At 43.5% G+C, this 144,179-nt stretch overlaps 4 protein-coding genes across 4 annotated transcripts; all 4 read left to right on the top strand.

Annotated features, from left to right (window-relative positions):
• The first annotated feature begins 10,578 nt into the window (after positions 1–10,578).
• MYL3 (myosin light chain 3) lies at positions 10,579–30,690 on the top strand. Its single transcript, XM_072653278.1, has 7 exons — positions 10,579–10,880; positions 21,250–21,277; positions 21,828–21,977; positions 23,428–23,601; positions 28,550–28,627; positions 28,975–29,019; positions 29,857–30,690. Exons 1-6 carry the CDS (start codon positions 10,734–10,736, stop codon positions 29,001–29,003), a joined length of 606 nt encoding a protein of 201 aa, XP_072509379.1. The 5' UTR covers positions 10,579–10,733; the 3' UTR covers positions 29,004–29,019; positions 29,857–30,690.
• A 41,097-nt stretch (positions 30,691–71,787) lies between these two features.
• On the top strand, positions 71,788–79,103 carry LOC140522375 (serine protease 42-like). The gene is made up of 5 exons (XM_072637733.1): positions 71,788–72,132; positions 73,409–73,577; positions 75,410–75,675; positions 77,159–77,322; positions 78,656–79,103. Exons 1-5 carry the CDS (start codon positions 71,976–71,978, stop codon positions 78,893–78,895), a joined length of 996 nt encoding a protein of 331 aa, XP_072493834.1. The 5' UTR covers positions 71,788–71,975; the 3' UTR covers positions 78,896–79,103.
• A 32,283-nt stretch (positions 79,104–111,386) lies between these two features.
• LOC140498055 (putative serine protease 45) lies at positions 111,387–122,114 on the top strand. Its single transcript, XM_072599392.1, has 5 exons — positions 111,387–111,537; positions 114,733–114,892; positions 115,895–116,169; positions 119,956–120,119; positions 121,951–122,114. The coding sequence occupies exons 1-5, from the start codon at positions 111,387–111,389 to the stop codon at positions 122,083–122,085; spliced, it is 885 nt and encodes a 294-aa protein (XP_072455493.1). The 3' UTR covers positions 122,086–122,114.
• Positions 122,115–125,705: 3,591 nt separating this feature from the next.
• Positions 125,706–142,601, top strand: PRSS50 (serine protease 50). The gene is made up of 8 exons (XM_072599330.1): positions 125,706–125,764; positions 125,994–126,177; positions 126,263–126,581; positions 127,002–127,043; positions 131,755–131,917; positions 134,710–135,008; positions 137,402–137,562; positions 141,709–142,601. The coding sequence occupies exons 1-8, from the start codon at positions 125,706–125,708 to the stop codon at positions 141,952–141,954; spliced, it is 1,473 nt and encodes a 490-aa protein (XP_072455431.1). The 3' UTR covers positions 141,955–142,601.
• Positions 142,602–144,179: the final 1,578 nt, after the last annotated feature.

The raw sequence follows: 144,179 nt of genomic DNA, 5'->3' as shown, positions 1-144,179 counted from the left end.
TGAGCCAAGAAGACCAGGGTCCAAGTCTTACTTCAGGAGACTCTGATGCTAGCAGCTAAGATTAGAATTTGCAGAGCAGTTGCTGGTCTACATGGGTAGAGGGAGTTCCCTTCACCAATGAGATCAGAGGAGTGTACTAAAAATAAAAATATGAGCACTATCCACCTCACAAGAAGGGGTTGGGAAGTAAACTCTCCAGCACAATGCTATAGAAATGCAAATTCTTACTCATCTGTCAATAAACATCCATTAGGGATCTGAAAATAAAACTGAATGTTAAAAACAAGCATTTATTGGGCATTAGGGACAGAGAGGCAAAAATAAGGCAACATGAAATAGACCTTATGGACCCACAGGGAAAGGCAACATATAACCACGTACATATATACAGAATAAGTAAACACAAAATACAGTCACAACCCATGAACTTCTTACTTCAATATTCCAAGGATCTACGTACTTTCGTTGGTGAGAGGGAGTATGCTAGCCATCAACTCTCATCTTACTCCTTTTCTAATTCAGGAAGTAAATGGTCTCTGGGGGGCAAGGGGGTTGCCCTTGCCAAACATTTCATTGCCCGTAACCAGTGTGGTGATAAGAGCCTCCAAACTTAGCTAGGCTGGTCCTCAGTCCCAGATCTGGGCTAGAAGCCTGTGAGAGCCATGAAGATCTCAAGGTCACGTCTGCTGTGAGAACCCCACACCACTGTTGTCACCACTGGGAGGCCAAGCAGGACTTGGGCCAGGAGCTATTATTACTGCTATCATCATAATAGAGCTAGAACCAGAGGGCTGTGGGAGTGGGAACAGGTGAGGGTTCATTTCAGGAACTTTAGGGTTGAATTGGTTAATAGGAGATGGTCATATTGTGAGGGAGATGGGAGTAGGGATTTCCCTTAGGGCTTCAGGAGATGGGGAAAAGGCAGGATGATGGATTGGAGTTAGGATTTATTATCGGTACGCAAATTATCAAATTTGCAGTCAAGAAGACCTTGGTTCAATCCCTTGTCAGAGACATATAACTTGGGTAAGTCATTTAAACTCTCTGAGCCTCAGTTTCCCCCTGTGTAAAATGGCAGGTAACAGCAGCTACCTTATGGGGTTATGACAAGGTACAAGGAGATGGGCCTAGAAAGGGCTTTGCAACTCTTCACAGGTTATATAAATCTGAGTCGTTCCTACGATTACCTAGAAAACCAGTGACTGCACTGTTCTCTCACCCTCTGCTAACATGTGAGAATCATTATAGCTAATGTTTACCTAGTATTTTAAGTGCTTTTGTACATGTTATCACATGTGAGCCTGACCACAACCCTGTGAAGTGGCTGTTTTTATGATCATTCCCATTTTACACTTGAGAAAACTGAGGCTGAGAAGAAGTAACTCACCCAGGGTTGTGTGGCTCGGGCAGGATTTGAACTCAGATGTTCCTGACTCAAGGTCCAGCACTCTGTGCCACTTAGTGTCAGGATGGATTTGAAGTTAGACAAAGAATGAGACTGTTAGGTCAATGGGACTTGGACAGGGTTCCTAAGAGAGGAGAGTGGGAGGTAAGGGGGTTAGCTAGACAAAACGAGAGGGTGCTGGCAAAGGACCTTGTGAAGCTCTAGAAGAACGTGTGTGGTTATTACTATTCTAGTTGGGATGGCCTTTAAATTCTAGAGGCCTCTCTAAACTGAGCCCTGCAGGGAAACCCCCTGACCTTCTTGCCTCAAGCCGGGTCTGGGCTACCACAGATTTTGGCAGCAACTACCAGCCGTGACATTTCCCTTTAGGAGTCCGACATGGCAGGAGGCGAGAAATTCCTCTTAGGCCAGTAAATGCCTCGTGAGAGGAAAAGGGCCACAAAGGGGGAGGGCAGGTCACGATCAGAACCTTACATATCATCTAGGAAGTATTTAACAAAACCAATAAAAATGCAGTAAAACATAATATCAATATATAGGTTTTCTAAGTTGATATGTTGCCTGCAGAGATCCATATGGCCCTGTTTCTATTTGAGCTCAACACCAATGAATTAATCCAACTTCTTCATTTTATCAATGCAGAGTGCTGGACTTTATTTAGTTCAGGAAGCTCCGAGTCCAAGTCCTCCCTCAGACATATGATCCTGGGTGAATTACTTAATCCTTCTCCATCTCAGTTTCCTTTTGTGTAAAATAGGGATAATCATAAGAGGAAGGAAAGGGAACCAACTCTTGCAAGGAAGCACAGCCAGGAGAAAGGCGGAAACAAAGGGAGGGGAACACAGGGACAAGAGCCAGGTATGAAAAGGGCTGTGTTAGTTTTGTGGAGGGATAAATTAACATAGGCTGGGATAGCTAGAGAAGGGTCCCTGTAAGGATGGGGGATTTGTCTCGCCCTGGAATCCCATTCTCCTTCTTTTGGTATGGAGGAATTTTGCCTCCTGAGTTCCCCTCCATAGTCTTGTGGATCCCAGCTCAGGCCTATGGGGTGGGGGAGGATATCACTAAATGGTCTTTAAGATACCATCCCCCTGCCCTGGCCTCTAAAGCCTAGGGTCCCATGAGTTCCTCTCCCTGCTTCAGATTTCCATGGTGGACCCTGTCCTCCTTCTCTCGGGTTGAACAGCCAACTTCCCAATGACCCTGATTGTGCCTGGTCTCTGCGGCTGAAGTATGGGATATCTATTTGTCTAGGGCCCACTGTGGAAGAGAAAGTCCAAGGAAAGGAGACTGCATGGAAGAATCCTTTAGCCTTTCCCTTTGTTCCTTCCCCTTACTCATGGATGGATGGTTTCCCTTGGGCTACTGCCAATGTCAAAACTGTTGAAAAGATTCTTGGACTGTGAGTCAGGAGATCTGGGTCTCATTTCTGACACTTACTAGTTATGTGACTTTAGGTGACCCTTCTAGGCCTCAGTTTCCACCTCTGTAAAAGGAGGGGGTTGAACCTCTTGTTAAGGTCCTCTCTAAGGACCCCTTCCTGTGCTTGAAATTCTTTGTTCTCAGGTCCATTCTAGTACTGACTTTCTATGATTTATATCCTACTGCCTTCCTGGCTCTAACAGTCTACATTCCAAGTACTAAGTCCCTTTCCAAAACTGATATTCTGTGTTCTATGCTCTACAGTTCCTCCCAGCTCCAACATTCCATATTCTGAGTTTTAAAGTCCCTTCTAGTTTTGGCCTTCTATAATTCTGAGATGGCAATATTGGGGTCACACAGATGACATAGCTAGTTGGACTTTGTCTATGGATTGACCTCTTTGGTGGATGTACCACTGGGTGGTGTAGGGTGGTAAAAAAAAAAAAACCCCAAGGCTGCAAGGTTAAATGACTTGCCCAAAATTATATAGCTGGTAAGGAGCAGGCAGTATTCCAGTCTAGGTCCTCTGACTTAGGAGAGAAGTACGGTACAGTAGAAAGAGTACTGCCTTTGAAGTCAGAGGAGCCAAGGTTCAAATCTTGCCTTTGATATTTCTTAAGTGACCTTGGGTAAGTCACCTCCCTAGCTCTCAGTTTCCCTATCTGAAAAATTACAGATAGTAAGCTGGATGACCTCTGAAATGCTTCTAGATTGAAGATCCTTCAAACCCAGTATCCTTTCCTCTCCATCATCCTGTCTTGGGAATTATAGTCTAACGCAGGGAAATCAAAACCTATATGATTAAGTAGGATATATGGTAGAATGTGATATGGAGAAAGAAAAAAACTTGAATAGACAGAGGTCCCTTTCTACTATTTACAAGGCTAACCCTAGCCAAAGATTGACCCCAGATACCTCATGAGTTTTCTCAGAAACATGCCTTATGGGTCACAATGGGGCAAGAGAATATAGGTGGCTCAATGTGAAACAGACCCATCGCTGGAGATACTCCAGGACCCACAGGCAGTATCTACTTTCTAGAATCTCCCCCACCTCCTGTCCCCCTGTTGCTGTGACCAATCTGACCCAGCTCAGAATTTGGTTATGGTGAGTCCTTCCATGTGGAACAGAGTGATATTGACAGTGCTGCCCCCCCCTTCCCTTGTTTCTCTTTCCCCAAGTCACGCCAACTCCTAGAATATTCCATGTAATGACTGTATAGGCCTAATCTATATAAAGCTGTTTGCCTTCTCAAAGAGAGGGGAGAGGAGGGAGGGAGAGAATTTGGAACTCATTTTCTTAAAAATGAATATTAAAAATTATGACATATAATTGGAAAAATAAAACACAAAAATTTTCATTAAAAAAGAAATAGAATATACCATGCAAGCCAGAGAGCTGTGGATAGCCTGTTCTTCGTACTTGGGTGGGACCAACCCCCTGGGCGTACATGTGTGGCCCAGATGGTGGCTGGGACAGTCTCCCCTGCTGTGTCAGGGTGAGAGCTTCTCACCCTAGATAGCACCAGCGACTGCTCTGGCCTCCGTCTCCTTACTAGAGCCTCCCTCCTCAACCCTCTGTTCCTGTGAGTCACAAAGGCTTTCAAGACAAAACTGTGTAGTCTCATTTGGGGGGCAGGGGGACCTCCCTCCATGATCTTCATCTTGGTCTCTGTGTCTTTTTTTCTTTCTCTGTCTCCATGTGAGAATAGGATAGAAAACTGGACTCTGAGCCAGGAAGCTCTAGCTCGAACACATACTGACTATTTGACCTTGGACAAGTCATTTCCCCAAGGGATCTGGACAGTTCTAAAACTGTAAGTTTCAGAGAAAGTGCCTGCCTGCACTTTTCCAAAAATTCCCCATATCCTTGAAATCCTAGATCCTGTCCCTTTCTGTGTCTTTTAGCGTTTTGTAGAAATGGGAACTGTTATTATTTTCTATTAATGTCTCTCTCTCTCTCTCTCCTTCTCTCTCTCTCTCTCTCTCTCTGTCTCTCTGTCTCTCTCTGTCTCTCTCTCCCTTTCTCTCTCTGTCTCTCTCTCTTTCTCTCTCTCCCCCCTCTTCCTCTTTCCCTCTGTCTTCGTCACCCCTCCTGTTTCTTTTTTTTTTTCTGGGTGTGTGCCTCTTTTTCTCTGTCAACACTATTTTTGGACAAAAAAGTGAAAAACCCAGCCTATCATCCAGATGCTGTCACATTTCCAAATGTTGAGATCCCTGTAGTACAAACATCCAGATGATGGAGGACATTTTTCTGTTTCATCTGGATGCTCAAGCATTATGCAGAGAGAGTTTGTGCCAGAGCCTGTGTTTCTGTCACGTTGGGGCTTCAAAGAGCTTCAATCTTCCCCCACCTCCATTACAGACGTCCTCAGCCCCCACTGAGAGCTGTCGGAGAGATGGAAAGCACATGGCAGGAGAGGTACAGATGAGGAAACAGAGGCAAGAATAAGTTAACCTATCTGCCCAAAGTGACACAGATATTAAGTGTCGGAGGTGGAATTTGAACCCGGTTCTTTCTGATTCTAGGTCCTACACTCTATCCCTTACTCTTCACTATTCCCTTCAGTTGCTGGGAGAAAAATTCAATCTTTACCCCCAACAAAGCTGTGGTCATAGTGTAGACGGCTCTCTGATGTTCGGGAGACTGTGGTTTGAGAGGAGAGGCAGGCTTCATCCTTAAGCACACGTGGTCTGAAGTTAGAGACGTTAGAGCTAAAAGTCCAGCCTACTTATTTTACAGATAAGAAAGTGAGGGCAAGGAAGGGGGCAAGGAAGGGGATGCCTAAGGTCACACAGATAGTAAGCAGCAGGCTGCAAAATCCAGGATTCTTCCTGACTCTGTTCCCTTAGATATACTTAGTGATCTCCGAAGTGCCCAGTCATCCCCCCCGCCCATATACTCCTCCCCAAGCTGTTTTCATGGGGTCATGATGACACTTTGGACTCATACCCTTGGGAAGTCCCCTCTCTGAAGGGCCTGCCCCAGAGGGAGCCTCTGCCCACTGTGAGGGACACAGATGGTACCTCCCAGGAAAGCTTTGTAGGCCACCAGCAGGCACCAGTAGGGCCATGTGTGAGGTTTCTTTCAAAAGCCTAGGATGATTTAAAAATTACCTTAGATGGGACTCTCTACTCCCCTCCACCTTCCCTCAACACATGTGCTGTGCAGCAGGCATGGCCCAGCCTAGACCAACCCAACATGTTTGCAAGATGGTGCCCTGTAATCCTTTTGAACCCCACTTAGGGGAGGAGGAAAGAGCTGAATGGGACATGGGTGGGGAGGTTGAGGGGACCTCCACCTTCCCCTGCCTCTCTCTGCCATACCCAGTCTTTAATAATGGAGAACGACCTGCTTAATGACCAAAGAGCATATGATTCCCCAAGACTGATCCTCTATTTTATAGGAAGGTAAAAGAGTTTTGGGGAAGGGGGCTCAGCTTGCCCCTAGAGAAGGACTTCTTAATTATTTCTGTGTAATGGACGCTTTTGACAGTTTGGTGAATCATATGGAGCTGCTTCTCAATATAAATATTTTAAATGCATAAAATCAAATGCATACATCTACAAAGAAATTAAATTTTATTGAAATACAAGTTTCATGGACACCACGTCAAGAACTCGAGATCTACGATGACTATAATATTATGTGACAAGTGCACTAAGAATTCAAGAACAGAGGAGAAAGGAAGGTATTGTAGGCCCAGGGTGTCACCCAGTCTTTGCTTAGACACCTGCAGTGACAAGGAAGCCTGTTGTGATGTCTAATTGTTCTGTATCCTGAACCCCTTCAAATAGGGGCTCCTGAAAGTGATGGTTCAAGGCCTTCTTAGAGTTATCTATTCAGTACCATAGTTCATGAGTCTTCATCTAGTGTTGGGTTTTTTTTTTTAAACTAGACACTTTAACTCAAAAGTTAATTTCATTGTACAAAATGGCAAAGTAAATAACAAAATTCCCTTCCCCTCTGCTCACAACGTACACTCAGCTTCTCACACCACTGATGGGAGGGAAAATTCTCTTAACTTGGGTAGTTTATACTTCCAAGGCTACTTCCTAGTTGGAAAAATCGTCTACTTCTGAATTTGCTCCTACCACACAGAGCTGCTGAGATCATGTACGTCTGCTTCCTCAGCTATAGTAGCATTTGCTAATTCTGTGCTGAACTTCTATCTGTTAGGTTCTGCTTCTTTGCAGCTGTAAGTAACCTCTTCAGAGGAGTATTAACAGCACTTTTTGCTAGCCTTGAGGATATTTTGGCTCTTTTGTGATTCAGATTTACAAACTGTATGCGACCTACCCCATGGGAGCAGTGAGAGTACCCTAATTCAAATCTATCATTTGAAGAGTTTTGGTTTCTCTCCAGTGTCAGCTCCCCCTAGGACTAGTCCAGGTTAATGCTGCAACCTTTGGATTTCCTGATGACCAGCTCATAGGGTCATTAGACTGAGCACTGGAAAAAGGCCTTAGAGGTCATCTAATACAACCAGTTCATTTTACAGAGTAGAAAGCTAAGGCTCAGAAAAGAGAAATGATTTGCTCAAGCTCAACCAGGCAGTAAATAGCAGAGCTGAATTCCAAATCCAAGTTGCCTGACTCAAAAACCAGTACTCTACCCACTGCCTGACCCTCCTTGATATGTGAGAGTTCATGAAAGTCCTTCAGGACTTCTAGGATGAAGTTTAGAAAACTGTATCCTTGAATAGATAAAGGAAAGATAATTCTTTGGATTGCCTGACTAAGGAAACCCGGCTCTTCTGCCTTCTATACTTAAGAGTCTGCTGGTCTGGCTACCCCCTGTTCCAACAGGAAGCTCAGACATGTTTTCTGGGCTGGCTAAGGAACTTCTAATCTTCCTCTTACAATATGCAATTTTTATGAATCTCCCAGGTAACTTTCAGACTAGTTGAAGGTGGGGAATCACAGAGCTATCCATTATGGCACCATAATCAATAATAACTATTTATTAAGAAACTACTATGTGCCAGGCACTGTCCTAGGTACTAGAGGAACAAGTATGTAATGTTTATTGCATTCAAGTAAAAGATATGTTTAGTATTTCTGCCTTTCTGTATTTATTTGTGCCCTAATACATATAACCGAGAAAATGCAGATTCCTTTCTGTTCCCATTCAGTAATCACCAGAGATGTATTACCTCTGGTTTTTCTAAAATTTTATTTGATGCTTAACTTACTTCTTTTTAATATTTTTATTAGAATTTTCCATATCTGGAAGGGATACATTGAGATCTACCACTATTATAATTTTACTCTTTCTTCAATTTGGTCATCTTTTCCTTTAAGTATATGATGTTATGCTGTTTAGTGCATATGTTAAGCATTAATATTCATTTGCTGTCTGTGAATCTTTAAACATAATGTAATTTCCCTACTTATCTCTTTTTATCATGTCTATTTTTATTACAGCCTTATCTGAAATCCTTTTTATTCTTGGTTTTTTTTTAATTCACCTGAAGCATAATAGATTTTGCCCTTGCCCCTAATCTTTACTCTGTAAATCTTCATTTCAAGTGTTTCTTATTTAAAAAGTTGCTGGATTCTGCTTTCTAGCCTGAGATACAAATACCAAGACTGAAATAATCCTTGCATACAAAGTGCTAACATTTATATATATATATATATATATATATATATATATATATATATATATATATATATAAAAGAAAGGAAATAAATCTATTTTTGTTATTGTTGTTGTCGTTGATTAGTTTTGGCTGTGTCTGACTCTGTGACTCCATTTGAGGTTTTCTCGGTAAAGATACTAGAGTGATTTTACAGCTCATTTTACAGATGAGGAAACTGAGGCAAACAGTATTAAGTGACTTGTCCACAGTCACACAGCTTGTAACTCTCTGAAGTCAAATTTGAATTCATAACTCCTGGTCTGGCACTCTTTACAAAGCAGTTAAATACATGGTAATTTGAGAAGGAAGTCATTAATGATTGGGAGAAATCAGGAAAGGCTTCAAGCAGGAGATACATCTTAAAGGAAGAGAGAGACTCTATGAAGTAGAGTTAAAGAGGGAGGGCATTCCAGGCATGGGGAATGGAAAGTGCAAAGTCATGGAGACAGATTAGGCTGTGTGAGAGGAACAGGAAAAAGCTTAGTTTGGCTGGATTAAAGGGTACAGAAGTAATAAGAGCGCTGCCTAAAGAAAGGGGAGACACAGATCCACTTTATCTATCATCCACCCATCCATCCATTCATCTATCCATCCATCTCTCTCTCTCTCTTTCTTTCTCCCTCTCTCTCTCCTCTCTCTCTCTCTCTCTCTCTCTCTCTCTCTCTCTCTCTCTCTCTCTCTCTCTCTCTCTCTCTCTCTCTCTCTCTCTCTCTCCCCCTCCCGCCCTCTCAGTTAATCATCCTCTTTTCTTGGATACTTTTTCTTTTCAGGATTTTCATAACACTACTCTTCTCTTGGTTCTCCTCCTTTTCTGACCACTGTCTTTTGCCCTTCTCAGAACAGATCTGGATTGTGTTCAGCTTGGAGTGCCACATTTTAGGAGGAACATTGAACACCTGTAACATCTCCAGAGGAGGGTGACCCAGATGGTGAGGATCCTGAAGACCATGTCAATGGGAGGGAGTTGCAGAGATAGTAGTTCCATGTGATGAAAACCTTCCTAACAATTAGAGGTATCCAAAAGTAGAATAGGTGACCTTGATAGGTAGTGAGTTAATTCCCTATCACTGGAGATCTCCAGGTAGAGCCTTGATGGTTACTGGGATAGTGTAGAAGGCATTCTTCCTTCAGGTTCACATTAGACTAATTGCTCCCCTAGTGCTCTCCAGCTCTGGGGGGTCTAAAAATGCGCTGATTCCACTGAGTGTGGCTTCCTGCTAATCCAGTGAAAACAATTCCCTGGGAGTTGGTGTGGCTTTCAAAAACCCCTGGGGAAAAGAGGCTGACAGCAAAAGACATTAGGCAGCTGCAGCTCCGTCTGGGTGAGACAGGTTACTGGAGACACACTAGATTGGAGGCTGGGAAGATGTGAAACTGGATAGACAGGACATTCTTGCTCAGCACAGTGCCTGGCTCATAGTAGGTCCTTCAAAAATATTGATTGATTTTGAGGAGGCGAGTTCAAGGATTCTTTCTCCAGCCTCCTTGTGTCCTCCTTTATTATTGTTCCTTCTTCACCCTATATCTCTTCCTTATATTTTATTTTTCCTTTCCCATTCTCCTTCCCTCCTCTTTTCTCCCTCCGTCTGCCCAGGTTCTCCCTTCTTCCTCCTCTAGCCTCAACTCTCCCTTCCTTATTCATTCTCCCTCTTCCCTTCTCCTTTTCTTTCCACCTCTCTCCCCTTTCTGTGATTCTCTCTCCTTCCTTTTCTAGTCTCCCTTCTTTCTCTCTTTCCTTTCTATACCCTTTCTATTTACTCTTTCTTTTCCTTCCTCTATTCTCCCTCCTCTCTCTTTTCCCTTTGGAAGGGGACGAGCCAGGTGGCAGGGAAGAAATGTCATTAATCCTCTCTCACATAAGCCAGAAATGGAGAGCCAGAGGGACCTGTAACCTTCACACTGTGTCTCACCTCCCCCCTTCCCCAACAACCTCCCATTCCTCAGATGTGCCAACTCTGAACAATGCTGTCTACATCAGTTCCAAAATAGCCACTGGCCCCCTGGCTTCTTCTCCTTTTATAGTTGTGTCCCTATTGTGAGGCTTCCCCAGTCTTCCCTGGGGGTGGGGGTGGGAAGGATGAAGGGTGGAAGGGGGGAGACAATAGTGACATGGGGAGGGGCAATCACGGCTGGAGATAAAGACCCTGAACAAGACCCAAGTCCAGCACTGCCTTAGCTCCCCTGAGCCTTCCCTTCCTCAGCTTTATTTTCCCTGGGCTCACTCTCCTACTTTCCCTTTCTTTGCCTCAACAGCCCCTCTCCATGGCTCCTAAGAAACCTGACCCAAAGAAGGAGGATGCAAAGGCTGCCCCCAAGGCGGCCCCAGCTCCAGCTCCGGCTCCAGCTCCAGCTCCACCTCCCCAGCCAGAGCCCCCCAAGGAAGTCGAGTTTGATGCCTCCAAGATCAAAGTAGGTCTCTTTCCAAAGTCTGTTACCTGGGTGGGTGGGTGGGAGGGCAGGGGGAGGGTGGAGAGACTAGAGTCAGCCATGGAGGATTCTGAAGTGCAGAAGATGGATGAGATTGAATGTATTAGGCTAGACTTCTGCAAGGGGAGAGTTTGCAGAAGAGAGAGTGGGAGACCAAGAGAGATTAGGAGGCTGCATCATGGAGGGGGTGGGACGAGGAGCATGGCAAAGTCCGAATTTCATGGGGTGGGGTAGTATTAGAGTTGGAAGACAGAGGTGTAGTGTGCAGGGTATTTCACTACAGTGAAAAGAATACTGGGTTTGCAAGTGAAAAACCTGGGCTCAAATGCCGGTTCTGCCATCTAATTTCTGTGTGACTTTGGCAAATCACTGTCAATTTTCTTAATTGTTAAAGGAGGTGAGTAAATCAGGCTGTCTTTAAAATATCCTCCAGCTTCAAGTCCTGTGATGATTTTTTTATTTGTTTGTTCCTAGTGAGGCAGGAGGCAAAACGTAACTAGGATGGGGTGACTAGCACTTTACCAAATGTGCAGAGGTGGGGAGGGGCCCCCTTCCTTCCAGACACTTTGTCCAAACTTCACGCCTAGTTTTCCATTCGATTTGATACAGTGTGATCCTGTTCCATCACCTAACTCCAGGCTACCATCTCCAGGGACCCCTTTCCCAGGTCCACTTTATCCTCAACCGCTCCCTAACAAGGCGCTGGATTGCCCCTTCTCCTGTTCTCAGTGGTTGGATTGTCCTCTGTGCCAACACACCTGTGCACCCTCCTATAGGTCTGCCACTGTCCCTGTCCTGATCATCCCTGCCTCCCCCTCAAAAAACCCAACTATTTTTATTCCAGGTGAAAGAATGTCTAGTTGTGGCTCAAGAAGAAGGAAAGTAATATAATATTAAGTATATTCATTGAAAGTGAAGCCAAAAGGGAACAAAGGTAGAAATAATTAGAACCTCCTGTGAAGATCTTAGACTTCATTGGAGTTACAGAATTTATATTGAGAATAAAAGGAAGGAGAGACAGGGGGGCACTTAATATAGTGAAGTGATATAACAGAATCACAGATACAGTCCGAGAAGGAAATTTGCCTCAGGCCACAAGGTATAAGTAGCAGAACTGGGCTTTGAATCTACGTTGCCCAGTTCCAAATCTGGTCGCTTTCCACTGTGTTACCTAGCCTCTAGGGTATGCCAAGAGCAAGGTGGCAGATGGGATGATCTTTCACCTCTGACTTCTTTTTCTGATCCTAACTCTAGGGGAGGGAAGCTAGATGGAGCACTGGATACATCACTGGTCCTGGATTCAGGAAGGCACATCTTCATGAGTTATTAGCTGTGTGACCCTGGGCAAGTCACTTAACCCCGTTTGCCTTAGTTTCCTTATCTGTAAAATGAGCTGGAGAAGGAAATGGCAAAGCATTCCAGTATCTTTGCCAAGAAAATCTCAAATGGGATCACTAAAAGTTAGACACAACTGGAAAAAAAAACCCCAAACCCCCAATTCTAGGGAATATGAGGGACTCTGCCCAGGCTGGGAACTGGGAATAAGCAATAAAATGAGGAAGCTGGCAACATTTACCTTAGGCATATGTACAAGTCTCTATTCCAATAATTATATATTGTGAGGATTAGTTGAAGGAAATGGGGATCTCAAGTCTGGGGAAGGAAAGACTCAGAGGAACGTGATAACTGTCTTTAAGTATTTCAGAGGGATTAAACTTGTTTTACTTGACCTCAGAGGATAGTAATTAACTAGGAGTACTGGGTGGAAGTGAAGAGGGAGACAGATTTCAGCTCCACATAAGAAAAAAAAGCACTTCCTAAAAATGAGGATGATCTCAAAGTGAAATCAGTTACTGGAAGAATTTGTGAGTTTTCCCCTCTCTGGATATCTTCTAGCACAGGCAAGGTAATAAGAATAAAGTAGTTGGGATTAATGCTTTAGTCAATACATAATTCACATTTTTTATTGTGCTTTAAGCCTGTGAAGTAGTTAGTACTTAGTAGTTAGTATTTTTATGCCTATTTTACAGATGGGAAAACTGAGGTCCAAAAAGGCACGTACTATCGTGTGTGGCACGTTGTTGTAGTAAGTGCTATATCAAGCTTAGCTGTTATTATTGTATAGTACCTACTATGGGCAGCTAAGGCACTGGACGTGGAGTCAGGAAGACCCATCTTCATGAGTTCAAATCTGGCCTCAGACACTTACTAGCTGTGTGACCTTGGGCAAGTTACTTAAACCTGTTTGCCTCTTCTGTAAAATGAGCTGAAGAAGGAAATGGCAAACCACTCCAGTATCTCTGTCAAGATGACCCCAAATGGGGTCATGACTGAAAGACAACTGAACAACAAAAAGTACCTAAAAGTACCTAATACCATGCTAAGCTCTTTACAATTTTTATTTCATTTCCCCCATTTTATAGTTGAGGAAACCAAGGCAAAGGGAGGTTCAATGATTTGGCTAAGGTCACAGGCTAAGGTCACTGAGCCAGTCAGTTTTTGTGAAGACACAGTTCCTCATCTCAGGGAGCTCCCATTCTGGTTGAGGAGACAAGACTCTTGCACAGGGAACAGTTAAGTAACAAGGGGATTCTCCTAGGGTTACTATGTTGAACCTTCCTCCCTTCCCTGTGGTGGGAAATTCTTCCTGGTTTTTATTGTTAGTCCTAGTGACCCTCAGAGTTTACTTTTCTCTGAATCAGGAGTTTTTAACCTGGGATCCGTAAACTTGGATAGGAATTTTTTTATTTCAGTATAATTATTATATTGAATAATTATTTTTATTTCAAAATAGTTGGTTTCCTTTTGTAAGTCCATATATTTTATTTTATTCATTAAAATATTTTCTGAGAAGGGATTCATAGGTTTTACCAGACTGCCAAAAAGGTCCATGAACCTATGCTCTAAATGGTTAAGAGGCTGAGGTAGGTGGGTCCAGGTCCACCCTGGGGATGTGACTTTAGAGCTCTGGCATTCCACATAGCAGCACGGCTGGTCCTCTAGCACATGATGGGGGTGGGGCTGGGGGCGATGTCTGAGAGTGTCCTTGGCTAAGGCTGGTCCCCCCATCCCCTGGCCCCATCCCCATCCGCTCCTGAGCCTTGGCTACCTTTCTAGCTTTGTCTTGTCTTGCCCATCTCATAGACATTTTCTTTTATCCCATTTTACAGTCCAAGTTCAGGGGGAAAAAAAGTACCTTTCGATTACTTGCACAAATGATGAAGGTACAGTGGATGGATAGTAACATTCATAAAGTGCTTTTGAGTTCCCAAAGTACTTTATGAATGTGATCTCATTTGAGCTTCCCCATGAAACATTACTGGCATTTTAAACGCCACTTTACAAATGGAAAGCTGACTCTTGGAGAGGTGATTTGCCTGTGGTCACCCAGCTGGTAAAGGTCAGAGGTCTTCCTGAGGTCTGGTCTTCCTGACTCCAGATTCCACGCTCGGCACACTGTGGAGGTAATAATAATTAATGGTAATAAAAGTAGAATTTATATAGCACTTTGCATTGCACAACTGACTGACCTCTCTAATCATACACACGTATGTATTTATTCAGCTCCATTCCGATCATCTCTCTCTTTCTCAGTTTCTCTTTCTCTCTGTTTCTAATTTTATCTTTATCTTCATCTCTCTCTCTCTCTCTCTCTCTCTCTCTCTCTCTCTCTCTCTCTCTCTCCATCTCCATCATCTCTAGCTCTAACTCTTTCTCAGTTTCTGTCTCTGGATCTGCTTCTCTCTCTCCTTTCTCTCTCTCCTCCTTCTCCTTCTTCTTCTCCTCCTCTTCTTCCTCCTCCTTCTTTTTCTTCTTCTCTGTCTGTCTCTTTGTCTCCTCTCCTCTTCTCCCTTCCCTGTCTCTCTGTCCCTGTCTCTTTGTCTCTGTCTCTGTCTCTTTTTCTCTCTCCAGATTTCCATTCCCATCTCCAACTCTTTCTCTATCATCTGGTGACTTATGCTGAAATCAAGATGGCCCTAGGGCTCGCAAAGACTCTACTAGCTCCAGCAGTTCTTCCAGGCCCAGTGATATCTGTTGACTGAGAACCAATCTGGTCTTGTTTGCAAAAGAGCATTGGCCAATAGATGACGTTGTCATGCAGCCACCATGTAAAAGAAAGATTAGATTGGTTGTGCTTGGCATCAGAGGGCAAAACCATATAGGACCAAAGAGTAGAAGTAACAGAGTCAGATCTTTGTTTTATGTAGAAAAGATAAAAGTGGTCTGCCCTGTGAGGAAATGGGCATTGATAGGTAGCGCTCTAGAATTCTTCCAGCAAAGGCTAGATGATCCCTTATTGGGGATGATGTAAAAGGAATTCTTGTTCAATTCAAAAAGAATTTGAATCCACACCCCGACTCCAGAGTCAGCGCTCAGTACTACAATCTGTTCTAAATCATTATGGTCCATTAAGATTGCCTGTCCTATTCAACAAACCATTCCTCAACCAGAGATTATCTTAAAGACTTTGTCAGCCTCTCCCTGTGTTTCTTTAGGCTTTAGGGGTCACCTGGAACAATCTATGATCTTTCTTTCAAATTCTTTATCTTACTATTTAGAATCTTTGATTTTCTACCTATTAGAGCTCTTAATTTCTTATTTAGGGTGCTAGGTGGCACAGGGGATAGAGCACTGAGACAAGAGTCAGGTAGAGTTGAGTTCAATTCTACCTCAGTTACTTATTAGTTCTGTGACCTTGGGTAAATCATTTAACTTGCCTCAGTTTCTTCAACTGTAAAATGGGATAACAGTACCTACCTTTCAGGGCTGTTGTATGTATTTATAAAGTACCTAGCACACAGTAAGCATTATATAAATGTTAGTTATCATCACCATCGTTACCTCACTCTCTCCCAGCTGTTTCTCACACAGTCCATGGGAAACAACTATAGAAGAAGGAGCGTCAGCAGCCTGTAAAGTCGGGCTGGGAGGGAGAGACCTAGAGAGGCCTTAGTACATGTGTTCAGAGTGTTGACAGGTGTCATTGACCTTGGGCAGACAGGGCATCAGACCTTGACTGTGACGGAGATAAATCCCTCTTCTTCTATGGCCTGGTGCCCATGTAGCATCATGGGATCATAGACCTACAGCTGGAAGGAACCTCGGAAGCAATCTAATCTAATTTCTTCATTTTATAGATCAGGACACTGAGGTCCAGGGAGGTGCAGGATTGGGGAAAGACACTGTCTGAGAGACAATATGACTTAGTGGCTGGAGCACTGGACTTGGTATCAGGAGCCCTGAGTTTGAATCTCACTTCAGGTACTAGCCCTGGGATTATGGGCAAGTCAATTAACTGATCTATAAAATGGGGATAATAATACTCACACTACTTACCTCCAGGGCTGATGTGAGAAAACTGCTAGGTATGAGTGAGTTATTATTTTCATAGAATGCCATGTAGACTCAGTTTTTAACTTGCTATGTGACACATTTGTATAGGAACAAATGAGCAAGGAAGATCATTTAAGGCTGGATCATAGACTTATAGCTGGCAGGGAACGTGGAGGTCCTCGATTCCAACCCCCTCTTTTTGCAGATGAGGAAACTGAGGACCAATATAATATTAATCACAATTGCACTTCAAAAGAGGGTGGGTATTTGTTCCACTGTCCCACAGCCCAGATTTGCTGTGCTTTAGTAGACTATCTTCTGGCCCCTCTTTATGACTAGAGAAATTCCACTCCATACAGAGGAGAGAAGTGATTCACTCAAGGTCACATAGGTAGTGAATGGTAGAGTCAGGATTTGAAATGGATTTATAGTCTGAGGTCTTGGGTTCAAATCCTACTACTTGCTGTCTATGTGACCCTTGAAAATGTGCTTCTCTGCTCTGTGTGGAATGGATTTTTTCTGGCTTTTAATGGCACTTTCCTGTCCCTCTGCATGACTCTAAAATTCTCTGATTTTCTGGTTCTATTCCAATATTTTCAATACTCAGGAATTACCCATTAGAGTAAACTAAGAGGCCACTCCAAGTTAGCCATGGAGGTTATCATGGCTGAAGTGGCCAAGGTCACATTGCCCATGATGCATCCAAAAATAGATCTGGAATGCTTTCCAGAAAACAGCCCCTCCTCTGGGCCGACCCCTAGGGACCCTAGTATAGGATGCAGAGGGGCTGAGGGAGCTGAGATAAAAATAAAGTGCATGGTTTGTAGATAAGCAAAGAGCAGGGCTGGAGACTGAGAGGTTCTCCAAAGTTCCCTTAGCCTTGAGGGGGCCGATCCTACATTTCCCTGAGTACCAGACTGGATGTCAGGAGACCCTTTACCTGCTTACTCTGAGTCTTAGTTTCTTCTGCAAAAGGGAGCATTGACTATTAGGTTTTAGAACAAGGCCGTTAAGTCCATGTTTCTCCATTTACAGCCCAGGAAGGCTATCTCTTGTCTCCCGTCCCTCTTCATTCCCCTGTCTCAATCCCTCTTCTCCCACACACTTTCACTAAGGCATGGTAGCTCTGCCCCTGTCCTGCCCATGTCAGTTGGAGGGTGGTGAGCATGAGTCTTAGAGGGAGCCCACAAAGGGTATGAAGAGAAAGGGGCCAGTTGATTCAGAACTGGAAGAGACTAAAAAGACCATCTCATTCAACCTGCTCAGTGTATAGGTGAGGAAACTGGATTTAAGTGACTTGTCTGAGGTCACCCACAAGGACTGGATTTGAACTCAGGTTCTCTGACTCTAGAGCGCATCCTCTCTCTCAAACCTTATCAGACAAATGACTTTGGCCTCTCACCTCATAGAGCCTTCTTTGTGTCCCACGTTCTGCCAACGATCTGACCATCCACAGAAATCAAAGACATAAAATCTGGAAGGAACAGGGCCTAGGATGTAGACGTGAGAAGGCCATAGGAGTGAGGAGTGAGCCATTCAGTGCGAGGCTAGTCAGTGGCAAAATTGAGATATGAACTCATTCTTCTCACTCCAAGCCAAATGTCTCCCCACTGTTTCTCACTACCCCTTAGTGAGATAATAATACACATGGGACCTGCCTCATGGGCTATTATTAACCTTAATTTTCCCATATAAAAGTAAGTTATGTGTTATTTCAGAACTGGGCTTTTGTGAAGCTGTGTCTCGCCTGTCCCACCTCTCTACTTGCTGGTCCTTACAATCCACCTCTAGCTCATCCAGGGTTAGTTAGCTCAGGCTTTGTGTGTGTGTAGAGTCCAACAGAGTACTGTGTCCAGGCGACCTAGCTCCCCGCCAGGGTCAGAATCCAGAAATAAAGGAAATGACCAAGAAATGGACAAGATATAGATTTATAATGGCCATCTGCAATCTTCCAGAGAATGGAGACCTGCTCACCCTCCCAGATTCATAGGGCCCCCTCCCTCTGTTATGACTCCCCTTTCCCAGAACATAAATGGAAGTTGTTTGGAATTGAATGGGGGGACTCTGAGGAAATATTTCCCACTGGCAGCTCCCACCCCCATGTCAGGGGAGTACACAAGGCAATGTCTCGGGCCTCAGATTCACTGCTGTTCCTTTCTCATACCTCTCCTAAGTCAGAGGCAGGAGATCACAATGTTTTTTTCTTTTGTTTGTGAGAAAAATGGCTCTTAATGTTTTGTGTTCTGGGTTGGCTTAAGTCATAAGGACCCAACTCACATACTTAGACACACATCTCTGTATATCCTGATAATTATATACACACACCTCTCTCTCCTTCACCATCTCTCTCTGTATCCCTCCTTTTTCCTCTCTGTCACTTTCCCTCTCCCTCATTCTATTCCTCCTTTTTTGTATATTTCTTCCTCACTCTGTCTTTATATATGTTTCTCCTTCTCTCTCCCTCTCTATCTTTTCTGTCTTTCTTTATGTATTCTTCCTCACTGTCTTCCTCCCCGACTCTCCTATCCCTGTCTCCCTCTCTGTCTTCCCTGTCTCTGACACATGCTCAGTCTCTCCCAGACTATTTCACACTCTCTCACTCCCCCTCCCTCCAGTCTCATTTAGACCTGGAACATACGGCTTGCAGTGGGAAATGATGACTTACACCCTGGGCCTGTTTGTGGTTGCCTTCTCTGAGGGAGAAAATAGCATCAAAAGCAGCAGCTGCGGGCCTCGCCTGATGGGTGCCCGGGCACAGTGGGGCCAGGCAGGCGATGATCCCGCTCACACCTCATAAATCTCTCTTTCCGTGACCGTTGGAGCTGGGATCTGGCTGCTTTCACAGCTCCAGGGGGGGTGGTGGGGTGGTGAGGACTCAGGAGGGAGGAGAGAAAAATCAGGGAGAGCAGCTAGGGAGACTTTGTCCTCTCTTCCCTGGTCATCCTTGGGAGACAGGCAGGAGGGGTGGGACTGGACAATTCCAGAAGGCACCTGGGCTGTCCACGATGGACCATTTCTACCTCACCTTGGTGTGGTAGGAAGAAAACCAGGTTTATCTCCCATATCTACTTTCTGACCTCTCTCTCAGCCTAAGTTTCCTCATATGGTAAGTGAAGGAGTTTCCAGGGTCTCTCCCATCTCTGACACTTTTTGACTTTCACAACAAGAGCTCACCATTACAGCCAAATTTATATCCTGCTGTAGAGATGGGTAGTACAAGAATCATATTCCTATCCTACAGATGAGAAAGTTGAGGCCCCTGAGAAATGAAATAGCTTGCTAGGAAGTGTGTGTTGGGTTCCGAACTCAGTCTGATATCAGGTTGAGGACTCTTCAAGTTAACCATGCTATCTAATATGAACCATGTACAAAGTCTTGTGTTAGACACTGTGGGAGGTACAAAGATCCATTACTCAGCCCTTGAAGAGCTCACAGTTCAGTAAAGCTTGAGACTGGGGAAGTGAGAGAGATTTGGGTTGGATGGTATGAAGGATGCTGGGATATTAGGGCTACCAGAGGCTGCCAAGAATGAAGGAGAGAGGTTATGGGGAGTTATCTACTCTCCTTTACTTATTCCAGGCCTGTTTGTCTGAGCTAGAGGGGCAGTCTGTTCTGAGGGCCTGGAACCAAGGGGAAGGAGATGGTTGGAGGGACTCGTTGGTCAAAGTGATTCTTCAGAGTTCGGTGCTGTGGGTGCTCACCTGCTGGTCTTCTCTCCAGGCCTTCCCAAGGACCCCTCTACCCTAAAAACCCTAGAGTCAGGGAATAATAGGATTCTAAAACCAGGAGGAGTGTTCGAGAGCACCTAATTTGACTCCTTAATTTTAAAAAAAATTAATTTGTTTTCAGTTTTCAACAATCACTTCCATAAATTTAAAATTTTTTCCCCTTCCCTTCTCCTTCCCTCCCCAAGATGGCATGCAATCTTATCTGGATTTTACACATATATTCTTATTAGACACATTTTCACATTAGTCGTGTTGCACAGAAAAATTAAAATAAATGAGAGAAACCATGAGAAAAACCAAAACAGAAGAAAACATAGCACAAGAGGAAATAGTCTGCTTTGATCACTTCATTTTATAGATGAAGAAAATGAGGAACTAAGAAGTGGTTCGCCCAACACCGTACAGGAAGGAAAAGCAGAACAGATTCCAAATCTTTCTACTATGCCTTCATCAACTGTTAAAATGAAATTTTTAAATGAGATGTGTATTGGGGGAGATTTTTCTCTTCCTTTTGGAGACTTTCTCAGATTGCTGAGGAACTCAAGCTATCCTTGAGTTCTCTCTGTCTGCATGAGGATTGGTGGTAGAGATAGACCCATTTCTCCCCTCTGCAGCTCTCCCCCTGGTTCCCCAACTCCACCCCACCAAGAGGCCCTTGTGGGCAGTCTGGGGCATTCCTATCCATTCATAGACCAGTTTAGAGTTTCCATGGTGTGGTTGGTCTAACTCACCTCGGCGTGCCTGTCTGAGACACTGAACTCCCTGTGAGTAGGACTGGGTGTGTGTCAGCTACTGGGGGACAGAGCTGGTGATGACTGAGGGACCTGTCTGGGGAAGAGCCATAAATGTTTGTGATTCTGCCTCCCTGCTCTCCTTCTCTATCCCATAGCAACACACTCATACATACACACAGAAAGACTTCTCCTGCTCCATAGTAATAAGGCTCTCTCTGTCTCTCTGCCTTTCTCTGTCCTCTCCTGATAACCCTTCAAAGTCTTGAAGACAGGGATTATGTCCCCCACAAGTCTTCTCTTCATCGATTAAAGATACCCAGTTCCTTCAACCAGCTTTCAGAAGGGATGCGAGATCCTGAAATTCTTTACCACTCTGGTCATTCTTCTCTAAACATTCACCATTCACTTAATAATATTTCATCATAATGCTTAATAATCTTCCTCAAAAGAACTTCCAAGACATCTTTCTGTACATGGAACAGACAACCTCTGCTGAGGGGGCTTTTGAGAGTCTAGGAGAAGTAATTAGAACTTTTCTCCTGTCTTCTATTCCAGATTGAGTTCACACCAGAGCAGATAGAAGGTGAGTAGCTTTGGGTCCCTCTGCCCTCATCTAGTACTTGGATTATTAGTCAGTCTATAGGCTAACTTGCTCAGTCCCTCTGGGATGCTCAATTATATGTTAGGTATTAGTGTCAGAGATGACACAACCCCCCTGTCCTCTGGAAGCCCCTTGAAGAGGAGACATGGCCCCTGCCTTCAGGGAGTCCCTAACTTGAGGGAAAGCAGCACAATACTTGCCCTCTGGGAGCCCCTAGTCCAAGAGAGAAACAGAACTCTTATCTTCAGGGAATTGCCCATCTTACCTGAGAAGCACAGCTCCTGTCCTTAGAGACCTTCCTCCTTCGCTCTCCCTTAACTGCCATAGAAATCCCAGCCTGAGGTGAAAGACACTGATCCCACCTCTTTCAGGAAGTTGTACTAAAGTGACCATGATTAACTTCAAAATTAATAGTTGCTTTCGAACCATGAGTTTCAAAGAATCAGAGGACATTCACTCCCTGGCTCATTCTGTGTTCTGAGTACTCCCCATGTTATCATACTCATCTGGTGTTTCCACCTCATCCCACCAGAGTTCAAAGAAGCCTTCTCCCTATTTGATCGGACCCCGAAGTCAGAGATGAAGATTACATATGGGCAGTGTGGAGATGTAATGAGAGCCCTTGGCCAGAACCCAACCCAGGCTGAGGTCCTTCGGGTGCTGGGGAGACCTAAGCAGGAAGGTAAGTGACATTAGGCATACCCTCAGGGAAAAGAAGGCACCTACCCCAAATGTTCAGTGCGAGAGGTGTTGTTACCAAGCCCTACCTGCCTCCAAATTTCTCCCTGTTCTGGGTTGTTAGCACAGCAAGAAAGTCAGGGCAGCTCACTATTGGAATGGGAAGGTAGCAGCTACAGATGATAGTCTCAAGGTAGGCACTAGTTTCCTAAACTGGGGCTTCCTGTAGCCAGCTCATACAAGCGGGATGAAATAGGTTGTACATTGGAAATTAGTCCTCATCTAACTGCTTAAATAGAATCCTTTGGCTTTAAAGGGGAGAGCGAGAGCGAGAGCGAGAGTGAGAGCGAGAGCGAGAGCGAGAGCAAGCGAGCGAGAGAGAGAGAGAGAGAGAGAGAGACAGACAGACAGACAGACAGACAGACAGACAGAGACAGAGAGGTAGAGACAGAGAGAGAAAGACAGAGAGAGAGAGAGACAGAGAGAGACAAAGAGACAGAGAGAGACAGAGAGCCTTATTATTATGGCTTATTACTAAGAGCTTTATTACTATGGAGGTTAGAAGTCTTTCTGTGTGAGTTTCTTTGAGTGATGCCCTTGCGGGGTCTTGTGTAGATAGCCATACAGATGTGCTACTAGTGGTGTTAAGCACAGGGAAGACCCAAGGGATTAGTGGTGATGAAACTATGTCACTAAACCAAGGGCAGCCTTGTTTTTGCACACCTGCTAAACCCTTCAGCCTAGTCTGGGGTTGTGGGGAATGGTTAGGGTGATGTCTGTGTCTGAAGTAAGGGGAACCTAAGAATCGGCTATGCTCTCTAATCTTTGTCCCAGAATTCTCATTAAAGTCCTTCCTCTAGGCTGGCAGGATGGTTGTCTTCAGAAGGTGGAGGACCTTGATAATCAGCCAAATGAACCTGAATTTTACTCAAATGGCAATAGGGAATAGTCAAGTCATTTTAAGCAGAGAAGTCACATGGTTGATTCTGACCCTGTAAAACAGAGCATTATTGGAAAGTCTTCATTCAGCCTTCCTGAATGTCAAACACTGTGCTAAGCTTATACAGATAGAAAATTTAGATGGTCCTTGACCCCCAGGAGCACACATTCTAACTGGGAGGGACAGTACATAGAGGAAGGCTCATGTTCATGTTTGGATCATGGGGGATGAAAAGCCTGCTCTAGGGCAGGAAAGTCCTAGAGCAGATGCCAAGGTCCCAAGGACCGTGGGGAACAAAGGCCAGGCAGATAGACTAAGAGGACTATAGATTTAAGGGTAAGTGATGTCACTTGGACTGTCTCATTGGGGGGCATCCTAATATACTTCCCTACAATTCATCTAAACCACTGTGAGACCTTGCTCCTTCCCAAATAGGTCTGGGCCAGAGACAGGGGTGTGTGTGTTCTATCTAATATTTGTTTTTAACTTTCCCATCTCCCTTCTCCGTCCCCAGAGCTCAACTCCAAAATGATGGATTTTGAGACCTTCTTGCCCATGTTGCAACATATTGCCAAATGCAAAGACACCGGCACGTTTGAGGACTTCGTGGAAGGGCTGAGGGTCTTTGACAAGGAAGGCAATGGAACTGTTATGGGAGCTGAACTGCGCCACGTGCTGGCCACCCTAGGTGAGTCTCTACCTACCTACTACCTCGTGAGGCCCTGGAGGCTTGGGGGAAATACATGACTAGCTGCAGGCCAGGGAGAAACATAAGGCAAAGGCCTGAATCTCCCTGGAACCCTATCTGTTCCTCCTGTTATTATGTTATGCCCCCTGACCTCTAACTCAGAGATTTCCTAGAACAGAGGGAAGACCTCAAGAAAATGATGCCAAGGACCCAGTTTTCTCTGACCTTATGAAGCAGATGTTTTAGCCAATGTTTTCAGTGTCCTCCTGCCTCCAAAGGCTTTGGACAACATAATAAGAGCTACCATTTATGTGTTATTTCTTTGATTAATGCTCCCAACAATTCTGTGAAGTAGGTGCTGTGATTAGCCCCATTTTACAGAAGAGAAAACTTGGGCTGAGGTTAAATGGCCAGAATCATAGAACTAGTGTCTGAAGAAGGATTTGAACTCAAGTCTTCCTGACTTCTGGTCGGGTGTTCTGATGAAGATGAGAGCTAACATTTACACAGCGCTTACTAGGAGCCCGCCACTTTACAATTATGATCTTGTTGGATCCTCACAACAACCCTGGGAGGTGGCACCATTATTATTCCTGTTTGACAGATGAGGAAACTGAGGCAAACAGTTTAAGTGACGTGCCTTGGGTCACACACACACACACACACACACACACACACACACACACACACACACACACACACACAAGCTACAAACAAGATTTGAATTCAAGTCTCCCTAACTCCAAGGCTAGAGCTCTATCAGCTATACCACCTTGCTATTATATGTGGTCAGGCACGTTCCAGAGCTTCCCATGCACACATACTGCCTGAGGGGAAATACCTCTGCAAACACAAAAGGGAAGACCCGTAGGAACGCCTGACCCTTGCAGTTGCTGGGGTCTTTCTTACCTGTCTGTTCTTTCCATCCACTGATGCTGTGGATCTCTAGTACTACAAATTATGAGACCTCTTCACCACCACCAGTCCTGAATGCTTTGGTTCTCTCTCTTTTCCTGTGATCCTTCTGGGCAGCCCTCGCCACCTGGGGTTCTTTGGGGTTAATAACAACCGCTGCTGCCTTCCTGACCTGCAGCTCAACTCTCCTGTCTTTACTGGTTCCATTGCATTCTATTGTTACATAGAGATGGGCTGGGGCCAGTTTGGACTGGCTCCTGAGAGCTGATCGTTAAATTTTCATTGTGAATGTTTACACCTTGGAGATGTACCAACATGACTTGTTGTTTTTTTGATTGTCTAGATTTAAGAAAGTGAAGGAGAAAATATTAGTAAAGAAGATTAAACTTAAAAAATATATCCCAGTATACCCCTACTGATACCCATGTCCTCAAGAGATTTATGTTGAGTGAAGTTGTTTGTTATAGTGAAGGCTTAAAATCTTTGGTGGTCATTAAAACTCAGCAGGACATAATGTCCCAGCCTTGCCAGGGGATCATCAGTGCTTCATCCTGGCTTCTGACAAGGCCCAACATTGGGGGCATTGGTGCCTACTTTATCCTTTCTCTTGGGCTGTCACCAGAATGTGGCCTTGCCCTATACCATGTGCCTCTCCTCTTGTACACCTGAGTCCTAAATGGGATTTTGAAACAATCAGGAATGAGAAGCAGAAGCATGAAGGCACAAACTTAGAAGTTAGAGAATGATCACATTACAGGATAGGGGCACCTCAGCTCAAGACCTTCTACTCTTGTCAAATGACTAGAATGCAATTATTAAGTGACTCAATCCATCCTTCTACCAACCTAGGGCAGCACAGGGTGTGAAAATGCAGTGGGGCACCCCAGAAGGGAGGGTTTCTCTTGCGGCATCTTCTCTGTCTTTCTGACCCTGAACGACCGAAGCTTTCATAGGTTGCAAGTTCAGTGTTGACCAGTCCTATGACATGACAAACCGAATAATTAATATGACTTTGGGTCATTTTAAAGGTAATATTACAATAGACCACCAGGTGGCATAGTGGATAAAGCACTGGACTTGGAACCAGGATAGACCTGAGTTCAAATCGCACTTAGACATTCGATCCCTACGTGACCTTAGACCCATCCCTCAATCTCTTTCAACACTGGTTTCTTCATCTGTGAAATGAAATTACTAATAACACTTCTCTCCTTCCCAGAGGTGTTTAAGAATCTCAAATGTAAAGCACTTCATCAAGGTTAAAATGCTATGTAGAGTTAGCTAGTGTTGTTAAGACTAGTTATTGAGACTAATTCATAATTAAAGGCAGTTCAATTCTTTTAAACATAATATTAAGAGACACAAAGCGTTTAGAATAAAGGATTTCTACCACTCTCTGCCCTAGGAAGTACGCGCTCTGTCCTAGGTACAACATGTAAGGGCAGGTGCTGATAAATTGAAAGATGTGGCAAAACAGAAAAGAGGTCTCCCAGACGAAGGAAGACCCGGGTTCGAGTCACGCACACTGTGAGGCTCCGGGCAAGTTCAGCAACCTCTTGTGCCCCCGGGAACTCTCTAAGATGAAATAACTGTAGGGCAGGTGCTGATCCGCCTGGGAGAACTTTGCTTTTCCTCACAAGAAGAAAATTACAATAATACTAAAGAAAATAAATCATAATAAAACAATACTTAATTATTTTTATGTATTTGATGGAATAATTTAAATTTATTAATTTATATTGTATGATTATTGTATATTATAATATATTACGTAATGTATATAATATATAATATACTATGTAAGTATATTATATTATTATGTTATGATATAAATATATTACATTATATTTTGTATCGTAATATACTATATATTTATTAAATTTAAATTGAACACTTAATAAATTCAGTATAAAATAGTAAAGTTAAATCAATAATAAATAAGAATGGCCAATATTAATAACAGTCTGAAATAAACTGCCTTGAGGGAAAGATGATTCCCTGGGAAGGCACTGGATGTCTTGGCATCCATGCATCTCTAAACAAGAGAAAGTCTGGGAGGACAGGAAAGCTACCGCTGAGTGTCCTCAAGTGGAAGGGAAAGTAGGTTTGTTACGCGTAGTGCCAGGGGGCGGAGTGAGGGCAGCACGAAGAGCAAAGGGTAGAAGTGACCAAAGGGTAGCATTCCATGGAGGGGTCCAAAGTTGGATGAGCTGCCTCAGGGAGCGGGGCGTTCCCTCCCACTGGAGGTTTTAATAATGTTGGCTCACACTTACAGACCATTTTAAGGTTCACAAAACACTCTCACTCATAACACCCATCCATGGATGGTAGGTACTGTAAGCATTGTTGGCTTTCCTCTTTTGCAAAGACGATTAAATGACTTGTCCATAGTCTTGTGTGAATGAATAAATGGATTTATTAAGCAACCCACTATGTGCTTAAATACAAATTAAAATATATTTTATGTTATATATACTTCCATGTTAAAATATAACAAAATATGATATATAAAATATATAATGATATGTAAAAAAGTCATCGTTTTTTTAAAGTGGTTTACGTTCTAATGGTATAACTGGACGACATAATGGATAGAAACCTGGGCCTAGAATCAAGAAGATCTGAGTTCAAATCCAGCCTTAGATGCTTACTAACTGTGTGACCCTGGTTAAGTCACTTATCCTCCTGAGGAAAACCTCAGTTTCCTCATCTGTAATAAGGGGATAATGATCGCACCTCCCTCCCAGGGTTGTTGTGAGGATCAGAGGAGAATAATTGTAAATCCCTAAGCACGGTTCCTTGAGTACAGTAAATGCTTTATTAATGTTAGTTATTATTTTTTATTATTAGTAATAATAATTATTATTAGTGGGGGAGTCAATACATATTAAAGGAGTGGTGACCGCTTGACACGAGGGTGTGCTTTCTAAATAGCTGTCTAAACCCCCCTCAGCTGTATGCAGGACAAAGTTTGAGGTTTAATTTACATGAATAACATTTCCTCCATCACTTTCTTAAGTCTAGACTGTCAGTGAAACAACAAATCAAGTGCTAATTGGCAGCGTTTGCTTATTTCTGAGATGCTCACGTTGAAAAGTTAACGATCTGCTTTCCTGCATGTCCCTGGCTTACCCTCACTAATCCATGTAGCTCCTGCGTCGGGTGCTGACGATACAAAGACCAAAATGGAACAGCTCCTACCCTCAAGGAGCTTACCTACTTTCTACTGGGAGAAATGACATCTGCATGTCCATATGATGGCAACAATAACATCCAGTATTGGATACTGCTTCTTAGGTTTGCAAACACTTTAAAAATATAACCTCGTTTGATCCTCACAACAAACCTGGGAAGTAGGTGCTATTATTATCCCCATTTTACAGCTGAGAAAAGGGAGGTTAACAACTTGCCCAGGGTCCCATAGTCAGACAGTGTCTGAGGCAGGTTTTGTACATTCCGTTATGGGGGAGGAGAGGAGCTGTGGACATCCAGAAAGGTGTCTTGTAGGAAGGAGGTGGCACCAAAGGTGAGCTTGGGATTCTGAAGGTTGAGGGGAGGATGGGGTATGTCCCAAGCATGGGGGCTGGAGAAAGGAATGATGCCTGGAGTTCGAGCTCAAATTCTGGTTCTCTCACTTATTTCCTGTGTGACCTTTAGGCAGGTAATGAACCTCTCTGGGTCCCAGTTTCCTCATCTGTCTAGGGGGCTGGTTGGACTAGGGGTCCCATGGGATCCTTATCCTGGTTAGTGAGTCCCCTCATTTTATAGTTAAGAAAGCTGATGCCCAGGGAAGTTAAGTAATTTATCCAAGGATATACAGGTAGGAAGCATCAGAGGTAGGATCTGAACCCAGGTCTTCTGATTCTGGAGCCCGTGCTCTTTCCATTGAACTACACTGCCTACCAAAGTTCTCCTCTAGTTCCTAATCTAGAATCCCAAGATCCCATGACTAGATGAATCCTCCTGAGATCCTTTCTGTCTAGTATCCTAGACAGAACATGTGGGGTTCCAGTCTTGTCCTTAACCCCTCTAGGTGAGAGACTGACTGAAGATGAGGTGGAGAAGCTGATGGCTGGACAGGAAGATGCCAATGGATGTATCAACTATGAAGGTGAGAAATAGAGGCAAGGAGGGAGGCTCCTCCAAAAGCGCCAAGGGGTTCATGCTCTGGGGAACCCCTGCCCCAGGGACTTGTTCCTACAGGGAGAGGAGGGAGCTATAGGACAGTCCCAGGATCCTCGGTCTCAGGAGCTGACCTTGCAAAAGAAATTCCTCCTAGTCATTTCCCCACAGACCTGATCTGAGGGGGAGATATCCCACCTCCACCCCTAACTCCATGCCCATCCCCATCAGTGAGATCCCAGTCTGATAAGGGAGAGGGATACATCAATGTGCATCTCTCACATACTCATATGCGTATACGTATTGACCCATTCTCCATCCTCGGGTTCTTTCCAGCCTTTGTGAAGCACATCATGGCCAGCTGAGCTGTCAGCTCTCCAGGTGAGCTTTCTCCCTCCCCTTTCACCTCTGGCAACAGAAGTACTAAAGTCTGAGAGGGTATTGGGTGACCAGGGGCAGAAACTGGACTGGGAGAAGTCAGGGTTTCCCTGGAGTCACCAGGGAGGGGACTCAGCATTTGGGTTTCAATCATTTTCCTTTTTAAGAAATTGAATAAGGAAGAGAAGGAAGGAGAGGAAAGACAAAATCATGGAAAGAAAGAAGGAAGGAAGAAAAGGGAAAGGGAAGAGAAAGAAAGAAGGGAACGAAGGAAAGAAAGAAAGAGAAAGAGGAAGGAAGGAGAGAAAGAAAAAAGGAGGAAAAATAAAGAGAAAAGAAGGAATAAAAAGTTAGTTAGGCCATAAATATTTTGTTAAGTACCTACCATATTCCAGGCACTGTGCTACATTCTAGATAGATAGATAGATAGACAGACAGATAGATAGACAGGCAGACAGATAGATAGATAGATGATAGATATGATAGAGATAGATACAAATGTGTATGTATGTATGTATAAGGCAAAATATAAGAAAAGAGAGAAAGAAAGAATAAAGGAGGAATGGGAGGAAAGAAGAGAGAGAAAAAAATGAGAGAAAAAGAAAGCGGGATATCCTGAGTGCCTGGAATAGCCAGTACTGGGCTGTGGGGAGCAGCTGACCCTTGAGTTTGCCAGTTGACCCTGGAATCACTACGGGGTCTGTACTGCCTCCATCCTATGGTTTGAGGAGACTTTTGAGGCAATAGGGAGTTGTCCAGAAACGGTCCCAGGCTAGGTTTCTGTCCTTGGGCTCCTGATAACCTTGCTCTTTTGTAATTCATGAATAATTTTTCTTTCAGGAAGCCCTGAGAGAGGACCTGATGGGGATATTTCTTCAACCAGTCCCTGAAGTGGTGGGGAGTGCTCATTTGGATGAAGGCTGGGTAGTTTGTAGTGGGAGGGCCAGGAAAGAGGAGGCTGACTTTCATGGGATGGAGTCCATGGTGTGGAATGAGGAAAGGAGAATAGAATTCTCAAGGGGGCATTCAAGTGAAATACGTGACTGCCCTCTTTGAAAATTGCAATGGCCAAATAGTAGTTTCTGTGGAGAAGGTGAAGAGTGGGGCATCATGGGAGGAAGGAAAGAGATGTTTGGACAATTCCTAAGCAACTGGACCCAACTGGCTTTTGCCTTCCCATCACACACATGCACATACACACACACACACACACGTATATGCCACTTTCATTACCACATACATTGCCTCAGGAATGCGCGTGGAGAAGGTGGGTTGTGGTCTTTTTGGTGACAGGAGCACCATGACCCTGCCCTCCTTTTTCATTTTCATTTTCACATACTATATTCAAGTTCACCCCTAATATCTATCTGTGGGCTCCAAGTCTGGGGCCATGAGAAAAGGGGTTGGAATCTTCCCAATGACTCTTGGGGTACAGAGAAGCCTCCCCCTAGCCACAAGGCTGGATAGCCAAGGCCCTATCACTTGGGAGAAGTGCTCCTGACTGTAGATCCTATCTCTGTGCTCTTAGGGGTTTGTTCCTGATGGAAGAGTCCAAGGAGCAGGGTCCCAGGGTCCTCTGCCCATCCCTACCCCATTTCTACCTCTTGGTGCTACCTTCATCCCTCTGGTTGCTGACACCCTTCCCCCTTCATTAAAGGGCTTCCTTCTTATTCATTTTAGTTCTTACTTTATTTTCATCGAATGAAGCAGCGATCACAGAGCAAAAGAGTGGAGAGGAAGGAACCTGGGGTCTTTCTTCCTCGTACACACACCAAAATCCCCCAGCTTGGGTGCCAGCCCTTTATGACCACTCAAGGCAATGGATCAATCATAGGGTAAACTCATCCAAAGTGCTCCCAGGGAATATCTATGCACTTTTACAGGCCCTTTCTGGAAACAAAAGTCCTGCCTTCTTGATCTAGACACATAGTAATTCTGATGAGGTGAGGTTAAGGCCTCAGGGGAAGGAAGGGTGGCACGGAGTGGGGAGAAGGGAGGAAATTTGGGGTCAGATAGGGCTCTAGGTATCTATCATACCACCTATTTCCCCTGGGTCCTAGTGATTACTCTGTGCCCTAGAATCCCCAGAGGCCTAGTTAGTGCCCTACAGGGTGAGTCTAGACTTTAAAGTCCCCATCCCTCCACTTCTTAGAATGCCAAGTGCCCCTGTCTCATTATGGGACATTAGAGGACAGTTGGTATCCTTGAAGACCTAAGAATGTTCCCCAAGCCTACATAAAGGATGATGCCTCAGGACCCCACCAGGTTCCCACTCGCTGCTCCCATCACCTGTGCTAGAATACTCTCCATCAAGCTGGGATTGTCCCAGAGGCTGGACCAAGGTCATTTGCCCATTCTACAATTCCAGGCTCACTCTGAGATAGTCTCTTCATCATCTTTTGATGGTTTGCGTACCTCCTCTGGTTAACAGGATAACTACAATCCTTTCAAAAAAAAAAGAAAGGAGAGAAAATCTTATAATAAGTATCATTATTACATTTGAGTCAGGTCACTCAGAAAAAATGATCAATTTAACCTGACACTCAGTTGTCCCCCAAAGAAAATTTTAAAAAATCTTCTGGATATAAGTCCTATCGCAGACGCTTAATAGCTGTGCGACCCTGGGCAAGCCTGGGTTAACCTCACTGGGCCTCATTTGTCTCATTTCACAAATGGGGCAGTTAGAGTCAAGGATTTCTAAGAATCTTTTTACCTCTAAATCCATGATCCTGTAAATAGTGAAGGCTTCATGGAGGACATGACTCTTAATTGAGGATTTAAAGGAAGGGAAGGACTTCAGCAGAAAGGAAAAGGGGAAAGTGTATTCCAAGCATGACAGAAGTAGAAGCAAAGACAACCAAGCTTGAAAGGGAAGGGTGAGGTTGGTCAGGACAAGGGGGTCATATTTTAGTTTAGCTGGAACATAGAATAAGTGAGGGCCAGGAGGTGGTGTAAGATAATTAGAAAAGGAAATTGAAGCTAGATTGGAAAGAGCTTTGAAGGTTGGGGACATAAATAGAATCACAGACTCCAGAGCTAGCAGAGGCCTTAGAGGCAATCTAACTTCACCCCCTCATCCTAGGGTTCTGTGGTTTCTCCACTAGGCAATGGAAAACCCATGAAGGTTTTGAGCAGAGGAGTGATGGGATTGATAAAAACATATTAGGAAGATTATTCAGGTAGCAGGGTGAAGCATGTATTGAAGCAGAAAGGGGACCAGTTAAAGGGGTTATTATAGTACCACAGGAAAGGGTAGCAAGAGACTGAACTTGGCTGGGTTTAATGAAGGGGAAATGAGGAAATGAAGATTGTTTGATAGATCAGAGATAAAAATGGACTTGGCAATGGACTGTATACGGGGGAAGGAGAGGGAAGCATTGAAAATAACTCATTATCATTTTATTATGTTTATCATTTATAAACTGGGTCTCTGGGAATGGATGGTGGCTGGGTCAGTAGAAGAAGAGAGGGGTGAAAGGGAAGGCTGGGTGTGAGAAGATTCTGAGCTCCATTTCGGTTGGGTCTGAGGTGCTGGCAGGCCATTCAGGTGGTGATGTCCAGGGGGAATGTGGAAAAGCTCAGGGGTCCAGAGATACAGAATGAGGGGCCGTCTACATAACATTATAAATGGTGCCATTGGGATTGGATAAGTTTGCTACTGGTCAGAGAAAAGATAGAAAGGAAGGAAAGAAAGGGGGAAGCAAGGAAGATGATGAAATTGGAGGTCTAATGTCAGACCTGGGATCTGATTCCTCAGTACAGTGCACTATTTCTTACTCTCTCCCAGCTAGGTGGAGTTTTTCCTGAGATATCTTTTGAGGAAAGGATGGGAGCTCAACACAGAGATGGGGGTGTCTAGTGATAACAGTAGCTAAGGCTCAGTGAGGGAAAGAGGGATTAATGTCAGGTTTGGGTGTTTAGTTAGGAAATGGGGGCTTAGTGGAAAGGACAGGAACTACAGGACCTGAAGGAGTGCAATGAACCTCTTTCAAGGTTATCTTTCTGGGAAGGGGCACCAAGCAGGGGTATGCAAGCTTTGCTGAGTAAGCACCAACATCTCTCAGGGAATGTTGCCCCTGCCAGCTGTGGCCTCCCCACAGATGCATAAACATTCATCTCTGATCCCCCTCCAAGCATGGTGGTCTGGTCTCCCGTGGCCCCCAAGGGATAGCCATAACCAGAGAGAGTTATTCTTAGGGCTTAGCACTGCACACACCCTCTCTGAAGTTCCCCCATTCTACAGATGACGAGATGCATGAGAGCAGGAGGGAGAGTCCATGATAATCCTGAATATGAGACACAGTCTCTCCTCATGGGACACATACACAAATAACAACCATGTACAGTGATGGAAGATAAGCCCATCAGAGATGTGTAAGTGACATGCTAGAAGAAGGAGTTCATTTCAAGGGATCAGGGAAGACTTTGTAGAGGAAAGGCTTTAAGGGATGAGTAGAGATTCAACAAGCCAAGTAGGATGGAGGCTGGGGGCAGGAGAGGGAGAGAGGGCATTTAAACCACAAGAGTGAGCATAAGGAAACAGCAGGAAAATGCAAAAGCTGTATGAGAGACCGAGTAATTCTGTGGGGCTTCAGCATAGAGTAAATGGAGGGGGGAAGTATGAGATGAAGTGGGAAGGTGAGGTAGTTTCTGGCAATGAAAAGCTTTGCATTTTTCTGGTTACATAATAGGGAGCCATGGAGGGGTTTTGAGCAGAGGAGTGACCTGATTATTTCTCTGCATTAATGAAGATATCTGGCAGTGCTGTGAAGGATGGTGACATGGTTTCTGTTTGTGTGTTTGAGGGAAAAGAGATTAAGAGATGGGAAAATGTGTTAGAGAATTCTTGCAATAGTTTAGACCCTGTATAAGACAGACTAGAGAGGGACAGATGTGAGAAATATTTCGGAGTTTAGGATGGATAGGACTTGGTAAAATGACTAAAAATGGGAAGTGATGGAGAGGAAATAGTCAAAGATAACGCTAAGGTTTTATATGTAGGACACAAAATAGGGTGTAGTACCTTGGGCAGAAATGGGAAAGTCAGAAGCAGGATCATGTTTAAGGGGGAAATAAGCATCTTAGGAGTTACTGTATGGATCAAGAAGTCCAAGAGGCCCCTGTTTGTTGTCAATCCAGTGCTGAAATACAATCAGACAAATGTAAAAATTCAAGCGGGAGTTTTAAATAAAATCAGGTGGAGGGCTTCACTGAAGAAGTTGGGGGCCTATGGATGCAGAACAGTGCATACACTGTTAGACTGGATTGATTTGCATGTGGTTTAATTTTGCTGAACTGTTTTCTTTCTTTAAAAAAAATCTTTGTTACAAGACAGTGACTCCCATTTAGCTGTTCTTGATCTCTTTGGGAGTTAGGAATTTGCCAAAATAGTCAAATACTTTAATGAATTTACCACCTTAGGCAGTAAATAATTATAGAGAACATTTAAAAAGTATTGTATTAAATTACACTCAAAGTTCACAACACAGTTTGTTGTCATTGAAAGGGTTTTTTGGAATAAAAAACATTGGGCACCAGTGGTACAGAGCGTGGTTCTCCGAGTGGGAGAGTGGCTGGGATGTATTGGGAAATTCAAGGATATAAAAATAAATCTTTTAATAATTTTTTTAAAACATTAAGAAAAAATAAGAAATCAGATGGAAGGGCTTAGGAAAGTCAGGGATGAACTTGAAAGAAACTGTCCAGATGGTCTAAAAGAAGACAATTAGTCTAAAAGAGACGAGATAGCAAAGGCAAACAACCTGGTTGGTAGGCCTAAGAGAAATCAGGATGGAGAATAGAAGGGGCTTAGGTCAAACGGAGCAGAGGACGTCCTGAGCATTTTCATCTATGGAGGTCTTCAGCTGTGCCTTCCTCATCCCTAAGGGCTGGGGACCAAGGACAGGCAAAGGACAAAGATGTGGCTCTCCTAGGAGGGGGAGAAAGGTTCTGTCTGGGAACAGGGATGCTGCCTTGGACCAGGGGCAGGGGAACCTGCAGCCTTGAAGCCACGTGTGTCTTCAGATGTGTTAAAGGGCCACACTTGAGGACCTAGAGGGCCACATGCGGCCTGAGCTAGATCATCCCCAGGGTACCAGGGTCACCCTGATTCCTTAAATGTGCCACCCAGGTCTTAAGCTGCCTTGGAGATAAGAGAAGAAAAAAGCCACCCAGAATGATGACAAAAAGAAATAATCTCAGAGTTTTGTATCAACTCAACTCCAAACCATCTTTCCCCATCCTCCACCTCTCCCCTCTTCCCTACTCCTGGGGGGTTATTTATTCCCAACCCCAAAGCCACACAATTCTGGTTTGCCAAAATGGCTGACACAGCACAACTGGAATGTATGTGTATGTGTGTGTTTGTGCGCATGCGCATGTGTGGGTGCTTGAGGCTGAAAACGGGAGGAAACAAGAGAGGATGGTCAGCGGATGGGGATTTTAGCCCTGAGTCTGATCCCCATGCTGAGAGGAGCCACAGAGATAAGCGGAATATTGTAAGATTTTATCAGTGTCAGGAAGAGTTCCCTGCTCTGCCTTCTCCTCCTTCCAAGTCTGCCATCCTTCCATCCTTATGGACTCATGCTTTCAGCAGAGTAGCTGGCTAAGCCTTTCTTAGTCACTAACACTTGAGTCTGAATGAGTTTCTTAATTTCCTTCCTTGAAAACTAGTTTAACTGGAGAGAACTAGGTTAACTCTCGGGGAGTTCTGCATTAATACAATATTAATTTAGAATTTAAGGCCTAACACAATGACTTCCTCTGGATACTGAGTATAGAAAATTACGTAAGGATTATGACCTCCTCATGAGAGTGTGGCACAATGGATAGAGCCTCTGGAGTCAGGAAGACTCATCTTTGTGAGTTCAAATCTGACCTCAGATATTTACTAGCTGTGTGACCATGGGTGAGTCACTTAACCCTGTTTGTCTGAGTTTCCTCATTTGTAAAATGAGCTGGAGAAAGAACGGCAAACCACCCCAGTATCTCTGCCAAGAAAACCCCAAATGGGATCAGAAAGAGTTGGACATGAATGAAAAATGACTGACAACGACAAAAAAAAGCACAAGAGTGTAAGCTCCTTCAGAGCAGGTGAGGCTGGGCGAAGGATGAGAGTTTGGGTGGCTCTTTGCTGGAACACACATTGGAGGAAACTGAGGCCCAGAGTAGTTGAGTGACTTGCCCATAGTCACACAGCCATTGAGTAGTAGAGCTGGGATTCAAACTCAGCCTTCTCTACTCTGAGCCCAGGGCCTGTTTTCTTCACATCACCTCCATATCACCTCCATACCACCAATGAAGTGAAAAGGAGTTCTTTGAGAAACTATTGGTGCAAGTGCTTGGTCTAGGAAGGACCACTCTTCCTCCTAAGTTATCATCGAGGGGACATCTGAGCTGTGGGGAGGAGGGTTAAGAGGGCTCGGCATCTCCTTCCTCCTTCCAGCCTAACTGCCCCATATCTGCAGTTATCTTCAATGGGAAGGTATGGATCCGAACAAGAAGCTTTGATGTCTGTTCTCCCAAAGAGCTGTCCGAACTTCCATCCTTTTTCCTGCCTCACCTGTTCCAATGGAGCTTACGTGCTGATGAGAGAACCCAACATACATACAAAAAAGTAATGAAGTACTGTGGTAAAAGCACTCAATCCCCCTCCTGAATTCCACCTCTGCCCTTTACTGCATGTGTCATGTTGGTGAGGTCACAACCACTTTGGGCCTCAGTTTCCTTGTTTGTAAAATTAGGGGTTGAGCTAGATGGCTTCTAAGTTCGTTTAGAGCTTTAAATCTGTGATCCCGTGACTCCTGAGATAAAAAGGTAAGAGAGTAATTAAAGAAGAGAGCAGTGAAAGCCCTATTTTTGCCTTTATATCTCACTATCTCCCGTATCCAATCAGTTGCCAAGGTCTATAGAGTTTATCTTTGCCCTTTCCAATGCACTTCCTTCTCACCTCTGACACCACCATCACTCTAGGACAGACCCTTGTCACCTCATGCCTGCCTCAAGTCTCTCCCCACCTCAGTCTATCCTCCACGTAATGACACATAAGTCATTTTCCTAAAATGTAGGTCCTATCATGTGAGCACCCCATTCCCCCAATCAGCAACTTCCTATAGTCTCCAGGAACAAATGAAAAATGTTCTGTTAGGCATTGAAAGCTCTTTATAACTTAGCCCCCTTCCACCTTTCCAGTCTTCTGTCACATACTCTTATATCCAGTGACCCTGGACTGCTGGCTGTTCCATGAGCAAGACACTCCATCTCTCAGCTCTGGGCATTTTTTCTGATTGTCCCCTCTACCTGGAACCCTCCCTCCTCCACTCCACCTACTGACTCTTCTGGCTTCCTTAAAGTCCCTACTAAAATCCCAAATTTTACTGGAAGCCTTCCCAGCCTCCTCAATTTTAGTGTCTTCCCTCTGTTAATTATTTCCTATTTATCCTACAGACAGATATACATATATATGTTTACACACACACACACACACACACACACACACACACACATATATTTACATGATTTCTCTACACACACCCCCGCCATGCGATTATAGGCCCATTCTCTCTTTTTGTGTCCTGAGCCCAGTGCCTGGCACACAGTAGGTGATTAATAAATGTTTAGTGATTGATAGCAATATATTTAAAGCTCTAAAGTTTTCCTGGCTATTTAAATCACCTTCTAATAAATATAGGATGCTGCCTCATTTGTAAATGACCGATCTGATGACGTAAAGGTGAAAGAGAAAGAGCTTTTATTTATTAAAGGCTGATAAAATATACATATGAAGAAATAGTTTTCAAAAGCCAAGAATATGAGGGAAGACCATTTTGATTAGTGATTGGAGAAGCAGGTCATTGTAGTTTCATCTCATTTGCACATGGCTTTTAAGACTTAATGAAACTTACAAGTAAAAAAATAATACAAGAATTTGGAAATTAAGATATGATTAAATATTGACTTGATTTCATTGGGGAGAATTGATGAATTTTTATCTCATAGATGAAAGGTGACTGAGTACTAGAAAGGTCAGATTTAAGCCACTGAAAGGCTGAAAGAGATGAAGGAATTGTAGACCAGGAGAAAGTAAAAGTCAACTCTACTGGAGTTTCTTGAAGAAATCAGAAACAAAAGCCATCAGCTGTCCAGAAGACATCTGCTGCTAGTTCTGAGGATTCAATGAATTGAAACTGGAGTTCATTGACAGGCAGTCTTAGTGTCAGCTCTGGCCACTCAGCACCCCCTTGAGTTTGAGATAGGTGAAGTCTCTCAGAAGTCTCTGTTATCTTTCCTGCCTCTCTGGTTTAAGAGAGAAAGCACAAAGGGGGAAAGACAGGTTGTGTAGTTGCTTTGCTATATAGGAAGAGATGCTGAGATAATGTCACAGGAAACAGCGAACATGAACTTGGACAGACTTCAGAGATAGTGGCAGACATAAAGGCCTGAAGTGCTATGGTCTATGGGGTCACAAAGAGTTGACTATGACTTGGAGTCAGAACATCTGGGGCAGGATGGGGAGGGGAAAGAAGCTTAGTTCTGTACTATCTGTGTGACCTTGGTTAAGTAACAACTTTCTGAGCTGCCTCTGAAAATGTGGAAGTTGGGCTAGATGCCTTCTAAGGTTCCTCTCTACTCTAAATCATATGATCCTAAGACCATCATCTTCATGAGGTCAGGAGACCTGGGTATCTCATCTAAAGTTGGTATTTCTTCCCGACACCAAGCACAGTTCTTCTTAGTCCTTAATAAGTATTTGTTGAATGAGTAAATGAATGAATGAACTCTAGGGTCTTGCTTAGCCTTCACCCTGAATGCTGGTCCCTCCCTGCCTAGGGTTACTTCCTTCCCATCTATCTTACCTTCCCACTTGTAATTCAAGAAAACATTTTTCAGGTTTGAAGTTTCTTTGTATAAAGGGCAGATGTCCCCCCAGAAAAGCGGAAATAAAAGCCCAGCAAAGGTGGGTGAATTACCCAAGGTCACATAGCGAGGGGAAAAGAGTACCTGGGAAGAGAATGTAGTGTTAGGAGGCCTCCTCAGGTTCCCCTCTCTGTCTCCATTGGGGTATGTGGGAGAGTTTCCCTTGAACTTGGCCCCATCTCAGCCTCATCTATTCCCTGTTTCTCTGGACTCCAGGACAAATGAAGCCCCTTTGGCCCAGTGCCTCCCTTCCTCACTCTCTTTCCCCTATCCCACACTTTCCATTTTAATGAAAGAACCTATAAAAAGTCTAGAGAATGCAGCCAGTAGCAATTAAATATTACCCACAGCTGCAAACCATTGGGGGCCTGAACATGGAGCCGGGAAGGCAAATATGCAGTGGTTTTATGGTGAGGAAGGGGATTGGGGAGAATTGAAGAAAGGGAAGGGCAAGGGTGGAAAGCAGGCCCAGGAGGAGGGTAGGCAGGGAGGAATAGTCACGTGGTCTTGGGTCCTCCAAGGAGTGAGACTGGGGAAGTCTTTGAGGGACTTCAAACTCTTTGTACCCCTTCCCCCGTGATCCTAGTTAGTGATTCTCCAGTTGACCCTAGCTAGCTCTTCTTGACCCCTTTCAGTGTTCTCTTGCCTCTCAGTGCCGAAGTCCCTCAGGTTACACCTGGTGGCAGGCAGTCCAGAGATGTCCCCTTTGTCTTCTCTTAGAGCTGAGCAAGTGGAAGCTAAAGCAGCAGCCTTCTCTCTCTCTCTTCTCAAGTGTCAAAACATCAAGAGCTGGCAGTGATCTTAGAGACTGGCTAGTCCAGGGTGGGGAACTTTTTTGGCCTCCAGGTCACCATGTGGCCTTCTAGGTCCTTGGTGGCTTTTTGATTGAGTTCAAGTTTTATAGAACAAATCCTTTAATTAAGGGTATTTGTTCTGTGAAGTTTTGATTCAGTCAAAGGACTGCACTTGAGGACCTACAGGGCCATGTGTGGCCTGGACGCCACAGTTCCCCACCCCTGGTGTAGTCCAAATTCCTCATTTGAAATTGTTTGATTAGCTGACTCAACTAGTTATTCAAAGAGTCTAGTTATTGGAATCAAATTCAAGTTAAACTAAACTGATCCACTGTTTGACTAAATCAACTTTTTTTTCCCCCACAGAACTGCCAAATATTTGAAACCAGTAGGTAAACACAGTGTGTAGACAATCTGTGTTAACTCAGCCTCAGTCATCATTTGGGGAATTCAGGTATGATAGAAAGCCTGAGGAAAGGACTTTCCTGGAACAAAGAAAGTCAGACACTGAGGGCTCTGGCCAGGCTCCTACATCCAGGGTGGGACTTGCTCTCCTCTGGAGCCAGGATAAGTATCCAGGACAATGATCCAAGGGTGGGAGCTTCTAAGAGGTCAAGGGTTTTTTTTTTTTTTTTTTTTTTTTTTTTGAGAAAAAGACTGCAGAGCGCAGACTTTCCAGGTACTGGTGCCTCCAATATGGCGGGGCTGGCTTAAGAATGTTTTGTTTTATTTGCTTTCTGGGGCTCACATGGGGATGTGAGTAGAAAGTAGCTAAACAGGGGCATACATACTTAATAAACATTTATTGCAATATCATAAGTATTGGTTATCATCACCATTATCACAGAATAAAGCATAAACTCCTTGATTGACCTTCAAGGTCCTTGATGATGGAGGGTTCAAACCCAGCCTCTACCACTTAGTAGCTGTTGTTGAATTTTGACCAAGTCACTTCACCTGTTGGACTCACTTTAATGATCAGTAAGATATCAACTCCAAAGCCTATGATCCTATAGCTTCAACCTACTTTTCCAGTCTTACCCATAGTCTTAGTGTTCTAGGCAAACTGATGACCTCTCATGACCAAATCTCAACTTCCCTTCCCTTGTTTCTTTCCTTTCTTTTCTTTACTCCTACTATTCATCATGTCTGGAAAGAATTCTGTCCTTGCCTGCTCCCCATCCCCTATCCCCGTCTGCTGAGTCTCTTCCTTCCCTTCAAAGCCTAACTCAGTTTTTACCTCTTCCATGAAGCCTTCTGTAATTCCTTGCCCCTCTACCAAAATGAAAGTCATCTGTTTGTTTTCAAATTCTCCTGGTACTTTGCTTGGACTTTTCCTTTGGAGATGTTTCACTCTCTCCCTTGTGTTATAATTTGTGTGGATATTTACCCCCACTAGATGGAAAGTTCATTACGAGAAGAGTTGCTGTTGTATACATATATATGTATGTATGCATAATGTAGGATTGAGTATATATGCTCAAGGAGGACTAGCACTAGTTCTTTTCAAGGCTGCTCATCCACCTTTGGTGTCTACCTGGCATGCAAGTCTCAATGGTGGCTCCAAGTAGCATGTAGTGGCCACACTTCAGAAAACTGTCTCAGCAGATGGGTTAGAGCAGATTGTGGGTAATCAACCTGTTGGTGAGTTAGTGGGGTATCTACACCAAGCATGTGAATGCTTTCCCCATTTGTCCCAATGTCCATGAAGGTGCCTTGAGACAGGCACTGTGGAGTGTTTAGAACTTGGATAGACGTTGAAGATACCAAGGTCATCCACTGAATCCTGGGCAATTCTCAGTCATCCTGACTTTTGTCTTGTCACGGGACTCCAATGACTCTGGAAGAATGACAGCTTTACTCAACTCTGCATCATTTAAATAGACTTCATGCCAAGTTAAGATGTCACCCGTGATGACATAGGTCCTCTTCCAAAACAAAGGACACACAAGTACAAGGTAGGGCTAAGCACAGATTTGTACAAGAGCACAAGTTTAATAAATGTTGAAATGAATCAATGTGTTGAACCACTATCTTCTCTCTCATGGTAGTAAAGATATTTATTTTTAAATATCTAGACATCCTTTTTGTATTCTAGAGCTATTTTTGGAGTAAGTATATATAAGGCAAGGATGTGGGCAAGGCATCCAGGACCTCATGGCCTCTCACTTGGATTACTGCAATGGCCTTCCAAGTGCTCTCTTTGCTTCATCTCCCCTTACTCTGATTCATCCTCTACTCAGCTGCCAGTGTTTTCCCTGACATCTTTTATGTTCATGTCACCCCCTACTCAAGAGATTCTAGGGGCTCCCTATTACTTCTAGCATCAAGTACAAATTCCCATGTTTGACATTGAAAGCCTTCATAATCTGACTCCTTTCAACCTTGTCAGCTTTTTTAAAAACTAAATTCTTTAAAATTAATAAGCATTTATTTTTTTTCTCCCTTCTCCCCTACCCTCCCAGGCGAAAAACAACAACAAATCCTTGCAATATGGTTGTAATCGCACAAAAAAATTTCCAGCTTGGCTTTGCCCAGAAGTGTGTGTCTCATTTATCGCATTAAGTCCGGGGGGGGTGGAGTCTTCATTGGTTGAATGTTGATCGGTCATCGCATCGATCAGAGTTCTCGAGTGTTTCAATGTCATTCATTTAAATTGCTCATACATAAATGGTCTTCCTCATTAGAATGTGAACTACCTGAGGCCAGGGACTGGTGTTTTGGTTTTCTCCTTACATTCTACTCCTCTTCCCGAACTCAGTGACCTTGCCACACTGACCTATTTGTTCTTGCTCGCACAGGACACTTGTGCCTTTGCACTTGCAGCCTCCCGTGCCTCCTCCTTGCTCATTTCCATCTCTTAGTTTTCCTGACTTCTTCCACATTCAGCTGAAATTCCACTTCCTGCAGGCAACCTACTAGTGCTTTCCCCTCTGAGATTACCTTCCATCCCCTCTCTGTCTATCATGTATGTAGCTATGTCTATGTGTTGTCTTCCTTATTAGGATGTGAGGTACCTGAGGGCCGGGACTGTTTTTCGATTTTCTTTGTATTTCTCGAGCTTCTCATAGAGTCTGACTTAAGAAATGCTGGTTTAGTGGAAAGCATAATAAATGAAGTAGTAGGCACTTAATAAATATTGTTTAGTAAAAAGTTTAATAAATGTAATAGTAGGCATTTAATAAATATTATTTAGTAAAAAGTTTAATAAATGTAATAGTAGGCATTTAATAAATATTATTTAGTAAAAAGTTTAATAAATGTAATAGCAGGCATTTAATAAATGTTCTAGTAGAAACTGTAATCAATGTAATAGCACATGTTCAATAAATGTTATTAGAAAGCTTGATAAATGTATCAGTAGGCTCCGCTGCTTTACTCTTCCGACCCAACCTCTGAGATCGACAGTGGCTGGGGGCATGACAAGAGTTCCATCTACTAACCTGTCCTTCCGCCCTCCTTCCGACTTTGGCAGGGATCCACCTCTTTGCATCATGGGATCCTAAATCTAGGACCAGAAGACACCTCAGAGACCACCAAGTCCAGCCCCCTTGTTTTATAACTCACAAAGTGGGGCAAAGGGAACAAGCATTTACATAGTGCCTACTATGTGCCAGGCACTGGGCTAAGCAATTTCTTACATATATTATCTCTGAGGTAGGGGCTATTATAATTTCCATTTTGCAATTGAGGACATGGAGGCACTCCAAGGTGAAGTGACTTGCCCAGGGTCACACATGTAGGAAATAGGTGAGGCTGAATTTGAACTGAGATCTTCCTGATTCCAGGCTCAGCCACCGATCTCCTGCAAGGTCACCAAAGTTGTAAACAGGAGGGGTGGGGATTTGAACCCAGGTTCATTAACTCTAGAGACAATGCTCTTCACTGTCAGAGGAGCACAATCACTTCTTAAATATTTCCCTCCCTGTACTTGGGGCCAGTGGCCTTCCTGGTTTCTCTGTGGTTGTTTATTCCCTGTTTCTTGCCCATTAAGATAACTCGATTAGTGGCCCAGGAATAGGTCATTAGTGGCAGTGCTTCCTGGAATCCCTCTCCTTCCACTGACCTCCTTGGTCCTGGAATCCCATCTAGGGAACACCACACATCTGCAGCAAATTATGGTACCTCTGTCCAGGGCTCCCTTGTCCCTGCCCTGCCCACAGGCCTTGCTGCTCTCTCCGAATCAACCCCTGACTCCACTCTCTGGATCCTCAGGGAACATGCAGGGCGATTGATGGGCTCCAGCTGGACTCCAACCAAATACTTCCCCAAAAGCCTGCTCTAGTTCGTAAAGATTCCACCATTAAATCTTCATTCTTTTGGGTTAAGGGATTACCCTCTCTCCAATTTCTCTTTGAAAACACACTCCTCCCCCTAAATGGAGAATATGCTGAAGAACTAAATCATCGGACCATAGGGTTGCCGAGCTGGAAGGAACGTTAGAGGTTGTTCAATATAATTCCCTCATTTACCGCAGGAGCAACATGACATAAAGGCCAGCCTGGGGTGGTGCAGAGACCTCTGACCTGGGGATTGGGGCGTTCTGGATTGCATATCCCTCCTCTGATGGATGCTGACTAGCTGTGCCAGCCAAGGGCACATTAGCTAACTCAGTCCCTTCATCTGCTGTTTCTTCTGCACATGGCTGCTGTGAGCATCCCGTGAGAAAAACGGATGCAAAGGGCTCAGCAGGTTGTAGGGGTCTTATTATCCTTGTTCATTACGACCTAGAGAGAAACTGATGGGGACGGCAGCTCAGAGTCCTGCAGTGAGGTCACAGTGCCAGAGCTGGGACAAACCCCCTCCCCAGACTCCTTCTCTAATAACCCCTGTGGTGCATTTATCCGCACACTGACTCGTCTTGACTCGGCTGCTTTCCCTCTTTTAGTTATTTCCTGTTTGTCTGCATGCAGTTTGCTTTCTGCTTGTTTGTGTAAGTCCTCCCCCCCATTACTGCGAGCTCCTTGAGGCCAGGGGCTGTCTTTTGCCTCTTTTTGTATCCTTAGCCGTTAGCACAGTGTTTGGTACGTGTTGTTCAGTCCTGTCCAATTCTTCGTGACCCCATTTGGGATCTTGTTGGCTAAGATACTGGAGTCGTTTGCTATTTGCTTCTTCAGCTCCTTTTACAGATGAGGAGACTGAGGCAAATAGGGTGAAGTGACTTGCCCAGGGTCACACAGTGAGGTGGATTTGAACTCAGGTCTTCCTGACTCTGGCTGTGGTGCCATCTAGCTGCCCCATAGCAGAGCAAATAGTAGGTGCTTAATAAATGTTTATTGAATTGAATGCAGCTTGCTGTCTTCTCCATTGTTGATGCCATCTCCAGAACATTCTCTCACCATCTTCCTTGACTTTACCTCCTGGCTCACAGTCTTCCCGGCCCCTCTCCTCACCTCCCAATCATCTTCAAAGACTTCAGTAATCGTGCTTAATAAATGTTCGCTGTATTATAAAAAAAATTAAATGAACAAAAAAAAAGACTTCAATATACAAGACAAGTCGATAAACTGCCCAATCTAGTACAATAGAAAGAGCACTACGTCTAGAGTTGAGGCACCTAGGTTCAAATCCTGCCTCAGATACTTGTGACTAGTGTAACCTTGAGGAAGTCACACACACACACACAAATCTCTCTGGGCCTCAATTTCCCCATCTGTAAAATGAGGAGTTAAGCCTCGATGACTTGTGAGTTCCCCTTCAGCTCTAAATCTATATCATGACCACATAATTTCCAAACTTCCTCATCTCCAATGTTCTCCTTCTCCACTCTCTTCCTGCCATTTGCCTGCATCCTTGGACCTGAGCCCTCAGTGTCTCACAGAATCACAACCTTTGAAAGACCGAAAACTTCCAGCTGACATTTTATCCTCATTGTGACCTCTGGTTCCTTGCCATCCTGCCTCCACTATCCTCCTCCCCCACCTTTGCCACCATGACTTTCATTCCCTACATATCCAGCCTTGATCCCATAGTCTGTTATTGTAATGATTCAATATATAATCAAAATTTAATTATTTAATCCATATTGCTAGAATCCATCCCAAAATCCTTACCCCTATCATCTTCCCCTGTTCCTGACCTACTAACCCATCAGTTTCTGATTTCTCAATCCTGTTCTAAAGTTTATGTTCATCTCCTCAAATCTAGGCTATCTTCATAAAACTATACCCAGGGGACTTGTCATTTCTTCCCAGACCCACAATAAACTGATTCTGCACCCCCTCCTCCTACTGCTCTCATTGAGTTGGCTTGTGCCCTGGAAGCTGGGGTAAGTACAGCCTCTGCCCCTCTTAGAAGTCAGCCTATATCACCCCCACCACCCTGCTATGGCCTTGACCTGTATAGGAGGACCCTGGCCAAGTACAGCTATGTGCTGTACGATCTCTTTGTAGAATATCCATGGGTGAATTAGCCATGGCAATGTGACAATTCAGGATAGGGTCCCTCTTTCCCTGCCAGTGCTAACCCCAGTGATTACAATCTGTCACTGGTGTGGTCAGTGGAAGCCTCTTTGGCTTTGGGCAGAGACTCAGCCTGGGCATTATGAGCTAGAACAATAGTGTCTCAAACAGAAGCGTGGGTCACTAAACCATGATAAGGAACCTCTTGGGCTTCATGCTGACTTAGAAAACCACGTGTTAACAATGTTATCTATGTTTTATTGTGGTTTATTTATTTTGATAAATATCTCCCAGTTGCATTTTAATTTGGTTTGGGCTGCATGGGAGTGTTGCGGGCTGCAAGCTGCTGCTAGGCTGATCCCTCTGGGGTATAAGGGGAGAGGGAGAGAGGGAGGCGGGGAGAGAAAGAGATGGGAGGGAAGGAGGGAGAGACAGCCACTAGGTGAAAGAGTGAAATTCTTGAGGGTTCAGGAAGCCTCAGTTCAGTTCTGGCCTCAGACATTTACAAGTTGTGTGACCCTGGGCAAGTCACTTCACTGCTATCTGCCTTAGTTTCCTCTTGTGTAAAATGAGGCTAAGTACCTATTTCACAAGGTTACTGTGAGGTTCAAATGAGAAAGCACACATTTTAAAGCTCTTTGTAAACTTTAAATCACTATCAATGCCCGCTATTATTAATGAGAAATGCATGACCTTTGGCTTTAGAATCCCTATTTTAAAAGTTCAGTCAAGATGAACATCCCAAGCCAATGAACAGCAGTCTCATGGAACTACACATTGCAAAATACTGATTAGAAGGATGGTGCAAGAATTAGGAAGGAAAGGAACTAAGCATTTATCAAGTCCCTACTATGTGCCAGTCTCAGTGCTAGACACTTTACAGTGATCTCATTTGAGCCTTGCTACAACACACCTGACAGATAAGGAAATGGAGGCAGATGGTGGTTAAGTGACTTGTCCAGAGTCATACAGATAATAAGTGTCCCAGGTCAGATTTGAACTCAGGTCTTTCTGACTCCAGGACCAGCACTCTGCACACTAGACACCAGATGTTTCTATAGGGATGCTGCAGGGTGAGAGCCTCCCTGAATATCAAGAGCTAGATCTGCCTGAAAACCCAAAGGCGAATGGGAAAAACTCAGTTGAGCTGAACAGGGAATAGTGGCGGATGGAACGGCCCTTGGCTAACCTCTGTGCCTTAAGACCTGGATTCGAATCCTTCCTTTACCCCTAACTGTGACCAACCTTGGGGAAGTGTCTTCCCCTCTCTGGGCTTTGGTTTCCTCCTCCATTAAAATGAGGGGTTGAGCTAGAACCTTAGATGGTTCTTTGGTTCCGCGTTGTTCTTATAGCTCGAATGCAAGGTCCCATGAGTGTCTGGTTGTGAGTTTAAGATTCTGAACTCTGGGATGAGCTCGGTGACATAGGGGAGCAGGGGAAGGAGGCCTCAGCAGCTGTTCTAAAATGTGGGGAAATAATAAACTAAGGAATGTCTGAGCTCAGGGGAAAAAAATAACCCCAACAAAAAACCCTCCTACTGAGGCGGCTGGCTTGTGTTTGTGCCTTTAATGAATTAAGTATAGGGCAGGCTAGTGTTTAATGTGGGGGGAACAAGGAGGCCTCAAGGGACTGCCGGAAGGAGAGAGCTCAGTAGGAAGGAGTGAGCTCAGTAATGAGAAACAGGGGAACTGAGAAGGTGGGTGTGGCAGGCATGGCTTGGGGTGCCCCCCTTCAGAGAGACTCTGAGCGCTTTCCTCATCCCGCCTCCCAGCCCTCCCCCCACCATCTAGTCTTTTAGGCTCAGAAATATTTAACCCAGTTTGTCCAGTGGTTAGTGCACTGTGTTAATAAGGCCAAGGTTGTGGGTTTGAGGTTCATTAGAACCAGTTCCTTTTATACCCAGGAAGCTCTCTAAGCTTGGAGGGTACAAGACAATAAGAGGGAGTTCCCTGCACCTATGTGTGTGTGTGTATGTGTGTATGTTTGTCCTTCGTTGCCACAGAAGACCGTGCCATCAGAGAAATAATGACATGATTTGCACTTAACTTTGTTTTGAGTGAGGGAGGGCTTTGCAGGTCACCAGTCTCACTTCTCCAGAGCCATCTGAATCCAGTGACCAGATATTCATCAGGATGACTGGAGATGACCCAGGATGAGGCAACTGGGGTTTAGTGACTTGCCCAAGGTCACACAGCTAGTGAGTGTTAAGTGTCTGAGGTGAGATTTGAATTCAGGTCCTCCTGACTCCTGCACTGGTGCTCTATCCACTGCACCACCTAGCTGCCCCTACACCTATAAAATCATTGGTCTAGGTAGATAGATGGGATAGATGAGTGGATGGGTGGGTGGGTGGATGGATGGATGGATGGACAGACAGATAAGAGAAAGAGAGAAAGAAAGATAGGTAACAGATAAATAAAATAAAAGGTCCTGTCTCCAATTAGCACATAGCTAAGACTCTGGACAAATCTTTTCTCTAGGGGCCACTGCTTTCTCCTCTATAAAATAAGGGAGTTGGCTAAAGGTGTATTCCTGTGTCCCCCTTTCCAGTTCCAGCATTCTATGACTCTGATGTTAGATGCATCACATCATACTATAAATTCCGAATTTAAGAAAAGAAGCAATAATGAAGTAGAAAATATAATGGGTCTGGGAAAGGCTTCCTGGAGGATGTTGGGGTGCCCCCCTTCCCACCTCCTAGTCCTCCTTTTTCTACTGGACCTCCACAGAGATCAGCTGGTGGCTGGGTGAGTCTTTCATTTTTCAGAATTCTAGAGCCCAGCTAAACTCAGTTCCATTTCTGAAAAAAAGGGTTCTCTGCTGCCCTCTTCTCCCACACCCAATTTAATTAAAACCATTGTTTTTCAAGAGTTTAATTAAAAAACAAACATGTTTTGCTAACTAATTTGGGGGCCCGTGTTATGCAAACCAGAGCATCTCTACTTAAAAAACAGCCTCCTGGGGGGGCCTTTCCCCTAAGAAGTCTGAGAATTTCGCCCCAAGTCTAGAGGACAGAGGGTGGGGTAAATGAGGCTACTCTCCATCCCCTTCACCAGCTGTGAGACTGATTTCTCTGCCGGTCCCTCCGGCTATTACACCCTGAACTTCAGCTCCCTCCAGACCAGTTGGTAGCACAGATATCCTCGCTTGCCCCAGTGAGAATGACCCTTCACCCTAGGCAGTGCTGGAACTAGCGACTCTTGTGCTGGGGTGAATGCATCCCAATGTATACAATCAATTAAGGAGCATTTATGGTACTATGTGCCAGGCACTGTGTTAGGGACAGGAGATGCAAGGATGAGAAGCAAGCACAACTCTCATTATATTTAAATGAGAGAGATGAACACATGTATAAAAACATACAGCATAATTATATAGTGAGCAAATACACACATATACACAGAAGGTAAATACAAGGGGGTCTGGGAAGGCAGGCACAAGCAGTTGGAAGGATTAGGGGAGATTTTGCTTGAATTGTGTCTTAAAAGGGATTCTAGGAGGGTTAAGTTGTTCTACAGTTGTATCTGCCTCTTCATGACCCCATTTGAGGTTTTCTTGGCAGATACATATTGGAGTGGTTTGCCACTTCCTTCTCCAGCTCATTTTACAGATAAGGAAACTGAGTCAAGTGACTAGCCTAGGATCATGCAGCTGGTAAAGATTTAAACTCACAAAGTTATCTTTCTGATTCCAGACCCAGTGCTTTGCTTACTGCACCACTGAGCTGCCCTGTTCTGTGAGTAGCCCTAGGATAAAGCCCTAGCTGTTTGGCTCTAGTTACATCTCTTGCCCTCTCCTCCCCACCCTAGATTGGATCCTCCTCCAGTCATAACCTAAGCTCTAATTCCAGGTATGGGGCATGGCCAATGCAAGGTTCACAAGTGAGAGATGGAATGTCATTTATAAGGAACTGAGAAAAGGCCCTTTTGGCTGGATTACTGATTTGGGGAGAGAGTGTAATGCTTATCCTTCATTCTGCGAGGACCAGTGACATCAGGAGGCTGATGACTTGCAAGTGAATTCTAGTTAAGTGACGCAGACCTGCTCAAAGTCGCCAGCCTCGCTTTCTCCTCTGGAGCCATCTAGGTCCAATGGCAAGATACAGATCATGACGACTGGAGATAGCCCTGGCTGCAGTGGGAGACCGTGGCCTTTTAAACTAAAGTCTTTCCTAGATCTCTGTTTGTGTGAGGCAACACCCATTCAGGAATTAAGGCTAGGAAACTGGAAAGATAGGTTGGGACCAACATGTGAAGGGCTTTTAAAAGCTCTGCAGAAGGGTTTTTATTTTATCCTGGAAGTTATAGAAAGTCACTGAGGTGGACTCTCTCTGTCTGTCTGTCTGTCTGTCTCTCTCTCAGCATAGGAAAAGCAGTTGAGGGAAAAAGAGGGACCTCAGATCTTGGGGTACAAGGTTTGTCTTCTGACCATAGAAACCCTAAGACAGGGGTGCCTGCTAGGGGAATGGGAAGCTTAGGACATTTGAAAACACTGTTGGGAAGGGATGAGGGCAAGACAAAATGAGAAGGAACTCCTCTGGGATTAGGGGGAAGGACAGGGGTGGTGGTGAGAGGAAATCTAAGTGGTAGCTTCCTATTTTAACTAATTATTCTTGGTAACTAGGTACATTGTTTCTACCTAGAGAAGGAAGAGTTCTGACCATTGCCCTCTAAATTTCGGCACCGAGACAAAGCCCTGTTTGTCCTGCCCTAGTTACACCTCTGTTCCTCTCCTGTCCACTCCAGACTGTCTTAACCCAATAATAGAATGAGCCCTAATGTTGGTCATGAACTCATCCCCAATCCTGGCCACAGCCTGACCCCTAACCTCAGTCACATACTCATAACCCCCAGATAGATCCTCCCTTTATCTCTACATTCTAACCCTGGGAGCTTTCTCTAGTCTTATACTGTGTCCCAACTTGTTTGATTAGAACCCATTTTGCTAGTTGGAGACATGGAAGGAATGATCCTGATCTTATGGATTTATTACTGGTAAAGTTGGCTTCCCCCCCACCCCTTAATGGCCTAGACTAGCATCCAAGTTGTATTATCACTAGTGGCCTGTGGTCTTGGAGAAGTTTAGGACCCTATAAAAGACTGTCTCCTGTTAGATCCCACGTGATGTTCACCATGTCTCCTCCTCTTTCCCTTACAGCCTCAGCTTCTACTTCTGTCTAAACCTTAATGTCCCAGGAGTCCCTGGTTCCTCACTCAGGAGGAGAGCACAATTAACAGAGGCACTTCCTTGGGACCGTTACTTAATGGATGTCTTTTACTAGGTCTTTTTGTGCGTTTGTTTTGGTTGGCTGCTAGCCTACCTTGAAGGGCAGTGTGTTATGGTGGAGAGAACCCTGGACCTGAAGTCAGGAAATGGGGATTCAAATCCCAACCCTTACTGGATGCATGAGCATGCCTAATTGTTTGATATCACTGAGCCACGATTTGCTCATCTGTAAAATGGGGATGATATTTGTACTACCTGCCTCATTAGGGTGTTACAAGAAAAACCTCATAGAATGGAGATATAAAAGGGAAGGGACCTTAGACATCGTTTGGCCCAGCCGTCTCAGAGAAGAAAAACAAAGACCAGAGTGAGAAACCAACCTTTCTTTTCAGTAAATATCTTCAGACACCAGCTATCCTTTGTTGGTCTGAATCTGGTCTCCTTTATCAATCGGACAGGGCAGGCTGGCTGTCCCGCTCCGGGAGATGGAGTCTCCCTCCTGCTGATCCGAAACCAATAATACTCTGACTTCAGAGGGCCTTGGTCCTAACCACTTCCACATCCCCACTTTGATCTGAACCTCTTTGTCAATACCCGCTCCTCTTCCCACACACACGCGCACACACACACACAGATACACACACACACACACACACAGATACACTCCCCCCACACGCCCACACATACACACACACAACCACAACCACACCCACACCCCCACCCACACGCATACACACCCCCACACACAGACACACAGACACAGACACACACACACACACACACAAACACACACCTTCTTTCACGCTAGAGTCCAGACAAACTGACCTTCCCTCTGTCCCTTCCATGTCATGCTTCACCTGTCTGTTTTTGCACTGGCTATCCCTCATTCCTGGAATGCATTCCCTCCTCACCTCTGCCTCAGAGAATCCTTCTCCTTTTCTCATCCAACACTGCCTCTACCTGTAGCCTTTCCTGATCATCTCAAACTGCCTCATATTTAATGTTTGTGTCTATTTTTCACTTATCTTGCATATAATTATATATTTACGTTAACTCTCCTAAAAGAATGTACTCTTTGAGAGTAAAGATTATTTCATTCATTGATTTTTGTATCCCTAACTATCTTTCACCAAGCCAGGAATATGCATTTATTAAGCATCTACTGTATATCAGTCACTGTGCTGAACAATATGTATTTATTAAATGTCTGCTATATGCCAGAATTGTGCTAAATAATATGCATTTATCAAAAGTCTGCCATGTGCCAGGCACTATGCTAAACAACATGCATTTATTAAGCACTTACTGTATACCAGACACCGTGCTAAACAACATCTACTGTGTATTTCACAGTGCTAAATTCTCCTGTGTTAAATTTTAGGGATACAAAATCCCTGACCTCACGGGACTTGCACAGCACCTGGTACATAGTAAGCACTTAATAAATGCTTGCTGATTTACTGGTATTTCATATCCTAGACTGTGAGTTTCATGAGAGAAGGAACTGAGGTTTAGCTAGACTTTGTATCTCCCCCAGCACTGGGCAGAGTGTTCTACATACAGTAAATACTCAAAGGACTTTTTTTTGTGTCAGAATAGGAAACTTCTGGTGTGGATCCTCCCTCCACCAATGCAGATAGCAACCTGGCTAGCATAAATCATAAGGCATTATTTGAAGAATAAAGAGATTAATGACTCACTCAAAGTTCCATAGCTAGGGAGCAGCAGAGATGGAATTTGAACCCAAGTTCATTTGTCCAGTCCTAAATCCATTATGCCGAGCTGATGAGTTCTGGATAAATATCCATTCAGTTTGGAGGGAGGGGGAGGGTAGGGGAAAGAAGAGGAGGAAAAGGTAATGGGGTAGAAATAAAATAGAGGAGTGAAGAGGTATAGGAAAAGGGTGAGAAGGATAGTGAAGAGAATTGGAAGGAGGAAAATATTTAAGGATATTATATGTGTGTGTATTGGTTTAGAATGTGAACGGGATGAATTTGCCCATAAAATGGAAACTGATAGCAGATTAGAAATTTGAATATGTTGTTGTCAGGGAATGCTATAAAAATGTTTGCATACAAACCTAAAGTAAATATCAGGAGTAGAATTTATTATGTAAAAAAGCAGGGATAGTAATCATGATCTCAGACAAAGTTAAAGCTAAAGCCAGATTTAACCAAAAGAGAAAAACATGGAAACTACACTATGATGTCAGCCATATTAATCAATAGTTTTAGACCACATAAAGGAACTACACAATATTAAAAATATGAGAGTATACAAGTTAGATCTAAATACCTGAAGTAATATCTTTTGTGAATGGATAAGTAAAGCAAACATAATTTTTCAAAAATGACAATCTTACCTAATTAATCTATTTATGTAATGCCATTCCAATTAAATTACAAAAAATTATCTTATTGAGTCAGAAAAAAATAGCAAAGTAATCTGGAAGAGCAAAGCATCAGTAACTTCAAAGAAACCAGGAGAAAAGACATGAAGGAACAAGATCCAGTAGTAAATCATATTATAAGAACTTAAATCATATTGTAAGGTGAGAGCAGTGGTGAAGTCTAAAATGGATAATTTTGATGATTTTAAATAAAAAATTTTCCTCTGTAAATAAAACCTACATAAGCAGGAATAGAAGGAAAGCAGAAAATTAGGAAAAAACTCTCACAGACAACCTCCCAGATAGAATGTGATTGGATTGGAATATTGTGGTGTAGGAAATGATGAGCTGGTGGATTTAGAAAAATATGGAAAGACTTGGACTTATGAAGGAAGATGCTATCCACCTTCGGAGAAACAGGGGTCAAGTGGAAATAATCATATGCATTTGAATACTTATAGATATCTGTGTATTTGTATATATATATGTGTGTGTGTACATCTGTCTATATCTGCACTTAATTATAACCTTCTAGAGGGGTGTGGAGAAGGGAGAAGAAGGGGAAAAAATAAAATATAAAGTGCACGGCAGAGGACAAAAGAAAACAGACAAGGAAGCAAAGATGGACAGCTTTGAAAATAACGTGTGGTTTTTATTGTATAGGTTTTCTTGAAATGGAATTGCATTGTTTTATATTGAATTCTCTTTCATGTGGTGCTGCGGACATGGCAATGCTTTCTTCTTCTTTTCTTCTTTTGTATTTAAGTTAAAAATAAATTTAAAAACTTAGAAAAGTAAATATCCATTCAGGTGAATTTTTCAAATGACCCGTGGAAATCCCATGTAACCTCCACTGCTTAGCGACTCCAGCTGTGGCTGCCCGGGTGGGGAGCTCCTTCTTAGCCACGTGAGCCCATTGTCCCTTATCATTAAAGATGAGAACTTTGTGTTCGTCTCTCAGGGGCATGCAGGAATGCAGCCTCTGAGAATGTGTAAGGGAAGCCAGCAGTGACGCTTGTTCTCTGGGGACATCTTCTGGAAGAGAAAGTGAATGGAGAGAGTGAAGGCGTACATATTTGTGTCTAATGGTAGCAATATCTAGGGGGGGAGGGAGTCAAAAAAGGAAAAAATAAATTTACATGATAATTTTATTATCTATTTAAAAGGAATGACAAATCATACATAATAGATTTATAGTTTCATGTGTAATAATCTCTTGTAATCATGCTATGTTGTGGAAATGCTTGTCTTATCCGTAAATTAAAAATAAAATAATTTTTTTTTTAAAAAAGGAAGCTTGCTTGCATACTGAGAAGAAATCCATTTTTTGACCACTTACAGGATGATAGGTTTAAAGTGGGAGGAGACCTTAGAGTCTATCTCATCCAGTGCTCTCATTTTGTAGCTGAGGAAACCCAGAGAGGTTAACAAAACTGGCCAAGGACACACAGGTGGTAGAGTGAGCACTTTCACCCATTGGACCTAATTCTGCCATTATCTTCCCCACAATGACTCCCCACTTCTGAATGTCCCTGTCACTGTGGAGGGTCCTTCCATTCTTCCAGTGTTGGTGGCTTGGAACCTTGGGATTATCTTGTATTCCTCATGCTCAACCCACGTCTAATCTGTTACCAAAGCTTGTTCTGCTTTCCCAATATCTCTCATATACGACCCTTTCTCTCTATTTTTTTTTAAATTTTAGGTTAATTTCCTTTCTCTCTATTCACAGTCACAACTCTGCAGAACTTCATCATCTCATGCCTGGACTGCTGCAGTAACCTTTTGGCTGATTTCCCTGCCTCCCCACTACAGTCCATCCTGAAATCAATCAATATACATTTGTTAACCACCTACCATGTTCCAGGCATTGTGCCAAGCATTAGAGATGCAGGACATTAAAGTGATCTTCCTAAAGTACAGATCTGACCATGTCACTCCCTATTCAGTAAACTCCAGTGGATCCCTATATTTGATCCAGGATCAAATATCAAATCTTCTATTTGTCTTTTAAAGCCCTTCATAACCTCAGCCCCTCCTACCTTCACAGTCTTCTCACACCGTACTCCCTTTCCACAAACTCTCTGATCCAGGGACACTGCCCTCCTCGGTACTCCTCCCATGAGACACTCTGTCCCTTTTGTTGGCCATCCCCGTGCCTGGAATGCTCTCCCTCCTCACCTCTACCTCTTGGCTTCTCTGGTCTCCTTCCACATTCTGCTCAAATGTCACCTTCAGCAAAAGGCTTTTCTGGGAATTTTCTTCTTTCTCCTCCCACATTGTTTTCATTCAGTCATTTCAACCTTGTCCAGCTCTCTGTGACTCCATTTGGGATTTTCTAGGCAAAGACACTGGAGTGGTTTGCCATTTCCTTCTCCGGCTCATTTTACAGATGAGGAAACTGAGGTAGATAGGGTTAAATAATAAGTAAGTGTCTGAAGTCAAATTTTAGTCCAGGTCTTCCTGACTCCAGGCCTGCCACTCTATCCATCGGACCATCTAGCTGCCCTTCTTCTCCCCTATTCCCACCCAATTCATCCTTCATGTGCTGCTAGACTTTATGCATAGCTCTGGTAGTGGAACTCTTCTGTTCAAAACTCTCTGATGACTCCATATTGCCTACTAAGGAAAATTCAAATTCCTTGCCTTGGTGCTACCTTACCTTACCTTTTCAGGCTCACGTGTTGTTATCCTACTCCCTCGTGTATCTCCATGCCAATCCCACCTAGATTTCTTGATGTCTCCTATAGGGACTCAGTACTTCCCCCCACCTTAGTCTGCTCTTCCTTATGCCTGAAAAGCCATCTCTATCTTATGAAATCCTACCTTAAAGGTCCAGCTCAAATTCTGTTTCTTCTATGGAGTCTTTCCTTGGTCCATAGATTTAGAACCTCAGATATTGAATAATCATACGATCATCTCTTCCTTCTCTGATCCATCCCCCACAAAACTACCAAAGCAATCTGGTGCTTCTGAATGTACTGCCCCCTTTCCCCTCCCCAATTCAATCAACTCCAAGGACTTACTGTTGCCTCTGGAATCAAATTCAAGTCCTTCAATTTGGGTTTTAAAGACCTTCACAACTTAGAACCCAACCTACCTTCCCAACCTTAACACTGTACAATACAGACAAACTGTGTGGACTTCCTGCTGTCTTTCCCCCACAATACTTCATCTTCCAGCTCTGTACATTTCCTCCAACTGCTCCTCATACTTAGAATGTGCTCTCACCTCACCTCTACCTTTGAGCATCACTTATTTCCCCTTCCAAGCTTTGCTTGAATGAAACCTTTCCTGATCCCACCATCTGTCAGTGCCCTTCTCCAACCCTCCCCCATTGTTTTCGCATTTCTTCTGCTTTTGTATTGGGGGACTTGCACACATGTTGTGTATAAACTTACTTACATACACGATGTCTACCCAGATGGAAGGTAAACTCCCCGAAGGCAGCTTCTAATTCATTTTAGTCATTGTAATTCTCAGCACCTAGCACACTGCCTGACATAGAGCAAATATTTAATAATGCTTGTTAATTGTTCCTACTTTTAGAGCCAGGAAGGACCTCAGAGACCACCTGGTCCAAACCCTATCTTTTACTGGAAACTAAGGCCCAAGAATTCCTAAGTAGTAAATGGTACAGATAGGATTCAAACTCAGATCCCCTGGCTATAAACCTAGGGCTTTAACCACTGTACTATAATCAGACATGGTCTTTCCTTCCTTCTAGAATTCATGCAGCATTGTGTACTTCCTTTACATGTTTCTTAGAGCATACTGTACATTGCGGTTGTCATGGAGTTATTTCATTACATGTGCTCCTTCTCCCACCCATCCCCCCACCATTTTTATTGTGATTTTCCTAACATTTTTGTATCTTCTCCATTGCTAGTAGAGTATTTTTTTTATAGTATGTATGAAGTCACCCCTCATGTGTAACTAGTATTTACACCATGCAGAATATATGTAACCGGATTACTGGGGTAAGGTAATCCCTTTATATAGCAATGAATAGGGGAAGGGAGTAGGGGAAAGAAGGGGAACCCAGGAGTGCTCCTCTGAAAGGTTCCTCTCTAAAATCTAGGCTTTATGCTCCACCAATAACATGAATCTAGGGGAAATTTTGCTAAGTGAAGAATCCCGGAGTGTATTGCTAAGGCCTTCCAAAAGGGCGTTCCTTTCTCTCTCAACTCCCTACTTGTCTAATGGGAAAGACCACGATTCTCATTGTGTGTCCGATTTCCTTCTTTGCTTTTGTTTCTCCAGCTGGTCACCTCAGGCTGGCTTAGAAGAGTGTTGTAGGTGGCTCTACCCATTTGGGGAGTTTCTGGGGAAAAAGTATGGCTTAGACCCTTTCTGCCTGGCACCTGTCCCCATGATAGTTCAGTTTACAACTCGGGTCCAGAATGTGTTGGCTCCCACTTCTATTGGCCGAATAGAATCATGCAAACCAAAGTGAATTAGATAAAAATGTATTTTTAAAAATTTAGCAGAGAATTATTCCAGCAACATAATGGATAGATGTAGAAAGGAAAGGGGAGTAAGAAGCACTGGCCAACACAATCCACTGGGAATACCACAGTCAACGCTAAATATTTTTTTTATTACAAAGATGGGAAAAGAAAAGACTTTTCCAGGACAGGCAGAACACATAGTGGCTTCCTCCACAATGCCTCATTGTATTTTCTTTTTTTTTTTGATGAGGCAGTTGGGGGTAAGTGACTTGCCCAGGATCAGTAGCAAGTGGCAAATATCTGAGGCTGAATTTGGACTCAGATCCACCTGACTCTAAGGCTGGTGCTTTATTTACGGCAGCACCTAGCCACTCCCATTGTATTTGACCATCGTACCAGCCCATATCATCATAGTCTCAGCATTGGTCATGGTCTCTTTCAATGAAGAAACTGGGTTACTTGGGCACCAGCTTCTCTTCACATGTTCCAAAGAGAAAGGACATGCCTACACACCACACTATGTCTCTCACCATCTTCTTCTGATGCCTTTCTCCCAGAATTCTTCACAATCACAGAAGTCCTTCATATAGGTCATGACCCCAACAACCAATATAATCCTGGGAAACTAACTGCATCTCTGTGGCTCCCTCAATATGGGACCCAACTCTAGGGCAAGGTTCTATTCCTGCGCAAGGTACCATTCTATGTCTCAGAGAACACCTCCTCCACTGTCAGAGCCCACATTTGCTTCAGAGAGTCTTTGCACAATTGGTGAATGTTCTTGTCTGCTGGGGTCGGTGCTTATCAGTTCTCTCTACCTGTTCAACAGGAAGTCTGACTAACTCCTATGATGAATTATCTTCTTAGGGCCCCCTCTACTCTCTGGGGCTAGTCTACATTCAGACAAATTGCCCAGTTCTTCAAATACTTCATGAGCATTAGCTTTCCATCTGCCAAAGAACTTGTGAGTCCCTTGAATACCATGGTTCTTAATAGAACTCTTTCTCCTGATTCAATGTCTTGACAACATACTCTAGCATTGAGTCATCTTTAGTTTCTGACACAACTCTTGTGAACTGAATGGTGTATTAATAACTGAACCCTTTGGACTTTTCTCAGCTGAGAGATGTATCGATTGGGAGCCTTTGTATCGCCTCCTTCCCTGATGCTTCCGAGAACAAATCAATAGATGGACCTGGCTCCACCCAAATATGAGCAAGTATATGTAAAGCCCATAGCATCATAAGTTTTAAGCTTCCCGATACCTGCTGAAGCTGAAGTTTCCTTTTCTCAATGTCTAGGCTTTGGTCAGGGCAGATCCTAGGAGGAAGCCCGTGCATTGAAAAGAAAATGCTTTCTCTACAATGTGTCAGCAACCATGGATGCTTTCTGGCTTCTGGTTGGATATGCTTGTACCCAGGGGGCCTAGAATTCTGGGTCTCAGGCCCTTTCTTGCATTTTCCTCATTGGCATTCAGAATTCTGTTGTCATTGTAGAAGGAGCCCTTATTTAAGTATCCAGACTTTTCGTTGATGGTGGGGATTCAGCAGTGGCCTGAGCCCCAAGAAACTAAGCTCCATGATCTGGTCTCCTAGGGAGTGGAGTGACATGGTCAGGTGCATTCTTTAGTAACATCATTTTGGTCATTGAATGCCAGGAGACGGGAGATATTTGGGAATGGAAAAACCATTAAGAATCTCAGTAGGCTATTGTCCTGAATCTCAAGCTTTTTCTTCTTCCTCATTGTTGTTGTAATGCTACTGTCATAGTGGAAAGAGGCCCGGATTTAGAGACTCAGACTCAAGGATTTAGAACATTGGGTTAGCCTATTTCATAGGACCAAAAACTAACTGATTGACTTAGGGAATTATTGAAATAGGGAGACTTGTCCCCCACCCTTAGAGAACCTTAATCTAAGTCATGAAGGCACTTTGCCTTCAGGGAACCTCTGAGAGAGGGGATGAGGATAGTAGGGTAATGCCCCCCAAGATATGGATTAAATCACATTCACAGGCCATATGTAAATGAGTGGGCACTGAATCCAGGACCACTGAGGAGAGAAGGAGCAAGAGTAGGATGGAGTTAGACAGGAAATGCTTCCTGGAAGAAGTGAGTTTTAAATTGGGATTTGGAGGCGAATAACGTAAACAGATATCGGAGAGAGGAAACATTTAGACATGAGAAGGGAGTGAAAAGGGAGACATGATGTCTTTGCCACCACCACCTCTCTGCTTCCTATTTGCAAATCCCTGCCTGTCTCTAGGCCTCAGTTTCCCCATCTCAAGTTTCCCCAAGATTGCTTTACAATTCCATGTTCCACGTTCTAAAGTTCTGTGTTCTATGAAGAAGCCACTTTTAAGAGCTGAGTCTACGACTGAACCCTTTTACGTCTCTCTTACCCAGTGCCAATTCTGTTCATTACAAATTACAGGGTGCCTCAGGTTGCCTAGAAAATAGGGAGGAAGCTGGGTTGGCCGCTGTTGGGGCTCTCTCTCCCATGCTTCCCACCCTGTCTCAGGCCCCCTGTATATTTGTGCTTCACACCCTCCACCCTGCCCCAGACTCTGTTTTCAATTGAAATATGTTCCCAACTGCTCCTGGTGTTTGCTTTTCTGGTCAAACTCTCTCCTTCTCCTGGACTTGACTCTATACTAACCCCCAATTAACTCCCAGACAGACGAGAAATTCTCAGAATAAGCTCTCTCTCTCTCTCTCTCTCTCTCTCTCTTTCTCACACACACACACACACAGACACACACAGACACACACCCACGCACATACCCACTCATATGTCCCTTCTTCCATGGCCACACAAGGTGACTACCTTCAGGTGAGACTTTAGGGGTCCAGGACTCAGCTCTTACTAAAAAATCACCTTTATCTCTCAGATGCTAATGTCTAAACTTTCACCACTAACTGTTGACTCCTGTAGCTTTTGGTGAGGTTTTGTTCTCTGTTAGTATCCCAGTCCTCCTGGGATGGTCTATCTGTGAGTTGATATTTGTTATTTTAGTGTGAAAATAGCAAATGGCAGGAAGACTGGCTTGGGAGTCCAAACCTTGCTACTGATGCTGTGGGACCTTGGGTAAACGACTTCACCTTTCTGGGTCTCAGTTTCTCTACGTGTAGAGTGTGGAGTTAGAACCAAGTGATTGGAGGTCCCTGCTAGCTCTATGCCTATGATCCTTGAGGTGAGAAGAGAAGAAAGTCAATGGACAGTGGGAGGTGGGGGCAGCAGGAAAGACAAACTTATAATTTTGTCTTGGGTTAACCTTGTATATGCACATAGTCATTTACAAAGCATCCGCTCATGTTCATAGCCATACAAATTTGCACTAAAGGTACACACACATACACACACACACACACACACACACACACACACACACACACACATATATATATATATATATATATATATATATATATATATATATATATATATATATATATATATATACATGCATACACACAGAGTCTTAACTGGGTACCTAGGTACCCATAGAGGGAAGAGCACCTAGCCTGGACTCAGGAAGGCATGAGTTCAAATTCTGCCTCAGACACTAGATGTGTGACCCTGAGCAAGTGACATAATCCTGTTTGCCTCAGTTTCCTTATCTGTAAAATGAACTGGAGAAATGGCAAACTACTCCCGTATCTTTGCCAAGAAAAATTCCAAAATGGGGTCACAAGAACGTGGACACCACTGGAATGACTGAATGAACAACCACACAGTCTTAACTAAAGTCATATCAACCCACATACAAACATCCACAGAATTACCCTTGTAGACATTTCGCCATGTACCAATTCTCACATACACCTACTACTAACCCTGTCCCCATCCCCCATTCCTACCCCACACATACTCTCTCACATACCCCGTAATGCTCAAACACAAGGACACACACCCTAATTCTCCCACACAATCCCTCTCTGGAATACACTTCCCATCTCTACACGCACCCACATATGTGTACAAACTCTGTCCCATATATAGGCATGTACACACACACATACACACAGAACAAGCTTACTTTCTGCTTCACTTCTAGGGCTGGGGTCATGAGCCTTTCCGTTCCTTTCACAGCCCATGGTGGAAACCACAGAAGAGTCATACCAGGATGAGCTCACCACCCACTGCCTGCCCAACTGGCTTGCCTGCTATTCTCCCAAAGTCGAATAACTCTTTCCAGATGGACCTGGCCTCCCCTCTCACCCAGGGAGAAGAGAACAGGCCATTGTAGCTGCTTCCAACCGCAGGACATTCCCCAGGGTCAGCCTATGCCGTAGGACTAACTGACTGACTGACTGACTGACTTGGGGAATGATGGCGGTGGGGGAGACTTGGCCACACTCTTCGGGAGCCCCTATCTGATCAGGCAAGACAGTCTACCTTAGGAGAGTCCATAGTAATGGGCTAGAGGAATGCTCCCAAGATACTGACCAAAAGACATGAATATACAAATGAGTGGACACTGAGTCCTAGAACGATGAAGTGAAGAACAAGAAAGGTAAAGATGGAATTAAACAGGGAAGGCTTCCTTGAGGAGGTGGTGGTTTTTTATTTTTAAATTTTATTTTCAGTTCCAGAAAGAGAAATTTTCTCCCTCTTCTACCCTCTCCCTTACCCACTGAGAATGCAAGAAATATAAATGCCCATTTTACAGATAAAGTTGTGCAAAACATTAGTCATGTTGCGGGGGGGGGGGGTGGAGGGAGAAAGCAAGAAAAATAAAGTGAAGAAATATGCTTCAATCTTCAATCTTCACACTTGAGTCCATGGATTTTCTCTCTGGAGATGGAGAGCGTTGGAGTTGCTGTGGATCATTGTCTTGATCAAAGCCTTCCATTGATCACTGTTATGGTATTGCTGTCATGGTGTACAACGTTCTCTTGGTTCTGCTTACTTCACTTTGCATCAGTTCATATAAATCTTCTCAGGTTTTGCTGAAACCATTTTATAGAACAAGAGTGTTCCATCACAGCCATATACTACAACTTGTTCAGACATTCCCCAATTGATGGGCATCCCTTCTGTTTGCAATTCTTTACCATCTCAAAAAGAGCTGCTATACATATTTTTGCATATAGAGATCCTTTCCATTTTTCTTTGATCTCTTTGGAATTCATATATAGTAGTGCCATTACTGGATCAAAGGATATACGTAGTTTTATAGCCCTTTGGTCATGAAACCAAATTGTTCAAAGGGTTAGCCCAGTCCACAACTCCACCAACAATGTCCCAGTTTTTCTACATCCCCTCCAGTATTTGTCACTTTCCTTTTCTGTCTTGTTAATCAATCTGATGGATGAAATGCAAGAGGGCATTTTAAACTGGAATTTGAAGGTGAGTTTCTCATACTGAAATGGGAGAGGGGAGGCATTTACAGACATAAAAGGAGATTGGCAAGAAAGGAAATGTAATCTTTGTACCAAACATCTCAGTTCCTCTTTCTGCCTTCCTTTATATCTTGTCACCTTACTTCTTTCTGCCTTGCCTGAACTTCTAGAATTAGAAGAGCAAGTAGCTTTTGGTAGCTCTGGCTCCTGGCAAAAAGAACCTTGTCCCCTTTCACCCACACACACACTGATTAGAGAGACTGTTTTTACAACACAAACTTTGGCCTGAGATCCTCCCCTTTTCAATCATTTTTTGTAAATGTGATTTTGCCATCGTGGATGTTCTCCTCACACTTGAATCAATGGAGAACTATGAAGAATTATGATCAAATTTGGCGAAGACAATTCATTTCTTCGTGGCCAATCTTCTGGTAAGGACTCGCTGCTGGAAATGATGTTAATGAGAGTTTCCATGACCTTACCCTGGCCCAACCTATAATCCCTCCCTCAATCATTTACCCTTAATCACCAATATAAAGACAAGGACATGGTTAGTGCCTTAGGGTTGCTACATACCAAGTTGGAATAGATATGTAGAAGGTGGTCTGGTTTCCTCATCTGACTTCATCATCCACTTGGTGTCTGCTCTTGTAGTGTCTGCTTGACCTCATTCCTTCCCCCAACCCCCACCCCAAGAAGGGGAAGATCTTCCTTTTTTGGCAGAGAAGTTTACAAGGACCAACGAAGTTATATGAGAGATGAGAAGCAACTTTGAAGTCTAAAGAAGGAAAACAACTGGAACATAGCCCTCTCTTCTTCCTCCTCCTCCATGAAGCCCACTCAGATTATTAAAGGGAAGTGAGAGTTGACTATCTGGATCTCGAACTCCCCCACCCCTATTCCTTATAGTTTTATACACCTAAGTAGCCTGACCTATGTTCTATAATGTGGACACTTTAATAATAATTGCAACTGCATTCTCCCTAGCCTTCTTGCTGGCTCCCCACCAGCTAGTCCCAGTCAAAGCCAAAACTCATTGTTATTCTTTTTTTTCTTTTTTGGAACAAATGCCATAATTTCTACTGGAAAAGAACACAGCCAAGGCCTCCTGTTTTTAATAATAATTAACTGGTCTTTCCCCGAAATCCAGTCTGCCACAGAAGGTTGACCTCACTGGGAGGTTTGCAATGGGCAGGGGAAGGAGTCAGGAAATGAAGGTATGAAAGCCTTGTGTTCCCTCCCTGGGTGATCACACGGACTAAAGACTCCCTGTCCCCCCAGGTAAAAAGTCACCATCTGAGTTTAGAGTGCTTCTGGTACCGTGGAATTTGCAGAGTACTCTCTTCTCAGTGGGAGCCATAGTATAAAGATTGCTGTGCCTACCTTACGGATAGGAAAACTAAGGCTTAGAAAGAGAAGAAGATTCCCCCAAGGACATTGTTTCACAGATCATAGATCTATAACTAGAAAGACCCACAGATCCCACTGAGTTCAGTTCTCTCATTTTACAGATGAGGAGACTGAGGAACAAGGATCAGGGAGGTAGAGATTAAGTATAGATTAAGGGAGAAATTATTCATAGATTACAAATGAATTACAAATTTGTAAATTACAAAACAAATTACAACCAGAGGTTGGATCATGAAGTAGGGAAAAGAGTAAAGAAAGAATAGATAGGGAGTCTGTGGTTAAGAACTGAGTGAGGGGAAGAGGAGAACAGGGGAATAAAAGGAAGCAGATTGTATCCAGTACAGATTGCTTGTGTTGAGCACAATTTTTTTCTCACTGTCTTCTTCTTTGTAAAGAAAGGATGAGGGTTGCAAAGAGATGAAAAAATATAAGAGGATACTATGGAAGGAGCTAGACAATTAAAAATCATTACTGTGAACATGAATGGGAAAAACTCACCTACAAAATGAATGAGAGTAGCAGAACGAATCAGAAAGCAGAATCTAACAATTAATGTGTTGTTTACTGGAAACACATTTGAAACACAAAGAATCACATTAAGTCAAAATAAGGGGCTAGAGCAAATCTATTATGTTTAAAGTGTAGTAAAAAAGCAGGTATAGAAATTGTTGTCTCACTCAAGTCAAGAATAAAAATAGACTTTATTAAAACAGATAAACAAGGAAACTGTATTATGCTGACAGGCAGCATAAATAGTGAATGACAAAGCATCTAAATACTTAAAGGAAAAGTCAATTGATTTATAGGAAGAAAAAAACAGTAAAACTATAATAGTTGTGCATCTCAATGGACATTTTCAAACAAATCTAACAAAAAGATAAAGAAAGAAGTTAAGGACCTGAATAGAATTTTGGAAAGGTTGGATATGCAATATCTTTGGAAACTACTGAATGGGAATAGAAAGGGCTATACATATTTCTCATCTATGTATGGAATTGTAACAAAAATTGACTATGTACTAGGGCATAAAAACCTCAAAAAATGCAGAAAAATATCAATGCTAAATACATATCATGCCAACTATGATACAATAAAAATTGAATTCAATAAAAGGCCTTTGAAGAATGGATTAAAATAATTGGAAACTAAATTATTTAGCTCCAGAGAATTGGTCAAAAAGCAGTAATAGAAACAAAAGAAAATTTCATCAAAGAGACAATAGACTAAAACTTTTAGGATGCATTCAAAGCAATTTCTTGAGGGGAAATTTTATATTCCTAGACATTTCATTAACAAAAAGAGAAAAGGCAGACTAATGACTTAGGCATGCAACTAAAAATACTCTAGAAAATCAACATTTTAAAAAAATGGACTAAACGCCAAAGTAGACATATATTATAAAACTCAATGAAAAAAATTAAAAGAAAAAATTTCATTGAATTGATTAATAGAAGCCACTTGGTTTATTTTTAAACCCACAATAAAAGAGATAAGCTATTGGCTAGTCTGATGAAAAAGAGAGAAGGGAAAAGCAAATTGTTAGTATCAAAAATGAAAAAGGAGAATTTATACCAGATGAATAAAAAGTAAAGGAAATTATTAAAGACTTTTGCCAAATGATAAATCAACAAAATTGATGACTTAGATGAAAAGGATGAGTATTTACAAAAATACGAAATACCAAGATTAACAGAACAAGAAATGAATTATTTAAATAAGCTAATATTAGGGGGAAATTGAATAAGCTATAGATGTAGTCCCAAGGGGAGGGGGGAGCCTAAGACAAGATGGAATTAAAGTGAATTTTATCAAACATTCAAAGAACAAAGAATGTGTGTGTGTGTGTATGTAGGTATGTAAGGTGCCCCACAGATTTCCTTTTGTCATTGTTTCCTGCCAGTCATTATGGCTCAGGAATTTGTACTGTGTGGTAATGAAGTCATTTGATTGGATCCAGAGTTGGAACTCTGTGTATGATCGCCAATCCGTCTGAGATATTTGGAGGGTTGGATGGGATTGGGGAGGGGAAGATGAGTGAAGGGGAAGGTACACTACTATTCACCAGCCACAAATTGTGAATTCATGAACTCCTGGGCAGACTTGCATCTAGGATGGGGTCATCTCCTGTCTATGACTCCTTTGGAACAGATCTCAAGAGGGCACTAGTATTTTAGAAAAAGGTAGGGGGAGGGGGTGGAAATGGTTAACTAATAACCTTCATTAAAAACTGCAAGTGTCCCAATTAGTCTTAACCACTAGTTTCTGAAATGATTATACTAGTGATGATAAATTATTGGATTCCCTTCTATTACCCGATGATTCTTCATTGCTTAGAATTTCCTCTTCTGTGTAGGAATAAAGCTATCTCTTCTGTACCTCATTCATGTTTGTGCTTTGGGAGCCTTTTTTCTTGCCCCCTCCTCATTGCTAGTGAAAATCCTTTAGACTAAGGCCAAAAGTAAAATGTTCTCAAAATAGTTAGAGCAGTTCACACTATATTCCATAATAAGCTCCAATTGGATATATGACCTAGATATAAAAGGACATAAACACGTTAGAAGAGCAAGGAAGAAAATATCTTTTGCTACTATGGATAAGGGATGAATTCATAAACAAAGAATAGAGAGAATCACAGAAAAGAAAATGATAACATGAAATTTAAAAGTTTTGCACAAACAAAATCAATGCAGTTGAAATGAGAAAGGAAAACTAGACAAAGACCAAGATATCACACCATTCAGGGTAAATGATTTAGACATAAAGGGTATTATCGTAAGTAAATTAAGGGAGCACGGGAAAAATTACCTGTCAGATCTATGAATAGTGACCAAGAAAGAAATAGAGCTGCTCACAGGAGGCAAAATAGGTAATTTTGATTTCATAAAATTAAAGGTTTTTTTTTTTACACAAACAAAACCAACACAGCCAAAATCGTAAGTAAAGCAGGAAACTGGGAGATAAAGTTCTCATTTCTCAAATGTATAGAGAATTGAGCCAAATTTATAAAAATAGGGGCCATTCCACAGTGTATGAGCAGTCAAAGAATATAAAAAGGAAGGTTTCAGAGAAAGAAGTCACCCTCAATTAAGATGACAGAAAAGGAAAATGTCAAATACAGGAGGGGACACAAGGAAATAGGCACACTAATGCACTATTAGTGAAGCTATGAAGTAATCCAACCATTCTGGAGAACAGTATAAAACTATGCCCAAAGGGCTATAAAGCTGTGAATGTACTCTGACCCACCAATACCACTACTAGGTTTATACTCCAAGGAGATCGAAGAAAAATATTAATGACAATTCTTTTTGTAGTAGCAAAGAACTGGAAACTAAAGAGGCCCCTGTCAGTTGGGGAATGGCTGAGATGTGGTGTATGAATGTGATGAAATACTTTTATGCTGTGAGACATGATGAAGGGGATTGTTTCAGAAAAACCTGGGAAAGCCTATATGAACTGATGCAAAGTGAAGTGTTGGTGGTTAGTGGAGCAGTGGATAGAGCACTGGACTAGGAATCAGGAATATTCATTTTTCTGAGTTCAAATCTGACCTCAGCCGTGTGATGCTGGGTGAGTCACTTAACACTGTTTGCCTCAGTTTCCTCATCTGTAAAATGAGCTGGAGAAGGAAATGGCAAACCATATCAATGTCTTTGCCAAGAACACCCTAAATGGGGTTTTCTGAAAAAACTAAACAACAATAACAACAAAGCAAAGGAAGCAAGAGAACAATTTATGTAGTAACAGCAACACAGCAAGGAAAATCAATTGTGAAAGACTTAGTAACTGACCAACACAACGCTCCACCCTATCTCCAAAAGACTCATGATAGAAAATGTTTTCCACTTCCAGATGGAAAACTGATGGACTCAGTGCAGATCGAAGCATACTTTTTCCTTTATTTTTCTTTATAAAAAATATGGCTAATGCAGAAATGTCTTGCATGACTGTATATGTATAATGGGTATCATATTTCTTGCCTTCTCAATGGATGAAGGAAAGGGTGGAGGGAAGGAGAGAATGTGGAACTAAAAATAAACATACAACTCAAACTTTAAAAAAAAGAAGAAATGAGAAGAGAAACAATAAGAGAAAAAAATCTTTGCAACAAGTTTCTCTGATTCTAAAATATACAAGCAATTGATTCGAATATAGAAGAATGACAGCCATTCCACAGCAGTTAAATGATCAAAGGATATGAACTGGTAGTTGGTAAAGGAAGAAATCCAAGTTCTCAACTGCCATATGAAAAAAATAAATGCTCCATGTCACTAATAATTAGGGAAGTGCAAATTAAAACAACCCTGAAATTCCCACTCACACACCCATCAAATTGGCAAAGAGGACATAAAAAGGAAAAACTGTCAACTAGATTGAAGGAAGACAGACACAATGGCGCTCTGTTGGTGAAACTGTGAGTTGACCCTTCTATTCTGGAAAGCAATTTTTGACTGTGTTCCCAAAGTCACTCAACTGAACCTCTGATTTAACAGTACCACTACTAGACCTATCCACACCACAGAAATCAAAGAAAGAAGAAAAATGTTCCATTTCTACAAAAATATTTATAGCAGCTTTTTTTTAAACAGCAAAGACCTGTAAACAAAGGACATGTCCATCAATTAAGGGATGGTCTTATGATCTATGCATATAATGGAATATCATTCCTTCATAAAAAATGACAAAAGAAACAGTTTCAGAGGTACCTGGGACAACTTGTATGAAGTGAACTAAAACATAAGAACATATTTCATAGTAACAATAACATTTCAGAGAAAGACAATTTTGTCTGTCTCAAGAACTCTGATGAGTTCAGTGACCAATCATAATTCCTGAGGATAGACGATGAAGCAGGCTTACACACCTCCTGATAGGGAGGTAATGAATTCAAGGTGCAGAATGAGGCATATCATACATTTTTGCACATGGCAAATGTGTGCTTTGCTTTCTTTAGGATAGGGCTGTGGACATATGAACATTGCCACAGGAAACTCCCAGGTGAGGGAATTTCCTCTATGCAGCAGGTTGTTACCTTCTCAGTGAATTATATAACATTAGAAAGTTGCCTGGAACATTGAGAAATTATATGATTTGCCCAAGGTCACACAGCCAGTGTATACCTCTGAACCTAGATCTTCTTGACCTCAAGACCAGCCCTCAATCTGCTAAGCCAAAGCTGCTTGTCTCATTTTTTGTTGTTGCTTGACTGTACTTGTTATAAGCATGGTGTTTCCCTCCCCCCCAAAAAAGATTTACAGTTTCCCAAAATCTTATTTTTTTGTCTTACTTTACATATGGAAATGTACATTTTTGTGAGCTTCTTGTGCTCATAGTAAGAAATATCAGTTGCACAAGGTCAGGGAAATGCAAACTTAACATAAAATAACATGTAGGTGTTGGGGGAGAGTGGGATCTTAGTCAAATGAAAACTCAGGGTGAACCAATAGAATGAGTTTGTTACTGAAAAAGTTAATATGATTTTGGGGCTGTATTCAAAGACATTCAGAAAAAAGATGACAGTTACTCTGTCCGCTCTCAGATCACATCTGGAGAATTGGGTTCAGGATCGGGTCCTGCCATTTTAGAACAGATTTTAGCATACTGATGGATGTCCACAGAACAGTGATCAGAAGAGTGTAAGATATGGAAAGAGCCTAGTTGTAGGATCAGTTTAAAGAACTGAGGATGTTTAGCCTGGAGAAGAAAACAGAAGGGGTCCAACATAGCTGCCTTAAAGTTTTTGAAGAGATGTGGAAGATTAGACATTCTACAAACAAGGGGAAGTAATAAAAAAGCAATTTTCAGCACAAATCCCACTTTCTAAAAAAACAAGAAAAGGAAGCCTTTTCTGATTCCCCCTAATTCTAGTGCCTTCTCTGTCTTGATTATTTTTAGTTTATCCTGAATATTTTGTTTATACACAATTGTTTGCATGTTATTTCCCCAGTTATTAGATTGTGAGCTTCTTCAAAGTAAAGACTTGTCTTTTACCTTTCTTTATACTACCTGGAACATAGTAGATGTTGAATAATAGCTGACACAATACAAGAAAAACCCTTTTAAAAAAATTTTATCATTTATTTTTAACACTCTTTTTAAGAAAAATTTGAGTTCTGAATTTTTTCCCCTGCTGCCTGCCCCTCCCCCACCCATTGAGAAGGCAGGAAGTGTGAAATCAATTATACATGTGAAATCATGTAAAATATTCCCCATAGCAAAAAAAAAAAAAAGACAAAAAAGTGAAAAAAACTATGCTTCCATTTGCCCTTAGATTTCACCCGTTCTCTCTGTGCTGATAGCATTTTCATCACAAGTCCTTCAGAATTGTCTAGGTAATTATCTTGATCAGAGCAGCTAAGTCTTTCCCATTGAGCCTGGTTACAATGTTGCTGTGACCGGGCACAGTGTTCTCCTGGGTCTGCTCACTGCACTTTGCGTCAGTTACTTTAAGTTTTCCCAAGTTTTTCTGAAAGCACTCTGCTTGTCATTTCTTATGCATGATCGTATTCCATCACAGTCCTCTATCACAAGAAAGACCGTTTAATAACAACTTCATAAAAATAAATTTAATTGAATGATCCTCTAAGTCGCCCGGCAGCGGATCGGTGGTCACTGATGGAGGAGAATGAGATTTGCTGGGACAGAATGACTGCCTGTGAGGGATGGTAGAGAGAAGTTCTCCCCCTGGGAGTTGAATAATGGACCAGAGACACCTCAGGTGCTCCCACCTGTGAGGTTCTGACATGAGAGGTCCTTAGTGGTCCCCAGCACTAGGGGGCCCCGCAAGGAGGGGACTAGGAAGTCTCAGCACTAGGGGGACCAGCGGGGAGCGGACTAGGAAGTCCCAGCACTAAGGGTCCCGGCGGGGAGGGGACTAGGAAGGCCCGGCACTAGGGGCCCCGCAGGGAGGGAGCTCAGACGTCCTTTATCACGAGGGATTTTGATTACCGGTGGGCTAGAGAGGGAAGGTGCCGGAAGGTTCTGGGGTCCCCAGTGCCTTGGAGAAGGGACATCGTGGGCAGCCGAGCAACTTATGGTTACTGGGCCTTTGGAGAGCCCTCCCCACCCCCTCTATGGTCTCCCCTGTCCTAAGGGGGCAGGGTTATCCATGGCGCCGCATCTTATAGTCCCCTTAGGGGCCCTGCTCTTCTTCCTGCTGCTACTTCTGCTTACATCCTTCAGCGAGCCTGGTGAGAGTCCCCCTTCTGTATTCGGAAGGGTCTGCTGGTGTTTAGGGGAAGGGAAAAGAATGTGCATTTATTAAGCCCCAACTGTGTGCTAAGAGCTTTATAAATATTATCTCATATATAACTTATAAATATTATCTCATAATATTTCATATTATCTCTTTATAAATATTAACTCATACATGTCATATAATTTTTAAAAATTATATCATATATCTCATATAATTTATAAATATAATCTCAATGTCTCGTATTATCTCTATAAATATTATACAAATATATTATATATTATATAAATAAATTATATAAGTATACATGTAAATATCTAATAGTATACAACAATATATGTTAAGTATATTAATTAAATATTAAATGATAATAATAACAATTATCTCACTTGAGTCCGCGAGGTTTTGGGGGAGATGCGGTGCATTGTTGGGGACAGGTATCATGGAACAAAGTGGAGCTGGGTTTGGGAGAGGTGAGAGCGGGGGTGGGTCTGGGGTGGGGGTGGGGAGGGCAGCTGAAACAGACGAGAAACCCTGCTGGATGGAGATGTAAGGAAAGGGGAAGGGGGATTGATTAGGGAGGGGAAGACTGAGGGCACAGACCTACGATCCTAGAAAATGCAGGATATTCATTGTTTCTCTTCATTCATTGGCCCAGGCTCCCCCATCACCCTCCCATCCATTTGATATCTATGGGATACAGTGACCCACTTTCTGTCCATCAGTTATTTTCAGGGACTTGGGCCTCCTGTGTGTGGAGCCTTGGGAGGTGAAACTGTTGTGAGATACCTGAACCTTGAGGAATTCATCTGTTCTCTTATGGAGGGCTGGGAAGTAGAGGAAGGCAGAGATATTCCCCCTCCTCCCCAGTATTCCTATTCATGGAGCCACAGACCTAAGGAGAGAAAAAGGCCCCCATTGTCAGAGATCCCATTAAAACACTGTCATTACTGGTGGGTGTAAAAGACCCTGGATTTGAAGGCAGAAATCCAAGGGTCAATTCCCACCACTTTGTTTACCAGCTATTGAATCTCAGGCAAGCCTTCCTTCTCTGGAAAAAAATTCAATTGATGAATTCTAGGGTCCATCTCCTAGGCTCCATGAACCCCTTTCATCCCATTTAATGGGAGAAGTAGTGTACCACTTTAATCTCTCTCTCTCCTCTTTCTGTCTCCTCTCTTTTTCTCTCTTTCTGTCTGTCTCTCTATCTCTGTCTCCTTCTCTCCTCCTTTCCATGGCTGCCTATCTTCTTCCCCCCTACTACTCCCTAGGACTCTCTTGTGGCCAGTATGATCCATTCAAGAAAGTCATTAATGGACATGTTGCCCCAGCATCCAAGTGGCCCTGGCAGGTGAGCCTGCAAGCTGGTCAGCAGCACATATGTGGAGGAGCCCTCATTAATACCGAATGGGTGTTGACAGCTGCACACTGCATCATGTGGTGAGTTTATCCCTTGCCAGACCACACACATTTGGGAGGAAAACTACCTCAGAGACTGATTACCATTAATTCCCCCAAAAGCCAGAGAGATAAAAATACCCTTTGTTCCTCCAGGGAAATTGTACCTAAATTGGGACAACACCTCTCCTCCTCCTGCCCCTATCAATTTATCGTATCAGTCCCTGTTCAAAACATTTGCTGAGTGCATTCAACATTTAGGACACTGTACAAAATCCTCTGTTGGACATTCAGAGCCTCTTTAGCTTAGCCCTCTCTTACCTTACCTTTCCAGTCTTCTTACACCTTACTCCCTGAAATATACTCTTCCAACCAGTGATACTGACCTCCTGGTAGTTCTACAAACAAGACCCTTCATCTCTTGGTTTCTGTTCCCCATGCCTGGAATGCTCTCTCTTCTCTGCTCTGACTACTGACCTCCTTGGATTTCTTTAAGTCCCAACTAAAATCCCACCTTCTACAGGAACACTTCCTCAATCCCTCTGAATTCTAATGTCTTCCCTCTGTTAATTATTTCCTATTTACAGAACGCAGAATAAAGCAGACTGTTTTCCCTTGTGTTATGTTTTGTTTTGTTTTGTTTTTTTTCTCATGGTTTCTCCCATTCAATTTTATTTTTCTGTGCAGCATGACTAATGTGAAAATGTGTTTGATAAGAATGTATGTGTAGAACCCATATAAGATTGCATGCCATATTGGGGAGGGAGAGAAGAGGGAGGAAGAGAAAATTTAAGACTTATGGAAGTGATTGTTGAAAACTGAAAACAAATTAATTAATTAAATTTTAAAAAAATGTTTCCTATTTAGCATCTCTATAGCTTGCAAGCTATCTTCCCATTAGATTATAAACTCCTTATAAGGGCAAGGATCATTTTTTTTTTTTTGCTTCTTTTTGTCCTGATGAATGTTTATTAATTGATCGATTATACTAGGCATCCTGGGGAATCCCTGTTCTCAGAGCTTAAAATCTTGTTGGGGATTCAGAACACACACAAAAGATTGTACGTAAAGCCATGAATCTGTATTTTGAGCAGCTTGCTTTTAAAAATAATGTATAATAAATGTATAGGATGAATAAAATGGCATTCCATAAGCACTTGCTATGGTGCTCTGCACTATACTAGGTGCTGGAAATATCAATACAAAACAAATTTGTTACTGCTCACAGAGAAATTTATGTTCTTTCATGGTAAGACCCCACATTTAAGAGAGTAGTAACTGAGGAGGGACAGTGTAGTCTGGCAAGTTAGAGACTTTGCCTGCAGCAATGACAGCCAACAGCCAGGGGAAGGGACCCAGAGAGAAGTTCCACATAGCAAAGGATTAAAGACCTCTGAGCATGGCTTCTGCTTCAGCTGGTTAGGCTGTTGAAAAGATGACCCAGTGTAGATTTGATGATGTGTGTGGCAGATGAGTAACACAGATAGGAATTCAGAGGAGAGACTACTCATTGTGGGCTGGAGGAGTCAGAGAAGGTTTGGGGGTCTTGAATTTCACAGGGCTTAAGAGGAGGAGCAGAAAGAAAGTGCATCACCGGCCCCAAAGGCAGGTGGGTTGGGGAGAAAGGGATAGGACAGTGTGACCAAATGTCCAGATGAAAGGGAAGAGAATGACCTGTATCTGAAACAAGCAAGAGATGAGTAAGGTTGGGGCTTAGGGTCCATATGGTTGGGTTAAAGGAAGCTATGGCCAGATTGTAGGAGGCCTGAAATCCCAGGAACAGGAGTTTGGATGCCATGCCTATATTCATATGGAATTATCCAAGTACATGGATGTTGTTGGGTCTGTTTTATGGTGTTTTCTCTTTCCCACAGGAATTATGATTACACTGTGAAACTTGGAGATATGTCCTATTATACCTCTAAGAACAGTATCGTCGTTGATGTCAAAGATATAATCATCCATCCCTCTTATTCAGAATTAATTGTTGTCAAGAATGACATTGCCCTTGTGCGCTTGAAATCTCCTGTGAACCTCACCCAGAAGATTCAACCTATCTGCCTCCCTTCTAACAAATTATACTTGAAGAATGGGACCCGCTGCTGGGTAGCAGGATGGGGCAGGACTGAAGAAAACAAGGGTAAGAGAGGGTAACATGGTTACTGTTCTCCCCGATAGAGAGCCAAGAGCTGCCTTTTTCTGCTAAGTCTACAGGATGGAGTTCAGAGGCAGCAGGAGCTCTGGCCTTCGGCTGGCTAAATTCCCTTCCCCTGATGATAGGAGCCTTCCTGGAGGTCAGGGGTGAGGGTTGGGAGAGAGCGGAAGGAGATAGGAAAAGGTTGGAGCTGAGGGTCTCTGAATAGTTAGTTTGTTACCTGTACAGCTCACATGCAGAAATTCTAGACTTTTAAGTGTTACGGGGCCCTTTGGGCAGTCTGCTGAAACGTTTGGAATCCTTAGCACGACTGTTTTAAATGCATTAGATCAAATACATAGTAATAAAAAGGAAGACAATTATATTGAAGTGCAACTTTCAAACTACAGTTATCCTTTCCATATCAAACTTTCCCCACTGGGGTTTAGATATATTGTGGGTCAGCATATGAAATTAAATGGGAATTTTGAGGGAGTTGATTTGTGAAGGCCAGCAGACAACACACAGCCTGTGACCAAATACTTAACTCAAATTTTGCAATAAGGTACTGTAAACACCCCATAAAAGAAAAAAAATTCAGACTTTTTCTCTGTTATGAAGGGAGGGCCAAAAAATTTTATGCAGATTTTTGAGATCTGGAGTGAGGTTGAGTGAGGAAGTGTTGTGCTCCTAAGCCTTGCAATGTGGAAGATATAACTGTATTAAAAACTCCAGTTTCCAGACCCCAGTTTAAGAATGCCTAGTGAATATTACGAGGGTCAATTTAGATCAAGGAAAATCTGGAGAAATTGGTTCACATTGTGCATGGTTCCCTAATGGAACAAGCTGCCTGTTACTGAAAGGACTGAAGCAGAGTCTAGATGACGATCATCATGAATGAGGTAAAAGGGATTCCTGTTACAGATGGAGATGAGACTAAGTGACCTCCCAGATCCATGACCACTTGCAAATTCTAATCTCAAGGACCCTGGGTAGTTCTGACCTTGTGTATCGCAGATGAGTAGCAGACAATCAGGACTACAGGAACTCAGAGGACTCCAGCAACTGCGAGCTAGAAGTGTCAGGGAAAGTCTGTTGGAGGTCTTGGAAAGAAGAAAGCAATGAATCGATGCAGGAGATTATAATTGTTATTCTAAGTAGTGAGTCCCCTGACCTGTGCCCATAGACTTCCTCTTCTGTGGCCCTTTCTCCCCTTCATATGCATGCCTCTCATCCCCCTTTCCCTTCTAGACTTTGTGATTGGCCTCTGCAGTTGAGGGAGACCAAGGCTTGGCATTCTGAACCATTGCTGGGTGGAGTCTTTGCCTTTGTAGTGAGCTCTGGCTTTTGGAGATGTGCTAGAGCAGGAGCAGGGTGAGAGTGGTTCCGGGGGTTGCAGAAGCCTCAGGAGAAGAGTGGAAGGCATAGAGGGATTGATGACCCTTTGTCTGTGTTATAGCCTATTAACTACCAGCATCCCTGTCCACAGATGATTCACATCCTCTTGTCCTCCTGGAAACTGATCTATACATTGTTGAAACAAAACAATGCAACAAAATGTTGAGAAAGTTCCTGTTTATCTCAGTGTTTAAGTCCATTATTGACCAAAAGGTGCTCTGTGCCTATCATCCCACAGGAAAAGATACCTGCCAGGTGAGTTCCTCCCATCTTCCTTCACCTTCCTCCCCTGTTACCGTGGGTTCTGAATATTAGCCACAGCTATCAGGGCTGCCTGGGACAATAGCCTTTTTGGAGCATGGCTGACTCAATGCTTCTTAATCTGGGCTCCATGAATTTTTGTTAATATTTTGATAAATGGATTTCAACATAACTGCTTTCCTCCACAATCCAACATGTTTTGCTTAATGCTTTTAAAAACATTATTCTGAAAAGGGGTCAGGCTTTACCATTCTGCCAAAGGTGTCCATGACACAGAAGAGGTTCAGAGCCCCTGGACCGAAGACGAAGGCTTCCTCACAGAGAAGTGTCTCTGCTACATGTTTTTTGAGAAGTTAGGTCTAGCTGATGGAGAAAGGAGAGAGCTGAAAAACCTTAAGCTCAGAATCTGTGGAGGAGAGGAAACCAAACACAAATGGGGTCCAAAGAGGTTCTGAAAAGATTCTGAGAAAAGTAGACAGAGCCAGCCAGACGAAGCAAGATTGTAGAGCTAAGAGTTGGGGTGAGGAGTGCAAGAATCTAGAATTACGCTAATTCCATCAAAGTGGAATTGAGTTGTTGTGAGACATACTGTGTCCTCCCAAAACCTTCTCTGGAACAGAAGGTTATGGTATGGGATCCCTAGCCTTTCTTCCTAGCTCTGCCACTAAGAAGATGTATGGTGTCAGGCAAATCATTTTTTCCTTTGGGGCCTCAGTTATATTATCTGTAAAATGAAAGGGTTGGACCAAATGGTTTCTGTTGTCCCTTTTACCTTTGATGTTCTAATTCTTCTAAGCAAATGTGTAGGTCATAATGGAAATGGATAGGCTCTTTCCGTTTCAGGCCTCCCCCCCCCCCAGGTTTATGACTCTTTGTTTCCTGGAAGAAGCTAGCAAAAAGAATCGTAGTGCTGGAAGACTTGGGATTTCATCAGATTTTCCTGTTGAGTGCCTGTGGTGTGGGTCCCTGTAGGAGAGCCTGCCCAGGTCCAGAAGTCAGTTGCTGGTGTCAAGCTTCTGGCAGCCGTGAACCTATGGCCAGATAGAGAATGGGATAGTGAAGATGAGACAGAGAGCCATGGTGGGATTGGGATGGTCTCATGGGTTGTGGCAAAAGTCGTGGAGTAATTCTTGATTTTATATAAGAGTTAGGCAAATTGCTATATGCTGGGAGAAGAGGTTTCTCATTCCCATCTCCTACAGAACCACTCCTGTGGCTTTTCTTTTACCTCTCCTGAGGTCTCTGGGGATCAATAAAATCTTGTCATTCATCCATACTTTGCTCTCAAGGTTCTAGTTTCATTCTAACCTCCTCTCTTTTTCTCCAGGGGGACTCAGGAGGGCCCCTCGCCTGTGAAGTTGGAGAACACACTTGGGTGCAGGTGGGGATAGTGAGCTGGGGAGCTGACTGTGGAAAACTCAAAATGCCTGCAATTTATACCAAAGTCAGTTCATTCTCCAGATGGATCACCAACACCATACACCAGAGAAGCTCCTCCTTTCTAGCTTCTTCCTGCTCCACATTTGTCTCAGTGCTGCTGCCCTTGTGTGTACTGGTAATTCCATGACACAGTATCCTCATGATCTATGTTCAGGTCCCCTTCTTTTACCTGCTTTCAAGCCTTGCTCTACTCTCACTGCTCCCTCAGAGGGATTCTCATCTTTCCTTACCTTCCAATCCTCTGACCCTGCTGGGCCTCAATAGGACGAGCGGTTACTGTATGGAAAGCACTTGCCAAACCTTAAAGCCAACTATAAACTTGAGTTGCTCTTGCTGATTGTGGTGGTTGTTTGTATTTTAATTCCCTATCAAGCAGGCACTATGATCTGGGGTGTGGTCTTTGGCCATGGGAGGTAGATGGAACGCAAACCAAGGCAGGCTGTTGGGAAGACAGAGAGAGCTTTTGGCTTCCAGAGTTCCTGAGCTCCTTCAGCCTCTGCTCAGTTTTCTCCTCTCAAAGAAGCCATGGTCCTCCATTTCTCTGTCCTTCTAGGCATCATTCTTCTCCCCTCTCCCAGTCCCCATCTGCTCTCAGGCCAAAGACCTAAGTCCCTTTCCTTCCCCTTGGATGGATGGATAGGACATGGTTCCCTTTGATCCACCCTTGTCTTTGAACATTAATGCTTCATGTTAATAAAACTTCAAAAAAAAGTATGCAGCTGACTGAGAGAAAAAGTATTATCTCTGGGTATAAAGGTTTGGAATTAATGATGAACTTGTCTGGTGCCATTCAGATGCCCATCTCTCATTGAACCAGGCCTTAGTGGTATTGGTGCCCTGTTTGGTTGTCCCCATTGCCTGATGAACATTGCTACCCTTGTAAGCAAAGGACCGGATGCCTCTTCTATTGATGGGTGGAGGGATTACTTGAAGTTGTTTAAGAAATAATTTTGATCACTGCTGTAAACTGTAGGTATTGGAGTACAACAAGTATCCCAGGGCATCAGTACCATCTATTCCATTTTTTAAATGTTCCAGGCCTTATGTATTACGATGATAAAACAGGGATGAAAAGGAACATAAGAGCTCCCCACAAGGAGCTTACAGTTCAATGGGCAAGTTGCTCACATTTTCTGTACCTCAGTTTCCTCTTCTGTACAGTGAAAGGGTTGGACTACATGGCTTCTAAGGGTCCCTGTCAGCTCTGAATATATGATGCCATAAGGGTGCTCTAAGGGAGAAAGTTCAAGGGTAAAGGAGAGATGCAAACAAAAATGTTCCAAGAAAATTTCAGGAGGGAGAGTTTGCTTTCAGCTTTATGATCAATAAAGACCCCATGAGGGAGAGGACACCTGGTCTTTGAAGGAGGGGAAGGATGTCAACAAGCAGAGATGAGGGAGGGCATTCCACCCAGTTTCTGAGGCTGGTAGAATAAGACTAGAGAAGAACTAGTAGTTCAGTTTGTATGAAATATAACAGAAAAGCATGAATTTCAGTGGCAGAGAGAAGGAGATGGGAGGGAGAGAATATGAGAATAAAACAAAATTGTGTTTTGTAAAAAGAGAAGGAAAGAAAAAAGGGAGCAAGCAAAGAAATAAGGAAAGAGAAGGAAGGAAGGAAAGAAAGAAAGAAAGAAGGAAGGAAGGAAGGAAGAAAATGAAAAAGCATTTGTGAATTTACAAATATAGAAGTTAGAGCCTGTCTTCAAGGAGATTACATTCTAATGGGAAAAACAACACATAAAGGAGAGTGGGTGAAAGGAACACTGAAATAAGGATGAGAAGATAGGTTAACTCCAAATTGTAGAGAGATTTAAATACACAAGTTAGGAATCTGTACTGTTTTCCTATAGGCAGTAGGGAACCATTGGAGGTTTTTCAATCAGCAAAATGATATGGCCACATCTTCACACTGTGCAGAATATTTTGGTACCCAAGTGAAGAGTTGTTTAGGGTAGAGGGTAGAGGTAGAGAGATCTTCTGAGAGAGTAGTTTAAACCTCTAGGTGAAAAGTTATGAGTTCCATTCCCAGGATAGTGGCAGTGGGATCAGACTGGGGTTGATAAATTGTGTAAGGGGAATCAACAGGAATTAGCAACTAATTGGGTGTGTAGGATGTGGGAGAAGGAAGAGTTAAAGATAATTCTGAGCTTTGGAGACTGGATGACTGGGAAAATGGTGGTACCATAAGCAGAAACAGAGAAAATATGAGAAAACATGATGAAAGAGAGTGAGATGATGGCTTAGGAGTACCAGATTTTTGTCATGTTGTGTCATGTTGTCCTTTGTTTTTGAAGAAGACTGTGACATCAGGGAAATGATGATATAACTTGCAGTTAACTTTGATTTGAGTGAAGGAGGGCCATGCAAGGTCACCAAACCTCACTTCTCCCCCAGAACCATCTGGATCTAGTGGCCAGATATCAATTAGGACAACTGGAGATGGCCCAGGATGCTACGGAGAGAACCTGGCCCTTTGACGTTAAGGTCTTTTCAGGTTCTTACTTTGAGTGAGGTAATGCCCATTCAGTGAATATGCCTTTTTAAGAAGTGAGTCAAGAGATAGCCCCTTTAATTAGAAAAAAAAATCAGGTTGGAAGGGGAAGACCCTCAGGGTTGCTGTTCCAAAGGGAAACAGTTACCATTGACATTCACTCTAACACAGGAGGGCCCAAAATATAGCCATTAAGTGGGGCTTCGGCAGGGACCTATTGTGGTCCAATCTATGAGCTTCAGAGAGAACTGGGTTTAAGGTTTTATGAAAGAAAAAAGAAAGAAAGAAAAAAAGAAAGAAAGGAAGGAAAGAAGGAAGGAAGGAAGGAAGGAAGGAAGGAAGGAAGGAAGGAAGGAAGGAAGGAAGGAAGGAAGGAAGGAAGGAGTCTAATCAGTAAACCCCAAGTTAACTGGGCAGTTTCCGGTCATCAAAATTTACATACTTTTGGAGAGGAGAAGGAAGAGGGGAGGGAGAGGACGAGCTGAGTAACCCAACTGGGTGGGTTCCCATTCAGGCAGCTTGGTATACTTACAGGTTGTGTTTGTCCTTTGTTTTCGAAGAGGACCATGACATCAGCCAGTAAGATATCTAGGAGGAAAAAAACCATTTAATTCTGTTCAGGATTTGTCGAGTTTCAAGAGTTTATGGGACATCCAGGCAGAAACATATAGGAGATAGTCAGGGGAGGGGGAGACTGAGGATCAAGGTAGGACTTGAAGCTAAAAATGGAAATTGGGAGGGCGAGGGTGCATCTGTATAGAAAGGATAGTGAAAGTCATGGAAATGTATGAAATTGCCATGGGAAAATGCAAAGAAAGGAGAAGACCAAGAACAGAGCCTTGAAGGATGTTCACTAGTGACTGCAGGGGTTAATGAGCTAACTAAGAGATCTCAGAAAGAGCAATCAGACAGGTAGGAGAGCCAGTTAAGATTCTAAGTATATGAACACAGGTGACTAAAAAGATGATGATACTCTCAATGGAAAAATAGGAGTTTCTAAGAGGAATATATTTAATTCAGGTTAGGGCCTGTTGAGTTATAAGTACTGGTTTGGTATATAGGCAAAGATACCCAGTGGGCAGTTGGTGATGCCAGACTGGAGCTCAGGACAGGGATGAAGCCTACATGTATAGATCTGAGAGTCATCTGCATAGAAATGATAATTCAACCTATGGGGACAAATGAGATTATCAATTAGTCAATCAGTCATTGTTTATTAAACACCTATTATGGGTCAGACACTGTATCAGGTGTGGGGGAGTGCAGATATAATGAGTGAAATGATCCCTACATGCAAGGAATTTACAATCTGAAGGGCAAGACAACAAATATACATATACAGAGTAAATATAAAAAGGATAAACATGGGGCAGCTAGGTGGTACAGTCACTGGCCCTGTAGTCAGGAGGATCTGAGTTCAAATTTGACTTCAGACATTTACTAGCTGTGTGACCCTGGACAAGTCACTTAACCCTGATTACCTCAAAAACAAAAGAGAGAATAAATACAAATCAATTAGTTACAAAGTAGTTTGAAAGGGAGGACGTTAGCAATTGAAGGAGTTAGGAAAGGTTTCACGGAGAAGGAAGAGAAATTCTCTAAGGTGAAGGTAAGGAGGGAATGAACACATTCCAGGCTTTGGGAATGGGTAGTTTAAAGGCATGAAGATAGGAAATTTACCATTTTGAGTGAGAAACAGAAAAGATCATGGACCAGATGGATCGTGATGGATCATAGTTTGATCAGAGCACAGGAAGGGGGTAATGTGTAATATGAGTGGAGAGAGAGAAAACAAGGGGACCTAGTGTAGAATCCTGAAGGACCCTCATGCTTAAGGGGCAAGAGACAAATCATGATCCAACAAAAGAGATAGAACAATTAAAAAAGCAACAAGAAAACCAGGACTGAGGAGATTCATGGAAGATAAGGAGAAGAGAGAGTATCCAGGAAAAGAGAATGGTAAAGGGTCCAAAGCTGTCAAAAGATCACATAATAAGAGGACCAAGAAAAGACATGTGTATCTCACAGTTGCCTTGGCTGCTTAAGGAGTTTAAGCGGAAAAAAAATTTAAGTGGGGGAGACCTGAATATCCTTGTAGGCAGTGAGGAAGAACACATCAATGAGTTAGAGACTGAAGGTTCATGATCAAAGAGTCAAGCTCCTGGTACAAAAGGGAGGAAATGAGACCAAGGTACAAATAGAAGGGTTAGCCTTGGCAAAGTAAAGGCTACCTCTATCCCAGAGGTTCATGCAAGGTAGGAGAGAATTGCTGAAGTGATAGACAAATGTTAAGATATACAATAGAGGAGATAATGGGGCTCACCATGATGACTTTAATCTTGGAGTCACAGACAAGGTTATATGCTGAAAGACAGAACTTGGGTAATGGAATTAGAGACTTAAGGAAGAGAGGGAGAGAGGAGGGTTGAAACAGCCATTGAAAAGATGATGACAGAAAGGCAAGGACGAAAGAATAATAGGAATTAAAAGATTGCCTTGCAGCAGTAGGGGTCCAATTGAGATTAGATCATGTGAATTTGTTGAGGACACAGTTGTCATGCTGGTGTGGCCTTCAGCGGGTTTCAGTGGCACAACAGTGAGAAAAAAGTGGATTATCCAGGGTGAAAGAGTGTAACTTTCTTAATGGCTGAATAGAAAAAAAGGGGCAAAAGGGAGGAAAACTGCATAGTCAAAATGGTTGGTACAAGATCAAGACTGGAGGGATGAAAGTGAGATCAGAGTAGGAGTGACTGACTCTGAGAACAGGGAGGGATAGAAGGACTCAGTATTGGGTAGGGAGATGACTGTCAGCTTGACGTGGACCATTAGGTATTGTGCTGTCCTCATGGAGAAGGTTTCTGGGTTGAGATGAGAGCCTCTCCCAAGCTTGGTCAAACCTTAAGACTGAAATCTACAACCAGTAATCTGTGTGGGCTCAAATAACAGTGACATAAGGGACCAAAAAATAGAGAGAAACAAGACAGAGGAAAAGATGGAGAGCCATCACATTATGATTGCGGAGGGAGATTTCACAATTCAGGGTCATGGAAATGGAATATTTTGGGTTGATAGTGAAATTTATAGCATTACTCCTCGTGTGGGAGCTGAAATGGGGTTGGATGTCATGGGAAGAGTGTCAGAATCTTGGAGACCAGGATAATAGGGGAATCAATTGTCTATGGTTCCTCAAACCAGTCCTCCCTGGTCTTTCTTCAAACATTTCCATTCTCTGGAGGATAAGCATTCCAGTTCAGAGGCTCCGGCTCCACCCACTTTAGAAAGAACCTTTAGGATCATAGATTTAGAACTGAAGGGAACCTTAGGGGCAATCTAGCCCACACCTCTCATTTTATGAATGAGAAAACAGAGGTTCAGAGAAAGAGACTTGACTTGCCCAAGCTCATATGAGTAGGAAGGAGTAGAGCCAAGATTTGAATCAGAAGTCTCTAGCCCTAAGATTCCACCTAGAATTTACAGGATTATAGGATTTAGGGCTAGAAAGGACCTTAGAAATCATTTAGAAAGAAAAGAAACCTCTTGGATTGACTGGATTCATAGGAGAACTCTAGCAAACTTCTAAAGAACAATTGATATTCATACTATACAAATTGTTCCCAAATATGAGAAAGTGCCCTATGGGGTTCTTTTATGAGACAAATGTACTGCGGATACCTAAGCCAGGGAAGCAGAAAGCACAGAAATATACATGAATGTCATCAATGAATATCAATTCAGAAATTTTAAGTCAAATTTTGTCAAATAGACTATGGCAATGCATCCAAGAAATCATTCATTGTAACTAAGTTAAATTTATACCAAGGCAAGGAGAAAAGGACTTTTCAACATTGGGAAAACCATTAAGGTGACTGATTATATCAAAAACAAAAATATCCAAACCACATGATTATCTCAGTAGAGGCAAAAAAGTCTTTGACAAAGTACAATATTCATTTATGCTAAAAACTCTACAAAGCAGAGGCATAGAGGAATTTTTTTTAATATTGTAAAAAGTGTCTAAAACCAAAAGCAAGTATTTGCTTTTGAGATGTGCAAAAGAGATATATTAAAACTTTTCACAATAAATTCAGGAGTAAAGCAGGTATGCCCACCCTACCCCATGTTACTTGATAATGTTCTGGAAATATTAGCAATAGCAATAAGACAAGAGAAAGAAATTAAAGGCATAAAGATAGGTAAAGAGGAGATCAAACTATTCCTACTTGCTGATGATATGATGGCTGCTCAGAAAGTCCTAAAATCAGCAAAGATATTAATGAAGACAATTTACAGCTTTATCAGAGTTGTGGGCTACAGAATACACACTCAAAAAATCAACCACATTTCTATGTAATAATAACAAAATCCAAGAAGCAAAATTAGAGAAATTTCATTTCAAATAACTATTGCTTTTGTTGAATAGTTTCAGTCATGTCCAGCTCTTAATGACCCCATATGGGATTTTCTTGGTAAAGATACTGGAGTGATTTGTCATTTCTTTTCCTGCTCATTTTACAAATGAGGAAACTGAGGCAAACAAGGTTAAGTGACTTACCCAGGGTCACACAGCTAGTAAATGTCTGAGGTCAGATTTGAACTCAGGAGGATGAGTTTTCCTGACTTTAAACCCGACACTCTAGGTACTGTACCTCCCAGCTGCCCTAATAGTTATAGAATGCATAAAATATCTGGGGGCTAATTTACCAAAGTACACAAAATACTTGTCCAAATCTAATTACAAAATGCTCCTTAAAGAAATAAAAAACAACTTCAATAGCTAGAGGAATATTTTATGCTCGTGGCTGCGGTATGTCAATAATAAAAGTGACAATACTGCTAAAGTTAGTTTCCCAGATTTAATACTCTGCCAATCAAATTATCAAAGGGACACTTTACAGAAAAATAATAACAAAATTTATTGGAAAAAACAAAAGATCTAGAATAAAAAGGGAAATAATGGAAAGAAGCAGTGATGAAGGGGAAATAGCACTGGCACTTGCAGACCTCAAACTATGTTGTAAGGCAGCAGTCATCAAAACCATCTGGTGCTGGTTAAAAAAAATAGAAAGGAAGATCAAGGGAACAGACCAGACAAGGCAGAGTCAGAAACAATGGAACTCAATGACCCAGTTTTGATAAATAGGAAAACATAATCCTATTTGATAAAAACTGCTAGAAAAACCAAAAGGCATGATGATGGAAATTAGGCTTAGATCAACATATTACACAATGCATTCTAAATAGATATATGACCAAAATATCAAAGCTCATACTATAAAAAATATGAAGCAAATCATATACATCACAGCTACGGGTAGGAGATGTATTCTTAACTAAACTAAAAAATGTATTCTTAACTTAAACTAAACGGAAAATAAAATAGATAACTTTGATTACATAAAACTGAAAAGCTTTTGCACAAACAAAATTAATGCACTTGGAAGGCAAGATGGGGGAGGGGAACTCTTTGTATCAAACTTCTCTGATAAGGGTTTGATATCCAAGAAATAGAAACAATTGACATAAGACAAAAGACTATTCCCCAATAGATAAGTGGTCAGAAAATACAAGCAAACATAAAAAAATTGAAAACTATTAGCAATTATATGAAAGATGCTTTAAATTGCTTATGATGAGAGAAATGCAAATAAAAGCAACCCTCAGGTGTCACTGCAAATTGGCAAAGATGATAAATGATGGGAATGGTCCATGCTGGAAGGATTGTGGGAAAGCTGGCACACTAGTGCACTATGCTTGGAGCTGTAAAATGGTACAGCCATCTCAGGAAGCAATTTGGAATCATGTAAATAAAATGGCTGAAATGCCCCTTGACCCAAAGATTCCTTTACCATCCTGGTACTTCAACGATAAGAAGAAAGTCCCCACATACCCCAAAATATTTATGGCAGCAATTTTTCTGTGATAGCAAAGAATTGGAAACAAAGATGTCCATTGATTGGGGAATGGCTAAAATAATTGTCAAACATGAATGTAATAGAATATTACTATGCTGTAAGAAATGATGAATGTGATGAATGCAGAAAAGCATGGAAAGATCTACATGTACTGATGCAGAGTGAAGTGAGAAGAACCAAGAAAGCCACACACCCAATGACAAAAACAATGTAAATGGAAAGAAAATAACCACACACAGAGACACACACACAGACACAGACACACAGACACACACACATGCAGTAGCAAAATTATAAAGATTAAGTATGACTCAAGCAGAGTTAAGAAGCATTTATCATCCCAATTCACCCTTTAGTGGAGGTGGGAGGTTCATAGATGGTGCATATTTTCAGACTTTTTCAATGTTTTGATCAGTTGTGTTAATTTTTCCCTTACTTTAAAAATATTATTTGTTATATGGGATGACTCTCTCTGTGAGACAGAAAGGGAGGGATATTTGGGGAAATTCTGATAAAAAACACAAAAAGCATCAATAAGAACTTATTATTATTATTAAAATGGAAGGTCTACACTCATCCACTATTGGAAATAGATTCAGCTCTTGGGAGAGAGGGAGGGGAGACAATACAATCTTTCCCTTCCTATTTACGTCACATTTTACTTTCCAACCTCTTGATTTCTACATCCCTGGTTTGTATCCTTCCCTATCTTTGGGAAGTAGTTTTTGCTTATTTTTAATAGGAAAACCCTCTTTTTGTTTTTAGTTTTATCCTGTGGGAGAATAGCTTATCTTCCTTGGTAAGTTGGATAGCAGAGAGGATTGTCCTCCAGTTCTGCATTCCCTTACATCCAAGAAAACAATCGATCATTGTCTGTGGAAGTAGCACCAATGGAGCACATCTTTGTGGCAGTTCCTTAGGTTGGTCGATAGTCGGTCAATAAACATTTATGAAGCACCTACTATGTACCAGTCCTTCACCTGCCTGGCATCTAGTAGGTGCTTACTAAAGACTGATTGATGGACTCCGGGAATCGAGATATCCTTATATGTCTCTTTCCTCCAACCCCTTGTTTTCTTCATGGGCTCAAGAACTGTATCACCCCTTCCCCTTTCATGTCCAGATAAATACCCCCATTTAGGCTCTCCCTTCTAACTTTCCACTAAGCTAAAAATGACCAGGATATGATTGCTATCTTTGAACATCTGAAGACTTGGCATGTGGAAAAGGTGCTGTAGGATTGAATGAATTTCCTTTCAAGAGCCTACCAGGGGTGGGGAACCTGCAATCTAGAGGCTGCCATGTGTGGCCTCCACCTCTGGCTACTAGTTAAGAGACCTGAATCTGGGGGCTCAAGTGTGACCCTAGGGCCACATGTGGCCTCAAGGCTGAAGGTTCCCCACCCCTGGCAGAGGTTTCATGACACTCACCAGGGATGCTTTAGATAAGGAACATCTGTCCTGAGTACACACCTCACTATGATTCTTTCCAGTTCAAAATGTATGATCTGAATAACTTTTTTTTACTCAAAGTGCTGCTGCAAAGTACTACATATACATGGGAGGTGAGGGTGGGGAAAAAAGGAAGTCTCCTAATCAGAACTCCCATTTCTATACAGCTTCAAAGTCTCCAAAATGCTTTTGTCCCAGTAACCCTAGGATTGAGGTAGGTAGCATAAGTCTGATTGTAGATAGGTTTGTAGTAGATAGGTTTGCCTAGGGGATACACATCTAGTAAGCATCACACCCAAGATTCTGACTTTAACAGCAGTGCTCTTTCCACTACACAAAGCAATCTAGTCAGCCTGAGGAGGCTCTAGAGAGAGCGGACCTTGAAATCTCCAATACCAGAGGGCTCTTTGGAGAGGGATCCCTGAGGTTACCAGCTCTAAAAGATTCTATAGAGATGTAATCCTTGAAGTCTCCAGTTCTAGAGAGTTCTATGGAGAGGGATCCCTGAGGTTACCAGCTCTGAGGGAGGCCGCTATGGAGAAAGAGGCTTCAAAGTCCCCATCTCTAAAAGATTCTATAGAGATAGACTCCTGAAGTCCCCAGCTCTAGAGGGCTCTATAGAGAGGGATCCCTGAGGTTACCAGACCTAGGGGGCTTTATAGAGAGGGAGTCCTGAGGTCACTAGCACCAGCAGCTTTGTAAAAATGGGTCTTTGAGATCAGAATACAGAGAGGGGACTTTGAAATGTTTACAGCAATACAGGGTTGTCAAAATAGAGAGTACTTAGGATGCCTATGACCTAAGCAGGATGAGACCAGGGTCCTAACTATCCCCAAGGCTTCCTCCTCCATCTTTTGCTGCTAGGTAAGACACCTGAATCTGGGGACTCTAGGACAAAGGTCATGGAGAGGGAGGGGGCCTATCCCTGTTACCTCACTACTCCTCGATATTCCCCCTCCCCCAATATGCAGTGCCTTATTTCACTCACTCCCTTTATCTCACTTGACTTCTCTCCTTTCTTCCCCCTAAGTCGCTATGGTTAAAAGGAAGTTTTTATGAGATGGGTAGTAAATCTGAAACTCCATTGGGAGTCCAGGCGTCTGGTTCCAGGAAGGTGCTCAGCCCTTGTTGCTGAGAAAGACCTGGGACTGGGGAGGAGGCAAGACACTATGGTGAGGAAGAGGAGGAAGGAGGAAGGAAGAAGGAAGAATTTGCTCTGAATCAGAAGGGAGACAAGAAGTGGTGGGAAGGAGGAAGATAATGCAGGCAGCCAGGGAAAAGTCTTCTGGGAGGTTGGAGGGTCATGTAGACAAATTGCAAACAAGATCAAAAGATGGGAAAGAGAGGAAGGGGCCAGATTCTGAAGGTCTTTAAAAGCCAATCAGGGCATTTTCTATTTGACTCGGGAGATAATAGGAAAGCACTGCAATTTATTGAGTAGAGAGGTGACCCAGTCAGACCTGTGCTTAGGGAGAATCATTTTGGCAGATGAGTGAAAGATAAACTAGAGTGGGGAGACGGGGCAGAAATGGCAAGGCTGGGTAACAAATTGGGTGTTTGGGGTGACCGCTGGTGAGGAATCAAAGATGACCCTGGGGTTTCTAGCCTGGGGAGATGGTAATGACCTGAACAGGAGAATGAAAGTTGCGAGGAAGGGAGAGTTTTGGGGGAAAAGATAGTGAATTCTGCTTTGGTCATGTTATTAGCTGTGAGACCATGAGCAAGTCACTTAAACTCTGTTTTGATTTCTTCATCTGTAAAATGGGAATAATAGTAGCACTTACCTCTCAGAGTTGATGTGAGGATAAAATGAGTTAATATTTATAAAAAGCTTTGGAACCTTAAAGCACTATAGAGATGCTGGCTATTGGTACACTTCCTAGAGAGGCATTGTGCCCGTTCACAGGTCTGTGTGCAGAATCTAGGTGGGTATTTTTCTCTGTACTGACTACATTTACCATTTATCATTTTTAGCTAGCTTTGCCAACTTAGAAGATGTCAGATGGAATTTCAGAGCTGTTTAGTTTTATTCCTCTACTCATTGGCCTGTTTAAATAGGCATTTGTTTATAATTTGTGCTATTTTTTTTTTTTTGAGGATTGCTTGTAAGTATCCTTTAGCCACTTATTCACTCCTTGGAGAATGGATATGATTCATATATTTGGACTAATCCCTCAGAAACTTTGAATGCCAGATTTTATGTGACATTCCAAATATTTATGACAAAGACTTTCCCCCAATTTGTTAAATTCCTTTTTGTTTCAGATATATATTTTTTTGTTGTGCAAAGTCTTTTTATTTTTACATAATCAAATCCATCATTTTTCCCCTTTAATTTCTTCTATTTGTCAAATAGATAAAAATCTCCCCAGCCATACTTTTCCATTTTCTTTTAAATTTTTATTATATGTTTTGAAAAATGGTGGTAAAGGGAAAGAGATATGAATTTAATGTTATTTTTTAGGGTATTGCTATATGATCTTTCCTAACAGTTTTAATTGAATAATAATCCCCCCCTTTTGTGATCTTAGGTTTATCAAACGTTAGTCTGGGGTGTACGGGGTGTTAAGGGAAGACTAGTACTTCTAATGTGAGAGCTTCTGAGTCCTTTATCAGGGCTATTTTCCACCTTTGGTGTTCCCCTGACACCTAACTCTCACCCGCGGCTCCAAGAAGCTGTAGCAGGTGCAGTGGCCACACCACACTAAAACCAGTAGGCAGGGGCTAAACCAAGTTGAGGGTAACCAAACAGGGAAACCCAACGGGGAATTGGAGAGGTTTCTATCCCAAGCATGTGAAGACCTCCCCCAGCAGAATGGGCAGAAGAGAATAGCTTGTTCCAATACCCATAAAGGCAGAGGAAGCGCTTAAAACTTAGTTAAACACCAAAGATGCCAACATCATCCATGGCATCCTCACCAGTTGTCCTGACTTTCATCTTGCCACTGGACTGTGATGATTCTGGAAGAAAGAAGAAGGCTGACAAATTCAAGCAACTCTGCCTCGTTTAAATCCAATTTATGTGTGAGTCAAAAAACCTCAAAGTTCTTGGGCGATGGATTTGACAAAACAGCAGGTGTAGATACACTCTAGTTACAGCTCCCCACACAGGTGACCCAGGGACACAGGGATGTCTTTTCACAGATCTGAAGCAGCAGTGGAATTTGGCAGCATTCTGGGTATCTGAGCAGCCTTTTTAAATAATCACACTGCTTACTCCTGGGGTGGGGAAAGGGCTAAGGTGGCTTAAAAATTGTCTGCTTTACCTAACCTGATGCTGGCCTGCTTACCATGGCATTGGGATAGGGTGGGGGGAACCCTACCCTGTGGTCAAAACATACACACACACACACACACACACACACACACACACACTCACACTCACACACACACGTAGAAAAACTTTGGCAAAGAGGATTCCACTCACCATCGGTATATGGAATGTGTGCATACTTATGGGTAGGATGGCCTGGAGTTGGGCAACTTCAGTATCCCATTAGGATATCCTTCCAGTCTTCCTTGGTCTATATTTTCTCCTGCACAGATTTTCTTGGCTTACTTAGACCTTAGAGAAGATCTAGACTCAGTGTACTCTCCGAGACTCCTCCAGATCACGAAGCCTCTAAGAGAAATAATAATTAAATAACCAATTATTGGGGAGATTCAGGCTTTTTTCCCTTCCTTTTTCCTCATTCTCTACCAGGTCAAGCCAATATCTGAAGGACATTGCTGATAATGAAATTAGATTAACTTTCTCCTCAATCTTGTTCTGACCCCACCCAAATGGGGGAACACATTGCTTTCTACTCAGGCGTGGGTATGTGGATGAGGTAGATCCTTTGTTTAGCTTGCCCAAGAAGGGTCTGGGAGTAAGTGTGACATAATCAGTCATGGCTCCCTTTCCATCATTAGAATAGACCCACTTCTCATTAGAATATTAGTTCTCTCAGTTCTTACCCACTCAGAGTTGATTGCTGTCAGGAACCACCTCCTCTTCCAAGGGCATATAAGCATCAAGAAGCTGCCATAATCTATCTATCTTTTTATGAGAGATGGCTGAATGATCATCCTTTTATTAAATACTCACTAGTGATCAACATCAAAATAATTAATTACAGAAATGATGTCTCTTGAACTTTTTATCCATCACACCTCCTTGACTTGCTCATCCACACCTTGCACACACCCACAGAGCCTAGCCCTCACAGCCACCTTGCTGGACATCTCCCCTTGAAAGACCATATGCTCTTACCTCAAGGCTCTGAAAGTAGAAAGCACAGATGTCCCACTCAAGCCACAGCTACCTTGAATGCAAAGCTGCTCAGTTGGTTATGGATCAATTCAAGGGGACAGGCTCTGGTGATGAGAAGACCAGTCTCCTTGCTTTTGATTCCTTGATTCCAATGACCAGATTCTCCAGAAAAAGGATTTTAATCCTACAGAAATTTCCAATATAGTTTTGTTTTAGGAATTTTCATCATACCTAGAACATAAAGTTGTCATTCAAAAAGCCGTAAGAGACTGAAGAATTCAAAAGAACCTTTAATTTGTAACAGTTAATAATAACTAGCAAATGTATACAGCATTTTAAAGCTTGCAAAATGTTTTATAGACATTATCTCCTTTGATCCTGTGATAGTTGTGGTCATATTAAATTCTGAGCATGCCAAAGTTAAAATAAAGTGCTCCTTCTAAATTCTTAATATATCCAAGCTGGGAAGTAGCTGGTTGGTATAGTGGGAAGAACTGAATTCAAATCTGACCTCAGATATTTATTCACATGGTGACCCTGGGTAAGTCACTTAACCCTGTTTGCCTCAATTTCCTCATCTGTAAAGTGGAGATAATAGTAGCAGCTGCCTCATAGGGCTGTTGTAAGAATAAAATGAGATCCTTGTAAGGTGCTTTGTAAACCTTCACACGCTACAAAAATGTGAGATGGTCCAGTCACACCACATGCATCTGGATTTCTGACCCTGATTCAATTAGCTCTCACACTTCTCATCCAGCTTTGGTGGTATCAGGGACAGGGGATCAGAGGAGTCTGCTGCTACCAGCCCTGGGCCCTTCTACTAGTTACTTCTAGCTGGGCCTCAGTTTCCTCTTTAACATGAAGAGATTGGACTAGATTAAGAGTCCTTAAAGTGCAATCTAGGGACCCCTGGACATCCCCAAGGCCATTTCAAGGGAACCATGAGGTCAAAACTATTTATACAATAATGTCAGGATATTTTAATTTTTAATGTGGTAAATATTGATAGAGTTTTAAAAAATTAATTTAATTTTAAAAATTTTAATTTGGTAAATATTGATAGACATAAGGCATCTTTTGTTTTTTTAAAAGTTCTTTGACAAGGTCCTCAATAATTTTTAAGAGTATAAAAGAGACTTGAGACCAAAACATTTGAGAACCACTGGATTTGGTGAAACTGACATTTCCTTCCAACTCTAAATCTTTGGGTTCTTTCACCAGGTCAGAGTTTTCCTGGGAATTCCTTACTTACTGGGACCTCTAGACAAGAGATCATCCACTATCCCAGTGCTTTCCAAACAGAAAGAAAAATAGAGAAGAAGAGATTGAGAGAAAATAGGGTCTCTTGTCTTTAAGCATTTAAGGTAGTCATGTGGAAGAGAGATGGGTTTGTTCATTTAGTCCCAGAGGGCAGAACTCAAAGTACTAATGGGAGTGAAGGGGGGGGTTGAAGAATTAGACTCCAGGAGATATGAAGAAACACATTCTCCTTATCAGAGTTTCCTGACAGAGGAATAGGCCATTTCAACAGGTAGTAAGTTCCCTTAACTGGAGGTACTCAAGGCTGTATGACCTCTTGTTAGAGACATTGTATTGGGGATTCTTACTTATGTAATAAATCAGGCTACTTGGACTCCATGGTCCCTTCCAACTCTGAGAGTCTGATTTACCCTGGAACAATGCCACTCCGATCAAAGGTCAACTTGTCAAGAGCCTTATAGACTTCATGGATGAGCGAGGGGACAACCCATCCACATAGCTGCCAACTCAGATTAGGTAGGATCCCCCTAGAGGGGGCAGACATTGGATCAGACCTGCTAGTTCTGGGTCCAATAGCTTCAAACTCCTCAGACAGCCCAGAGGAGTTTATGCAATTAGATGGGGTCTGGCCCACTTGATCCCTTTGGAATGGTTCAGGTGCCTAAGGAAAGGACTGGGGTGCTACCAGACCAGCTTCCCCATTGAGGAGGTGGGAGGTGGAGAGAAAAGAAAGGAAGAAAGTATTTATTAAGCATTTACTATGTGCCACCCTGGGCTAAAAGCCAAAGTCACAAATACAAGCAAAACGAAAATCTTTTCTCTCAAGGAGCAATACATTCTAATGGGTGAAAATATCTCACAGAAAGAAGCTAAAAAATGGAGGAAGTTAGGGAGGGATGCAGGCATCTGGGGGCAGGGTTTTGGAGTCCAGAAAGTCAGGATCAGAGCCAGGAGGGTAAACCATAGCAAGTACAGAGATCAAGGGGGTCTATGTTAATAAAAATGACTTCTTTCTATCGCTACCTACAATGAATTGGTCTCATTCATTGGTCAGTGAAACCTGAGTTCCCTAAATGCCAAACCATCTGAGTGCAGGTACTGGTAAATGTAGCACCTTTTAGCAATTTTTGGACCTTAGGTTGGCCCAATGAAAGGTGGCTCCCAGGCACTTAGGCATTCCTGTGACATTTGAAACTATCTTCCTCTTGAGTTCAGTCACTCATGAGGCATCTTCCAATGGAGGCTGAAGTAGACAGTCATCAACAAATCCTTCATGCTGTGTCTTACTACTTCCCAAGGTTCTTCGTAAAGGTGTTTAATGCTTTCAGTTTCCAGATGTTTCCAGGAGAACTCTTTCATTTTGAATTACTTTACTCAGCACTACATATGGCAGTCAGTCATTTCCCTCTACTTTCAATCAGAATAGTGCCATCTTGCCCAGATTTTGCCAATGTCTTCATGATTGTGCCATCCCCATGCTCCTGGCGATACAGCTGTCCTTGCTGATGATCCCTGATCACAAGCCATCCAAAGAATCTCATCTGGCATTCATTCCTATCACCCTCATGATGCATCTGTGCTTTTCCTGAGAAACAAAACCATGACCACAGAGCCCTTAACCCATGACTGGCACCCCTGAAGCTAACGCCAGACCTTATGGATCTTCTTATGGAGCAGGTTCTAGTTTTCACCAAGCTGCCCTTGGAAGAATCATGCAACCCAATATGAATTTGCCTAAAGGAAGGATGGAAAAAATGCATTTCAGATGGGGTCCAGAAAATGCAAATGCCTTGTGATGACATTTGGACTTTGGACCACAGCTGCTCCTTTTCAGTCATTCACAAACACCTTTATTCTGAAACCTAGCAGATGAGGCTAGAGCTATCTACCTCATCAACATGCTAACCTGCTCTCTCCACCCATCATCCATAACATGTCCAAATTAGTGTGACTCATCCTGGTATGACGTTGTGAATATTTCTTGGACAGAAGGTTTGAAAGATGATCACTTAGCTATGAAGAGATGAAATTTTTGGAGCATATTGTGGGTAGTTACATGGCACAGTGGATAAGAGTGCCAGGCCTGGAGTCAGGGACACTTATCTTCTTAAGTTCAAATTTGGCTGCAGATGTTTACTTGCCATGTGATCCTAGGCAAGTCACTTAACCCCTCTGTTTGCCTCTGTTTCCTTATCTGTAAAATGAGTTGGAGAAAACAATTGGCAAACCACTATGATATCTTTGCCAAGTAAACCCCAAATGGAGTCATGAAGAGTTGGACAAGACTGAAATAACTGAACAATAACAACATTGTGGGCCCCTGTGGGGTAAAGAGGATGTCCTGAGAGGAATATGTCACCCTAATGATGAAGTCCTGTATCAGTTCCTGGTGTTTTCTAGTCTTTGCCATGGCTTCATTGCAGACTTCTCATCAACTGCTATCCCTATCTCTGAAATGCCCTAAGAACTTCTGGTGACCAAACCCAACAGAGAAAAAGCTCAAGAAGTGCAAAGGGACCAAGGCTCCAATCCCAGTTTTGTTGCTTACTACCCATATGATCTAGTGGGGGAGGGCAGGGTATGTATGATCTCCCTGGATTTAAATGTTTGCCATACTTCCCCTGTGCCGGGGGGTGGGGGGTGGGGGGAGAGGAGTGGGGGGGTGGGGGGGAAGGAAGACAGGAATCTGTCTTCTTGATATGCAATGCTATTCTGCCCCTCCCTTGACTTTATACTTTACTCTCCCTTTTTAATAAGGCATCTCCTTCCAGATCCACAGTGCAGTCATGTTTCCCATTCTACTGAGCCTCCCTGATATCCACAAGGTTAAATTTTTCTCCTTGTATTAGTATCTCTAGTTTTCTTGCTTGTGAACCACTCCTACCCCCAGTCCCAGCCAAAAACACTCTTCCTCCTGGGATTTGGTTACCTGAAAAGTTATGAGGTCTAAGGAGGAAGCCAAGCCTTACAGAAGCTGCAGAAGTTGATCACAAAGGACTAAAGATTTCTGGAGATAGAAGAACCTCCTATCTCTAATCCAGTTGGCCAACAGTCAACAAGCATTTAATAAGTGTCTATTGTGTGCCAGACACTGTGTTAAATAAGTGTTGACACAAAGAAGGCAAAAAGAGTCCTAGCTCCCAAGGAGCTAGGGAGAGACCTCACGCAAACAATTCTGTACAAACAAGATATAGGTAGAATAAATCCTAGATCACCAACACAGGGAGGCAGCAATATTAAGGGGAATTTGGAAAGGCTTCTTGGAGAAGGTAGGATTTTAACTGAGGCTTGAAGGAAGCCAAGAAGTTCATCCAGAAATGAGAAGGGAGAGAGTTCTGGATATGGGAGATAGCCATGGGACGTAGAGGTCATGTTTGAGGAATAGCAAAGAGGCCGGTATCATTGGATCTCAGAATACATAGAAGAGGACAAAGTGTAAGAACACTGGGAAGACAGGATGTAGGTGGGTTAGGAAGGCTTTATGAACACAATAGAGGATTTTATACTGGATCCTAGAAGCAATAGAGAGCCCTGGGAGTCAATTGAATGGGAGGTGGGGGGAGGACATGACATGGTCAAATCTGTGCTTTAGGAAAATAATTTTGACAGCCGAGAAGAAGAAGCACTGGAGTGTGGAGAGACTTGAGGCCAATGTCCCCTCAATACAATCCTCCTTGTCTGTAGCTTGACTCTAAAGTGTGATGTTCAACCCCACAGGATATTACAAACCAAGGCAGGTAGGCAGAACAGAGGATGAATGGGGCTGGAGGGACAAGGGGAGAAGGAGAGGACTTCAGTCTTCCCAGACCCTTAAGGAATATCTCTCACCCTTGGCTCAGGTCACCATTTTAAAGAAGACTCTGAGACCACTGCTTCCCTCTCTCTTACCCTAAGCAAGAGATGTGTCCAGAGAGGGACTAGTGGGGAAAGTATAAAGCTATTGACAAGGCAAGTCTGATGACAAGAGTGGGACATAAGCAGGGATATGATTTGGGCTATACCACGTGTGGGTAGATGGGCACACACAGAGAGAGCTCTGTGAGGTCTGCAAGCAGCTCTTATGTACCACTCCTGACCCCACCCACCCCATAATGCCTTGTGTTTATTTTAGGCACTGGCAATGGATCCCTTGAACCATCCTTCTCCCAAGAGGCCTCCCTAATTCTCAGAGTGGGATCAATGGAAAAGCCAATAGGAATGAATAGTTAAAAACATCCTAATGGAGACTTGGCTTTAACCTGCAGGAGCCCACTGTTAAAATTCACACCTCAGAAATCGGCAATCCACAAATCAGGGCTTGATTTTTTATTTTATTGATTTGTCCAGATTTAAGAAAATGTTAATAATGTATATTAAGCTTAAAAGTAAGTATATAGACCTTGTTCCCCAACCTAAGTTGCTTTTTTAAAACAAAAATGTGGGGCTCTTGTGAACCTTCTGGATCTCTGACAAAAAGATTACCACAAGCTTTCAGGGAAGCTTGTCAATGGAAGTCCATTGGAATCTCTCCTTGCAATGCTACATAGGCCCACATGTTCCTGTCTTTCAGTCTGGGGGAAGGTCAACTACTATGGAAGCTCCTGGTTGAGATCCAGACCTGGCTTATGACTGGCAAGGATTGGCTAATCAGTGGCAGTCAACTATGTGCTCTGTAGGGGCCTTGATGGTCTCTAAGATAGTTTGCAAGTCCATCTGGGCAATATTCAACTCCTTTTGAAGATGGCAGAGTAAAGGGAGAAACTCACCTGATGTCTCCCCCAAACCCCTTCAAATACCTTTAAATAATGACCCTAAACAAATTCTAGAGCAGCAGAACTCACAAAAAGATGGAGTGAAACAAATTTCCAGCCCAAGATAACTTGGGATGTTGGCAGGAAAGGTCTGTTGTATCATGGTGAGAGAGAAGTGCAGTCCAGCGCAGGCCTAGTCAGTGCAAACTAGTCCCCAGCAAGCCCAGAGCAGGCCTTGGGAGCCACTGAATCAGAAGCAGAAGCAGCAGCTACTTCCAGAGCTCTCAGCACACAGACAGTAAGGGGGTTGAACAACTGGTCAGAAGGAGATTACAATGGTCTCTTTGCTAGCACTGAGACAGGACTCTGTTGCTTTGCCCATACTTGGATCTGGGTGGCAGTCCCAGGGTGAGGGGGAGCATTAGCATAGTAGAGTTTGTGGCCATAGCTGGGGCACAGACCCTCATCACAGTTCCAGGGTAGAAAAGAGTGCTTGTGGCCACTCACAGACCAGAGCACAGGCCAGGGGAGTAATAAACACCTCTTCTTCGATCATGTTGCCTTGGAAGAACTGAAAACTTACAAATTCCTAGAAGTATCTCTGAAAACAGCTGCACAAAATCCCTGAAACTTGGTACAGTGCACTCTTCACACTGGAAGAAGAGCCCTACTTGAACAAAGAGTTAAAAGTCAAGTAATAGGCTAGGAAAATGAACAAACAACAGAAAAAAATTCTGACCATAGTTAAAATGTGGTGACAAGGACACTCAGAAGAAGACAGCAAAATCAAAGTTCCTTCATCCAAAGCCTCTAAGAAAAATATGAATTGGTCTCAGGCCATGGAAGAGCTTAAAAAGGATTTTGAAAATCAAGTAAGAGAAGAAGAGCAAACATTGGAAAGAGAAATAAGAATGATGTAAGAAAATCATGAAAAATGAGTCAACAGCTTGGTAAAGGAGACACAAAAAAGTACAGAAGAAAATAGCACCTTAAAAAACAGACAGATGAAGTAATCAAGTCTATCTATTGCCATATGAAAAAATGATCTAACTCACCGTTGATTGGAGAAATGCAAATTAAAACAATTCTGAGGTACTGTCTCATAACTTTTAGATTGGCAAATAGGACAGAAAAAGAAAATGACAAATGTTGGAGGAGATGTTGGAGAAGTGGGGCATTAATGCATTGCTGGTGGAATTGTGAACTGATTCAACCATTCTGTACAGCAATTTGGAACTAAACACACCTCTTGACCAAGTAATATCACTACTAGGTCTATATCCCCAAAGAGATAAAAAACAAAAAGTATAAGACCTATATGTACAAAAATATTTGTAGTATCTCTTTTCTGGTGGCAAAGAATTGGAAATTGAAGGGATGCCCATCAATGGGGATTGAGTGAACAAATTGTCCTATTTGATGGTGATGGAACATTACTGTGCTATAAGAAATGATGAGCAGGATGCTTTCAGAAAAACCTGGAAGGACTTACATGAGCTAATGCAAAGTGAAATGTACTGGGTACAAAGAACCAGCAATATTGTAAAATGATCATCTGTGAATGACAACTATTCTCAGCAGTACAATGATCCAAGACAATTCTGACGGAATTGTGATAAAAAATGCTATCCATCCCCAAAGGAAGAATTGATGGTGTCTGAATACAGATTGAAGCATACTTTTTAAACTTACTTTATTTTTTCTGGGTTTTTTATGTCTGTTTTCTTTCACAACATGGCTGTTATGGAAATATTTTAAATTGCTTCCCTTCTCCATGAGGGGATGGGGTGGAAGGAAAAGAGAGAATTTTGAACTCAAAGTTTTAAAAATGAATGTTAAAAATTGTTTTTACATGTAACTGGGGGAAAATAAGATACTAGAAGAAAAAAGTCAACTTCTCTTAAGGGACGGACAGAGCCAAGGGTGAAGACCATCATTGATGCTGGAAAAAACAACAACCCAGTCTGCTCTGAGTAGAGGCATGAATGCTACTGTTAAAACAGAATTTAGCAGAAACAAGTAAATCAGGCCAATCACTCTGGTGCTAATTAATGAAGCACATGCGGGTCTGCTCTAATGAAGATCTAGAAGTCTTTGAGAATAATGGAACTTCCACTTTTCTTCAGCCAGCAAGCCCATGCGTGTGGCAGCTTATGTGAGGGAATCCAACACTGATGGATTCCTCATCCATAAACTGGATTGGGTCCTGCCACCAGGGTGGTCAGGCCAGTCTGGTGAAATCAACAATATGTACACAGCTACACAAATATAAAAAAAAATTAAATACAAAATAATTTTGAGTCAAGAGCACTGACAACTAGTAAGATTAGGAAAAACCATGCTGGGGTTGTGCTGGAGCCAGCTCTAACCTGCTGCAACCCATCATTAAAATTTCAGAGTGAGCATTTACACCTCAGAAATCAGCAATCCACCAGTCAGCGCTTGATTTATTGTTTTGTTTATTGTCTAGATTTAAGAAAATATTAATAATGCATATTAAATTTAAAAGTGTATATACATTTTCCCTCCCAGAAAACCTGAGTTTGTTAAACATTTGCTAGCATATTCCTACATGTAGAAAGCAATATATGAGTTGAAACTGGGAGATAGATATTCCTTTTTATTTTAGAAAAAATTAGTTTTTTATTAATATCTTTTGTTCTTATATCATTTCTGAATATATCCTCCCCAGCGAATGAACCTTTATAACCAAAAAACAAACAAAAACTTGAAAGAGAAAGGAGAAAAACAGATCAGCTCAACTAATAAATATATCAACCAGGCCCGTAGTATTGTATACCCATAGATCCCCACCACTGCAAAGAGGGAGGAAGTTGAATTTTCTCATTTCTTTGTTTGGTGACACGTTTGATCATTATACTTCCTTTGCAATCAGGGGTGCTCATTTTTTCCATTTATATTGTAGTTGTGTATCTTCCTTAACTGGTTCTGCTTACTTCACTCTGTATCAGTTTATACGTCTTCCTGTATGGGTTTCTCTGAATTCTTCCTGCTTTTTAATATTCCATTACATTTATGTGCCATAACTGTTCTTTAGCTGATGGCCATCTACTTTATTTCCAGTTTTTTGCTGTCACAAAAAAAGTGCCATTATGAATTTTTTTATGCATATGGGACCTCCTTGTATCTTTGGGCCAAAAGTGACTATTTTAGTCACTTTCTTAGCAAATTTCCAAATTGCCTCACAGAATAATTGTAGCAATTCATAGGAAAGAAAAACTTTCTGAGAAGTGGAAGTGATGGAAGAGAGCATTCTAGGCATGGGGAATTACCTGTGCCAAGGTGCTGACCCTGAAGATGGAATGTGGGAGATTCTGCTCAGCAGTACATGAATAGAAACAAAGAAGGCAAGATGGCAACTGTAATTCAAGGTTGGGGTCAGGCAAGGCAAAATCACTGATAAGATAAGGGAGCAAGGGATTAAAATATAGAGGACAGTGCAGAGTTAAAGTGATTTACCAAGGGGTAAAAAGGAGGGGAGGAAGGACAATGCAGATAGTACAGAGATGATGTCTTAGGAAAGACCTGAGGAGGTGGAGGGAATGGAGATCAAGACAAGAATGAAGAACAAGATTAAGAGTAGAAAGGCCTATGGAAAGACTGAATGGTGAGATGCTATGATCAAACAAAGGAATGTGGGAGATTCATGAACCAAGAAGCAGAACAGATGTGAGTGAAGGCATCAGAAGTGTGGCTATCTCAGTATGTTGCTGAGGTGGAGTGAGAGAGTAGGTCATGGGAACTGAGTAGATTGAGAAACTGAGAAGTAAAAATGCCTGAGGGACTATCAGTATGTACATTGAAGTTCTTTACTATGGGATTAAAGACTAAATCAGGCACTGAACTCATTAAGGAAAGAAAAAGCATCCTAAGGGTCAGTAGATAATGTCCACCAAGATCTGGATTGGGTGGATCTCGAAGGAAGACAGGATGCTGTGGGATGGTGGTAGAGGGAGAGTTAGGAAGTAGCAATGGGGAGAAGGGAGTATTCCAGCTCCCTCATCAGGACCCCTCAGGGCTTATGAGTGGAAGTGTCACTAGTGCTGGACTAGGTGACCAGTGACTCCATGTCATCAGGAGAAAACCAGGTCTTAGTGGTCAAGCGAAGCTGATCAAGATTATCTCTCAAGAGGCAACCTCCCATTTTTCAGATGAGGAAAATGAGACCCACAGTGGTAAAGGTACTTGTGGAAGGAACATGGAAAGAGTGGTGACTTTTAGAGTCAAAAGATCTGGAGTTAAAAAATCTGACCTTTTCTCTTTGTGGTTGTGTTATGTGGGGCAAGTCATTTTATTTCTTGGAGAATCAACTTCCTTATCTGTAAAATGCAAATAAAATCAAATGAAAAAATTGGATGCAAAATGCTAATCAAATATCAACTGTTGCTAATTGTCATTGCCCAAAGTCTCTCACATGGATAGAAAGGAGAAGAGCCAGAGTTTCAGTCTAGAGCCTCGGATGCCAAATCCAAGGGACTTTGAGGTTCTCAGCATTAGGTGGCTGTAGAGGCAGCTATAGATGACTCTATAGAGAGGGGAAGCTCTGAGGTCCCCTGCACCAGAGGACTCTATAGGAAGGGCACTTGCGGTGACTACACTCAGAATGCTGACTCTGGTACCCTGGGCAAGGCTGCAACAGTTGGCATTCAGAACCCCTGCCCAATCCCAAGGAGCCACATCTTCCCATCTTCCTTCTTTTCCTTCTTTCTTTCCTTCCTTTCTCCTTCTTTCTTTCTTTCTCTCTCTCCCTCTTTCTTTCTTCCTTCTTTCCTTTCTTTCTTTCTTCTTCTTCCTTCCTTCCTTTCTGTCTTTTCTTCCTCCTTTCTTTCCTTCTTTCCTTCCTTTCTTTTTCTTTCTTTCTCCCCTCTTTTCCTCCCTCCCTTCTTTCCTTCCTTTCTTCCTTCTTTCCCTCCCTCCTTCCTTCCCCAGGACCAGTAGTCATCTTTTCTCTTAATTTGACATTTCCCTTTAGCACTTAAAACAAGAATCTACACCCAGTAAGCATTTAATAAATGTTCATTCAATTGCAATGGTCAGCCCCATGATTGAGTGCATTTAGCCTCCTAAAGATACGCTCAGAGATCAGCAGACGTGGAGCAGCATTTCACTCAGACTGAGTCCTGTCTCTTTTCATAATCACAATAGATAACACTGAAACCTTCCGTGTGTTTCACATATGTTACCTATTTCAATCTTCATACCACTCTGGGAGACAGGTGCTAGTATTATCCCTGTTTTATAGAAGAGAAAACCGAGGCTGACAGAGATTAAATTATTTGCCCAGGGTCATAAAGCTAGTAAGTGAGGAGTCAGAACTGAAACTCAGGTAGGGCTTCTTGCCTCCAGGTGATCCTCCATCTCCCATCACAGACACCCGGATGCAGACCCAGAGAAAACCTTCCCAAAAAGGGCAGCATGGGGTCACAAGTCCCCAGAGCACCAGGTCTATCCCAAGTTCCTTTGAACAGAAACATCCCTGGAACAGTAAAGCAGGGAGGGAGCCAGTTGGAATCTCCAGTTCAAGGAAACTCCATGTGCTAGATTCTGTGGCTTCAGTTTTATGACTGTGGGGTAGCAGTTAATTTGCAGGAAGGGCTAGCATCCTGAGCTATGGGAGATTGTTTCCAGCCTTCAGAAACTGGGTCCTAGAGGCTCGGGGCATCACAGAGCTGAAACCATTCAGAAGGAGATGATGACTGGACAACGATTTCAAGGGAGCCAGTAACTTTTGGTGGATTATCAGTCATGACCAAGCTCCGACCATGCAGCTCCTGCCATGAGGAAAGGCCACACTGGGAGCTGGACTTCAGAAAAGATATCGTCCCATCCCATTCTTCTACCTTTGGCAGCGGGCAGAGCAATGAGAGAAGGTAGGGGCAGACGAGTCGTAGTCTGCCTTCATGGAAGCCCTTATCTAAAAGCAGGGTACAGAGTCCTGCCCTATGGGAGTTCCTGGTCTGATGGGAAGAAGGTTATCTCGATCTCAGGGAGCTCCCAATCTGAGAAAGAAAAAAATCTCCCTCATGCTGGGAAACCCCCAGACTCAAGAAGGGGTTGGCCCCCATTCTAATCTCTACCTTTCAGCTCAATTCAACATTTCATTAAGTGCCTACTATAGACAAGGCTCTTTGCCTCGTTTTGATCAACAAGCATTTATTAAGCACCAACTGTGTCCAGTATCCTGCTAGTCCCTGGAAATACAAAGACAAAAAGGAAATAATCCCTGCCCTGTAGGAATTTACATTCTCTGGGGGAGACACACTTATACATTATACATACATATATATAACGATTCAGAAAATGCAAAGTAATTGGCAGGGAGTGGAGAATGGGGGAGACAGTAAAATCTAGGGTGGGGTGGCATCAGGAAAGGCCATCTGTAGGAGGTGATGCATTCCATGTCTGGGGGACAAGTAGTACAAAGTCCTGTGTGAAGAAAAGCAGGAAAACCAGAGTCCTCCCAGAACTTGTGTTCCATCAGGCAGGATACGATTAGTACAAAGATAGGTATAGGACAAGGGAGAGTGGGACAGGGGCCAAGGTGAGAACTTGCATGTAGAGGGCTTTAAAGCACACCAAGAATTTTCTTCACAACCTCCCCATGAGGGAAGTAGTCCAAGCACTACAACCCCTTTTATAGGTGAGTAACTGAGGCTCAGTGACTCCCCTGTGCTTGTATGTCTCATGTCAGAGCCACCATATGTAGGCAGGTCTCCTGACTCCTCCTCTAGCCTCCTTCCCTTCTGCCTCACCCCAGTAGCATGTGGCCAGTGTCACCCATTGCACATTGGAATAGAAACCCCAGAGAAGAAATGACCGTGGAAGTTGATAATGTTGTTGTTCAGTCATGTCCAATTCTTTGTGACTCCCCTTGGGGTTTTCTTGGTAAAGATATTGAAGTGGTTTGCCATTTCCTTCCCCGGCTCCTTTTACAGATGAGGAAACTGAGGCAAACAAGAGTAAGTGACTTGCCCAGGGTCATGCAACTACTAAGTATCTGAGACCAGATTTGAACTCATGAAGAGGAGCCTTCCTGATTTCAAGCCCAGTACTCTACTCAGCACCCAACTTAGCTGCCCACAGCAGGTGAGCCTGCAGATTAATAACCAGCATACTTGTGGAGGCTCTCTCATCTCCCTACAGTGGGTACTAACCACCTCTCATTCTGTCTTTGGGTGAGTTGGTCCATTCCCAGGCCACAGTAATAAGGGGGAGGAGATGTGTGGTCAGTCCATGGTCACTTAATACTATGGAATGAGCATCCCTGGAAGCTGGGTCCAGCCCCGGGTGTAGCAGGGGGAGTCCAGAGAGATGATGATACTTTCCTTGTGCACATTTGAAAGGAGGTTGCCCAACACTCCTTCCCCCAATTCGTAAGCACTTTTGGCTCACTCTCCACAGGCAGGGTGTGGGAGATTCCTGTCTTCAGAGAGCTTGGAGCATAACTGGGGACTTAGGACATCCAGAGGTGCACACTAGGATATACGCGACAAGTGATGGAGAAGGAGGACAGACAATTTGGGCTGTAGGAGTTAAGAGGAGGGAGAGAGAGAGCTATGGGGCCAGGATGATCAGCAAAGTCTTTTTGGAGGAGGTGAGACTTGAACTAGACAAATCTTAAGGAAGCAAAGAAAAGAAATGAAGATATTACCAGCTCCAGGGGCAAGCGAAGGAGGAGGTAGATCAGCATGAATGGGAGGAAGGAGGGAACGAAGTGTGTGGCATGTGCACATCTGTGGGAGCTGAGGGTCTCTAATAATATTAATCATAATTAGCATTTGTATAGCATTTTATATAATATAGCATTTCATATAATATAACAAACTTCTGGGCTGGAAGGCATTATTGCCCCGTAGCTCTCTCTCTCCCTCCTCTTAACTCCTACAGCCCAAATTGTCTGTCCTCCTTCTCCATCACTTGTCGCGTATATCCTAGTGTGCACCTCTGGATGTCCTAAGTCCCCAGTTATGCTGGTTTAGTGACTTTCCGAGACAGGAAGCAAGTTCAGGTCTTCTGACTCCAAGTCTGGTGCTCATCTGTGGGGAGTAGTTGGGCTCAATGTTTTGATCCATTGGTAACAACAGCTGCCTGCCCCCCCCTCCCTCCCTCCTTCTCTCTCTCTCTCTCTCTCTCTCTCTCTCTCTCTCTCTCTCTCTCTCTCTCTCTCTCTCTCTCTCTCTCTCTCTCTCTCTCTCTCTCTCTCTGTTATTTTCCCTCTGTTGCAAGAATCTTGATTACACTGTGAAGTGAGGCAACATCAACATCCTTCCCAGTTCTGATGGGAATGCCATCTTGGTCCTCATCTACCTCAAATACACAAAATTTCAATTCTTCCAGAATGACATTGCCCTTGCCCACCTGGTTTTCCCAATCAACTACACAGCCTGTATCTAGCCTCCCCTCTCCTCGAATGAAAGTGAAGAGTGGACCTTTCTATTGGGACAGGATGGGACCACATCTATGCCTTTGGTAAGGGAGGGTCAGGAAGGGATAGAGCTTGGGGGAGGCCATCTGTCACCCCCACATGATATCCTAACTCCCATCATTATAGCCCAACGAGGGTGGTCTAAATGAGGGGGGAGAGCATTTCAGGCATGGAAGAGAGCCAGTGAAAAAGCCTAGAGCTAAGAGATGGATCGTTAGAGGCCCAAGGAGCCCAGACACTCTGGGGCTCTGAGATAATTCTTCCCCTGAATGTGGTGTGAAGCCACATGGGGAGAGAGTGACTTAGCCCTCTAATCCTTTTGCATGAAACTGGTCCTGGATTTTTAAGAATCCACTAAAGCAATAGAACACCATGGTTTGTGTTCCCTGGGGTCTCGTTCATGGAACAACAAAGAAATCCAGTGTCACTGGATCAAAAAGTACATGTATAGACATGGGAAGGGAAGGAAAGGAAGACAGTGCCTCCTCAATGTGCTTTACACTGTGCTAGGTTCTTGGGATAAAAGACAATGGGAAAGCAGACCTTGCCCTCAGGTCTGGAGTTTACATTCTAGCAAGGGATCCTTCAGGTTCACGTATTTATGCTGAATACACTTTTTTAATAAATACAAAATAAACACAAAGGTGGTGTTGTTTGTCCTTCATTTTCAAAGAAGACAAATGCTGTCACAGGGCGATGCGTTGACTCGTCCGTCTGTTGGATTTAAGCATGAGAGCGTTGCACAAAGTCGTCAGCCTCACTCTCTCTTCCAGAGTCATCAAAGTCCAGTAGCGTGACAAAAGCCAAGATGATTGGAGATGGTCCAGGATGCAGTGGATGACCTTAGGAATCTTGTCTGACCAAGCTCTTCAGCTGCCTCCATGGAACTGAAACAAATTGTTCTCATCCACCCCTTCTACCTAGGGAAGTTTCCACAGGTTTGGGGTAGACTTCCCATTAACTCACCTACAGATTTGAAGCCTGTCAACTACCTAAACCTGGTTTAGCCCATCTGCCATGATGGTTTTACCAGGGTGTGGCTGCTATGCATGCTACATGGAGCCAGGGGTGAGGGTGGGATGACTTATGGGACAATAAAGGTGGATAAGCAGCCCTGGAAAGGGCCTGGCAAGCCCTCACACCAGAGGTGATCGTCCTCCCTTTACCCCTTACACAAAGGTAGTTTGAGAGAGAAAGAACCAGTACTTGCGGTCACAAAAGGTCTTATGTAGAAAGTAGTATTTGAGCTGCATCTTGAAGGAAACGAGAGATTCTTTGAAGTGCAGATGAGGAGAGAGTGCATTCCAGGCCCCAGGAGATGTCCTGTACAAAGGAATGTAGATGAGAGATGAATTTCAGCTGTGAATAGCAGAGAAGAGACCAATGTGGATGGATCATGGAATGTGGGGAAGGAACAGTCCAGCAAGGAGAATAATGTACAATGCACATCCTGCGGAAGGGTAAGTTGGGTCCAGGTTTTGAAGGACTTCAAAGCCAAACAGAGGACTTGATATTTATGATAGAGGATAATGTATATATAATATAATAAAGAATATTTATGTATATACAATGTATATTTATGCTAAAGTGTAATGATATATATTGCTGGATAGAGCCTTAATTAGATTCCTCATGGATCTGGGCACCACATTTTAGGAATATGGAAGAAAATATTGTCTCTTTCTCAGAGACGATAGATCTCTTCATCTCTCTGTGTATATGTTTCTATGTTTGTATACATATATAGTCCAGTCAATAAGTATTTATTGAGCATCTACTATGGGCCAGGCATTGTGCTAAGTGCTAAAGAAAGGCAAAAGATAGTCCCTACCTACACTTCCAGGTTCACAGTCTAATGGAGGAGACTACTTGTAAACAGTTATGTATAAACAAGATATAGTCAAGACAAACTGAAGATAACGGATGGGGGAAGGTGTTGACATCATATGTACACACACATGTATATAGATGTGTACACCAATCATATGTATATGTATATACACATATATATACACACACGCATGAAATATATAAATATATTTTTTCAAGCATTCCTACTTAGAAAGAGATTTAAACTGCAGAATTCCCCTTCCCCCAAATCAAAATGCTCCTTCCCAATCACCATACATTTTATAGTATTCAGGAACAAGGACAAAATTCCGCACTCAAAATCCAGCAAGACTTCGGAGTGTAGATCACAAGCTCTGTTGTCTTAAACTGAGAAGTCAATGGTCACTTAACTTTTGTCATACCCTGCAGAATCATTTCCCTAAAATCAATGAATCCCCTTTTGAGCACCACCTCTAAGGATTTGCCTTTGCACCCAGTGAGAGGTGAACTCTGCTCTGATTCCTTTAGGGAGAAGTTCTTCCTGGGCTGATCAGTCTTTTTTCCTTTAGAAAATGATTAGGCCTCCAATAAGAATGATTTTGAAGGGACTAGAAGAAAGAAACAGAAAAAAGAAATCCCATTTAAAATAACTTTAAAATCCATACATTTTCTGGAAATCATCTACCAGATGATTGAAGGCTAGCGCTTAATGATGTAATTTGAGATCTGACACTGCAGTGCTTTTTCATTTATGCCTTTTCTTGCTATTCCCTTGAGATTTTAAACCTATTCCTCCTGTGATTGTACTGCATAGTTATAGAAAATGTTCCTCTAAGTAACTGACAGGTACAGCACTACATCAGCAAATGAATTTAAATGATTAAAAAAAGCTTTTCAAAGATCTCAGCACAGGACATTGTTTCAGAATTGATCATTCAAGGGAGACCGATAAGAGTTTCCCGTTCAGATAAGATCACACCAGATGTTATAACATACCTTCTTGATACCAGTTTGTAATATGAGCTAAAAGATAAAAGATGGGGACCCAGATGCCTTCATGGGAAGGACTCAGAGAAACTGGGGTACATCTGGAAAGGGACAACCAAAGTGGGGAGAGAACTGAAAATTACAAGAACTGGTTGAAGGAATTAGGGATATTAGCCCAGAGGAGACAAAAGAAGACCTAAGGGAGGTTTAATTAACTGTCTTTGAATATTAATTTGAAGGGCTGTCTGGGGAAGAGGGCTTAGACTTATTTCAGTTAGCTCCCACTGAGTAGACTTCATGAGAACAATGGACGTGACAGGGAGTTTGATTTGGGTTTGGCGCAATATGAAACAGGCTACTTGGAAGGCAGTGAGTAGAGGCCTTTCAGCTGAGGCTGGATGACCAGTTGCCATGATAAATCAGGCGTACGTTTCAAAGCTATAAAAATTTAAAATTATATCCTTCATATGACATTACAAAAGTAAAAGAAAATCTTTAAAAGCATAGGAACCATGACAAGAATTATGAGACGCATGTGAAACTGATTGAGGATGTGCCAGTGATATAAAACACATAATATAAAACACAGTGGAAAATATAGCACTGCTTCTTCCTGCTTCACACGTGGTCATCACAAGTTCAGGGAAATCCTTGTGGAGATATGCATAGGCACACGTACATACACACACATATATATGCATATGTACACATACACACATATATACAGACATACACATACACACAAGTACATATACGCATGTATACGGACACATATATAATCTATACACACATGCACAATATATACATATACCCACATACCCACATACACATATATCTGCATGTATACGCACATATACACATACACATATATACACATGCAGGTATGTAGATGTGTGCATACACAATGTGTGCACACACGTGTACACATATGTGCACGACCCTGTGGGTATAACATGCATGTGTGTATACACACACACACACACACATATAGTCCCCTCTTGATACATTGTAATCACCTTGAGGTCCGGGGTTGTTTCCCTTCTGTCTCTATGCCTGGCACACAAAAGGCCCTTAAGAGATGCTTGTCAGTTGTGCTGTGGGACGAGCCAGAGGGCTGGGACTCCAGAGGGCTGGGTTCTGATGCCAGCTTCGCACCCTGGCTGACTCCTTTTGCTGCCAAGTGCAGCCTCGTTCCAGGCCGGACCACCCATCCAGAGTGGCACCCCCTATCTGCTTCCCCAGCTCCAGACCCCCAAGATGGAGGCCAGCAGGCTGGCCGCAGTCCCCGCAGGAGCTCCCTGCTCCCAGAAGCCTGGGGCCTCAGGAGCCTGGCTGGGCCGCCTTGGAGCCGTCCCCCCGGGCCTCCTGTCCCCACTGCTGCTGCTGCTGCTGCTGCTGCCGGCCTGGAGTGAGATCTCCTCCTCCCTGTTACCTCCCCACCTCCTCTCTCCTTCCCTCTCCTCTGCTCCTTATCTCCACCCCTCTCTGGGGTCCCATCCTCTTTCCCTGCTCATTCCAGCCCTTTTCAGTATCACCTTCCTCTCCCCTTCTCCTGTTCTCTCCCTTTTGTCTCAATTCACCCTCAATCCATCCTTCCTGTTATCTCCTTTTCCCTCCATCCCTCCCTCCCTGTAATCTAAGACCTCCGGTCCCTCCATCTTCCCCCTTTTTATATTCATGTACCTTACCCTACCCCTCTCCCCAATTTAGCTCACAGCCTCTCTTTCCTCACCCTTTCCCTGTTTTCAGTATTTCCAGAATTTCACCCTTTCACCTCATCATTTTGGGACCTCTTCCAATGAAGCCAGCCTGGCTTGTGATCTTTAATCCGCTTTTTAGCTCAGTCTCACTATCATCCTTACTTCTATCTCCTATTATTTCCCGCTCTCCCTATTCTCTTACCACTTCTGGTATTTAATTCTTTTCCTGAACATCTTCCTCTCTGGTGAGGTCCCACCTAGACAGCTCTCCTCCCCAGGCACCATGTTATTTCAGTCTCTTGAGGTGGTGCAGTGGGTAGAGCATCAGTGCAGGAGTCAGGAGGACCTGAGTTCAAATCAAATCTCACCTCAGACACTTGACACTCACTAGCTGTGTGACCTTGGGCAAGTCACTTAACCCCAGTTGCCTCATCCTGGGTCATCTCCAGTCATCCTGATGGATATCTGCTCACTGGATTCAGATGGCTCTGGAAGAGAAGTGAGGCTGGTGACCTGCACAGCCCTCCCTCCCTCAAAACAAAGTCAAGTGCAAGTCATGTCATTATTTCTCTGATGGCATGGTCTTCTTCAGCAATGAAGGATGAACACACACACAATTTCAGTCTCTATGTCATCTCCTCTTCCACCTCTTTCCCAGTGATTTCACCTGCTCATTATCTCAGCTCATGCCTATAACCCTTTTATCTTTCTTGATTTCCGCCCTCTCCTCATCTTATTTCCCTTCTCTTATTCCAGCCTCTTCCCCAAATCCAACTTTCTCCCTGTTATCTTACCCTTTCCCAGTAATTTCACATCCACTCAATTGTAACTTCCCTACTTTCTCCTGGTTTCCTGTTATCTGACACCTTCTCTCATCTCCCTCCCTCCAGTTGTTTTTCCTTTCTTTCTATCTCAGCCCTACTTCTGACTCACCCCATCCTGGTCCTCTCACTTCCAACAATTATCTCACCTCTTATCTTTGTTCTTCTTTCTCCCTACCTTCCAGGTTACTCTGACGTCCTACAACAAGGTGTGTAGGAAATCACCTGTCCCGTATTGGAATACAGATGTCTAGGCTCAAGAATATCTGTCTCCATTTCTGGGAGGGACCTGGGATTTGGGGAAGCCAAGCTGTCCTTCTGGGGTGGTAGGGCAGGACTTCTATTGGGGTTGTACTTGGAAAATACAAAGAAAATGTGAGTCTGGGGCTAAGGGGATCTCAGGGGCAGTCAGACTGTGAAATCTGGCTTAATGGGGGAGGTCTATAGAAGCCTAGCATTTAGAAGATTGAGAATGAGTGATCTACCATCTAGAAATGAGAGATCTACCATCCAGAACAAAAAGCATCTTACTGGGCTCCCATTATGGAAGCAAGGGATTCTAGGCAGAAGTGAGAAGAAAGTGCCCTCCAGTCAGTGCAAAGACAAAGAGATCAGAGATAGAGTTCTGTGTATGAGGAGAAAAAAGCCACTGGCCAAATCGTAAAGTGGTCAGAGGATTAATGTATATGATAAGGATGGAGAGGCAGGTTAGAGTCAAGTTGAGAAGGGCTTTAAAAATCAGTTGACCCTAGAAGTAATAGGGAGCCATCCACTGAGTAGTGGAGTGACATGGTCAGACCTGCCTTGTCAGAGACAGCTTTGGCAGCTGAGTGGATCATGGATTGGAATGGAGAAAGATTTGAGGGAGGGAGACCAAATAGGAAACTGTTACGATAGTCCAAGGGAGAAGGAAAGTAAGGGAGGGAAGGGAGCGGGCATTGGTTAAGTGCCTTCTGCGTGCCCATAGGCACTTTACAGATATTTCATTGGATAGGAAAAAGTAATAAGGATCTGAGAAAGGGACAGATACAAGAGATGTCATGGAGACGGCAACAATGGGTTTTGACAATAGATTGGATATATGAGATGAGGGAGCTGGAGGGATGGGTCAAGGATAATGTTGAGGTCTTGAGCCTGGGTAACTAGTTGGATGGGAGTGCCCTTAGCAGTCTAGGTCCCCATCTATCCAGCCAACCCACTCTGCCTAAACTGAACTAGGAAAGTTCAGGTGATTCTTAATTCAGACCAATGACAGGAGTCCAAATCTGATGAATAACTTTTCACCATGGCTCTGCTTGATGGTGCTCTCTATGGAAGGATGGAGGTGGGGGCAGGGAACACCAGAATACAGATTCCCACACATAACCCTTCTGCAGTCAGAGCCCAGGAAGTTAACTTTCTTCCAGATGATACCCAAGCCCTCTCTTCCACTGTGTCCCTCTCTACACATACTTCCCAAGTTTCACATGGACTCATTTGTCCTAAATGACTTCCCAATCCACACCAAATGAACTGCTCTGCCACAGCCTGGAATTCTCTTGCTCCACAAAATGATCCACTCCCTTTGGTTACAATCACTAGGTGCTTTCAGACCAGGGTCCTTCTTTTGCCGCATTTGAGGACCAACATTCATTCCAAAACTCCTTTTGGTGCAAGTAGCCCCTTTAGCCTTGAGGATACAGTGAGTCCCTCATTTTCTGGGGTCCTCAACCTCTGACATTCTCATTCTCTCTCTCTCTCTCTCTCTCTCTCTCTCTCTCTCTCTCTCTCTCTCTCTCTCTCTCTCTCTCTGTCTCTGTCTCTGTCTCTGTCTCTGTCTGTCTGTCTGGTCCTCCCTCCTCCTATTTTCTCTCACTTTCTCTCTCACTAATTCTTTATCTCCTTTTCCATCTTTCTCCCATCTTTTTTCTCTGTCTTTTCTTTCTATCTCACTAATCTCTTCCTTTCTTTCTTTACCTTCCTTTTTATCTTTCTCTTTCTCCTTTCCTTTTCTCTATTTTTTCTTTCCTTGCTCTCTTCTCCCTATCTTTCACTCCCCTCTCCTTCTGTGTTTGTTTCCATCCCCTTCCTCTTCTCCCCTAGATTGTGACCAACCTAATTGGATGGAGACCATAAATATGCAAGATTCTATGGAGCGCAAGTGGCCATGGCAAGTAAGCCTGAGACAGAATGAGCACCATGTGTGTGGAGGGGCCCTCCTGGCCAGAGAATGGGTGGTGACGGCTGCCCACTGCATCAATAGGTGAGTCAGCTGATCAGCATTGTAACTGGTGTAGAACAATCAGGGCTTTGCCCCAGGACACAGCCCTTCAGTGTGGTAGAAATCACAAATAGAAATAATATGGTAGAAATAAAGCACTTTGCAAGGATAACAAGTTAAAATTGGAAGCTACCCAAAGGTTATCAGCCTTCTCTCTCTCTCTCTCTCTCTCTCTCTCTCTCTCTCTCTCTCTCTCTCTCTCTCTCTCTCTCTCTCTCTGGCTCTCTTTTTCTCTGTTTCTATCTCTCTATTTCTCCTCTCTCTTCTCTCTCCCCTTCTCAGCAGCAGCCCTGTACTCTTGCCCACACACAGTCTCACCACAACTACCACCACCTGCCTTGCTCAACTGGGGGTAAGTTTAGGTATTCTGTATCCTAGGAGCAAAAATCCCTAGTTATAGCTCTGTAACTGATATCTAGTCTGAAAAGCACTGGAAGGGTTTTGATAGGAGGCCCTTAAACATTCAGTCACTCACACAATAGATGGGACTTCCATGAATCCTGAACCTTATCTATTCTTTAGGAGATAAAGATCTGGTCCTGACTCACAGGGAGATTTCTATCCAATTGTGGTTACTCAAAACACACATAATAACTGAGCACTGACCTCACTGACTAGAGAAGGGCATGGCATCATGTGTGAAAAATGAGGGTGAAGAGACACTTCATCCATCATTGCTATGAGACAATGTAGGGAGAAACTTGATTATCTCTGGGAAAGCTTCAGGACAGGACTGAGGCTTCCATATGGGAACTGGGGGAGAGGGAAAACCAAGAGCCCCATCACAAGACAGAGTGGGCATTTCAGTTAGTTCAGCCCCCTTCTCCACTCTCACTGCTACCCTGTCTCACTATCACTGTTGGCTTTCTTCTCCCACCTAGGGAGATGGTAGAGCCTGAGGGGCTGGTAGAGTCATTGGGGCACCCGCACATATTTGGCTGGTCCCAAGGTAAAGGTACATTTAATTCTCTTTCTTTCCTACAGCAATTTCGATTACTCAGTTATGATGGGGGACACGAATCTCTATCCTAATAACTCCAACACTTCCCAAGAAATCCCTGTCATGGACATTCTCCTTCATCCAAAGTACAGGAGTCGGGCCTTAATAATGGGTGACATTGCCCTCCTCTGCCTGAATTTCTCTGTGCCCTTCACCAAATATGTCCAACCTATCTGTCTACCTCATTCCCTGCTTGATTTGAAGATTGGAACCCAGTGCTGGGTGACAGGATGGGGAGAGATGAGAGGAAGCTATAAAGGTGAAGGGAGGTATACAGTGATCCAACGAGACCTGGGTTTGAATCCTGCCTTGGACAGTTATTTGCTGGGTGACCTTGGGCAAGTCAATGAATTTTGGGGGGGGGGGCCGTCTTCTGTAAAATGAGAGGTTTCAACTTGATTAGCTCTAAGGTCTCTTTGAACTCTTAATTCATATCCCAATGCTCCTATGAAAGTTTCCCTCTTTCCTCTACCCCCAATCAGGAATATAAAGAGTCATATTGTTCCATTCCATCTGTTTAATTACACCATTGAGGCAGCTACTAGAGTGCCCCAACTGACCTGGGATTTTCCAACGAAAGCCTCCGTAAAGGCCAGAGGGATGGTGATAACCATGGCCCCAAAGCTCCAAATGGCTGCTGTTGGTGCAGGGTGCCATGTTTATCTGTAGAATTATTCAGTGCCTTCTTCTTCTTCCCTTTCTTGGACTTCAGCCCTCAATATCTACCTCTGGCTGCAGCTCCTCTTCCCAGCCTTATGTTGGCATTTTCTTTTCAAGAATCAATGCTGTTGAAATTCACAAAAAAGGCAAAAGACTTGGGTTTGGGCTCTTGACTTGGTTCCTTCTTGACTAGTTAAAAGTGACCGCACTTCATAGATATATAGCACTTGTCAGAGTTTCCCTCACAATGGCTCTGATGTAGATTTGATAAGTATTGGTATTTCCATTTTACAGATGTGGAAATTAATCCAGAAGGGTTGAAAATACTTCCAAGTTCCCATGTTGTGATTTTGCCATGCGCTCTTTTTGTGATCCTCTGTGCTTATTAGGGTGCTTAGCACAGAGCAGGAGCTTAATGAATGTTTACTGAGTGAGTGACTGATAGGACCCAGGCTCAAAACCAGGTCTCCTGATACAAGTGGCATGCCGGAACCAGCTCAAATGAACTTCTGAGATACAATTATTAAATTTTCAACATAAGCATTTGCATCTCAATTGTCAAACGCTCGATTTATCGCTTTGTTGATTGTCTAGATTTAAGAAAGTGAGGGAGAAAGTGTTATTGAGTCACATTAAACTTAAATGTATGTCCTGCATACATTTTTTTCCCTCTGGAGAGCTGGTTATTAAATATTTACCACACTCCCACCTGACCCCCAGGCCAGAGTTCTTTCCATTACACTGCATTGACTCATCCCTAGGCTCAATGTTGGTGGCAATTGCTTCGTTATTCTATGTTTCAGCTGCTTCCTGTGTCAGACCACATGGTCACCAATCAGGCCTCTTCTAACACTGACATCCTGGGATTCTAACTCCTAAGCTATAGATGATGGTCAGAAGTTACTCTGGGCAGATCCCAGGACTTCTGAGAAGTTTACAGACAGGCCAGACTCTTCATAAGTATAATGAAAGCTGGATTTAAAATCAGACCACCTGGGTTTAAATAATAGCTCTGGGGCTGTGGACAAATCAGTTAATCTCTCTGGGTCTCAGTTTCCTTGTCTGTAAAAATGAAAGGCTAGTCCAGATGGCCTCTAAGGTCTCCTCTAGCTTTCCTCCCATCTTTGTCCTGTCCCAGACTGTTTGCATTCACAGCTAGGACTTCCCTGGAACAGTGCTGACTGAGACAAGTAGAATGCTAGGAAGGAACTTGGAGGTCACCAGAATGATATAATGGAAAGAGCCCAGGATTGGGAAACAGGAAATCTGGCCTTAAGTCCTAGCCATCCAAATGCACTTATTAGCTATGTGACCCTGGACAAATCTTGTCATTTGTTAGTAAAACAAAATTCTCGATGAGATTTATAACCACTCAAAAGAGTTTGGCTCTATCTATTCACACTTGGAAACCAAGTGGATGAATAGTGCTATGCAGTTGGATGGGCAATGGAGCTGGTCTATCAGTGTGTAAATCTTGGATAGATACTGAAGACAGATAATGAATTTGGCTCAGAATTAATAGGAGGATGAGAATGGGCTGGATTGACTTTGGGAACTTTTGGTAACTCCAAGCCTCTTCCTGAAACAAAAACACACCCTTTTTTTAAAAAATCAGTATTCTTCTGGTGATGTCATATGACCATGAGTCTAAGTAGTTATAGCTATGTCAGTCAAATGGCAATGGTGAGATATATGATGAGTCTGAGCAGGCTCTGGTATATGGCTAGAATCCTCCCATAATTGTCTGACTCCAAGGCTAAGATAAGTTTAGCTTTTTCCTTTGAAAAATTGTCAAAAGCAAGAGAATTGACCCAAGGGATATCAGAAAAGGAAAGGGAGTGCAAGAGAGCTAACCCAAGAGCCTTTGTCCTCCATTGTCAACCACAGAGTTTCAAGAAATCTAGGGAAAGCCCTCCCTCCAGCCAACACCCTCCTCCACCCCCATGGAGGATTTAGGGGAGGGCAGAGTCTGCAATGAGAGGGCATGGCGAGGTGAGGCTCTCCAGTCACTGGAGGGAGTACCCCAATCAGTGAGATAATGGTCACATCAAAGCGTTGAAGAATTATTCTTGCATTATTTACTTTAGGGGGTAGAGGGATGGAAAGCATTTTGTAAATAGTGAAAAGCAGCCGGAATGTGAGCTTAAGTCCCATACCTTCGAAAGGAGAGGGATTTTCATCTTAGGCTGGAGCAGGGTTCTCATCATTTACGGTAACCCTCTCTCCCCCTTCTAGTTCGTATTTAAGCCACCAGTGCAGAAGGTTTTGTTGTGGAAAGGCCTTTGGGTCACAGGCATGCCTAGCTCCCCTCATGCCCTCTCTGGCTCCTCTCGGGGACCTGGCAATTTCTTTTCTAGTCACCGGCTTGCTTTGTGTTCCATGCAATGAAATCAGGCCAAGGTTTCAGCCAAAAGGCAGCAAGCATTCTTTGCCTTTATCTTTTCCCAAGTCTCATTTTGGTTTACAACTAAACAATGCTTAGTTCCTTTACAAAGTTCTATTTTATTTTAAATAACTAGCTAAAAATCTATTTCCTCTCCCTCCCACACCACCTCCCTCGAGAGGGTAGAGAAGGAAAGAAAATCATTGTACAATTGTACATAGCCAAGCGAAAGGAATTCAGCCATTTTCTTCCCCTTGGACCTTCTCTAACTCCAAAGTGGGAAAGTCCTTTGGAAGCATTCTCAGTCAAACATCCCTTCTCGTATCATCAGTCCCTGCTTAGTTTCCTCTTTCCCCTTCAGGTCAGTACAATATCATAGAACACAGATACTACAGGTTGGAACTCGCCTAGAAATCATTGAATCAGTTAATCCCCTCATTTTACATGTGGGGAAACTGAGGCCCAGAGAGAGGCGATAATTTGTCCAAGCTCCTATAACTAGTTGGTGCTGGGTCTTGTCTGGAGCTCAATTTGCCTGACCTTCTTGGAAGGGGGGGAGGGTCAGGAAATGGGAAAGAGTTTTCCCATTATGCCACGCAATCCACAAGAATTTATCAAGCAGTACCTATGTAGCTGCTCCATAAATGTGTTTTGAACTTTTCAAAAGTTCTTTATTTTTGCATTATATTTGTCACACAGTGTTTGAAACCTAAAGAAATGCATTTTTTTCCTCTTCAGATTGATGTGTATATAAATGTAATTTGTTAGGTCTGTACTCATCGCGTTCAACTCCATGGTCTGTCTTTGTGTGCTCTGTGTCCAGTCTAGAATTACCCAGGTGTGACTGAGTGCCATAGGGCCTCTAAGAACATATGGGGTTTGTGGTGGAAGGTCATCAATATTTCCTTAATGAAGGAGTGAATGCAAAGGAGTCCCTGAAGGGCGATAGGGGGAAGAGGAAAGTGTTCAACTTCTGGCCACTAACCTGTTTTCCCAAGGCAGATCAGCCATTATCCTCAGAGCTCCAGGAGACAAAAGTATTCATCGTTAACCACAAGAGGTGTGACCAGCTTTACCATATTATTCCCCCTTCACCCCGATATATCCCTTTCATCGTAGGATCTGTGGTTTGCGTTATAGGCCAAAAAAATGGAACTTTATGCCAGGTGAGTTCTCTGTGTCTTCTGAAGTCAGAGGTCAGAGGCCCAAGTCTCATGGCTTCCTTAGACATGATATGGACAATAAAACAATTAGAGAAGGCATTATCCAATGAGTGGCTTTTGAACATTTAGAAATGGAAGTGGTAATCCCTAGGACCTAGTATGGGTTGATTAAGAAAAAATTCTGCCAGACTAGCTTCATTCATTTCCTTTTCCACTCTGATCTCTAAATTATTAGATTGTGCATATTAGAATACAGCTGGACTGCAGGGCATTCTCCAGCACCTCTTGAGAAAGTTGTTTTTGTGGTCAAGATGGAGAAAGGAGGGCTGGATGAATGCTATAGTTAAATGGATTTAGAACTGTTTGAATGGAAGGATCCAAAGAGTAGCAAGTAATGCATGGACATCAAACACAAGAGAAGCCAGAATTTTCTCCCTGGTGCAATTTTCTTCAATAATTTTATCAAAGACTTGGTTTATGTCACAAATGTCATGCTCATCAACCTTGAAGGTAACAGAGCTGGGAGAGACAGCTAACAAGTAGCATAATAGTCAAAAGATAGCGTAAAGTCCTATATTTGGGTTCAATAAATTAACAGCACAAGTAGTTGTGTCTGGGAAAAGAGAAAACGATCTTGGGAGTCCTTGTGGTCTGCAAGCATGATGCAGGTCAATGATGTGATATGAAAACTAAAAATGCTCATGTGATCTTAGAGTGTATTAATAGGAAGCCAGGGTTCAGCAAAGGGCAGTGACGGTCCCATTGTCCTTTACTCCGTTCAGACCATTTTTAAAATGAAGACTGATCAGCTAGAGAAAATCCAGAAAGAAAGGAACCAGGCTGTTGAGGAGGAAAATGACGCCCTGAAAAATTAGGAACGAATGAAGGAAATAGGGACATTTATTTAGCTTCAAGAAGAGAAGACTTGGGAAGGAACATAATTATTGTCTTGAAATATTTGAAGGCCTCCCATGTGGAAGATGTCTTACATTCATTTTGCTTAGCTCTGGAGTGCAGAATTAAGACCTTTAGGTCAACATATAACAATGTCATAATAGACTTACCCAGTGATGGGATGAGCTGCCTTAGGAGGTAATTAGGTTCTTTATCAGTTAGGAGTGTCCTAAATGATCCTTCATCCCTCAGATTCTATCTTTCGGTTCATATCCATTGCCCTAGATAGGATTTTTTCTGATGATACATGACTCTACTCAGCTGAGCTACAGTGGAAAGTGGTGATTTTGGAGGAAGAAGACTTGGGTTCCAGTATTGGCTCTGTCATTGGTTTTCTGTGTTGACCTTGAGTAAGTCGATAACCTCTCTGGTTCTCAACTTTGGTTGGGCTGGATGACCTCTACGGTTCCTCCCATCTTTGAATCCCTGATCTTCTCATTCAGATCTCATCTCTGCCATTTACTTGGGTGACCTGTCAGTGTTTGATGCCAGGGTTCTCTTGAATATACAATGAAAGGATTGTCCTAGAGGACCTCCAAGGTCCTTAGTCCCTTCAGCAGCTATATGCTGCCTTGTTTGGATAACTCCAGAAACAGACAAATGAGAGTACTCCTCCAAGCCCAGAGTCTCCTAACCATTCCTTCTTGTGGAGCCCCCATCTTCTAATTACCCTGGCCCTAATGGGGATGCTGTGGTCCATTGGTGTCTGCTTTCCCTCCCCAAAAGCCCCTCCACGATGATTTCCATGAGACTCCTGGGGACAGAGTAGTGTATTCCTCCCTATGCCACCCTCAACCCTATTGTTCTGAATCTAGGGTCCAGCTGGCCTGGAATCCCCAACCCTGAGATCCCTGTGGTTAATTCTTCTCTTTTTCCCAAGGGTAATCATGGAGGGTCCCTTGTGTGTGAAGCCAAGAAGACCTGGATGCTGGTAGGGGTGATGAGTTGGGTGAAAACTTGTACCCAAGCTGAGGTGCCAACTGTTTATGTCCGTGTCAGCAAGTTCTCGAAGTGAATTACAAACCACATGAAAGTCTCAGCCTCCCCTCTCCTGGACTTCTCCTGGATCACTCTCCTTTTGGGGTTGTTGCCCTATCTTTTCTGAAGGCCCTGGGAAACACTCTCCTCACTTCTCTCCAGGTCTTCCTCAGTCTCCTGCTATCCTCCTGCTGTTTCCCAGAGGACTTTACTCCTCTTCCTTGGGCTTCATAGCCTCTCATAGAGCTGGGCCCCAAAAAGGGAAGTAGTTGAGATAGAGGGAAGTGAGTAACATGGGAGGTGGATGAGACAAGACGTTGTATCAGATGCTAGGGTCACAAACTCATCTGGGGCCTGTGAGGCAGGGGGCAAGGTTGGAGAGAAGAGGGGCCCCGGCAGAAGGATTTGGGAGAGGGGGGTCAGTGTGTCATCTTATCAGGAGGGAGAAGATCCCCTGTGTCCCTTGGTTACCTTGGGGGAACCTCCAAAGAAAGCGTGTGTGCCTCCAGAGTAAGGATGAAAAGAGCTACAGTTAAACTTAGAGAGAGCAACAAAGAGTTGTCTGTCACTTCATTTCTTGGAATGGGGAGGATGGGATGGGTGAGCAAAGAGGTGGGAGAAAGGACCTCAGCTTTGATCCAGAAGGAAGGAAAGATCTGAAATCCTTGCGTGTGTGGTTAGCTCTCGACAGGTAAAAGGCTGGAGATCATTGAGTCTGGGATGAAAAGGAGCAGGTGGGATAAAGGTAAAGTCTAATGCTTTCCAAAACTCAACTTCATCATACAAGATGGAGGAGGCATGGCTAGATGGCAAGTCATCTGGAAAAGATGTGGGGGCCCTTAAAAGGGATGAGTCAACAATGTGATCTGGCAGCCAAGAAAATGAAGGTGACCTTAGTCTGTATTGAGAAATGGTTTCCCAGACCATGGAAGTGTTGGTCCCACCTGTCTTTGCCCTTGTCAGACCACATTTGGAGGATTATGTTCAGTTCTGGGTACCAGACTCAGTGATGAGCATCTACTAGAGAGTGACCAGGGAGGGGACTGGAGACCCTAAAGAGTAGCTGTTGAAGGAACTGGGGAAATTTAGCCCTAAAAAGAGAAGGCTTGCAGGTGGGGGGAATATCATCAAAGACTTGTAGGACTATAATGTAGAAGGATAGGCAGTGTAGAGCAGTGGATAGGGAGCCAGTCTTGAAGTCTTGTTTCTGATTTGTGTAAGCCATGGCAGGTCACATAACTTCTCAGAGTCCTGGGCAACTCTCGAAGACTGTAAGTTACAGAGAAGGTGCTCACCTGAACTGATAAGGGGAGTTTCCTCACCTCAGTGTTTCCTAAGCCAATGAAATCCTAGGATGCAACAGAAAGAATCCTAGATTGGAGTTAAAAGACCTCAGTTCAAATCCCTGCTTAGCCATAACTCGATGTGTGAACTTGGGAAATCACTCCTAGCTTTGGGCTTGAATGCAGTTCTTGAAATTCTGCAGTCGTGTTAAAGTCCATTCTAAGGTTCTCTCCTCTGCATTGCGTGCATGCACAGATGAATGGTGCACCAATTGTAAGCAAAGTACAATAACGTGAGCTCAGACGAGGGAGTGAGTAATCACTTATAGATTGGAAAGTGGAGGAATCAGGAAGAACTCAATGGAGTAGGTTGTCTCCTCTGCCACCATCTTGCTGTGTTGTCTTGGGTTGAATATCACACTTTTGGGGGCTAGTTTCCTTATCGATGAGATGAGAATTGTGAGTGCAGTGGGGAGAGAGGGTGTTTCATGTGCTTTTTGTATGCATAGAGAGAGGCCTGTGATCTTTCTTCCCAGGACTGGAAGTCATTTCTTCCTTTATTTACTGTTCAAACTCTTGAGTTACCGCAAGTCTCACAAACAACTCTGTGAGATAGGTGCTATTTTTAGCTATTATTAAACGGAGGCACAGAGAGGCTTACCCAGGGTCACACAGCTAGGGAGTGTCTGAGGTGGGATTCGGACTTTCTAATTTCAAGTCTTACGCTTGGTATACTGTGCCACCTAGCTGCTAAAAGTCCTGTTTCTAATGCACAGGTCCTCAGGTATGCTGTTAACTATTTAACAAGCAGTTCTCCAAAAGAGCACAACACACTTTCAAGATTAATCTGTATTTTTAAAGTTTTCTCCATCACTTTCCTAAGTCTGGACGATCAACAAATCAATCCTAATTAGTAGCATTTGCTGACTTCTGAGCTGTAAATGCTTCCTCTGAAAATTTAACCATCAGCTCTCTCAGCTGGTATGTGTTCCAGCACACCCCTGTGTAGATTTGACTATGTTCTTGAGGACAATTTGCCCCAGCCCCCAGCAGTGCACCTTGTATGCAGTAGATACTTAATAGAAGCTTGAATTGAGTGAAAAGGTCACTGTGCCACTCAAAAATATCTCCCATCATCGCTCAGATAAAACATTAATGCATAACTGAGCAGTCCAAGACTTCTACAATCTAACTTCCACCTACTTTTACTTTTACAGCCTTATTTCATTGGCATAGAGGATAGTTTAAATCTGGCTTGGGATACTTACTAGCTAAGTGACCCTGGGCATGTCATTTAACCTCTGCCTCAGTTTCCTCCTCTGTAAAATGAGTGTGATAACAGTACCTGTCTCCCAGAGGAGAAACAAATACGAGGGCCAAATGAAGTGATATCTGTAAAGTGCTTCCTGATCTATTTCCCAGATTGGTTGTGAGAATCCAATCAGATAATATCTGTAAAGCGCTTAGCACAGCACCTGGAACACAGCAGACAGTCGGTACACGCTTGTTTCCTCCCTTGTGCAGACCATGCCCCACGCCTGGGAGAACTCTTTCCACATCTCCACCCATACTACTACTATCACTACTACTGCTAGTATTACTGTTACTACCACTATCACTACTACTGCCACTCTACTACTGCCACTACTACTACTACTACTACTCCCACCACTACTACCACTACTACTACTTACTACTACTACTACTTACTACTACTACTACTATTACCACCACTACTACTACTACCACTATCACTACTATTACTACCACTACCACTACTACCATTGCTACCACCACTACTACCAGTTACTACTACTACCACTACTACTACTACTACGGCCACTATCACCACTACTACCACCACCACTACTACTACCACTACCACTACCACTAGTACCATTGCTACCACCACTATTACCAGTTACTACTACTACCACTACTACTACTACTACGGCCACTATCACCACTACTACCACCACCACTACTACTACCACTACCACTACCACTAGTACCATTGCTACCACCACTATTACCAGTTACTACTACTACTACGGCCACTATCACTACTACTACCACCACTACCACTACCACCACCACTACTCCCACCACCACTACTACTACTACCACCACCACTACTACCACTACCACTACTACCATTGCTACCACCACCACCACTACTACTACCAGCACCACTACTACCACTGCTACTACCAGTTACTACTACCACCACCACTACTACCACTGGGGAAAGGGGCAGCCCCTCCACAGGGCTGGACCAGCAGCCTCTGCACCAGGAGGTGGATACGGGGACGGACGCCCCACTCTCCAGGGGCCCGTGTTGTCCTGGGGAGGACCTGAGTCCACGCACAGGCACATGCAGCTGCGGAGGAAGGTCTCACACCGGGACTTGTGCCTCTCTGGCCTGGGCTCACAGTGTGCTAACCCTAAATGCTCCCTAGAACACTTAATCTCCCCCCTCCACGCCTTTGCCTGCACAGTTCCCCTGGCCTGGAGCTATTCTCCACCCACTCCCCAGGGCGGGGTGGAGGAGGGGAGCCGCCCCAAGCTCCTGGAAAAGTTGGGGGGAGGGGGAGCCACAGGTATTTTATGCCCAGCCAAACGCAGGAGGAGAGCCCTGGGACTCCGGTCATTCCCCGGGGAGGAAAGGCAGGGGCAGCGGCGTCACGGCGGCCACGGACCGGACCCCTGGGGCACAGCTCTCAGGAGGAGGGGGGCAAAGAGGGCACCCAGAGGTCTCTGGCACCCCGGGAAGCCTGAACAGATCACGGCCTGTGAGCATCCAGCACCAGGGGGCTCCGCGGGGAGGCTGTTACCGAGCGCGCCCAGTAGGGGGCTCCGCAGGGAGGCTGTTACCGAGAGCCTCTACCAGGGTGCTCCGCGGGGAGGACCGTTACCGAGCGTGCCCAGTAGGGGGCTCCGCAGGGAGGCTGTTACCCAGCGCGCCCAGTAGGGGGCTCCGCGGGGAGGCTGTTACCGAGAGCCTCTACCAGGGTGCTCCGCGGGGAGGACCGTTACCGAGCGTGCCCAGTAGGGGGCTCCGCAGGGAGGCTGTTACCGAGAGCCTCTACCAGGGTGCTCCGCGGGGAGGACCGTTACCGAGCGTGCCCAGTAGGGGGCTCCGCAGGGAGGCTGTTACCCAGCGCGCCCAGTAGGGGGCTCCGCAGGGAGGCTGTTACCGAGAGCCTCTACCAGGGTGCTCCGCGGGGAGGACCGTTACCGAGCGTGCCCAGTAGGGGGCTCCGCAGGGAGGCCGTTACTGAGGGTGCCCAGTAGGGGGCTCCGCAGGGAGGCTGTTACCTAGCGCGCCCAGTAGGGGGCTCCGCGGGGAGGCTGTTACCGAGAGCCTCTACCAGGGTGCTCCGCGGGGAGGCCATTACCGAGCGCGCCCACCAGGGGGCTCCGCGGGGAGGCTCTCGGAGTCCGGCAGCTCGGGAGGACTGGGTCCGGCTCTTCCAACGGGGGCGGAGCTGGGAGGATGTTGGGCCCCGCCCACCCGCCCAGGGCTCCCCTGGGCTCCCAGCTCCTCCTGACGCTACTGCTGCAGGCCATGGGTGAGGCCCGGCCCGGAGGTGGTAGAGGGGCGGGGAAGGGCCTGCCCCTTGGGCCCCCTAACTAGGGTCCCCCACCCCATCCTGTGCTCTCTCCACAGGGGGCATTGCTGAGGAGCAGCCCACCCAGCAGGATGAGAAAGGTGAGTAATGTCTGAGGGAGGGGGAGGGGGAAGGGGAGGAGGAGGGGGAGGGACCCAGCTCGGGGGCGTGGCTCACCCCGCCCCCTCCCGCCTTCACCACCCCCACCCAGCCCCCCCCTCCTGCCCCGCCCCAGACCCCCTCTCTTTGCGTGGGGATGCCTCCAGCACCGCCCACCTCTGACCTGGCGGGTTCTCAGGACCCTCCCAGCACGTTCTAAGGACCCTCCCAGCACGTTCTCAGGACCCTCCCAGCACGTTCTAAGGACCCTCCCAGCATGTTCTAAGGACCCTCCCAGCATGTTCTAAGTACCCTCCCAGCACGTTCTAAGTACCCTCCCAGCACGTTCTCAGGACCCTCCCAGCATGTTCTAAGACCCCTCCCAGCACGTTCTAAGGACCCTCCCAGCATGTTCTAAGACCCCTCCCAGCACGTTCTAAGGACCCTCCCAGCATGTTCTAAGACCCCTCCCAGCACGTTCTAAGGACCCTCCCAGCATGTTCTAAGACCCCTCCCAGCACATTCTAAGGACCCTCCCAGCATGTTCTAAGGACCCTCCCAGCACGTCCTAAGGACCCTCCCAGCATGTTCTAAGACCCCTCCCAGCACATTCTAAGGACCCTCCCAGCACGTTCTCAGGACCCTCCCAGCACGTTCTAAAGACCCTCCCAGCACGTTCTAAGGACCCTCCCAGCATGTTCTAAGGACCTTCCCAGCTCTGACATCCTGGGTTCTAAGGACCCTCCCAGCTCTGACATCCTGGGTTCTAAGGACCCTCCCAGCATGTTCTAAGGACCCTCCCAGCACGTTCTAAGACCCCTCCCAGCATGTTCTAAGGACCCTCCCAGCACGTTCTAAGGACCCTCCCAGCATGTTCTAAGGACCTTCCCAGCTCTGACATCCTGGGTTCTAAGGACCCTCCCAGCATGTTCTAAGGACCCTCCCAGCTCTGACATCCTGGGTTCTAAGGACCCTCCCAGCATGTTCTAAGGACCTTCCCAGCTCTGACATCCTGGGTTCTAAGGACCCTCCCAGCATGTTCTAAGGACCCTCCCAGCACGTTCTAAGGACCCTCCCAGCATGTTCTAAGGACCCTCCCAGCTCTGACATCCTGGGTTCTAAGGACCCTCCCAGCTCTGACATCCCAGGTTCTAAGGGTCCTTTCAGTTCTGACATCCTGTGTTTTTTCCCCTTTATACCTAAACTTTATTACACATTTTCTTTTGCTTTTTGCCTTTTCCTCCACCACTTGTTAGTTTATTTGCTTTCAATTTTTAACAATCGCTTCCATCAGTTTTAAATTTTCTCCCACTCTTTCCCTCTCCCCCAAGATGGCACACAGTCTTACGTGGGCTCTCTACATGCATTCTTATTAAACACATTTTCATATTAGTCATGTTATATAGAAGAATTAAAACAAATGAGAGAAACCATGAGAAAAACCAAGCCAGACATAACAGCAGAGAAGACAGTCTGCTCCATTCTGTGTTCTGACCCCATGGTCCTTTCTCTGGATGTGGATGGCATGTAGCATCATGAGTCCTTTGGGAATGTTTTCCGTCCTTGCCTTGCTGTGAAGGGCTAAGTCTATCAGAAACAGTCCTCGCTCACTGTGGTTGTTGCTGTGTACAGAGTTCTCCTGCTTCCGCTCCTTTCACTCAGCCTCAGTTCATATAAGTCTTTCCAGGCTTCTCTGAAGTCTTCCTGTTCATCATTTCTCACAGCACAGTAGTATTCCATTACATTCATGTACTACAACTTGTTCAGCCATTCCCCAATGGATGGGCATCCCCTCAATTTCCAGTTTTTGACTACCTTGTACATGTGGGACCTTTCCCATTTATATGATCTCTTGGGGATACAGTCCTAGAAGAGCTATTGCTGGGTCAAAGGGTACGCATATTTTTGTAGCCCTTTGGGCACAGTTCCAAATTGCTCTCCAGAATGGTTGGATCAGCTCACAGTTCCACCTACAATGAATTCGTGTTCCAGCTCTTCCACATCTTCTCCAACATTTATCATCTTCCTATTTTGTCATGTTAGCCAATCTGATAGGTGTGATGTGGTATTTCAGAGCTGTTTTGATTTGCATCTCTCTAATCAATAGTGATTTAGAGCAATTTTTCATATGACTCTAGATAGCTTTAATTTCTTCCTCTGAAAACTGCTTGTTCATATCAGTTGACCATTTATCAACCGGGGAATGACTTGTATTCTTATAAATTTGACTCAGTTTTCTCTATATTTTAGAAATGAGGCCTTTAGCACACATGCTAGTTGTAAAAATTTTTTCCCCATCATGTGTTCTAAGTTCCCTCCCACCTGACATTGTGTTCTAAATTCCTTCCTACATCTGATATTCTGTGTTCTAAGTTCCCTCCTACCTCTGATGTTCTGTGATCTAACTTCCTTCCCTCATCTGACATTCTATGTTCTAAGTTCCTTCCTAGCCATAGCTAGGGTTAGGGTTATAACTAACATTCTAAGTTCTAAACTCCCCCTTATGACATGTTATGTTCTAAGATACCTTCCAGCTCTGACATAGTATGATCCCATGATCATAATATTTTAATTTAAAACTGACCCACCCCTGCCAAATCTCAGCTCTCCCAGGGACTTTATGAGGGAGCAAGATATGTACATTCAACATGAGAAAAGACTTTTTAATGACAGTCACTGCTCACTTTAAGATCAGCTCATCCAGCTGATTGCAGGCCTTAAATCCATGGTTAGATATTCATTTTCTTCAAGGCCTGAACTCATACAGAAGAATCTGCAAATTAGTAGAAAGAACATAGTGACCTTCCTGGAGACAGTGTCCATCCACAAGCCTGTGGGGATCCCCCAATGGAGTAGACAAAGTCTTGGACCTTAGGGAATGTCTTATCTGTGAGGAGAAACTGTTCTTCCCTTCTACCTCCATGCGGGTCCTTCCCCTTTCCTGACATTCCCTTCTCTGCTATGTCTACCTCTGATCTCCCTCAGTCCGTTATGGTACAAAGTAGTTTCATCCAATATATATCTTGGTCCTAATGAGGAGATACCCACATGGAGCTAGGTCCTGTCTTTAGGATCAAAGGTGCTTCCACTATAATCCTGAAAGAGGAAAGGAAAGGAGTTCCTGGGAGATCACCTAGGCCAACTCTGTCATTATGCAGATAAGGAAATAGGGACCTGGAAAGGTTAAAAAATCATTTTCCCATGGCCACATAGTGGGAGTCAGTGGTAAGACCTTTTATCCAGCATAAAATACGTGGTATAAAGGAGTTGACTTCAAGTCAGGCAGGTGAATACAGAACACTATAAGTCTTCGTAGAGTAATGTCTTAATTTGGCTCAAGGGACATTTACAGAACACATCACATGACTGTACAGGCTCAGAGAAAGCCAGAAGCGACCTTAGTGTTCATCTAGTTCAGTTGCCTTGTTTTACAGGTGAGGAAACTGAGGAACAGAGAGGTTCAGCGATTGCTCAAGGTCACATGGGTATTAAGGGGCAGAACAGACATTTAAACTTTAGATCATTTGGCTGCAAGTAAGGTCTCTTTCCCCAATCCTTTTATTCAAATGTAATAAATGTTTGTTGATAATAACAGCTAGGTGGCGCTGTGGAGAGGGTGCTGGTCTTGGAGTCAACGGACCTAAGTTAAAATCCAGTCTCAGAAACTTTCTAGTTGTGTGACCTTGGACAAGTCACTTAGCCTCTGTTTACCACTGGGGAAGGAAATGGCAAACTACTCCATCATCTTTGCCAAGGAAACCCCATGGACAGAATCAGATGTGACTGAAACAACTGAACAACATTTTTATAGCGCTACAAGGTTTGTGAAGAATTTTAACTAGTTACCTGATTCCCACAACAAACCTGAGAGACAGGTAATATTACTATCCTCATTTTACGCTTGAGGAAAGGGAATCTGAGAGAAGTTACATGATTTGCCCAGAATTACACAGGAAGTGTCTCAGGCAGGATTTCAAATGTTCTATGCACCACATCTCCTAGCTACTTGGTGAATAAAATTCAACTGAATGGTTTCACAAAATGGAAACAGAAACTGACTAGCCTCAAGTCCAGCCACATGCTATCTGGGTTCCCCTCACATCACTACCCCTGTTTGTTAGTATGGACAATCAAAGGGGGCTTCCTGAGATCCACCATGGAGTGGTGATCCCCAGCGGTCACTACCCAGAGCTAAGGAGATCAGCAACAGTACTGATGTCTCCCATGTCCACTACCTGTGGACTTAGGAAGTCTATGACGTAGGTAGGACTGAAATCATCATTTTGCAGATGGGCAAGTTGGGGCTCAGAGAGGTTAGAAGATTTGCTGGGTCACACCCAGGATTCAAACCTAAGTCATTTGATCTCAAATCCAGGACTGTTTTATTTTCACAGTCTTTATAAAATGGCTGTTTCTTTAAGTGGTAACTATTAAATAGGACTTAAGGCTTCAATGGAAGTCTGATGAGCCAAGATTCTAGGTCCCCTCACATATCTGTCTGTCTGTCCATCTCTCACTCTCATCTCTTTCACCTCTCCCCCCCTCTTATCTCTCAGTCTCCCCTCCTTCCTTCTCTCTTTCTCTTTCCCTCTCTCCCTCTCAGTTCTCTCTCATCTCTGTCTCAACTCTTTTTCATCTCTCTGTGTGTCTCTCTGTCTCTTCTTTTACCACCTCTATCTCTCTCACCCTTGCTCTCTCACTCTCCCTCTTCAGGCTGTGGTCATACATATTTCTTCGAAAAAGTCATAGGTGGAGAAGAAGCGATGGACAGGAAATGGCCGTGGCAAGTGAGCGTTCAGAAAAACGGCAATCACCTGTGCGGCGGGTCCCTAGTTGCCCCCCTCTGGGTGCTGACGGCTGCTAATTGCTTGAATCCGTGAGTTGAACCATTTTCAAGGTCCTTAGTGAGCCAATCAGGCAGGCAGTAGGTCTGGATAAATATCGTTTGTGCTACCATTTTATATTGTTGTTAGGAAAATCCTTTGATTCCAAGTCCAAGGCGATTTTCCTCTCTAACAGGATAGCTGGGGGAGGAGCTTGGGTGAAAGAAAGGTGACCTGAAAAATGGGTAAGATTCTGGAAAGGTCAGAGTGAGTGCTGTGTCATACTTCTGGCAGGGGTAGGGAGAAGTCAGGCTACAGGCAGAGGAGGTGGCATGGACTTTTAGCAATACAGTTGCAGGGGGTTTGTTCATTCTAGTTAAAAGGATCATTTGAGAGGTTCCAACTTGACTTTCAAACAATTTAGAATCACAGATTCTCAGTAGAAAAGACTTTAAAATCCCTATGACATCTCCAGCCCATGGTCATCTAGCACCTGCTCAAATGAGAAATTAAAAAAACAACCCTACCTCTCACAAGTCAGTCTGTCTACTTTTTTGACAACTCTAACTTTTAGATCAGGATTAAGACTGTAGCTTAAGCCAGCCAACTCCTGTGTGCCAGACCCTGTGCTAAGTAAGCACCAGAGAAGCAAAGGGCAAGAATAAATTCATAAAAAAATGACTGAATGAATAAATGAATGAGTCGATAGATGAATGAATAAGTGAGCGGAGGAATAAATAAAACATGACTCAGCCCCCCCAAGGAGCTAACATCCGAATGGGGGAAACCCTATGTTAGTAGCCAAGCACATACAGGATCTTTTCCTAGTAGATGAGAGGTGATTGGAGAGTGGAGGGCACTAGCAGCTGAGGGGGGAGGAGTGGGCTCCAGAAAGGCCTTCTGCTGCATCCTAAAGGAAACCAGGAAAGCCAGGAAACAGCAGTGAGGAAGGGGAGAGGGCATTCTAAACGTGGGAGACACATGTACTAAGCCAAAATCTACCCCTCAGTTGCCCTTCCTTGTGTGCCCTCCTTTTCCACTCCACCCATTCACAGCCAGGCTGATAAAGGTAAATCCTCGAAGCCATTCGAAACTAATTCTTGAAATTTTTTGAAGATTATGTTATGTCCTTCTCTGCGTCTTCAGTCTATAAGCACCTCTGGTTCACTGGACAGATCCTCAGGTGACGTGATCGGTAGTCTGTACATCATCCTGTTAAACCTCTCTTGTATTTTTCCTTCCTACAATGTGGCACCGAGGACCAAACAAAATGCTTCAAGAGGAGTACAATGAGGAAAATGTTATATTTGGAATCAGACAACCTGGATTTAAATGACACCTTCCCTGGACCTTAATTTCTTCCTCAATTAAAAAAAAAAGATATTTGCAAGTTTAATATGAAACAACAATGATAAGGCAATCCCAAATGCCAACGCGATCTTAAATTTGCTCTGAGAAGCATAGTGTATCAGACTAGAGAGGGGAGGGCTCTGTTGCCCCTTTGCCCTGCTCAGACCACATCTGGATTATTATGTTCAGTTCTGGGGGCCACATTTTAGGGAAGATATTGCCAAGCTTGGCATCCAGAAGAGGACCAAGGTGGACAAAGTCCTGAGGTTATTTCATATGAGGATTGGCTAAAAAAATGGGAATATTTATCTTAATGAAAACTTGGGGGGCATCATAGGGGAAGGGACTCACCATGGTCATCTCCAAATACTTGAGAGACTGTAATGAAAATGAGATTAGATTTGTTCTCCTTTATCCTAGGAGCGGTGTATAGAAGTTGAGTTCTTAGAACAGAGGTTAGGTGATTATTAACAGGGTTAGGTTATAGAGAGAGCTTCTGTTCAGGTCCAGGTTGAATTTTGTTTTTGAGGCAGTTGGGGTTAAGTGACTTGCCCAGGGTCACACAGCTAGTAAGTGTCTGAGAGTGGATTTGAACTCAGGACCTCCTGACTCTAGGGTCAGTGCTCTATCTACTGTGCCACCTCACTGCCCCCAGATTGAGTTCATGCCTCTGAGGTCCCTTCCAGCTCTGAGATTCTCTGATTCTATGTCAGAAATCTGACATCTATGCCTTTACCCCAGTGCATTGTCAAACACATGGAACAGCATAAAGCCAGAGGCAGATTCCTGTGACTTTACCTCCCTCTGAGTTGGTGGAATTCACTACTTTGAAGATGAGCATTTTCAACAAATTCTGAATCTTGATTCTACTTGATGCCAGTGGTCATAAACAAATGTGGTGGTTGGAAAATAAAAGGAAACAGATTTTGACTCAATAAAAGGAAGAGTTTTCTAATAATCAATACTCTACAACATTGGCACTGTCTGGATTCAGAGTGATCTCTCTGTTACTGATGGTGTTCAAAATAGTTTGGATGACCACATACCGGGGCAGCTGTCAAGAAAATTCCTGGTGTTTAAGATTCTGTGACTCTGAAATCCCACCCCCATACCTCATTCTCAGAAGCCATGGTGCTGTGGCCTTCATTCAAGTCACAGAACTTGCAGAGTGAATTGTCTAGTCCAGGGGTGAGGAACCTATGGCCTTGGCTCCCCATCTCTGGTCTAGTCCAATACCTCTTATTTTGCAGATGAGTAAACTGTGTTCCAAGAGGTTCAGTAGCTTACTCAAGGTCCCCAGCTAGCAAATGGTGTAACTAGCACTCAAGGTCCCCAGCCAACAAGTGGAACAGCCATGACTCAAGGTTCCCAACTAGCAAATGGTGTAGCCAGGACTCAAGGTCAACGTTTTCTGATCCCCACCCCTGCAAAGTCCAATACTCCCTCTACTTCAATGCAGTAATGACAGTGTTAACGTCTTCCCTTTTTCCAACAGCAACGATAATTATACTGTTTACATGGGGACCGCAGAGCTCAAGGAAAGATACACTCTACTGGCTGTCCGGGTACCAGTCAAAGAAGTGGTAATCCACCCTAACTACGAGGAGACCAGATACTGGTCGTGGATAGGCCGTGAGAACAATGTAGCTCTCCTCAAGCTGGCCCAGAGGGTGAAATTCACCGAATACATCGCTCCTGTCTGCATTGCCCCCCCCTCAATGGAAGTGAGAGCTGGATCCTTCTGCTGGCTAACAGGCTGGGGCCAGACCACAATACCCGTAGAGGGAGAAGACCGTAAGGAAATAACCCCATGGGATGAAGGAATAGCCTTATTCTTCTGCCTGGGTCTTCACTGGTCTTGGGTTTTTCCACCTTAGCCCTCACTGTGCCCACTCCATCGTCTAAGTCCATGACCTACTGCCTACTTCTTGACTAATCTAATTGTACTTATTATCAATCATTCTGACCTACTTCCTCGCTTGTCTACTATTTGCCCAGAAAGGGTATTTACCTTTTCTGAATAAATCCCAGCAGCCACACTTCCCTCCCTGTTTTGGTTTGTAGTATCGCAGTCAGCTGCAGGTTGATTTACGGCAGCTTTGTTCCACTCTGTATGCTCTCCATGGCCCTCTGCTTTACCCGGGTCACTGCTGGTTCCTGAGACCCTTCTCTAACATGTTTCCTGGAACCAAATTATGTATGTCATGCTTTGATCCCAGTTGCCAGTGCCCTCCCTCCCCCTTTAGTAGTCCCTCTCTCCTCCATCCCAGGAAAGTTTACATGAAGACCTAAGGGCCTAGAGAGAGCTTCCTTCCTTCAGGAGCATTTGTGGTTGAGCAGAGGAGGTTGAGCAGGACATGACTTAACAAAAGAAATAGTTCTCTAATGATGGAATTTCAGGCATCAGACTTTTTCTTTTTTAAATGGAGAGGATTATTGTTTTTAGGGGGTTTTTCTTTTTCGGTCCTATTCAAATCACAACCGATAAACCCATGATTTAGGGTTAAAGGGAGAGGGGCAAGGAGGAGCCAAAAGGAGCAGGAGGTAGCTCTGAGGTGAGAGGATCTACCTGCATTTCAGTGCTAAGATGTGACTTTGACCTGGGCCTCAGTTTCCTTATCTACTCTCAGTGATCTTAGAAGGTCCTTTCCCTAGTGCCTCCTCTGTGCCAGTACTTTACAAATGATCTTCTTAACAACCCTAGGAAGTAGGTCCTGTTATTATACTTATTTGACATAGTTGCTATTATTTAATCCAAAGTATAACTGAGCGATAATGCCCTTACAGAATCCCTGAAGATTAATTATTAGACTAATTAATAGGCCTCTTCTCTGGAAGACCTCCAGTGTAACAGGGAAGGCAGTCAGCTCCTTGTCCTTTTGGACAGCTTTAGTTGGAAGATCTCCTTCAGATTGTATATACTAAAACCTGCATCTGTTGCGACTTGGCTAATTGCTCAGTTTATTTATTCCCCAAACATTTGTTAAATGTCTATTATATTGCAAGACCCTGTGCTAGGCCCTATAACATATATAATCCCCCATCTCTATGGTGGGTCTTTCAGTGCTTGAAGACAGCCGTCCTCTCTTCCTCTACCCCTGTAAATCTCCTCTCAGGCTAAGCATGTCCTATTCCATCAAGTTCCAGTTGTAGGTCTTAGAGGTCACCTAACGAGTCAGGAAGAGACAGAATCAGAAGAAGAAATGACTTCTCCAAGATCACGCATATTAGGTTGCAGAGCTAAGACTCAAACCCAGGTTGTCTGATTCTAAAGCTAGTGCTCACATGCAGTCTTAGAGAGAAGTCTGCTTGGTTCCAGACTAGAGACCCTAAAATGTAGTAAGCTCTTCAGAAGTCTAGAGTCCCCTGGACTGTCTCAGAGTGAGGCTCCTATGTTCTTTCTCCCCTTTATGTTAGCATTGAAAAATGTTTCTTATTTCCCTGGACTAAGTTCATTGATCCATTCTACAATCTCAGGCTCATTCTGTACTGATTGAAAAGCCTCCTAAAGGCCTGGCCAACCTGTAAGGAATTACCCATACTGCTATACAATCCCCTGGCTAGCTAAGTATCTTATTACCTCATTCCCTTTAGGAGATAGGTTTGGAATGCCAGCGGATAAATATAACAGTTCCCATCCTTTCACAGTCAGAATCATTTGCTCCAATTTATGAGTTACCCCTCAAAGGCCTGCTTTTGTTAGATTGGGAATGATGTCACCTAAGGATCACTTGATAGAGTATGGCGTCCATAGCCTAAGAAGAGATTTATATTGGATGGCTGTCTTCAAGCACTGACAGACCCAGCATGGAGATGGGGTCTTAGATGTCTACTTCATAGTGCACATTCTTCCCCTTCCTTTTTAGAGTCCAGTGGAAACCAGGGGTGAAGATGAGAACTGAGGACTTAGAACTGTTAGAACTGTGGTGGCAGAACAGGAGAGAGGGTTAGGATCTTGGCTCTCTCTTTCCTGAACCTTCAAGACTGACTACAGTGACTGAAGGAGGTTATTAGCATGTCTGTGCTCTAAATGCTAGGTGGACTAGTGGTGTCATCCCTGCTAGCTACCTTGTGGCCTTTGGGATGGTCTCAATGGGGTGGGGGAAACCCTATGGGGTATGGCAGGGGGATCATGGAACACAGGACGCTTTAACCACTGAGGTCTTTCCCACCCAAAACCCCTACAGCACAGCTTTCTCCGGTGCTTCAGGAAGCCGAGATCACCATCCTGGGCAATGACGACTGTGACTCCCACTACCATGACATCTCAGAAGTGCCCAGCATCGTCCGTATCATCTCCTCTAACATGTTGTGTAGCGATTATTCCCGAGGAAAAGACTTCTGCACTGTGAGTTTTTTGTGGAAGACCTTGTGCTTAGTGCAGTACGAGGAGATGCTTAATGAATGTTTATAGCCTGATCAAGCCATGGAAAGAAACTTGCCCTTCCCTTGGTACCCACTCCCCAGCCCCACCCCCACCCTTCATCTCTCAAGGCACTTACTCATTGTCAGAGACGAAAATGACTTTGGGAGGCATCCTAGGAGCTTGGGGTAGATTTAGAAACATCACACAACGTAGGTGTCTAGAGACAGACTGTGGAACAGAATTCTAGAACTTCAGAGAGTATCTATGAGACCCACAGCACATAGAGCTCTGGAGACTGGAGACAGGAAGCCCTGAGTTCAAATCTAGCCAGCTATGTGACCCTGGGCAAGTCACTTTAGCCTCGGATTGCCTCAGTTTCCTCATTTGTAGAATGAGGGTTTGCACCTCCTACTCAGGGTTATAGTAAGGATAAAATGAGATTACGTTCATGAAGCATTTGGCAAACCTTAGGGCACTATAAAATGATGGGATTACTGTCATGAATGGTCAGCATTATACTCTACAAATGCTAACCGTTATTGTTGGGGACAGCCATGGTTATCATCACATGGCTACAGCTTCCACTGATGATAATCAGAGCTGAGGCAAACAGAAGTGAAGAGACTTTCTAAGATCACACATCTGCTTAGTGTCTGAGTCTGGAATTGAACTCAGGTCCTAGTGATTCCAGGACTAATGCTCAGTCTGCTGCACCAGCTAATAGCTAGCATTTATGTGGTGCCTATCTTCATAACAGCTGTGAGAAGTAGGGACTATTATTATTCTTACTTTCCACCGTTGTTGTTGTTTAATCCAAGGTCTGAGCTGGAATCCCCTTACAGAATCCCTGGAGATGCATTATCCAGCCCTTCCCTTGAACGGGTCCGACATAGTAGGGAAGACAAACTCACTGTCTCCCATGGCAGCTAGCTCCTTTTCCTTTTGAACAGTTTTAGTTGTTAAGAAGTTTTCCTTCAGATTGTACCAAAATCTGCATCTCTTGCAACTTTGCTAATTTCTCAGTTCATTCATTCTTGAAACATTTATTAAATGCCTAGTATGTTACAAAATCCTATGCTAGGCTCTAGGGGTGAAAACAACAGACTTCTCTCAAGCAGTCTTCTTTTTTAAAAAATTTAATATTTTATTTTTCCCCAATTATATGTAAAAAATAATTTTAATGTTCTCTTTTTTTTTCAAATTTTGGGTTCCAAATTTTCTCCCTCCCTCTCCTCCCCCCTCATTGAGAAGGCAAGCAATTTTGTATAGGTTAAATATGTGTACGTATTTTCATTGATTCTCTGTCCTTTCAGACACTCACACACTAACCTTTTTAAGCCCCTGGACCTTTTTCTTCTAGGATTGATTAGGATGTAAGAGTTAACACCGGGTTGTCTTATTTGTGTTTGATTATAGAAACCCAAATGTCAGAGCTGAAATGGACCATGGAGATCACTTAGTCCTGTGGTTTCATTTTACACATGAAAAAATTCAGATCCAGAAGAATTTCTTGCCCAAAATTCATTGAGTGAATTAGTAGCATTGATGAGATTAGAACCTAGGTCTCCTGATTCAAAGCATCGTGGAATCTTGAGACTGCTTTTTACCACCCGCACCCCAGAACATGAAGGGGGAAATTTCTTCCATCATAGGCCTCTTTGATGAATCTCCATCTTTCCTTGCTGCCTCTTATTCTAAAGCTTTCCTCCCACCCTTCCTGGGACCATCTGTGCATATACACAGTTCAGATGCACCATTAATATTTACTACAGAGTGAGAAGATGTTTTAGGGGTTAGGGGAGAGGGGAGTCATGCTGTGAAAGGAAACACACACACACACACACACACACACACACACACAAACAAGAAAAATAAAGAGATCAAAGGAGCAAGTATGCTTTTATTTGCTTTCAGACACCAGCAATTCTTTCTGGAGATGGACAGCATTTTTCATCATAAGTCCTTCAGTGTTGTCTTGGATCCATGTATTGCTAGAATAGCTAAGTTCTTCATAGTTCATTATCCTAAGATATTGCTGTTTCTGTATATCATGGTTTTGCTTACTTCACTTTGCACCAATTCGTAGAAGTCTTTCCAGATTTTTCTGAGAGCATCTTGCTCATTATGTCTTAGACACAAAATGGCATTTTATCACATTCACATACAACAGCTCGTTCAGTCATCCTCCAGTTGATGGGCATCCCCTCAATTTCCAATTCTTTGCCACCACCAAAACAGCTGCTATAGATATTTTTGTCCATGTAGGTCCTTTTCCTTTTTGTTTTATTTTTATCTCTTTGGGACATAGTAGTGATGTTGCTTGGCCAAAGGACATGCACGGTTTCATAGCCCTTCGGACATGGTTCAAGATCGCTCTCCAGAATGGTTGGATCAGTACAGAACTTCGTCAACAGCGCATTAATTTCTGAATTTTCCCTCAACCCCTCCAGCATTTGTTGTTCTCCTTTTCTGCCCTATTAGCCAGTCTAACAGTTGTGGGTGGTAGCTTAGAGTTGCATTAATTGGCATTTCTTCAATCAGTAGTTATTGAGAGCATTTTTTTCATATCACTATAGATAACTTTCATTAATTTGTCTGAAAATCACCTGTTCGTATCTTTTGATGATTTATCATTTGAGGAATAGCTCTTATTTCCATAAATTTGACTCAGTTCCTATATATTTGAAAAATGAAGTTTTTACTTGCTGTAAATTATTTTTTCACAGTGATGATTGCTATATATTTCTCTCCATCTTATTTACCCTCTCCCGTCTATCCTTATTCCTCTCCTTTCACCCTGTCCAATCTCAAAAGTGTTTTGCTTCTGACTTTATCTTCCCCAATCTGCCCTCCCTTCTATCAACCCTCCCTTACCTACGTAACCTCCTACTTTCCTGTGTGCTAAGACAGATTTCTACCCCCAACTGAATGTGCCTGGTATTCCCTCTTTGAGCCAATTCCAGTGGTTCATGTGCTCCCCACTCTCATTTCTCTTCCCAATTTTTCCTCTGTCTCTCTTACCTGATTTTTAAAATCCTTTTTAAAATTTTTCCATGGCCTGAGGATAATTCGTATTTTTCTTTGAGGTTTTGGATGTAGCAGTTTTGACTTGGTTGTTGTCTTTGGAGTTTGTGTTTGGATTTTCCCTGTCACCATGGTAACTTTCTTTAGTCAGGACCTTTGTCATTCCCCCAGCCTATTTCTTGACTTTTAACTCTATGCTAAAACGGGGCTCTGCTTCTGGAGGGGAGGGGGTGCTATCCCCAGCTCCAGGTTTGTTGTGCAGCTGTTTTCAGAGATAATTCTGGGGACCTGTAAGTTTTTTGTTCTTCTACAGTGGCATGATCCAGGAAGGTGGATTTGTGGTGTGGTTTGTGAGTGACCACAGGCACTCTTTTCCACCCTGGAACTGTGACCAGGGTTCTAGCTTCAATATGGCTGTATGGTGTATCAGTGCCCTTCCCTTCCCTGAGACTGAGACCCAGGACTGCAATCAATGACCATGCCTTTTGTGGTGTAGATAAAAAGAGAGTTGGTCCCTTTCTGAGAGAGTGAAGACAGTTAGTTTTAGTGGAAGAAGCCAGGCCTTGAGTTTGTCCTTTTTTCCTTGTACCCTTGATAGAGCACCTCAGGGGATGGAGGGGAGAGATTGCTCTCTCATCTCTTCCCCCATAACTGGGGATAGTGTCTTGTAGAAGCCCCCAGCAGAATCCAGAGGCTGTAAGAGGAATGGAAGTATGGTGCCTAGAACTGGGAATCTTGTTCTCCTCAACAATGCCATGTTCTTCACTGCAAAACACCATGACAGCTCTCTCCAGTCTCTTCAGCAAGGATTCAGGCTCCAGCCACTTCTACTCTCTGTTCCTGGAGGCTCCCAAAGAGTATTTTCTGTAGCCAAATTTTTTGACTTTTCCCAAACCCATGGGATTTCTTTCAGTGTGCCCAGGGCAAACGGTACTGTATCATCCCAGAATTGTAGTCGCATGCAGCACAGCCATGCAAACAGTCACTGTATCCCACTCAGGCTCATGTGCTGCCTAGACATCCATCTGTTACAAGGCCATGTGGACCTCAAGTCATTCCCCTTCCCAGCCCTCATCAATAACTGCCCTTCTTCTCTCTCCACAGGGAGATGATGGGAGCCCGCTCGTCTGTGAATATGACTTCACGTGGTTCCAAGTGGGGGTAGTGAGCTGGTCCTTGGGATGTGCTCATCTGGAAACCCCAGGTGTCTATTCTCGGGTCAGCGAGTACGCCCTCTGGATAGAAAAGGAGATAGCAGAGCTGAACTACGCAGCCTCCACCCTCATGACCTCCTCCGGGATCACCCCCCTATCCCTGCTATTGCCTATTTCTCTCATGATGGCCCTATGAACTCCTCACCTCTCCTTCCCTGAATTCCTCCTCCATTGCCCCCCCCCCCACTTTCAGTCCCCTACTATTCCTGGAAACTTTCCTTCCCTTTATTTTAGCAACTCCTGAATTCCTGCTACTTCCCTGAGGATTTCACCCCCCTCCTTAACCTCCTATTCTCTAACATAGCTGAGGCTCAGGAGGTGGAGTGGCTGAGGTTGGAAGATTGATTTCTAAGGCTGAATGGGCAGGTCAAGGAGCTATCTGAAGATATATGTGGCAGATTGGGCAGGAGGTGGGGTTGGAGGGAGAAGAGTAGGTCCTTGGGAAAGGATAGGATACCAGAGTTGTGGGTTTGGGTCCCATAGGCCTCATTGTGAAGGGTAGGAAAGAACCCTGAGACCATTGGAGAACTCTGGAGAAAGGAATAATCAGAAAGAATGGTTTTAGAAACTGATAGAAAGAGGGTAGCCATGTAACTCAAGCAGAAGGAGACAGATCTGGGGGAAAGGGCCTGAATAGAGAGAGGTCAGCATAGTTCTGCATCATATATATATATATATACACACACACACATATATAGATACATACATATATACATATATACATAGATAATAGATATATAATATACATATATCAAGGACTCAATAAATTCATTCATTGACGAATTGATTGATTCTCTGTCCTTTCAAACACTCACACACTAACCTTTTTAAGCCCCTGGACCTTTTTCTTCTAGGATTGATTAGGATGTAAGAGTTAACACCGGGTTGTCTTATTTATGTTTGATTATAGAAACCCAAATGTCAGAGCTGAAATGGACCATGGAGATCACTTAGTCCTGTGGTTTCATTTTACACATGAAAAAATTCAGATCCAGAAGAATTTCTTGCCCAAAATTCACTGAGTGAATTAGTAGCATTGATGAGATTAGAACCTAGGTCTCCTGATTCAAAGCATCATGGAATCTTGAGACTGCTTTTTACCACCCGCACCCCAGAACATGAAGGGGGAAATTTCTTCCATCATAGGCCTCTTTGATGAATCTCCATCTTTCCTTGCTGCCTCTTATTCTAAAGCTTTCCTCCCACCCTTCCTGGGACCATCTGTGCATATACACAGTTCAGATGCACCATTAATATTTACTACAGAGTGAGAAGATGTTTTAGGGGTTAGGGGAGAGGGGAGTGGATACATGTGAAATCAATGTTTAGTTTTCTCTCCCCCTGTTGACCTGATTCAGTATCCAGATAGTACTCATCCCTTCCAAAGCATCCCTGGCCAACTTTTTACTACATATCAGCTGATTTCTTCCCCATGCCCTGACCCTTAGAATTAGTGTTAAACTGGGTTTAACTTGAAGAAGGGATTAGAAACTCCAGAATGAAGGTTTAGTGAAATGATCCTCATAAGAAGGAATAGGGGCAGGTATCTAAAGAGACCAAACGTAGCTGCCCAGGGAATCCTCAAATGAGCTCAGAGCCAAGCAGAACAGGCATAGAAGGTGGGAGAAGCGGAATATAACCAAAGATGAAGACCAGTAGATGAGAGAGGCTGGTGAGAGCAGAACAGAGAAGGCCAAAGCCTGGGGTAGAAGAAAGACCTGAGAAAACTGAGAAAGGGACAAAAAGAGATTTGGGTGAGCTTTTGGGGAGGGGAAGGGTCAAGAAGATAAGTTACACACTGGTGTCTCTGCGGAAAGAAAAGGGTAGCTCAGCTCCTGTGGAACGAATGTATGAATGAATGAAAAAGCATTTATGAAGCATAGCCATGTGCTAAATGTTAGAGATACACATAGAAAATCTGAGGCTGTCTGCTCCCAAGCATCTTTACTATAATGGGGGAGAGATCACATATAGGATATTTCCATTATTAATTAGTCCCATGGTCAGTCCTTATGGGGCAGCCACAAAGCAGATGTTAGCATCTTCTTTCCTGTCATTTCCACTGATAAAACCCTATCTATGCTGAACCAATTCCACACCAAGGACTCTGGTGGCAAGAGCTTTCTTGTAACTGTGGTTGCTAAGGGTGGGGGGAACTGGCACCTACTGAGGCTGTTGCCAGATTACATCACCAAAGAGGCTATTTCCTTTCTGGGCTGAAATGGGGACCAACCAGTGATCTAAGGGCCCCTAGCTGGTCGCTGATTTGTGTCGGTGGTGGCGAGAAGGGTGAGTCCCCTCTCTGCAGGGACTGCTCCCTTCAAATGCTGGCAACGAAGCCCAGGACGGAAGCAGTACCAG

The sequence above is a fragment of the Notamacropus eugenii genome, chromosome 1 (genome assembly GCF_028372415.1).
Source record: "Notamacropus eugenii isolate mMacEug1 chromosome 1, mMacEug1.pri_v2, whole genome shotgun sequence".
Taxonomy (NCBI): domain Eukaryota; kingdom Metazoa; phylum Chordata; class Mammalia; order Diprotodontia; family Macropodidae; genus Notamacropus; species Notamacropus eugenii.
The sequence above is the reverse complement of the archived record's forward strand: the minus strand, read 5'-3'. Positions and strand labels throughout refer to the sequence as shown.

What these genes read in the sequence shown, in the direction of transcription:
- LOC140498055 (XM_072599392.1), top strand. Translation starts at nt 111,387, where the DNA reads ATGGAGGCCAGCAGGCTGGCCGCAGTCCCCGCAGGAGCTCCCTGCTCC. An exon ending in GCTGCCCACTGCATCAATAG is followed by an intron (nt 114,893 to 115,894) that starts GTGAGTCAGCTG and finishes TCTTTCCTACAG; the next exon opens with CAATTTCGATTACTCAGTTA. An exon ending in GATGAGAGGAAGCTATAAAG is followed by an intron (nt 116,170 to 119,955) that starts GTGAAGGGAGGT and finishes TTCCCAAGGCAG; the next exon opens with ATCAGCCATTATCCTCAGAG.
- PRSS50 (XM_072599330.1), top strand. Translation starts at nt 125,706, where the DNA reads ATGCAGCTGCGGAGGAAGGTCTCACACCGGGACTTGTGCCTCTCTGGC. An exon ending in GCTGTTACCGAGCGCGCCCA is followed by an intron (nt 126,178 to 126,262) that starts GTAGGGGGCTCC and finishes CGTGCCCAGTAG; the next exon opens with GGGGCTCCGCAGGGAGGCTG. An exon ending in GCTGCTAATTGCTTGAATCC is followed by an intron (nt 131,918 to 134,709) that starts GTGAGTTGAACC and finishes TTTTTCCAACAG; the next exon opens with CAACGATAATTATACTGTTT.
- MYL3 (XM_072653278.1), top strand. Translation starts at nt 10,734, where the DNA reads ATGGCTCCTAAGAAACCTGACCCAAAGAAGGAGGATGCAAAGGCTGCC. An exon ending in GGGGAGACCTAAGCAGGAAG is followed by an intron (nt 21,978 to 23,427) that starts GTAAGTGACATT and finishes CTCCGTCCCCAG; the next exon opens with AGCTCAACTCCAAAATGATG. An exon ending in TGGATGTATCAACTATGAAG is followed by an intron (nt 28,628 to 28,974) that starts GTGAGAAATAGA and finishes GGTTCTTTCCAG; the next exon opens with CCTTTGTGAAGCACATCATG.
- LOC140522375 (XM_072637733.1), top strand. Translation starts at nt 71,976, where the DNA reads ATGGTTACTGGGCCTTTGGAGAGCCCTCCCCACCCCCTCTATGGTCTC. An exon ending in GCTGCACACTGCATCATGTG is followed by an intron (nt 73,578 to 75,409) that starts GTGAGTTTATCC and finishes TCTTTCCCACAG; the next exon opens with GAATTATGATTACACTGTGA. An exon ending in CAGGAAAAGATACCTGCCAG is followed by an intron (nt 77,323 to 78,655) that starts GTGAGTTCCTCC and finishes CTTTTTCTCCAG; the next exon opens with GGGGACTCAGGAGGGCCCCT.